The sequence below is a fragment of the Pezoporus wallicus genome, unplaced genomic scaffold (assembly GCF_028554395.1).
Source record: "Pezoporus wallicus isolate ANWC-B61680 ecotype Strahan unplaced genomic scaffold, APGP_CSIRO_Pwel_v1 contig_2456, whole genome shotgun sequence".
Taxonomy (NCBI): Eukaryota; Metazoa; Chordata; class Aves; order Psittaciformes; family Psittacidae; genus Pezoporus; species Pezoporus wallicus.
In genome coordinates, this window is record NW_026637053.1 from 1,638,531 (window position 1) to 1,782,709 (window position 144,179).

Here is a 144,179-nt window from a genome sequence, read left to right on the forward strand (position 1 = left end):
ATCAAGAGAATCAGTACAGTTTTGAGACATTACATCTTGCATTTCACATTGCTTCTCATAGAACCTGTCCACTATTTAAAGTTTTTTGACATTTACAGCTCATGTTCTGAAATGCTCTGAGCTTCATTCTCTGCTCAGATGTGAATATCTCTGGAAGTTTGAGAACAAATGAAAATAAGTTGTTCCACATTTGTGAAGTGGAATCAATGTTATTTTGTAGCAGATAAAAATTAAATACTCTAAAGATATCCCTTCCTTTGCCAGAAACATTTACATGGCTATATTCAAGTCACCAAGTCTGTTTTTCTGTATTCCTATAGATAACAAAAGATACTTCTAAACTTGCTAACTGCAATGTTTTGTGCATACAGTTAATTATCGTCTCAAAGCTCTTCTGAAATCTATGGAAACCTGGAAAGACAGTGGATACAAAAATGTTAACTACCCATTTCCTTTTGCACCAATATTCAGAATGTCCACAATCCATGCCCAGAATCTTTAGGTTTGAAATAGGAGAAGCTCTGGGCACTGCGTTTAGAGGAACTTGTAAGCAGAACATAAACTTTACGGTATATAATGAGCAGAAGTCAGGAAATAATTGCACTTACTCAATTTAAGGCCAAAATTCTTTTTTAAATTCCAAGTGTAACCCTTCACACTGCTGTGTTTATCCTAAGATTCCTGAGTGCAACTGCTGTACCCAGCAGAACCAAGGCTTCTCTTGCATAGCAGCCATCCACTCCTACGAGCAGGGCTGCTCTCCATGCAAGAGATGTGCATGGAAGCAGTTCACTGCCTGGATAAACAATGCTGCTGTTTGTTCCAAGAGCTTAAAATAATGTCACCATATCACTGACATGCCACTGAACATGTCAGAAGCTAGGCCATTTCACTGTGCTGAAGTGCTTTTCCTTTTATTGCCACCCCTATAACAAGATTATTGAAATGATTCAACAATAGTCAAGCTGCAGCTTTTGGTACTTGTTGAAAGTAAATAATAAAAGCATTTTATCAGAATTGCTGTCATTTTCCTGTTGAGGGATACATCTGTTTCATAAATACACTTTTATGCGTGCCTGCCTTATGTGAACCTGCTCTAATTTAGTTACACTGATAGGTTCAGTTGTAGCTTTCTTTCTAACAATATTAACAGATGAATAGGGCAGTCATTTTCAGACAGCAATTTGCCAAGGCTGCAGTCAAAGTGGATTGGTTTGAGATTGCAACCTAGTAAGACGAGGGTTTTTTATTATTACTATTATTGCAGTTACTTTGTTGCAATGTTGTTTTTTTTTTTATTTTAAAGCAGGCTACTGGAAACTGTTAGTTATGCATTAATTTGCGATAAGAATTCATCACAAGGAAAGGGACTACTTCAAAAGGGGCAGAAGCACTCGTCTGCCGGCCAGACCCCGTCTCGAGGGTGGTGTGTTGCCTACCAGGGGCATGGATCAGGGATGTGGCAGAGAGGCTGCCTGCTCTAGTAAGTCCCACGGACTATTACCCACTTCTGGTGATACATGTGGGTGCTAGGGATATAGATAGTAGTAGCCTGGGGAACATAAAGAAGGACTACAGAGCCCTGGGGGAGGTGGTTAGGGGCTCTGGAGCTCAGGTGGGCTTTTCATCAATTCTCCAGGATGCAGGGGAGGACCTAAAAAAAGCTAGGAGGGTTAGCCAGGTTAATAAATGGTTAAAAGGGTGGTGTCATAGTCAGGGGTTTGGGTGTCTTGAACACGAGACCCAAGCTTGTAGGCCAGGTCTAGTGGGGGCTGGTGGAGCTGGTCTAAGGGAAAGAGCAGTTTCGGTAGGAGGCTTGCCAGACTGGTCAAGGAGGCTTTAAACTAGATGTGTTGAGGGAGGGGGGCATCATTCCATCCCAACGCACCCAGTCAGTTGCCAGCACCTATAATAAATGCTTGGAGCAATGTAGAGATATCCCAGCTGCTCCAGCCAATGAGGCAGCTTCAGTTGGAGCTCGGCTCAGATGCCTCTGTACAAATGCCCATAGCATGGGGAACAAACAAGAGGAATTAGAGATGTGTGCACGTCTATGGGGGTATGATATAATAGGCATCACAGAAACATAGTGGGGTGGCTCCTATGACTGGAGTGTTGGAATGGAAGGTTACAGGCTCTTTAGAAAAGACAGGCCTGGCAGGCGGGGAGGGGGAGTTGCCCTTTATGTTAGGGATAGGCTGGAGAGTATGGAACTCTGTTTGGGGACAGGTGAGCAGTCCACAGCGGGTTTTGGGTCAGGGTTAAAGGGAATATAGCTATGGGAGACATTACTGTGGGGATCTGTTACAGACCGCCTGATCAAGGAGAACCTGTGGATGAAGCACTCCATAGACAGATAAGAAAAGCCTCATGCTCACAGGCCCTTGTTCTCATGGGTGACTTCAACCACCCTGACATCTGTTGGAAGGACGGTACAGCCCGGCACAAGCAATCCAGGAGGTTCTTCGACTGTGTGGAAGACAGTTTCATTCTGCAAGTAATAGAGGAGCTGACAAGGAGAGGTGCCATGCTTGACCTCGTGCTCACCAACAGGGAAGGGCTCGTTGGAAATGTGACGCTCCAGGGCAGCCTTGGATGCAGCAATCATGAGATGCTCGAATTTGAGATCCCCAGGACAGTGAGAAGAGCATGCAGCAAGCTCACTGCCCTGGACTTCAAAAGAGCAGACTTTGGCCTCTTCAGGAACCTGCTTCGGGAGGTTCCATGGGATACAGCCCTAGAGGGCAGGGGGGCCCAAGACTGTTGATTGATATTCAAGGATCACCTGCTGCAAGCTCAGGAGTGTTGCATCCCAACCAGAAGGAAGTGCAGCAGGAGGGCCAGGAGATAAGGAGCTTCTGAGGAAAATTCAAATGAAAAAAAGAGGCTTATAATGCATGGAAGCAAGGACAGGTGGCATGGGAAGAGTACAGGGATGTTGTCTGGGAAGCTAGGGACCAGGTTAGGAAAGCTAAGGCTCAGTTAGAATTAAACTTGGCTAGGGATATTAAGGATAACAGGAAGGGATTCTACAGGTACATAGCAAATAAGAAACAGACTAGGGAGAATGTAGGCCCCCCCAGGAAGCTCTCGGGAGAACTGGCTACACAGGATTTGGAGAAGGCTGAGGTTCTGAATGACTTCTTTGCCTCTGTGTTCACTGGCAAAGGCTGTGACTGCACCACCTAAGTCTTGGAAGGCACATGCAGGGACTGTGAGAATGAAGACCTTGGGCCCACTGTAGGAGAGGAACTGGTTCGAGACCATCTTAAAAATTTGAACGTGCACAAGTCCATGGGTCCTGATGAGATCCATCCGCAGGTCCTGAAGGAGCTGGTGAATAAAGTTGCTAAGCCGCTGGCCAACATAGTTGAGAAGTCATGGCTGTCAGGTGAAGCTCCCAACGGCTGGAAAAAGGGAAATATAACCCCCATTTTCAAGAAGGGGAAATGGATGACCCAGGGAATTACAGACCAGTCACTCTCAACTCTGTGCCAGGCAAAATCTTGGAGCAGATTCTCCTGGAAGGCATGCTAAGGCGCATGAAAAACAACAAGGTGCTTGGTGACAGCCAGTATGGCTTCACGAAGGGGAAATCCTGCCTGACCCATTTGGTGGCCTTCTATGATGGGGCTACAGAACTGATGGACAGAGGTAGAGCAGTTGATGTCATCGACCTGGACTTGTGCAAAGCATTCGACATTGTCCCACACGACATCCTAGTCTCTAAATTGGAGAGACATCAATTTGATGGATGGACCACTCGGTGGATAAAGAACTGGCTGGATGGCCGCACACAAAAGAGTTGTGGTCAATGGCTCAGTGTCCAGCTGGAGACCAGTAATGAGTGGTGTCCCTCAGGGATCGGTGTTGGGACCGGTCTTGATTAACATCTTTGTTGCTGACATGGACAGTGGGATTGAGTGTGCCCTCAGCAAGATTGCCGATGACACCAAGCTGTGTGGTTCTGTTGATACCCTGGAGGGAAGGAATGCCATCCAGAGGGACCTTGACATACTTGTGAGGTGGGCTGATGCCAACCTCATGAAGTTTAACCATGACAAGTGCAAGGTCCTACACCTGGGTCGGAGCAATCCCAGGCACAGCTACAGGTCGGGCAGAGAAGAGATTCAGAGCAGCCCTGAGGAGAAGGACTTGGGGGTGCTGGTTGATGAGAAAATGAACATGAGCCGGCTTCAGTGTGCGCTTGCAGCCCAGAAAGCCAACTGTATCCTGGGCTGCAGCAAAAGGAGCGTCACCAGCAGATCGAAGGAGGTGATCCTGCCCCTCTACTCTGCTCTCGTGAGACCTCACTTGGAGTATTGTGTGCAGTTCTGGTGTCCTCAACATAAAAAGGACATGGAACTGTTGGAACAAGTCCAGAGAAGGGCCACGAGGATGATCAGGGGACTGGAGCACCTCCCGTATGAAGACAGGCTGAGAAAGTTGGGGCTGTTCAGCCTGGAGAAGAGAAGGCTGCATGGAGACCTCATAGCAGCCTTCCAGTATCTGAAGGGGGCCTATAGGGATGCTGGAGAGGGACTCTTCATCAGGGACTGTAGTGACAGGACAAGAGGTAACGGGTTAAAACTTAAACAGGGGAAGTTTAGATTGGATATAAGAAGGAAATTCTTTCCTGTTAGGGTGGTGAGGCACTGGAATGGGTTGCCCAGGGAAGTTGTGAATGCTCCATCCCTGGCAGTGTTCAAGACGAGGTTGGACGAGGCCTTGGATGATATGGTTTAGTGTGAGGTGTCCCTGCCCATGGCAGGGGTTTGGAACTTGATGATCTTAAGGTCCTTTCCAACCCTAATTATTCTATGATTCTATGATTCTAAAAATAAATGGGTCAAAAGCATTCTTAAGTGAAAAACAGTGGTAAGATACAGCCTATAGATATGGAAAAGTACAGAGAACATCACCTCTCTGTGTCCTGAGTACTGTCTAGAAATGTAAACCCTGGTCACGCGACACAGCTATCTGACATACATACAAACAAACAGCAAGGGCCATTTTTACAAGGTGACAGCTAAGGAGAACTGCAAAGCAAGTGGATGAACCATTGCATTTCTTTATGAGGAGAGGAACCTGGGCCTGTACATGGAGATACAGGGAAAACATGTACTATTTTGAAAGCCAAGTGCTTTTGTAGCCAGATTTCAACCTCAAAGCTATCAGTCAGATAATTCTAGATGCCTTTGTTCAAATAGCAATCTCATAAATCCTGCCCAAGCACTATCAGCAGCTAAAGGCAACTAACCTCTATCCCAGAAGCACCTGTCTACCTCTGTTGCCAAGTAAGTTTCAGCCTGTTTTAACTGATAACCAGTGGTCTCAGATATATGAAGTTCCATCTAGAAGTTGTTGACTTGATGGAGGAAAGAAACCTGAACCAACATCCCCACATAAAGGAAAGTCGGGGTTCAAGCTCATAGAACTTTCTGCTTGAACGCCTGGCTACCTAATAAGAACACTGTCAGTGTCCTGGGCACTAATGAACTTTACTGTCCCTGTCCAGTCACCCCTGGGGTTCCCCTCATCCTACCTACAGCTCAGGACCCCATTTCAGTCCCTCAGAAACATCAGTCCTTGCCCCAGTGTCATTGCAACAGGGCTGTTCTTCAGCTCCCCACAGCGCTGCCAGCCCAGCCATGGGCCCTGCTGAGCCAGGGTCGCCTGCATACCCGTGTCCTGGCCCAGCCTCAGCATGTCCCTGTCCCCAGAGCTGCCAGCATCCCCTATCTATACCTTCCAGATCCTTTAGGCACTGAATTTGTGGTTCCAAAGACACGTAAAGATATTTTTACATCTAATCCCACATGCACGTACTTGAATTTCTCAGACATGTCCCTTCCAGGGGTGTAAATAGGGAAATGACTTATTTTTTGAACACTCACAAGGAGAGCTGCATGGAGCTTTTCACCAGTGCTTTCTTCATATTAAACTGGCCAGAGAGGAGAACATTTCACCCAAGTCTTCACCAACACGATTTATTCCATTATCTAATGTTGCACTAGACGGCAGCATCCACCCTGCATCTATTTTCAATGGCTAATCAGTCAAGGCAATGAGTAATGATGAATAGTTTCAGGAGATCATCTGCATTTTATCTTCAGAGAAGTAATGGTTATAAGTGACACCCCTGCCCCCCCCCCCCCCCCCCACCTCTTGTGTGATAAGAAGCACAGGGAGAAAGATGGCCATAAACAAAATACTTTTCTTGTTAAGTAATAATGACTTATTCCTTGGTTGAGGCACAAAATGCACAGTATATTGAAAATTAAAATAAACCAATAAACATTAAGGTAAGAGAGACACTGAATTAATAGCTTTTCAGCGTACAGATTTCCACTGCTATGAGTTTATAGATGTCAGAATATTTAACTCACGTTACATTAATTTTCTATGTGACTGTTCTTAGCTGGCAAAATTCAGGTAGAGGGAAAGACCACTGATGCCCTCTTTCCTTTAATTTGAGAGGAATGAAGAAAAAAAGCCCAGTCATCCTGTGCAGAGAGAGGGTTCCAAACAATATTGCAGCCCTGCAATAATGAAATCCCCTCATCCTCTTTAGTGTTTGCACCTGACTGTGAAATTCAAAAACTCTTCAGTTGCTGGAACCTGGAAATATCAAAGTGTGCTTCAATGTTGATTGCTACCATTGCCTGGAGAATATCTATTGAAGAAAACACAGGCAAAGTCTGTCTATCTCTTCTCCTGCTCCTGAGCTATATGAGGCACTGAAACCTTATAGTGTAAGGGAAAGTTCAGCATTGCAGACAGCTTGGACTGTGTCAGAAAGTCTCTTTTAACAACATGTTTTTCAATTCCCTTGGTTTTGCTTAGAAAAATACGACTTTCCTTCACATTTATCTCCACCCTCTTTTCCTTTTAAATAATTACAGGAAGGAGAAGGTTAAGCAATCAACCCTGAGGGAACACCTAAATCAAAGTTTATGTTCAGGGGTATTTTCCTCAAATTTATTTCCATTTATAATATGTAATGGAAACAAGATATTTATTCCATAACACAGAGGAAGGGAGAGCTGCGGCTGTATGATCTCAGAGACCTGGCATGATGCAGGCTGCAGAGAGAACCCCCCCAAAACCCCACTACAGAGCACCAAGGAAGAAATGAGCCTCTCCCTGCTCCCACAAGTCCTGTCTCTGCCCTGCTTTGCAGGAGCTGGCAGGAGCATTGATGTGAGCTTCTGCAGAGCCAGAACTTCTCCCCAGGATATGAGATCCAGCAAAGAGCTGTTTAACACATCCTGAAAATCTGCCACTTCTCATGAAAAGAAGAGTTGGAGGTGGTTTCCCCTTCTCCTCCACAGTGGAGGGAAACTGTTTGCACTGTTTGTAATACATCCAAATACCTTCTTCAAACAAAATATTTCCCTTGTGAAGCATCTCAGCCAAAAACCTGGAGGAAACTTTGGTACGACTTTCCCTCTGAGATGACAGCCCTTATTGGGAAAAATAAGAGATTATAACTCTGTAACCAGAGAAGACCTTGATATCAGCAATGTGGGATGTCAGAGAGTGGAAGGGAAAAAATTAGTTGAAATGCTATTGCGTCTAAAATAAAAACTGGTCTCTTTGCTTGTTGCTCTTTTTTAAAGAATTGAAGAACCACTCAGATTTTTTATATATACACATGGATGGGTGCACGGATGGATGGATGGATGGATGGATGGATGGGTGGGTGGATGGATGGATGATTTTTACAAATATAGTATGTTAGGTGTTAAAAGCCTAAATAATTGTGGAAGATTGTTTCTTTTACCCAGAAAAAGTAGGCAAAGATCCTTGAAGACAAGGACTTTTCTTCTCAGTCATACAAAGTTTAGCGCAAGGAGTCCTGGATGATACCAGAGATTCCTGGGCAGCCCAATGGTATGAACAGTAGCTCATCCTTCTTGTCCCACTGCACTTTTTCCTATCACTTGTGTTGGTAAAGGCACACCCACCCTTTTCTTCCTAGTTGCTTCTTATAGCTTTGCTGTTCCTGCATTCATATAAAAAAAAATCATTAAACTAATGAAGATGATTTTCAGTGCTTTAGAAACCCATCCCAATTGAGCTCTCCACTTAAGGTTGTCATACAGACAGTTGCTTGTGCTTTTCTAATTGAAGTGGTCATACCGAAGAGACAACAAAGACGTAAGTTGAACCTTTCCACCCTTTTGAAGAAAGCATTTCTCCACGTCAGCTGGCCTGTGAGCAGCAGAAGTAGCAAAACCTTCTGTCCCAAACATACATGCCCAGCAATCCACAGTCACATTCATATCCACCACAGATCTTCCCATAATACCTCCAGTTCCTTGTTCAAATCCTCCCACTTATTTCTAGGTCCCATACCTACCAGAGAGAGGAACCAGAACTAGCTTATGTGGTGGCTTTTTGTGAAATAGGCATCCAGCAATTTGTTGAGGAATATACATCTGTTATTCTGCTGGTGAGCTACACAACACACAGGTGTTGTGCTCATGCTCCAGGTGCACTCTCAGTGGAGGTATCAATTTTGGTTATCTTATTCTATCTGTTTTTCATGGGTCAAGTTTGGTAGAGATTGGTAAATGGGCTCAAAAGTTAGGGTAGAAGAGAGGACTAAGGTTTCATGATTACTTAAATCTTTTCACACAAAGCTAGAAATGCCTACGCTCAAAAACATTTTTTAAAAGACATTTTATACACCAAATTTTCCATGCAAGTGGTTAATGTGCCACAAGGAACAGAAAATCTGGAAAAAAGATGTTTTCAGACTACTTTTCTTGGGCCCAGCGTCTATTTTTTCATTTCCACATTAAACAAAAGAGCCAGTCATATGTAGGTCAATAAAGTGAACACAAGGGAGATGTACCTCCAAATTGAAGCCAGACGGTGAATAACATAGCTGGAATGTACTTAAACCTCAGTACCAGCTCGTGACAAGGTCTGCTCTCTGTCTTAGCCCTTGGATTTTGGAAAAAAGCTTCAGGAGCTAAGAGAAAAACTTTCAACCTGACAAATACTCCTTGGATGGAAAAGGCTCCTGTTTTAATTCAGCACAGATGTGACTTTTAATGAAAGCATTATGGCTTTGCAGCTGCATGGATGATACAAACTATTTAAAGGAATAAATGACTCAAAAAGCTTTATTTTCACTGTACCATTATGCTTGACCTTTGCTGGGATACAATCTTAAAACCAGTTACAATGCTGTTTACAGTTACCTCTCTCTTATCCAGTCTAATCTTTGGAGAAACGGGGCAGACTGAGTCCTGCTAGATGAGGTGGGATTCAGCACTTTGCAGGATTAGGTACTTGGCAAATATAGACACCAGTGGTAAACAAAAAAGAAAGCATCTAAATGCACCAGGCAGTGAACAGCAAAGAAATACTGGGTCACATTAGCACAGAGTCACTAGACAACCCTGAAAACTAGGTCAATGTGAGGAACACTGGGAGCTTTTTCTACAGCAGTCATCCTCCAAAATTAAGTTGGATCTAAGGGCTGGCTATTTGGCTCACATTCAGACACCTGCTTCATGCAGGCACAGAGGTATATCATAAACTTAATTTCTTCCCTTCATTTCATGTCTTAATTCTGCTGGGCAGGAGACAAAACAGACACCTATGTAATAAGCTTATATATATATATATATTTAGTCAGGTAGCATCATCTTCGTCTCACCTAACCTCTGTCTGGTCAGAGACAGTCTTCTAGACTTCCTCCAGGCAGTGGCATCTCTGTGATCAGTTCACCACACATACCCTAGGATGGGATAAATCAGCTCCTAGAGAGAGCTTGTCTCCTTCCACATAAAGCTCAGACTAGACAGTTTTCAGATAGCCATTAAGGTGCAGCAAATCCCACCCTTATTATATATGACCCTAGTGAGTAATTAAGAAAAAACGAAAAGCCAGAAAAATAATGAAGACCAAGCAAATCTTTTCCATCTCACAGAACAAGCACTATTGTTCTAAACACACAAATTTACTTTTAGGTAAGACTTTTCAGGTCATCTGTCCTGGGTTCAGGACAGATTTGCTATTGGTTTTGGATGCATATAATTCTCCTGATTTATTTGAGATTTATGCCCCTACAAGGAAAAAGAAGTCAATCCCCTGTGGTCAACATTTTCTTTCACCCAACATGCCCTGTACAGACACTGCACTCATCTGGCTCTGATTCAGCAGAGCACTTACCCATTTATTTAAAAACTGCTGAATCAAGGCCAGAGGTACCATCCTGTGCTCAGCAGTAAACTAATAAGCCAAATACTGTGGAGTCAAGTTTGACATGCTGGCACATTCACATTTCTCAACTTGGATTCCTGGAAGTCTTCAAGTTACTGTAAAAATTTGGACTTCCACTGATTATACCCTTTGTACCAGAGGTGTAACATGTCACATCTTCTTACTGACTCAATGAAGTTTTAAAAAATATTTACCAATATTAATATAAAACAGTGTCACAACAGTGTCCAATAACTGATCCATGAAATGTATATAATTTGAAAAGCACATGGAAATAAAGAAAATATTGTAAGAGAAAAGTTCATTTCAACCCTGGACAACTGATGAGAAAGCCCTAAACAATTCTGTTAAAAGAGAGAAAGTTTATTATTCTTTAGCAAATCATCCTGAATTAATTTCATCATTCTTGATCCAATGTGTTTTTTTGACACTTTAGTTATAAAGAAGCTGTTCCTGAACTGCACAATACAAAAAGAGATGCCATAAGTTTAAGTAAAATACTATTACCTCCTCATTTGGCAAAATTCACAGTCTCATTCAAATTAAACATAATTTCTCTGCAATAGATGACATGAGTATTGCAAAAAATGGAGTTGTATGCATGTGTTCAGAAACATTTTAATCATTTTATGCTTTACATACATATATATGTGTGTGTGTTTATGTATATATCAAGAATGGGATGCTGGCAACTTTGCAGCTTAACGACTATATCTTTTTCCCATAGTGACATACCCTGTTATCTTCTTGGAAATCAGAAACATTTACTACAGCGGTATAACAAAGCAATGTTCATTAAAACAGGGTATGTAGGTAAAGGATTTCTATTACCACATTACACCCCCCACTTAACTGAAATACAGAGCACTCTAGCATTCACCTAATTTTATTGCTTGTACCCTCCTGCTCCCCATTTATTATTGAGCTACCACATTTATAATTCATTTGGACAAGTTTGCTCCAGAATAAAGCACAACCAATCTACACAGTACAATGTTTACCTCTCACCCCTCCTCTTTTCTTTTTTTCTCTCTCTTCCCTGTTATAGTAACAAATCATTTTTACAAGTTATGGTTGGTTAGTTGTCAGTTTGCCCCCCTTCTTAAATTTAACACACACAAAAAAATTGAGCTCAATTTGTTTTTCTTTAATAAATAGGTGCTTCTGAATAATGCAGGGTGAGCAGTTACTTCAGGTATTACATAATACTCTAGCTCAATTGATAACATTTTAAGGCTGTAAATCATGTTTTAAATTTGCCTGACAAGTACAGCACATATGACATTTAAGCTAATGACTTGTTTTACAAATTTATGGACCCTTCTCATTCATATAATGCTAGAAAGACAGGAAGCTTTTGTACTAAAGTATTTTGATTCCAAAATGTTTCAAACTCTGTGTTTCACATTTACACGATCTGTGTTCTTCTGCCATGCAGTAAATTTCAGGTGGTAAAAGGGCACTGCAGAGGGTGCAAAACATAAAAAAACACAGACAGTAATAAACCCTTTTCAACACTAGCCAGAAGTGAGCTGGAGCAATTGCTCTACTATATATAAAGAGAAAAAAAACTTAAAAAAAATCTTTCCTTAGGGAACAGGACAGCATTTATCAAACTTATTTTGTTGTAAGGCATCCACAACTCTATTTTGGCTGAGGGAGAGCAGCAAGATTATAGTTGCTGAACAGAAGTGGAAGCACGGCAACAAACAAAATGTCCCACATTACCTCATTTCTCCATTTTCGTATTCAGGCTAGGCAAATGTGCAAAGAGAAAAAACAGCAGTCTAGCTACACTGTAGGTAAATACGCAGATATTTTTATTCCATTGGTATTAGGTTTTCACTGAGTCACTTAGTTCTTTACTGTACCTCCTTTGTCCACCTCTATTAAAATATATAACATGCACAAGTGTATTAATTCAGATTACACAGTTGTATATAGACATACTGACCTGATTTATAAGAACAGTCTTCAGTAAGTACTTAACACCTTGAATCTCCAGCTCAGCTGCACTCAAATGACTTATATTGGACTCAATTCTCACCTCAGCTTGCTGAAATACAAAATTCCCTGTTGTTCAGGAGGCTAGTGGTTAATCAAATGCCAACCAATTAATGAAAAATCAGAGGTAAGATACCAGATACATGGGAAACCACCAGCCAGCACAATAGGAAACAAACCTGAGTGAAATTATAATTTCAGAATGCTATTAGTAATTTGCAATTGAAGAAAGAAGACTAGTCTTGTGGTTAAGAACCTATAATAGGACTTGGGACCAGACATGTGATTTACTTCTTGGCTATATAGAACTTTCCCTCAGTAACTTTGAACTGACCAATTTATCATCTATGTCATTTTCCCATATATGACATGATGCTTAAACCTGTTTCTCTTCCCATCTCCCTCCCGTCTTTATTGACCTTCATCCATGGAAACACTGGAACAGAAGCTGCTCTCTCCTAAATGCCTGTTATGTAGAATTTCCATCCTAATACTAGGGATTTTCTGTCTTTCTGATTATCAAAATAAAGCCTTGTTTTCTTTTCATAAAAAAAAAAAAAGAAAACCCAACACAAGGTGTATATCAAAGAAATCTGAAATTCAAAATTTTGCAATTATCTTGCTTCAAAAAAGAAAAAGATCTATTAGCATTGCTAAACACTCTCTGAGGACTCAGCAAAACTATATCTATCTGCTAATCATAAACCACAAGTGGGAAGCACATTAAGGTACTACTATATATTTAAACACTATCTAACCCTATCATATCACAAGTTGTAAGTTTAACTCTGTAAAACTATATTTTTCAGTAATATTTAACTGCACAAAACCTGCAAAATAGAAACAGATATGAATTAAACATGATTCAATCTTAAATAAGCCTGCATATATAATTTTACTATAAAATCAATATTTTCTATTTTCCTATTAAAGAACATAGTCAGCATTTTTCTCTAAGCAGAGCTGTCTTTTGGTGATGTTCTAGGGCTTATATTATGCAAAACATCAAACTAGAGTGCCCACTTCATGAATATATATATCTTTTCTTCCAGCAACCTCAGCAATTATAAAACTTGTCCAATTTTTTTTAAGTTCTACACTGAAGTACATTAATTGAATGGACAGCATCCATGCGTGTTAACCAAAGGCGTTGAGTACCTAGATAAAAACCTTTTTTTACCTATATCAATTGGGCTACTTCAAGACTTACTTTTCTTCACATAAATATAATCAATAAAGGCCAAATTCAATATTTTTATTGAAGGCAAAAATGCAGGAATGCTTGAGTTCACACAGAAAAAAAATACAAATTAAAAATGCTTTAAAAACAGTTTTCCTTTACTTCAGCAGTATGTACAGCATGCCATATCTCAACATATTAAATAATTAATATACGTGTATGTTATTAGACCAATATCCAGAACACATTGGTTCATAATGCATAACAGTTGGGTTTCCTCTAATTATTTACATATTGCTATATGAAGGCTACTATGCTTACCACTTTGATGATACTTTGAGTTACTGTTTTTGAAGACTCATAGAACTTTGAAGAACTTCAACGTGATGCTGAGTTCCACTTTCAAGTCCTCTCTTGTTCTTATTTATGTGATTGGCATACAAATGAGAAAATGTCTATTTACAGGTCAAACACTAAGTGAACAACAATCTGTATTGGATAATCTAAAGAATATACTAACCTGTGCTTCTTGTTCATTTTTTATATAATTCACCAGCCAGCTTAACATCCAAAATTTAAGAATGACTTCTCTGCTGCCAATGTATGTGTTGTTTTCTTAAGTTTTTGCAAGAAATTATGCAAAACCACGTTTCAAAGAGTTATAGGAATAAATCTCACACCAACCCTCTGATTCACCCTATTCTACTGGAATGACTTAAAAAAAAAAATAGAGGAAGCATCACCCTCTCTAGATTAGTTTTCTTCATCCAAAATCTTATTTTTTGTAACAAAAGATACTTCAGGAGTAAAAATTATATTATTTAACATGATTAATTATTATGTTAATTAAATTATTATGTTAATAGAAAAGAAAAAGCAATGCTATATTCATAATTAATAATATAAACAATTGGTTTCACATTCAGAATAATCTTCCAAGCATATATATGTTTAATATACCATTTACATTGTTTAGATATAAATACAAAGTCAATTCAGATTTACATACTCATTTCTGATCTTCCTGAAGGAAGACTGATACAAATGAGAAGAGCAAAGCACTTTGGAAATGGTCTTGCAGTAGTGAAGATGAGCCTTTTTGCAGTTTAAAGGTGAAAGAAGGCTTCTGCAAAAACTCTTCCAAATTACTTTGTTCCTCTGAGTCAGTTTAATCCCTTGGAGAGAATATCTTCTGGAGTGACCTCCTTGAACTTTTGTGACCAGTGCAATAAAACACTAAAAGACCTAGAGATTAGAAAAGAGCCTTGAAACTAAAAAGAGTGTTCCTCAGGGCTATAAGTTACACCAACAGAGTGCGACTGAATCCCAGTGGGAAGAGAAGATCCTGTATCCCTACCATTAATTATCTGCTTCGTAATCTACTCCCATTATGATTGTAATACTTTCCAAATGCAGCTTTCCTTTCTCATGCCTGCAGCAATGCACATTGTTCCCTGTCTGACAAAACCCCTCTTTGTTTGGGAATCACAAGCTATGTAAACTGAATAATAGTCTTTAAGAACAGAATCGTATCTTTGTTGTGTTTATGCTATACATTTCTTTTCCATGTTTCATACAAATGATTTGCCTATAGAAACTGCATGGATGTTCAAATAGCATAATTTAAAAATTACTGCTCTACGTGTCTAAATGCTGCTTTATTCTGTGCATAGCCTTACCCAGTGTATGTGTTTTCATTAATTATGTTTGTTCTTCATGTAACTTAAAAATAAAGAAAACCAATTTTATTCTTGGGTACAAATCAGGACACTAAAGGCTTGCTCAGAATTATCCAGCAGAATCATTTTGACCATAGACAAATACAGTGTGTACGTTAAAGGAGGAAAAATGTGTTTATTCCCACACATCATACAACTTGCTTCCACCTCATAATAGGAGCATTGTCCATTGGTACAACACAAGCTGCAAACTATCACTCCCACACAGTTAGAGGCACTACACTCATATTCCCTACTTTACTGCCTGACCATCCTATGCTATACTCTGCCTGAAGCCAGACACAGGATCTTGGGGCACAGAAAACATGCTGTGGTCTCTACCTGCAGAAGACCTCCCTAGTATTGCCAGGATTGCTCTGGCTCTGTAACTGCACACACACTGATATGGAAACAACTCTCTGAGCTCCGTGGACCTGGTCCTTGAAAAATACAGGACAAAGAAGTTTTCAGAGAAGACATGAAATGTCTTGACATTGAAGGCATGAAATTACATGAAATGCACACCTGTAATTTCACGACGAGTTCATATTTTATTTTATGCCTATATCCTACATAGTCATACATTGCATTCACCTATTTTAGAGGCTTTCATAGCTTTTTGCTCATGTTTTTTCCTTTTCCCAAGGGTGCAAAATTACTAGAGCACTAGCACTCCCCCAGTTGGTGTTGCTGAGTACAATCTTAGCTAGTCTAATTCCTGAGTATATAAAGTATAATTTAGCAATGGCTCAGTTGTTAATGAAATGTAAGAAAGATCCCAAAAAAAGCATGAGGCTATCGTTTATGAAAGGATTTGTGGGAACTGGGGAGCAATTACTATTCAGTAAGACACTTGCTTTGCCAGGTGCATACATATATTCTATCAACATGAAGACCTTAATCCACAAAGCTGAAACAATCTTTAAGGGGAGGCCAATGTTTTGAGGGGTTCATCATTATAAAGGCAAGCATGATCATCAAGAAGTAGTTATTTATAATAGGAGCCTTTAGTAATAGACACACAGGTTTGAATCAGGAATGTTTCTAAATTATTTCCCAGTTATCCAATATCTTCTTTTGTCTATGCTTCGATTTTTTTTTTTTTTCCCCAAAAAAAATCTCAGTCGGATTTTTATCTTTAAAGTTTGCTGTTTAATTTTCTAATACTTTAAAAACACACAAGGAAAGTGGTAATAGAGTAATCATTTTACATTAAGCAACAGCAGAAGAGTAATGAAGCGGAATCACAGTGCTCAAGTCCTTCATTTACAAAACACTCTTTTATCCCAAACACCTGCATCTTTCCCCAGGCTGAGGGAGCATTTTGACTTAAAACAGAGTGTTAGAAGCTCTAGTGCATTATCACTTCAGATCATCTACAGCGACTGATTCTGGGTGTCAATTAATGTTATTACCACCTAATCAAATGCTACTTAATACAAACTGTGGGCTATAGCCCTGGCTTTGTATACAGCTTGGGATTCACAGGAAAAGAAAAGAAGCTGTTTGTAAAATTTACAGAAGCAGTAAACAGAACAGAAACCGCAAATATTATGCTAGTTTCTAAGCCAGACAGAGAATTAAAAAGAATCACATGTATTTCAAGAGGGAAATTTTAGTGTAATTACTCTCCACGTATTATATGCAAAGATCATACTGTCAAATGTATCACATGTTTAGAGGGTTCAAAAGCATAAAGTCTTTATTAGGTGGGACTCAGTCCCTGCTCTGTAAAAATATTCCCCAAATTGGAGCTGGGGGCAGGGTGGACTATATATATCCAGATGCATCTTCGAACATCAGCAGTCCTATGATTCTCTAATATGTAGGGTTTGCCTTCCAGATGATGGGCACCCAATAATGATATACTACCATCTATGGTACACAGCCTTGTGCCTTCTCACAGGAGTGGTAGCTCACATACCAAATCCAAAGTATCTTCCTTTTCACCTTCATCTCCCTGTGAAAACACCTTAATCAGCAGCTTGTAATCTAAGGTGACATTTTCTGAATTCCTCCTGTCTTCCTTGTAAGCATTAATGTAATATTCATGGTAAGAAAACAGACATACAGAGTGTGGGCCTCCTGTGCTCAGCAGACAGCCCAGACACAGAAATATTGGCCTTTGCTATGAATATGATGTCATAGGAAATACCAAATATGCAGTGCAACATGGTTTGGAACTTGGGAATTTAGTATTCCTTCCCTGGATGATGCTGGTACATTGAGCCTCCTTGTTCTTTCATCCCAGTAACTGTCAATTTATCACCTCCAGATCCCATGAAGGCCAGAATTTACAGCTGTCTCCTGGGAATTTGCTGGTAGTGTCATATCTCTGCAAATGAGCAAGGAAGAAGCTAAACACAAGACTTTCTTCTCTTAGGTTTGTATTCCAGTTATTGACATCCTGAGTAAAGAAAGCAGCAGCACCACCTCTCCCCACCAGCATGAGCATTATTGACAGCATACACTTTTCCAGCGTATCAGAGCTCACTAAACAGAACATGGACAAACCTTTTCCTGCAAATCCCGGCAGGCAAAAACTGCAGTAGCCATACAATACAAAGAGCTAATGCAATTTGCTTAGTTCACTTTCCCAGTCCAAATTATTTCAGAAGTTTCTGACAACCTTAACACCATATTCTTTTTCTTACCAGAGGAAGAGTAAAGCCAGCATAAAACCATGAAGTCTAAGTTCTGTAATGAATGCTTTGGCTAATTCAACAGAAAAGTTCACTTACATATTTTTGATTTGGATCAAAGCTGGTCTTAACAAATCATATCCTATACTGTGTAGCCACCACCTTCTTCAAAGGAAAGGAAATGCATCTCACCTTTCCAGTGGAAGCCATCCTACCAACCTGCTTTGGACAGGATTTCTGAGTTCAGTGTAATGGTATGCTTCTCCACTTCTGATGCAGTATCAGAACATCTTGCACACAAATGTACCTGAACGCAGACCGAACTCTTACAATTCCTTCTCAGAACACCATTAATTTTGGATGGAAACTGAGCTGTGGTAGCTGGGCCTGTGTAATGTGCTGGGTTAGCTGTAACACCTTCACACTATATGTGATCACTATTTGATACATTATTTGAAACCCTGCCAAAACCCACTTGAGAAATGTTATCTTACAAATTATTTCTGAAGAATTTATTTTCTATTATAATTAAAAGCCCACTTTATATACACTAGGCATCTTATTTCCTTAATTATTTTCAAACAGTTTCGGAATGGTTTATGCATTCATCTCCAAACACACCAGTCTGTTACTCCCCACTGGAATATAACATATGCTGAAAATTAATTATTTGAATATCTGAATGTCAAATATTCTTTTCCAATGTCTGTTTGCTGACCAAACTTTCCATTATGAAGTAAGCATAGGGAAGTTGCCTATTATTAGGAAGAAAAGAGCAATGCCATAATACAGACAAAGACTAATTTATGGTATGGACTGGACATACTGTCAGATATGGACTATGTCACGGCTTCAGTAGAGAAACTCTTCAGACACTACCTCTGCATCAGCAGTTGATTTCCACTTGACATCATTGCCTAGGGTTCTCCAGCTGGAAGGGCAATGTCCACCGCTAGATCTCACTGCATCTCTAGGCTTTGCAGAATCCTATCTCCAAGTTGTGTTTGATAAAGTCTATCATATCCAGACGTTAACTGTTGCCACCCTCTCAATCCTTGTGGTCTTCGTTGCTTGCCTTTGAGAGCCACCTTGAACAATTTCTCTCAGAGTTGGTCACAGCCGAGTATTAATGCCTACTGCTTCCTAATATTATTTCCCATTGAAATATAGATGTAATCATCTGTCCAAATGAAAAAAAGCTTTAAAATTAAGGGCATTCAATCCTTGAATAACACCTTTCTGCAAAACTTGAACATGGCAAAGAAGCACTTTGAGCTTTCAGTTTAAACTGTTTGGAATTTATGACTGTATTTCACAAGACAAAAATCTCCATAAAACAGGATTTTTTTTTTTTTTTTTTAAATACACAGTATCTTTGTTTTTTAAAATATCAAATTCTTTTTGGTAAATATTCATACATCAATCAGGAATCCTAAAATATACTTTGGATTGCATAGAAATATAGGAATTATAGTTTTAACCAAGAGAAAGGCAATAAAAGGCTGGAGTTTCTGTGTGCTCTACTCATACCTAATTCCCAATCTAACTGCATTAGGGCAGTGCCTTGGTTCTGACTTTCAAAGAAGACAACAGGTAAAGTCATTGCCATATTAATAACTGCTTTCAATTCAGAAACCACCAAGGTAGCTGCACTTCTATGTGCTAAGACATACTGTAAATGCCTGTGACCATAATGAAGGGTTTTGAAATTTAAAGTCAAATATTTGAAGGGAAGAGGTAGAAGCTGTAATACCAACTCCTAGAAACACGGCAGAAAAATGTAAAGTGTAATTATTTTGGAATATGTCTCGGTATTCAAACTTAAAACATGCTTTTGCTGTAAAGTTTCCCAGTGATTTAAGAGGTATAAGTGTAAAAAATTTGTCCCAGATAAATAAAACCAGACAGTCACACTGAGAAAAACATGAAAGAGTAAAAGAGGTGTTTTGTATGACCGATGTTTTGAACTAGCAGTAAGTTAGTAAGGCAAACTGAAGAACAGAGTTTCAAGCCTTCTGAAGTTTTGGGGGGGTTGGTTTGGCTCTTTATTTGTTTTTGTTTTAACGGCTTTAGTTGCAACCTGTTAAGGAACTACGGTCTTGCTGCAATTATAGATGAAATTCTAACTGTCATTTCTAAAAGAGCACAACCAGTTCTCTTTAAAGTGATATAAAAGACAAGTCTATGAAAAAAAAAAAAGTAATCTCTTGATGTAGTAAAATGTTGGTTTCAGACTTTCTTAAGAGAATACTCAAAAGCAAACAAAAGTTGCTTGGGAGCTGCATTTATTTTAATGAGCTTCCAGGAACACTTATGACATACCTACCCCAGCATACACAGGTGGATTTCCTTGCTGGGTAACACTTGGCTGCTCCTGAATAAAACAAGAGAGAGCAAACAAACAGAAGAGAAGAAAGGAAAAAGGAAGAGCTTTATGTCAGGGTACACTTAATAAACACCTGCGCTTCACAGGACTGGGTAACTATTTACCACCCTCTTTAGTCCAGATAAATATCTACTAAGAAATTACTCCTCTTTCTGTATCATTCACAAATTAAATGAAACCTTTGAAGAGTGTTTGCAGGTAAACCATGCATAGGTTAATATTTCTTTTTTGTATGCCAGGAAAATAATCATCATGAGATCACCTAATTAGAAAGGATTTGACCCTTTGTGCACAGTCATGCTTGTTGCTTCGTAACAGAATGACTATTGATCTGGACATGGAGAATGCAGTTAAACAGAGCTTCCAACTTGAGCTGCTTGGGATCAGAGCACCGTAACAGTTATCCATTGGAAAATCACCTGTGTAAACTTCAAACCAGCCACAGTGGGAGAAATCTCAAGGTATTATTGCATAAGGGAGAAAGGTCTCAACATCCTTTTCTTCACTGTTGATTTAGGAACTTGGCCCAATTATCCAGATCTGCCTTCCTTCTACTCATTTGTAATTATGATTTACGCATGGGCATGCTGGGTCTGTACAAGACATTTATAAGCCCAAACCAAGCTACCCAAAGAGGCTAGTAGCCTATAATCAATCACTGGCACTTTGTAACCTGAATGCGAGCTGTTTGCAATCCGTAATACCACAGCTAACAGGGATCCTGATATACAAACACCCCACCCCAAGAGTGCTCAAAAACTGATTCCACAGAATGTAGAAGTGCAGCAAAATAAACAGCACATTCTAGATACTACTGATCAGAGCATGGAAAGCTACCACTCTCCATTGCACACTGCAAACCAGCTAATGGCAGTTCAGCAAGGTGAGGCCATAAGTCCCTCCAAAGCTACCCAGACCAGAAGCTGAAATTCTGGCATGTCCAGCACACTATTGCTCACAGGCTGAAATTTGTCCCCAGGACAGTGTGCCATCCTGCCCTTCGCATTCCCCTATAAACTTCAGTGCCCTTGTGGTATGAAAAACATGAATGCCAACAGAGGACAGCCTTTTTTTCCAGAGATGCACCCCCAAGCAATGTGGAATAGCTGAAAGTGAATGTTAAAGGCTAGAGGTAGAAGACACCTTAATCAAATTTACTTAGGTGTCTAATCCAAATTAGCCACCTGATCATATCCCCGAGGTTTGTTTATCCCCTGGGATGTCACTTCCTCTGGAGAGGACTATGGCTGTTCAGTGAGCATAAACGGAAACGAAACATTAGTCTGGAATAGACACGGAGTATAGGCTTGCTTTAGATTAAGGCATATACATATAGGTACCCTAATATGCATGTCTTAATCTCAGACTGAATCCTGCCCTGAACTTTTAACCTAGCCTAGGAAAATATTGTCTTCATGGGTTAAGGAGGAGCTACACTTGTCATAATCTTACCCAATCTGCTACCAAACAGAAGTCTGTGCAGTAATTTTTCATCTCCTGACTAATACAAATTGGTGACTTTCAGAATTTCAACCTTTATGAGCAAAGAGCAACTCACAGCACAATCATAAAGCTTCCTCAGGCGTTAATCTCCTATTACTTTTTGGTTTCTTTAAAATACCCAAGAGGAAATAGTTTCTTTCCAGACATATTAGTGTTCTTCATTCTTTGTATTCTTCTCAGCCACCTCGTTACTTTCTACTACACCATAAATGATAGCATTTTTGCTTTATCTTCTCTCACTTCTTGATTCATAACATTAGATGACTCCTTTTATAAGTAGTTACACAATCATCTGCTGCACTGACCTAGATCTGAAGAAAACAGACCTTGTATTCTTTATTTTGAAAGAGGATGAAAATTCTATTTGTAAAAAATTATTCGCTCAGATTTCTATATTCTAACTAAAGAACATACATTTTTTGCATTCACAAATTTTGGATACATAGTCAGAACACAATACTTAGAGAAAATGGCAGTACTGGTATTATTGCATTAACGTCAAAACAAATGTTCCGTGTTCTAATGGCAAGAAAGTCAGTCCGTCACCAAGGGTCAATTGCTTTTGCTAAAGGTGGCTTAGTTGTCATTAAAACAAATACACTGTTGTGACAAAAGCATCATAGGAATTATGCTCTGTGCCCCTTACAAAGGGAGCCTTGACATCCTACAACAAAACTGGACCTTTAGTACAAAAGGCCAAAAGCTTCAAATACTCTGTGTATGACAGAAGAGAACAGGAGAGGTCAAAGTGCACCTCCTTGTGTCTTATGTCCTCATAATAGCAGCTAGTGAAAAAATGGATTATCCTAGGAAATGGACGATATACTACAAAGGCAGAAAAAGAGCTCTCAATGTTCTTTGCCAGCCTGACCAGGGAAAATCCTGACCCCAAGTCCCCAGTGTGTGAGTGTCTAGGTCCAAGCTGCTTCACAGTCAACTTGGGACACCCACTATGCCCTGTCCAACATTCCAAATGCAGTCAAAATCCAGTGCTACTGGGAAGTACATTGAAGAATGTGGGATTCTGTCTCATCTGTGAAGTGTAAATGTGCAAATTCTTTCAAACATATTGCAAGATGTTTATCTCACAGTGTGTTGATACCAGAAAGATACCCCCTATTCTACAGTCTTCATAAACAAAACAATTCACTGCCTCAAACCGAAAATGAGACAGTAATTCAATAGTGAAATTTATAGACAACATACAACACTTGAATTCATTTTAAGGACTACACTTACAGTTTCCCTTGGGTTAAAGCTTTTGTAATACATCAGGGAGAATCAAGCAAACAAAGTCTATATTTTTGCATGGAGTGTTTTATGTTCAATACTTCAATATTTACGTGTAGCATTATTTACCCTACACAAAAACATAGGCTTCACGTCTTTCATTTGTTCAACACTTCAGAATTGCTAATACCCATGGGTATATTACACCCACAGGTTTATTCCTTTGACAATTCTAACCTCAGGAAAATGAAATTTTTACATTTAAAATTAAACTCTAATTTGCAATTGTAATGTACTGTAAGAGATTATTATACAGTATGTGTGCCAAAGGAGCTGCCTTATGCTGGTATGGTACACTATAGTAAGAGCTGCTGTGCATGAATGTGACACGAGAATGGGGAAAAAAACAAATCAAGTAACTCAAGTTACTATACAACTCCACGCTGCTAAAGTAATTTCAGACGTGGATGATAATCTGCAAGAACCCACCAATCTCTCCAACCTGGCAAGGAAACATCAGTCATGCAGCACTCAACCTGCAAAATAAACAATGTCTTTGTAACTCTGGGAAAAAGTGATGTTCCGAGGGTATCTCCCTATTTTATTTATTTTGGCATTTGCTTTTCTGCTGTAGAACATTTTATCAGGGAATCTTTCTGGATACAGTGCATAAGCAGAAACTCCTCAGTGCACCAGTTACAAATGTACATCTTCCTATTGAGCCTAGATCTATTCTAGATGTCAGTGTCAGCGATCCCTACTCCAAGAAGCCAGCCTGAAACAAAGCTGCTAGTGCTCTTCCCAGATTTCTCTGAAGCGCTAGCTTGCTAAGCTACCTTTAACTGCACTTCCATGCTGTCCTGGGTTCAGCAGTAGCAGTCATTTTTCTCTTTCTTGGTAGCTGGTGCAGTGCGGTGTTTTGACTTTCAGCTTGGGAACAGAGCTGATAACACTGATGTTTTGGTTTGGCCACGGACTTTGTGAGCCTCATGCTGTGCCAGGGAGGAGGGGAAGCCGGAAGGAAGCTGAGAAAGGACACCTGACCCAAGCTAGCCAAAGAGGTATTCCATACCACAGCATGTCATGCCCAGGATGTAACTGGGAGTTAGCCAGAGGGCTGGTAGACTGCGGGGTTGGAGGAGATATGGGTCGGTGCTTGGTCGGGCTGGGGGGGCGAGTTATCGGTCTGCTGCTGGTGAGATGTTGTATTCTCTTCCCTTGTTATTTCCTTTATCATTGTTATTATTGGTGGTAGCAGTAGTGATTTGTGTTATACCTTAGTTACTAAACTGTTCTTATCTCAACCTGTGGGAGTTGCATTCTTTTCAATTCTCCTCTCCGTCCCTCCGGGAGTAGGGGGAGGGCAAGAAGGGGGGCAGGGGGGGAGTGAGTGAACAAGCTGTCTGGCTGGGTTTAAACCACGACACAGGCCAAGAAGGCTCCTGCTCCCTCACCATCCTCCTCCTCTTCCTTGAGCTAGAAGCAGGATACCAGGTATAGCTTGGCTATCCCAGCTCCAGGACTCACTTGTGTACTGTGAGTGGTGAAAAAAGGAAAGATTCACTTGGGATGATGCTGTATTACGTTATGCAGAGCTGCCAGACACATATAAAGCCTAAATTACTGCTTTCTGCATTCTAGAGATCACTTCCACAGGCCTGCTACAGGACACAGAAGTTAATAAACCTTTGAAGCGCTACCATTTCTTAAGGTGTAGATCATTGTCTTTAATGCAGCAGGACCATCAGAGCTCATGCTTCTTGACAGCTTTAGGTGCCCTGCAGAAAGCGATTGCCCATCACTCATAAACAACCACAAGGATTCATAGCACTCATGGGCTGAAGTGGGCCAGATATTCCCACAGAGCACTTCCAGGGGTTGGAGGCAGAGGTGCCAAGTGTCCCCTTACACTGGTTATGTGCATCGGCTCACCTTGTATTAGAAGAGAGTCTTAAAAAGGCCTGTATGAAAAGAGACCTCTTTGTCATCATGTACTGCTTGCTGCCAGTGACTGCAGCATGTTACTCTCCCTGATGCGGTCTATCAAGTGTTTCCTGCTTAAAACCAATAAGCTGTGAGAGTGTTATTTGTTCCCCCACCTCCCACTTTTTAATTTTCACTGCAAACACAGCTTATTTACACTCTGTCTCTTTTAAAAATCAAGTGTCAACCAAGTGCTAAACTGCTGCTATTTGCCAATGTTTCATTAACACCTTATTAACTTCCAACAGCTGAAGGTGACTGGACCCTCACCTCTGTTTATTTCCTCAAAGTAACAGTTAACTGAAGCATCAGGATAGAGGCACCCCTGTAAATATGACTGAAAACAAATATGCATGCAGAATATAATCACGCACAACTTCAGCCAGATCTGCTAGCAGACACATCTAGTTAATTTTATGCACAGTCACATACTATCGAGTTTGGATCTCATATTCCTATTAGAGATGATAATAAAGATCTCTGTCTGCTTTTTTTCCCTAGTCCATATCAGAAACAGAAATTCAAACCTTGTACAAGTTATGCCAGTTTGCTATTTCAGTTTAAATACCAGGTAGAAAGGTGTGATCCTCTTGTCATGTAAATCAGGACAGCTCCACTGATTCCCATAAAACCTGCAGTGGTTCACACAGCTGAGCCTCCTGCATGTGTATATACATGCTTCTATACTGAATCCCAGTCCATGTAGATATAACTGTAAAATAAAAAAACTAAAAAGCAACAAAAAAGAAAGAAAAGAACAACACACAACAAAACCAGCAAACCCAAAGAAATGGGACTCCCGGATCTGGGAGACATGGAACAACCTCCTTCAAAGGAATCCCTAAGGCATTAAACCCATACTTTATCTTTCCCCTATTTACATGCCCTAATCTCTCCCACCTCCCCTGTCTGCCCCCCCTTTTCCCTGTTCTCATCTGATTTGAAAGGAAAAGGACAGGACAGCTTAGATACACATATGTTTGCTATATATCCCTCTTCCTTTGTTTTCTATTTTACAAAAAATCTTTGCTGCCGTTTTTTTTGTCTCACACTTCCAGACCATCATTTTGCACATGTGGAACCAGTTCAAGGCCAGGTTGGACGAAGCCTCCTGTGAGATGGTTTAGTGTGAGGTGTCCCTGCCCATGGCAGGGGGGTTGGAACTTGATGATCTTAAGGTCCTTTCCAACCCTAATTATTCTATGATTCTGTGAAAAAGGAGCCAATCTGGTGGAAGGCAATTTGTAGAGGTTTCTGTCCCCCTGCCCAAATTAGCAGGGCCTTTCAAGCTTTGCTAATGCTAGAGAACCTGGAGCTGCTCTGGTTGCTCTCCAGTCCATACCTCTATTTTTGATGACATACTGGTTTCTATAACTGTATTGCACATGCATTAATGCTAGGAGCTTGGCTATCAGAGTTCTGGTTATCGCTTTTAATTATACAAATGGGAAGAATTCAGATGATTCCAATGAGCTAAAAAGGGGGAGAACTCTTTCATCTTGAATAACCATTCAAGAGGAACTTGAACTATTTTTTTCTGATTTTGGCAATGTTTCTCATATCAGCTGTAAACCTTTCACAATATGTACTCCATGCTTACAATAAAAAAACCCTTTGCTTTCTGAAATATTGTCTGAAAAATCTGACAAATCACAAAGAAGTGGAGGTGGAAAGAATAAAAAGAAAAGAATTGGCAAGTATTTGGGAATAGAAGTACAAAGTATGAGTGATTAATAAAACATGAATAAAGTAAACGGGAAATTGGTGCCACTAACAGCAGTAAGGTTACCCAGTCTTTGCAAAGCTGGTATCTTGAATTATTCTTATCTCAGAAGATTGTGTTAAACTAGAATATTTTTTAAATAATTGCTAACTCATTCCTTGAGCATTCATGTAACTTACCTGATATGATCAATACTTTTTTGCATCTACCCAGGAACACTCCTGGGTTTTACTAGTTTTGGTATAGGTTAATTAAATATTAATTAAATAACATAGTGGGTAAATTTTAATCTGTTATTCTTTTAGTGTTCACTACTGTTACAAACAGACTTGCGTTCAAAGACTTTAAAAATTCTGCAGGCCAGTGTATTTTACTTGAAGGTTGAAATGAGTGCTTTTCTCTCAGTTCTATCTCTGTAAGTACACTGGACCAGATTTTAGTCTCATTAGCACCAATATAAATCTGGAATAGTTCCACTAGTCTCTGTAATGTTACTCCCAATACATGCTGATTTAACTGAGATCACAAGCTGGTCCATTGACCTAAGTGGTGTCAGTGGGGATGTACTGAGAAGAAAATTTGATCTACTAAATTCAAATCCTTGAGGTGCTGTTCTAGCAGCCAAGTTATTTAGAAAGAAAACACTGAACTTGAATGTTGACCCTCCATCCCAGCTGGATCTCCATGTAAACTGTGCCCCTCCTGTAGCCTTTTAAATAGATCAGCAATTTACATTTTAAATAGATCAGCAATTCAAATTAGTGAAATGCCAGAATGTAGGTAGCATGGAGGGGGGAGAGCTAAGCACTACCTGAAATTTTATCAGCATTCAACAGTGTAACTCTTCTTACATTTCCTGAGAGCAGGGCTGCAAGGGTTCAGACTGGATGGGCTGTAAGGATTCAACTACTGCACATCTGTGTCCAGAGATGACAGAAGCAGCTGTTGTGTAAAACATGAGCAGACTTGAACATAGTGTCTCAGATCTTGACCAGACCTTGACTGGCCATAGCAGGTGGGACCAGACCCCAGTCTTACTGGGGAGAAACCTGCCAAGAAAACAGTTCAGACAACTGCAGGAGGCACAACTGTGTTCTGTCCTGGCATGATTTGCTAGTACAGATGTGTCCCAAGAGCCTCCTCCAGAGCATAGGGTAACCTGTGGGGAGCAAAGTATATGGAGCAGAGATACAACCCTGACAATGACACTGGGCTCTGAGCCGACTGCCACAGGCTCGTGTGTCAGGGAGCCCAACCATGCTCTGGTTGCCTCTTGGCTGCTGCATGCAAGCACAAGATGATGGCTTTGTGTTCCAATTCTTGCTCCTTTAAATGTCCAAACATTTCTCAGAACAGCATGTGTTTGCTCCTGGGAGGTCTGGGGTCTAAAATGGATATAGGTGTCTCTAGGGTTAAGCTGCAATGGCCTGTAGGTTTTCAAATCCAATTCTTGGATTTTAGCACCAAAAGTAGGTGGTTCAAATCTTAACAAAGATAAATTAAAATTACCGGCAGTGAGATCAATGCGTAAACACAGGAAAATGTAAATGGAAAGACAAATGCAGAACTGGATGACTATGTGGCATTTTCTTATTGAAGGCCCTGGCCTAAGTCAGTCTGTGTTATACAACACCTCATTATACCCCACCGGACAGAGACCTGTCCTTATTTCTTCCTATGGAGCCACACACAACAACAGAGTCACCAGTCAATGAGGCCCAACTGTGCTCCTTACAACAGGCTTGTGGGATTATTTCAGAGCTAGAAGCAGCCAGTTCTGAACCAATTGCAGGAAAACATAAGACTGACGCAGAGTGAGATTTTAATGAAGTGCTTTTCTTATTTGCTGCTTTTTTGCTTTGCTTCCTCATGCACTTGTCTCTCCCTTCAGGTATTTGACCATTGCTCCTGGCAGTGAAAGGACTTGAAGCTACATTATTTCCACCTTTGAAAGTGCTGGCTTTATTCTTAACGCAGTGGATGATTTTTGGGTAACAAAATGCTGCTGCAGTTCTCAAGGCCAGGATCGTTTTCCTCTCAAGAATCTTGGTGCTTACTGCTGCCAGTTAAAGGCATGTAATACAGGCATACATACCTCACCTCAGCAGGACAAGGCTGTCCTTTGCTGAAGGAATGCCACTGCATTTTTTCTGCCTGCCTCATACCCTCACACACAGCGTATAGCAGTGTCATGCACTTCAGTGTCCGCCTTAAGAAGCATCTGTGCCGATCACAACACCATTATTCTTAATCCCTCCAGTTCTGATATTTGTTCACCTCACGCCGGGAGGAAGAATAGGGGGCAGTTGCTCTGGATAAACACAAACGACTGTGGGAGATCCCCTCAGGAGCAGCTCTGTCACTGAGGATGTTTGCCTCGTTGACAGCCCCGCACAGCCTGTCGGCTTGGCTGCTGCTCCCCACAAGAGAAATGGCAGCATTTCAGGCTGTTAAAGGTGTGATTGATGCGTGCTGTCGGTCCCTACCTGTCAGCCCATCGAAGTGACAGGAGCGAGATCCCCCCAGGGGAGACGAGCCTTACACAACACAGCCCACCCATGCCGTTCAGTGAGACCCTAACGCCCTCCTGCAGCGCTCCTGGCAGGTGATAACCTGCTTGGCGGGGCTGAGGAAGGGCAAACGAAGAGCTGGGAGCTCTGTTTTTGCTGGCAAGGGCAGTGACATCTCTCTCAAAAGTACCTGGAGACATGGGAGCTGGCTGGCTGCTGCAGAGGGCTGGTTCAGCCCGGGGTTAGGACAGATACTGCTGCCGCAGCTGCAGCTGTGGGAATGTCAGTGGGAGAAACTTGCAGGATGTTGGCATGACTCCATGGCTTTGCATGTGCAACATTAAACACGTGCAGAAGGTTTGCAGTATCTGCTCCTCAGCCCGAGGGATGACAGACATGGTACAACCATTTATCCCTGCTTGGAAGAATACCCATGGATGTGCATGGAGGTGCTGGAACATGTAGGTGTGAATTCCGCATTCTGCAGGAGGGAGGCTTAATGTCATCTGACTGTTCCTCTGGTTTTGCATCAACCTAAATAAAAGTATCCAGTCAAAATAACAAATCACCCTAGGAACCAGGGATTCTTTTCTGTTTTGTGTTTGCTAGCATATTTAAGGCTGTTTTTAAACATTGCAGTTCAAAGATCTTTTCATCCACAAAAGCATGTAAATCAAACCTCAGACCATTCAGTCAGTGTCAACAGCAAGAAAAAACAGTTGCCTTTCAGAAGCTCTTTCTCTTGGTGCTCCTTATCCCCCCCCCCCCTTTGTGTCGTTTGTCCGTCCGTCCATCCCGTGTCCATCTGTCGTCCCGTGCCCCCCCCCCAGCCTTTTGCACAGCTTGACTTGCCTCTCCCTGCATCTGGCTCAGGGCAGCGTTGGGGCTCTGAGGCCAGGAAACCCCAGTGGGGACATCCAAAGCCCACTGACATCAGTGGAAAGACTCCTACTGATTCAGGGGAAGCTGCATCAGGCCCATGCTGAAACGGAGCTATCTTTCCTTCCAAACTTTTCTTTGATAGTTCATAATCTGGCCCAGGCCGGCATTATGTCTTTTGGGGACTTGATACAGTGCCTACAAGGGAAGCACTGATGCCACAGCTGGATCACTCTTTTCATCTGATGCCTCAGATAAGGCTGAGTCTCACAGCTTCCCTTTCTCCTCCAAATCAAAGGAAGTGACTGCAGCTGCACAGACTGGCGAGCCTGTTTAGTTTCTGTGGGCCAACAGCCACCAGCTGTAAAGGCTGCTGTGCTTTTTTGCTGGATGGGAGCTTTTAATCCCAACAGACAATGTGTACAAATATTTCCCATATCAAAATTGTTCCATATCTTCCTAAGTTAATTAAATGCTAATTTTATAATGAGGTGACAACAATGGCAATAACCTGTTATCAGTACACTAGCTAGTGCCCGAAACCAATGGGTGAACACAGAATCCTTGTGCTGTTATTAAACTGCATTCCTGTATTAATTAATTACGTTTGCAGCTGTATTATTCTGAAGCTGGACAGAAATGTGGATAGTAATTAAAAGAAAAAAACATTTACATTATTTGGAGATTGCAGAGTTGCTTTGTGGTATTTATTATTTCACAGTGTGTTATAGAAACCCCTCATGCGTTTTAATGCCCACTGCATGCTAGTTTAGCAAGAAATGGTGGAAGTAAAACTCAGGGTAAAAGTGCTGCTCAATATACTTTGAGCACAAATTAAGGTATAAAAGTTTCCTGAGTTGTGCAATAAGAATGAAAAAGCCACTTGGAGTACAAATTGAAGGGTGGCCGTACATCTGTCACATCTTTGTACTCTGAAAAGGACTTAGGTGCTTAAAATCTGGCAGAGATGGAATTTATGTGCTTACATCCAGATTCTGCTGTCTACTTCAGGAGATTTCCAAACTCTGACTTCAGCTGCCAGTACTAAAGTTCCCCAGACAGCTAGAATTCTAGTCATACCTAAGAGCTCTTCAGTCTTTAAAGGTCAAGTTGCCCAACATTCAGTTGTCACCAGCTTAGTTGGGACTCTAAGAAATATGTTCCTCTATTTATCTTTTTCCAGGGCTGGTTTGAGCACTCTGAAAATCCCTACTGAACAGCTCTGAAATTGGATTTTTCATAAAACACAGTGCCAGCTATCAGTTTCTTTTGAAATATGGCTGCTGGGACCCTCCCCTTTTCTAAGCTACTGCAGTGATTGAATGGGATTTGAGAGATACAGTTCAATGCCTCACTCTGCCTGGTCAGAGCTCATTCCTCCTGTGAAACACTCTAGTCAGGAGGCTTCATCTCTCGGGAAGTCAGTGTGGGGTTTTCTCAACCCTTCTCACAGAAAAGGAGTGGCAATTTCCATCAAGACTGTGATTTAGAGTTGTGATGGCCACTCCACCTTTGACAGAGATAGTTTAGGCACCCACCATCAAGAGAGCAGCCAGATGGTAGGGAAAGGGACGAGTCTTCATGATGGCACAGAAACTCAAAAGCCTATTTAAAAAGCTATTCAAAAGTGGGAAAGAGGATGGGATTTCAGACAGGATCCTGACTTCCACATCTCCTTGTCCAGTGATCAAGGCAAAGCAGCATGATCCACCCTTGGGAATCTCCAAGTGCTGCTCATGGACCCTGGGCACCCAACTAAGGACCAGGGACTTAGAAGTTGCGTACTGAAGAGGTAGAGCGTTGTGACAGGTAAACCTTCATTGGCTTTGAATCCACTTAAACACTGGGGTTTGTATTTGGGAACCTTCAAATATTTTTCTGCCATCAGCCAGCATGTTTCAGAGATGCAAAGGACAGATTTTTTCCCACTGTTGGAGAACAGGCTATGTGAACTAAGACTGATCCAGATTTTATTAGGAATTAACTGTAAGCACCATGTTTAGATAATCAGCAGTTTTCCATGTAGAGTATTTTACAGTCATTCTTTTAATGGTATGAATCTTGTCAGAATGAGCAACAGGTGAGATGCACCTGTAAACCATTTCTCTGAGTGCTTCACATAGTCAGTGTAATGATGTCCTACAACGGAATAATACAGCTTGCCAGGAAAATGAAGCCATAATGTGAAATCTGTGCTCAAAACTGTTCAAAACAATTTGTTTACTGAACTCAGACAAGTACATCCAAACTGTTTTAATTACATTTAGTGCTAGCTGAGTCAAGGCAAAAAGCTGAGTCAAGGCCTACAATTAACTATGAGTCCATTCACATCAAGTAATAAGTAGACAAATACCTTTACTATACTCCTCTGTGTGCTTCTTTCTACCCCAAATGTGGATAAATACATTCTTATTATTCACTCCTAGTAGTTGACAATGATGATAACAACAACAAATAGTAATAGTATTTAACATTTAGCTAGGATGTTTCCTCTGAAATAATTCTACAAACTTTGCAAAATTATGTGGTGGGACCACTTTATCCAGTTACTGAAAAGCAGGCACGTCTGGAGTGAATCACATTTGCTTAAACATGGATAATGTCAATGCTGTGTGATAGGTAGATTGGGAGAAGTATTGTAACTAAGTAACAATGAAAGGGTAATTATTTGAGCTGAGGCTTGTAGAAAAACCACAGTTAAAAACTCTTAGCTTTGGAGAAAGTTCTATGGAGTGTTAGTAATTGTTAGGGTTTTGAGATTTGCTTTATCCTAATTGCAAACATAATATGTACATCTAACCCATCACCATACGGGAATAAGGAACACCCTGGCTGCGATGGACCAGCACGGCAGCTTCCTGATGACTGTGAAATATGTTCCAAGCAAGTGCTGGGATGAAGCCCTCCAGCAGCAGGCAGTGAGCAAAGCCAACTGCTTTTTAAGATGCCCGTTTTCAACCCAATCTATTGCTTTTATCTTAATGAATTTGGTATTATTCAGCATGGTGGATTTAATTAAAATATTTAAAGAATTTAAATTAGCAATTATTTAATAATTAGAAATAAGTATTTTAATCACTGACGGAATAATGTATATAACTATTCAATTTATTTTTTTAAAAAATAAAGGTCTAGGATTATTCTTTTCCTTGTATTTTCAATTCAGAACTATTCAGAAGTTTCAACTTTGCCACACTGGCTTCCTGCAAAATATAGCGAGTGCAAAACACCTTATTTAATGCAGCCCAAGCAAACATAAGCACGCAGGAGACAGAAAGTGATACAGTCTCCTAAAGTTCTGCTAAAATCTCAGTGGTGTTTAGAGATACAGCTGTGTGGAAAACATCAAGAAAAACAAGTCACAAGTCATAAACAAAAAGCATGTAATTGATGCCAGGGCAAATTTAGAACCTTTACACTAAAAACTTAATTACTTTATGCCCACAGGTATGAATGTGGCCAAATCTCCATGTAATATTCGTGCCTGTTCACCTTTCATACAGGCAACAAACATGGGCTGTCCTGGGAGCAGCAGGGGACAGCTCTTCAGAGATCATAAGCCCATAAACCTGAGCACACCCAGAAGGAAATGGTGTGAAGCTGGTCAGTGTGTTACCAGGCAAGTTGTTGTAATAGTCACCTGTGGTTCCATCATGGACAGGGAGCAGACAGCCTGGAGGGTAGCAGCTCTCTGGAGGCACGTTCACACATTTGCAACTCCAGGGTGCATTCTGTTCACCAAACTTCTGGTGCATACAGTCATTCACTAAAATGATATCAACCCTAAACCAAACCAACCTCTAAATTACCTCAGTTTATAACTGAAGCTGGATTTGGACATGGTCCTCCTGACAACTTAGCCTACAGGCTCTATATCCCCTAGGGCTTCTGCTCATCCTCCCACATGCATTCCTGCCTTGGTTTTGCCTCCAGGGTATTGCTTACCCAGGTCTACTGCAGGGATAAGCTCAGTCAAATTGCTTGGAAGGCTGATGCAGCAGCAGGGAGCACCATCAGCTGCCCTGACCCTGCAGAGACTCAGAACTCCTAGAGCAGTCAGTACCACTGGGAGAAGTGAGTCTCAAGGACATAACCATAAACAGACTCCTGTCTTCTCCAAAGCAAGCTGCCCTGTCAGAGATGCTGCACCCATCTCTGTGAACAATGTAGACCTGAGCCAGCTGCAACGAACCAAGCCACTATCTGAGTGGGTTTGTTTGTTTTTTTTAATGCAGTTGTCATATATCCAAAAACCCCAAGTCATTAGGAACATTACAGTATCAGTCAAATCAACTTTGTTTTTTAGAGAGATGAAAACCAGTGATACAATTCACAAATAGTGGGTGTTGGTGTATGGTGGTATTGAGCAGAGGTTTTCAAACTCTTTTTTCCATGTGAGCAAATTTTCATGCTTGGAGAGACATCCTGTGCAATTGCTGGTGAAGGGTCACAAAAGGCTTATTTTTCCCAAGCTCCCAGAAAGAGTGAGCTAGCCAAAGGCTTGGGCTTCAGGTGGAGAGGCAGTGCTGCTCCTTTGGGCCATGCTACTGCTGTGATTTTGAGTCTCTGGAAGAAGGAGCTGCTTCACTTCCTGGTTTCTGCCCTCAATTCAAGACCTTCCAAATTCAGCCTTTAAAATCACTGCTTATTCCTCCACTGTGGCATAGAGGGCCCAAAGATTTTCCCACTGTGCTTTCCAAAGAGGATCAACAGTGTCTTCCTTGGAGTACTTTATCCCAGTTCTCCCTCCGAGGACAGCCATGATGTCTGTCTCTAAATGACTAAGACTAGCATATAGTAGAGGTTTTACAGCACATCCTCTTTTTCCTCCTCATTAGCCTGCCAGCTTCAGCTCTCAGCCTATGCTAAGGTCAAGGAACACCTTCTGAGAGGAGCAACATAAGACAAAATCCCTCACACATGTCAGTCTCTATTCCTCAAGACTTCTGAGACGCAGGAGAATTTGACAGTGTGTGAACATGTTGCTCATGGGTCTGTTTTTGATATTTGGTTGTGAGGAACATAATAGTGGCGTATCTGTATAAGCTAAAAATTAATGAACTGAGAGATTTATCTCTGCAGTTCTCTAAACTGGGGCAGTTAGGTAGCCTGGTGTTTTGTAATCCCGTTTTACTTAATTAAAGTTTTCCTGTTGGCTGGGTGGAAAATGTGTTACCTTGGTACTAGCACATGATGAAAAGAGGCAGACATCATTAGTGTACATGACTCCTTCCTTAGACTCCATCAGAGCTAGGGCCTCTGTAGTTCCTCTGAAACAGAATTAACATATTTCTCATCAAAATGTTGTTGGTTTGTTTTGTTTTGTCTTATTTTGTTTTTTCTTATATTCAGCTGCATAGATTTCCCTTTTAAAAGTCTTAAACTGTTTGGTTATCCATAATGTGCCTAGACTTTTGCAAAGACTTTTCTGCTGTTATGTTAAGGAAGGTTTATTTTGGCACCTGCTGTTCCTATAATCCTGAGTTGTTAATGAATTGACCAACTTTTCATCATCCTTAGCATGAGAGATACTCATGATCTCAACTCTTACTTCTGAAGAGCAAGATTGCACTGAGGTCCTCTCATAAGTTTTCTTGGGTTTGTGCCCAAGAAAGGAGGAGGAGGAAGGAGGAGGGAATGCATAAGAAGCATCTGGCAGTACATCTGCATCCAGTCCCTGCTGACACCCTGAGATCCATCTGCCTGGGCACACTCCTCCCTTTGTACAGAGCTTGACATATCTGGTACCACACTGCCAGACAACCTCAGCAAATACTTCTCTCTCCAAGGGAGGCTGAGTCACTTTTCAGTGTCTTCATCTTCTGTTATCTCATTGCTAACCTGATGGAAGAGTATGCAGTCTCTTTTCAAGCTGCTTATGGATCTCTGGAAGGAATCTGTCAAAAAACCTTGATCTCAGCAAGCTGGAAGGTCTGATCTAGGTGTAAAGATCAAAACCGGCCTCCTCCAAACCAATGACCCTGAAGTTTTAATCCTTTACAAAGGACCCAAAAACTAAGATGGTAACTGAGATAAATGTTGATGAGTGGATGTGATATCTTTGCTCCTCAAGGCCTTGCAAGGAAGCAGCAAGGAAGTACTGAAGGCCCCAGGGCCAGCTCTATAGTTAGCTGATCAGTTGAAAGTCAGTTATAATTTTTTTCTGCATTACTTTGCATTATGCATTATTGTACATATCCTCTGGTAGACCCTTTCAAAGCGACTGAAAAACTCAGTGCTTAAAAGGGGCACTTCAATTCTCTTGTTTAAGTTCTGGGGAATATAAGATAATTTTTCATTCTGAGTTGGCAGTGATGATCCCCACACTAGTGGTGGAATAGGGGGAACAACAGCTTTGTGAAAACTACTCTAGAGATCTGTACTGTAAGGAATCATGAATATATGACAGAGGAGTGAGGCCTACTTTTATCCTTTATAAATATGCAGTGCAATGAAAACTTCCTTCCTGCATTTGTATTATTGTTTAAATTTAACATTTTATGCCTAAGCACAACTCCTACTCCTGGGCTGCAGCAATGATTCTTGTTCCCAAATGTTCTTGTGCTCATGTATATTTTACATGAAGATGTGCAAAAAGTTATCTTCTGTATGTATGAATTCATTTAGTAAGAGACATCTCTTCTATGTATAAAAGCATAACATAGCGTAGCAGAATCACTTGTCCCCTTGAGTTTGAGGGTACAACAATCATGAGCAAAATAGATTGTCTTAGATGGGTGGCCTCTCCATCAGCACAGAGCACTGACATAGTCCAGTCACAGCAGTGTGTATACAAGAGGTTGAATAATGTATGTGAAGAGTCTCTTAAACATTTATTATGTTCTTTTCAGTTGTCCTTTAGGCATTACCCACTCCATCATGATATCAACTTGAAAATTTCCTAATACAGAGGGCAAAACTCACTGACAAGGAAAAATTTCAAAGCCATTGCTCTTTTTAGAGTCATAGATTTGATAATTTCTGTGGAGAATCTACCAAATTTCAACATCACAGTTGTCAGAAAAAGTCATACATATTACAAGTAATTCCTATTTTGAGGCAACCCTTAAGCAAAGGGAGGTAATGATCATTCTGCAACAGATAAGAGTCATGTTTGACCAAACTGTATCACCCACAAAGGCACTTTTCTATTAATTCAAAACCACTGATGACTGGCTTACAAGAAAAAAATATTCAGTCATATTCTCATGGACAACAAAATCTTTTTTATAACTTATTTTAACCTTATTTTAAGCATTCATGTATAAGGGCAAGGACTATCAAATAGCATTTACAAGAACACAGCAGGTTTTAAAGGGAAGCTCTTCAAAACAAAAATATACATAGCACACTGGGAAAATTTCCCCTGCATATATTGCCTAATTCTAAATAAATTTGTGGTTTTGGTAACGATCTGAGGACGCCGCTCTACTCTTTTCTCTGTCCAGCACATCCTGTTATTACTGGAGCAGCAGAGACATAGTGGCACAAAAGTAAAGTACTGCTTGGGCAGAACAGCTCAAGAATAGCTACAATTAATGAACAATTAAACACAAATATGACAGTCTGCCTTTTAAGAAGGAACAGTCACGAGCTCATTAGAGCAGTGAGAACCCACAATACCGTTGTTAAAACAGCTCTGCTTTAAGTAGACAACACAGCACCTTAGCTCATCTTTTAAATGAGAAGCTAAAGGAAGCCATTAAAAGGGAAGCAAGCAAAAACCTGATTTTCACTGTGCAGGCTCCTCTGAAGGTTCCTCAGGCAGGAAAGGCTAAATAAAGCTGACCTGAATTCAGAATGTGCTGTCTTTCCCAAACCAGATCAAGTCTTACTGTATTACACAGGAATAGCTTCTTGAGGCCTCTTCAGCTTCAGCCAGGCAAGAGCAGGGGAGATGGCAAGTCACTCTTCAAGCCCCTCCATGCAAAAGGATAAGGTCTAAAGCTTTCCTACCAAAAGCAGTGGGCATGAGCATGGCATTCTTTGACTGCAAAGCAGTTCCACAGACTCTATGGGAAACAACTATGCAGAAACAAGTTTCAAAAGCATAACAGAATAATTTTTTTTCTGGCACCTCCTTAAAAACCTAATAAATAAAAGTAAAAAGCCTGAACATCTCAGCTTCTCTTTATTTGTGGTAACAAATCAGGCACCAGTGGTGGTAGGAGACTCACCCTGTAGGTTAAGCTCTGCCCTGTTCATTTTTGTAGGCCATCCAAAGCAATCCAGGACTGCAATCCTACTCTAAACACCAGCAGCTCCCCACTGAGGACGGGTGATGCTCTAGGAGTGCAGAATCAGCAGAAAGGCTTCCCTGCCGTTTCTCTCCCTGTCCCTCCACTCTGCTGACAGTATCACAGGAGAAGAAAGTGTCTCTAAAGAAATGGGGACATTGCTAGTATCAGTACATTTACATTTAACTCATTAACAGACACACAAAACTACTTTAGCTTGGCATTATGTGACTTTTTTTTTATACATGAAAGCAACAGCAATTAGCTTGACTTACTCATTGTGTAACTCTCCCAAACCCTGTTTATTCCTTGCTTAAATAAATGAACCACTGATCCAATGAGAAGCTGCTTCATTTGACATCTTTATCTCCTCCTCGCCTTTTTTTTTCCCCTGTGGAAAACAAGAAGTTGAGGCAGCTCTGATTTTATACTAGAAGTAACATTTTTTCCCACCATCTACTTCTTGAACAAGACGGTGAGACGTAAGGTGGTTGTCTCTTGGAAGAACCGTCCATTTTACTTCGATTTTCTTCCACTCTCATTCCCAGAAGAACTGTGATAAAAGAATGACATCAGTTTGTCACCAAGCTCCATACTCACCTCCTGTGGCTTCGCTCTTTAAAATTCCTACAATCTCTCTGTGAAATGGCAAACTCCCAAAGATCTATGTGCTGCTCAGTTTTTACAAGGTTCAGCAAAATGAAGCTCTTTGTAGCTCACATTTTTAACTGATCTGAGCAAACACCTTTTAGGATGGGCAAGGCATGAACTGCACTGCAGGGCTGTCAGCTTTTAGCTGCTTTTTTGGTGATTCAGAATAAAACAACAGAATCGAGCCTATTGTTTGACTAGTCATGTATTTATTTGTGGTTTTAACATGCAAAACCAGCATAACAATTACAGAAGTTAGAAAAAAGCTTTCATAATTCATTTTATTGTGTCCCTGGTATGATTTATAAACCTCTGCTGATTATAATAAATATAATTTATCCAATCTACATTTTTATTGATTGCAACCTACCAAAATACACACAACAAAGAGTCAAACCCTGTTGCTATTTAATTCCTAGCTTTGTGTTCGTCAGGAACTCCTCAAGGGACTCCAATTGAATCAATATAGATTCTTTTGTCAAAGGCTGTTCCTAAAATACTTCTCTTTACTCTATGCCCTGAGGAGTTTGTTTCCCTCTCAAATGCTAGGGCAAATAGAATTGCCAATTGAACAATTGTGCAGGTGCCCTTCCAGTTCAGAGGAAGTGTAGACCTTAGGATTTTTCCCCCACAGTATCACTATAAATCTGATCTGGGAATTTTTATAGCTGAGTATTTTCTGCATCATCCTCAGTCACATTTAGTAGATCTGCATGTCTCTAATTCTCCTAGATACCTGGTAGCATTCACACCCTGTCATAAGAGACAAGCTGTACGGTTACCAGATACTGTGGAGAAATAGGCTGCACCCTGATGTCCTTGTCCCACAGAGCAGGGAATAAGAGTGAGAGGGACTTGCAGGTTTTCTTTCCCCAGGCAGCTTTCTCCTGGTACAGTGTGACTATGCACATCATTCCCTGTTGGTCTCAAGTCCATCCTAATGGAAAAGAGAATACCTGTGCTGTAGGTTGTCCTGAAGCACATGCATAACAATTGCTTCTATTTAAACTTTTCACTGTATATTTGACCATTCTACGCAGGCATTTGTATTTCCATATCCTGTTTCTATTTCAAACATCTACTTCAAATCTTTAATTTCATTTACTTTTACTACCTTAGGATTATACGGTGGAGTCCATGTCCCCATCAATAGAGGAACGGCAGTGTCCACAGGCTGACTGCAATCATTACTCTTTGGCTCCCAAACCACCATTCTAGATCTAGCAACTAGATCCCCTCCTGTGACATCAGCCCCCCAGGCCATGAATTTGGCTTCCTTCCCCACCAGCACTTGAAATGGCAAGTGCTACAGGACCACACTCTATATCTCCCCAGTCAGATTTTATGGGACCTTTAAACACGTCATTTTAGTTTTTCAAGATATTCCTTGAGCACTGGGTGAAATCCACTCATTAAATCCATTAAAGGCAGTCGTAAACCAAACATCACTCCATCCAGGACAAGGCAGTCCCCAGTGGTTGGAGATAATACTCTGGGCATAAGTATTTATTTAACTGCTTAACTTTCTTTGTTCTTTTAGATCTTCACATTTAAGTACTTGACAGGCTGTGAGAGACTGATCTGAAATCAGACTCCACTGTCCATTGTCTCAAAGATTGGTATGAGAAGCTGAGATGGAATTCCACCTATCTTTTGCCTCAGAGATGGGTGGGAGGAGTTCAGATAAGACTCCAATATCCATTGCCTGGGAAAACCGGTGTGAGGAGCTGAACTGGGACTCCACCATCCGTTACCTGAGGGATGACTGGGAAAGAGCTGAGGTAAGACTCTTCCATCTACTACCAAGCACATGGTCCATTACCACAAGGATTGCTGTGAGGAATTGCTTCCCATTATCCCAAGAATTGCTGCAGGCACATGCCGTTGATGAGCTGGCTGCAAGATCAGGGACTCTGATTCATCAGGAACAAGTAATACATGACATGAAGAACAGAGGCTCTCTCCCCAACTCATAATAAAAGGGGGAAAATGTAATCACGAAAAACAGCCATTGCCATGAGGATGACTCCAGAAGGACACCTCCATGAGGACACTCTCCACCGATGACTACTATGGACCCTGAGGTACACCCTCCATGAGACATTGCCATGAGGTCAACTCCCATCAGGACACCTCCAAGGGTACCTTAAAGGGAGAAGGACACCAGAAGGACACCTCCATGAAGACACCCACCTCCGATGACTACTACAGACTCTTGGGGGACACTCTGCTTCAATACCCAACAAACCCTGAGGGACTCCCACCACCTCTGACAACGGATCCCCTGGACACTGCTGGATCCACGGTGGTGACTTCTGTCTCTCTCTCTGCACCCCAAATTCCTGCTTCATTTTTTTTTTCCAATCTGTCCTATCACTATCTTATTACGATAATTTCTCTTATCAGTCTCTCACAGCCCCCCAGGACCCAACTGACAGAGAAACCAAACCCAGTTGAGCCGTCAGACCCAAACTTCCCACATGTAGCCTAGAAGAGAGCAGGAGAGGCCCAAGAGCACCATCACCAAGCAGTGAGCGGAAATCCCACTTGCAACATCCGTCCCAGACTCCCAACGCACAGCCAGGACACCTCCATGGGAACGGCGATGCTCCATCCCTGAGTGACGGCTCTGATGCCTGCTCACCCACCAGCACAATAAAGGTGTCCCTTCATCTCTGGACTGGGAGATTCCAGGCTCGTTTGTTGGCTTCCTCCTCCTCCTCTCCCATTCTCAAGGGGCAGCATCAGGGGCTGGCCCAGAGTGTTGTCCTCTCCCTGGTGGTCAGCAGCACCTTCCCCAGACCTCCCTCCTGCACTCACCCAGCCGCCATGGCCCTTGTGGCTCGCCCCGCAAAGTCATGCACCGCAGCCCCAGCGACTTTGGACATGCTTCAGCTCTGTTCCCTTCTGGACAAGGCTACAAGCAATTTCCCATCCTCATCGCCTAGGTTAGTGAGAATGGTGGCAAAATGGCAAAGCTGCTGTTCTTTAAGAGTTCAGTTCAGTGTCACATCTGTGTTTGTGAACCGAAAGTTTCTGTTGACCATGTTTCTACAGTAGCCAAAGGGCACTGCCTGTTCCCCAGTTCTGGGGCATATTCCCCACTATAATTGCTGCTGTATCAAGTGAAGGTTTCCGTCTGTCACTACAAGCCAAGAAATCAGCCTAGCAGAGTGGCTCTCGAGGCGGTCAGCATGGGGCTGGGAGCATGCGCAGGGGGAGGCAGGAGCTCCTCAGCCATGCTGAGGCAGGGCCCCTCCTCTCCTCAGCAAGCAGGGCCCAGGCTGGGCAGTGAGCACCTGCCGTGACACTCGTGCCTGCAATGCCCCTTGCTCTTCAAGGCCTCCAGCCCTGCCCAGCAGCCAGCCAGGCAGGCACAGAGCAGCCCTTGGACACGTCCCTGGTCCCACAGAGGTGCTCATTCCCAGTGGCATTTGCTCTCTCCCCTCCAGCATGCCAGGCACATGCAGACCCAGACACTTGCAGGCCAAACTGGAGAACAAAGGGACCTGTGTCCATTGCTTTGCCTGGCGTGTTCCTCTGGGGCTGGCTGCAGCTTTCTGACAGGCAGGCCCTGCTGCACGCTCCTCATCAGCTCCACTCTTTTCTGTAGTGTTTTGCCAGTGGGAATTCCCAGCAAGAGAGTAGAGTGGAAGTTCAGCTTCAGGATATTAGGCATGTGATCACTGAAAAGTACTGATGCAGAATGAGACTTCTACTTAACTATCCTCCACAACCACCAGTTAGTTGATTTGTCCCAGTATTTATAGTTCATCATTACAACTGCCAAAACTGGCAACCACCAGGATTGTTGTCTCAATTAAGGACAGTAAACAGATTGTCCCATTTTTTTTTGTAATGAAAAAACCTAAAATGTAATACTTCACAGTTTAACATGTTTATTCATTTAAACGAGCTAAGAAATAGTGGTGTGACATCTGCTTGAGAGACACTGGTACCTAACATTTTGGCTGTCTCCCCACCAATTTGGTTGTGATTAAGGGGGAATAAAAGGAAGGGTAGGGGATTTTGTCAACTAAATGCACTGATGAATAACAACAACAACAAACAACAAAAATATTCCACTTTGGAAAAGTGTAGAAATACATTTACAAAAGAATGCATAATAGCAAAATAAGAGGATGAGGGAAAAAGTGTTGCAAAATATCTCCATCAGCTCTTTCAGGGAAAAATACAGTAAGCATAAGATCACAGACAATCTTTGCCAGTTTATTCATCTCATGGCTTCATTTCCCAAAGTGCAGGCATAATCCCCTACAAAATCTTTTAAGAAGCAGCTCCAACATCACATTTCTGCTGTCTTATTGATATGCCATATTGTCATTTTCTTAGTCATAAGCACCAGTAATTATTATGCTACTGTAAGTAAAACTTGAAATGCAATCAAGATCTGTAATATCCCACTTGTTGGCACTCTTAACTTACCTAGTCTGCATTTCAAGTACAGTCTTTTACTGAGAATTATCCTAAATGCATCTGACCTTCACCAGCTGGCTCAGTTGTAACTTATAGGCACAATCCTGTATCAGAGTAAAATGAATCATCATTCTACCAGGAGCTGCTAGCAACATTTTCCTCCCTGAATGGGCAACATCCAAAACTTGGCCCCAAGTCAGCAGATATGCCTCTTCCATGGTAGTAATTTTCATGGAAACTGGATGAGCAGTTTATGTAGTGTTTTCAGTAAGCCTTCATTTAGTAGGGTTGTTTAAAAACTGTTACCAAACACAACTTTTAGGTCAATTGCTCTAAGATGACACCTTAGCAAACAGATGAGTTTGCTCAAGTTGCGGATGTTCACAATTACATGTTGCAGCATAATCTCGCCATCTACGTGCTGTCCTTGCTACAGCTGGTCTGATGCATGGAAAGGGCCATGACAGATCCTGAATCCCATGATGTCTATATGATACACAACAGTGAACCTTAAATAAAGCATTCTTCAAGAAAAGTTTAAATGTATCTCTAGGGTCTATTAGGGAAATGCCTCCTAAGCTTCCAGTAAAATATATTTATGGACTTTAGGAAGCAGAGTTGAAGGCTTTCTTGGCAATGTTCATCAGCAGTACTACTAAAACTACTATACTGAGGCTTCTGTCCTAAGATGGCCTACATGCTGGTTCAGTGTTTGTAGGATCAAAGAGAAAAGGAAAACTACTGAGCAAAATCACTGCTGGAAGACTACCACTCCAAAGACTTTTGCAGATGGGATGTGCTCAGACCCACAGAGTGAGGATCCAGTATAGACATCTCCTCCACAACCTCTGCAGGAAAGAAATACAGTTTACTCCACAAGCAGAGGGTAACAATAATGGTATCTACCCCTTCCCCACAGGTGAATCTCCTTGAAAAAACTTGCCCTGTTAAGCCAGGTTTGCAGCAATCTTTCTTTGAAACAAGCATATAAAAGCATTATTTTTACAATAAAATAAATATCTGAGGTTGATGGAGCTACACAGACTAACTTGTCTGCAGAAAGAGATCTGATTTATTGGGTAGGACACCAAGAGAAGTCCTCTTTATTGTCTTTTAAGTATTCAGACGCTACACTTTGTTTTAATATGAGCTTAGAGGCTAAAACTGCCTAGAATCATCCAGATATTCTAAAACTAGTGAGTATCACTGCTCATACCTGAACATTGTGCTGTTTATATTGCTTTAAAGTTCTTTCAAATGTATATATAATTCAGTGTGTCCAACATGAGTAAGAGCACCAAAATAGTAAAAATACATTTATTAATAAAATAGACACTGAGCAACTAATACAAAGATAGGTGGTCCAAAACCCAAGAGGTATATTTCACTCTCAGATATAATTAAGGACAAAATAAGCCACATGTTTGCAAGACAAAAATCAGTCTCTAAAATATGAGGCATGGACAATGTAGCACTCCAGAAAGCAGAAATAACTTGAGGTCAGATTCTGATTTCCCCTTGGAGTAAATCAGAGTTGCAATTTCAGTGAACTCAGGGGAATCATAATTAGCAAACTTAGAATCATAGAATGATTTGGGTTGGAAAGGACCTTAAGATCATCTAGTTCCAACCCCCCTGCCATGGGCAGGGACACCTTCCACTAGACCAGGTTGCTCAGCGTCCTGTCCAACCTGTTCTTGAACACTGCCAGAGATGAGGCATCCACAGATTCCTTGGGCTGCCTGTTCCAGTTTCTCACCACTCTCACAGTAAAGTATTTCTTCCCTATGTTAGATACATGAACTTCTTCTGTTTAAGTTTGAACCCGTCCTATCACTACAGTCCCTAATGAAGAGTCCCTCTTGTCATCCTTACAGGCCCCCTTCAGATACTGGAAGGCTGTTATGAGGTCCTCACGCAGCCTTCTCTTCTCCGGGCTGAACAGCCCCAGCCTTCTCAGCCTGTCTTCAAACGAGAGGTGCTCCAGTCCCCTGATCATCCTTGTGGCCCTCCTCTGGACTTGTTCCAACAGTTCCATGTCCTTCTTATGTTGAGGACACTAGAACTGTACACAGTACTCCAAGTGGGGTCTTACGAGAATCAGACCTCATTTCTAAGATTGTTGTGCTTGTGCCTTTTAGAAAACCAAGGATGGTTTGTTTCATTTCATGTAAAGTGGTGGCCTTTAGCTTGAAAAGACTATTGACATAGTCCCATTAGAAATTATTGTACTAATAAGAGAAAAAGTAAATTTGCTGCAATATTAACTATGCATTTCTATGTACATGGAACAAAAGCCTATCCAGTTTATCAAAGGAAATTTTCTTATTACATGAGAATATCTTTCATGTCAACAAAAAGGCCTGATTGAAATGAAGCCAACAAACTGCAAACTATGGCACTTGTGGGCAATATGTACTCATTCACAAGTCACAGATCAGGGAAATTGCTTCAGTCACATATATGCACGCTTCAGATTTTGTCTATAAGTCATAATTATGGGAAATACAATCTTCCTGTTATAGTAGCTTCATAAATTTGACAGTAAGAATAGCTTGCTTTTTAATCTAACTGATTCAGAAAGCAGGTTATGAGACAACCTGCATGAAGGGGTAAGTACACATCTTTCTCATGCCACATATCACCCAGAGACCTACATGCAGACATTAAGAAAGCAGTATTTCCAGCATTTAATGGAACAACAATATTGCTCATGCAAAGTAACAGGAGAGGTCTGCAGCTTCTGTGACATGTGGTGTGGCAATGGTGAAGTGAAAAGCATGTCACATCCAAGGAGACAGTTTGTGATATGCTTTTCTGTCCACTGAAAGCCAGGCCATGTGTCAGATAATGCTTCACCATGAATGCAACATGTTACTAAGCATCTGGTCACATGAGCATGTCTTAGCAGACAGTAAGTCATATGCATGCATAGATGTTAGGATTTGGTGTCTGTAACAGTCATAATTAGAAAATAAGGAATATTTGCAGATATATGTTAATGTTTCTCTTTCATATTCTTCTTGGAAGACTGTTGTACTCTGAATTTCTAGAGGAGTTGTTTTGCATTGCATAAAGTGAATGAGGAGAATGACAGATAAGAAGTGGATCCTTAAAGACTCATAATGTATATGGTCACAGTTACTGTATGGTTTAAAAATTAACTGTATTGATCTAAGTTCCTTAAGTGGTGATAATGGAACTGTGTCAATTTAAAATAAATATATTTTCCATTATAATACCTGCTATGATTTGTATCCCTTTGTTTTCAAAATTACTATAGGAAACCATAGGCATTTCTGGAACAAGGCAGTAAATATCTCAGTTTCAGCTACACCTAACATTCAGCCCTGAAATTGGTGTCAAAGATGAAGACAACCTAGTTTGCTAATAGAATTCAGAATTATAATTACTTTTCTGGAAGTCAATCTGCCTAACTTCCTTGCCACATTCAGCAAAAATGGCTCAATGCTTTTCTTGGTATCAAAGTGAAGCCAAACTAGAGAAAGACTGACCACCTTTTTAAAAGGATGAAAACTGAACCTTTACAATGACAAGCTCAGTTGTATGGCAAACTCAAAGCAGAACAGGATATAGCCAGAATTTTATATCTCCCTGCAGCAGCTTTGACATACCAACTTCTTCAAGCGGCTTGTAGTTATCAAAGGGATCAGAAATTTTATCTACAGTGCATATTCTGCAAAGTACTTTGCAAGAACTGAAGGATGTCATCTAGCCAAGACTTTCCCAATTATTAGTACTCATGGAAAAAAAAAACCACCAAAACCCAACAAAACAAACAAAAAAAACAACAAAAAAAGGTTTCTTAATATTTACAACTTCTCACATCAGTTTGATGATTAAAATGATTGTATAACTGAAATCTTTTTTTACAACATCCTCCTAACAGGTAGAGCAAGCTGATGCCACAACCAGCAGGAACAGTATAATTAATATATGATTTTGACTTTATATTAATAATAGAGCAATACACTAATTAAAACCAACATCGACTGAACTTTCTATTTACACTAGCTCAGACAGCACAGGAGGCAAAGAACTGTATTTCAGAGGCATATGTGAATGTTAGAGCTTCTGTCATCCAGGTGCCATTTCTGACAGAACACATGTGTGCTGAACAGTTGGCAAAAGAATGAAAAAGATTACTGAAGATATATAGGCACACAGAATCTGGGATGACATAAAAATTAAGTCCATATAGGAGGTGACAGACTGCTTCTAGAAAGATATTTTTTCCCTACAATTTCTTCCATCTTCATAAGTGCGTGTGTGCACACATGCACAAAAAAAGATTAAAAGGGAAAGGATGAGGGGGATTTTTGATATATTTTAAATACAAATCAAGAAAAGACTTTTTATTTGGCATTTCTGCTTTCTTTTGGGAAGGAAAAGGAAACTAATTTGGCTATTAGGAAGCTTTGATTCCTAAATTTAGTCAAGGCAGACTCTCCTCCTGTGAAGTCAGCATCAATACCCAGGATAATAATAGCACCTGTCTTTTGACATCAAAGTTCTCTGCCTGAGAAAACAAATAATGTAAACAACAAACTTCATGTATTGTATGGATGCTCCTGGCTTTCCTGTTAACTGAATACACTTGCCGGGCATGAGTGTTCTCTTATTTTGGAGATCTGGAATGTAAAAGTGACTGACTGACGGATTGCAAAACTTTCTTATGAATTTGGACTGCAAGAAATGGTATCGTTTACTGTCTCACAGTGAAGGGACTGTGTGCTCCTACGTAGTCTTGTTGAAGCTGAAGAAATCTTGATGAGAGATTCATTGCATCCGCTAGTTTTCATCTGGATCCAGATCAAGGTCAACTTCATTGGAAATGTTAAGATAAAAGAAAGCATAGAAAGCCAACAAAAATACCAGTATAGCTGCAAGGACAAGTGCAACTTCCTGTAGGAATAAGAGAAAAAAGTAAAACAAAACGTGTTAGAAACAGTACCATATTTTCAGATAAATCAGGAATATTATTTCCCTTCTATAATACATATCAAAACGAGATCAGCCATATAATTGCACAAGGCATTGATACTTTAATGATTTCTTCTTTGTGATTACCATTTCAGAATGTTATAAAATCCATTCCCTTAATAAAGATTTTGGTGAGTCTGATATACTGCCAAAAACGGGATGGATGTCTTAAAGACCTAAAAATAGGAGCTTTATATCCTGTTATTATGCTATTCCTTCTTTTTTAAAAGAAAAGACAGAATCCATAAACCACAGTTTTGAACACAAATTTAAGTTATGAATTTACACTGTGAATTTTGATGTTTTCTAGCAATATGTTACTGCTTTTTGCCAACAAATTTGTAATTTTTTAATGAAGCAAACACAGTATGGTGGAAGTCAATGAAAATTGCTACCTCTACCTCCCAACCTCCTGGCATGCATTACAATATGGAGCTTCAAAATCGTTCAGAATTGGATGAAACTTTTCTTCCTTCCCTTTGCAATAAGGCAAAAAGCACAACAATGTGCACTTGTGCTTGCCTCTCTTCCCATAAAATATTGCAACTTGATGCATCTTCCTTAATTAACATAAAGGAGTCTTCCAAAGTATACATGATTTATAGCAGCTTTCAGAAGCAGAAAAATGTTTTTGCACTACACGTCATGCTCATTATGTGACTGCCTATCATCATATTCTATCTTAAAGCTGGACTCTGTTAAGCTCCAACTTTAGATCTCAAATATAATAAATCACAATTATCATACTCTTTATAACATTACTTCTTTCAAAGTGACACTGTTTCATATTTTAAAGTTTCTATTCTCCTGGAAAGCACAGCATACTTCGTATAGTGTTGGCTTTCATTTTGCTAGACAATGAAAGAAGAAATACAAATTTGACAAAAATCTTTATGTTCCTGGAGCTCTCAGAAACTGCGACTTCCACAGCTAACACCATGCACTGCTTCATCCTCTATCATCATGATGCATTTTTAAAATCTGAGGTGCTCAAAAGGAACAGGTTGGTTTGTTCCACCCTGAACTGTTTTCCCAAATCTCAGCTTCATGTTGGCCTACAAACCATCTATGTCAGAACAATCCAGCTATAAACTTAAAAGGAGAGAAGAAAAACAGTTCCGTGACTTTACAACAACTAATCTGAATCAGTACAGAAGATGCCACATCAAACCTACTCTGCTAGTGGGATTGAAACAAGATGCCTACACCATACTTAGACAATTATACACCCTTTACCATCCAAGGATAGAATCTGACCCTCTTTGGTGCAGAATTCATTGTGTCCTCTAAAATAGGTCAAGAGAATTCTTCCTGATAATGCCTGTTTCTCCCCTTAGACTAGAAGGGGAGTAGAGATGATACCTGCACTGTAGGATGAATTCTATCCAGGATCTCTAGATTGATGGTGGCTTTGTGACTGACTTTGTGTGTCCACTGCCATGAAGGAGTTAAAACTGTTGGTCTCATCTTTTTTAAAGTCTAGCCCTTAATCTGGCATTCTTCTATAGAACAGCATTTCATTTGCATTTACATGAATGCATTAACTAGTTCATCAGAATGTTGGATCAATAATTCAACATATGCCATCTAATAAACTTTGAAATACTACTGCCTAGTTGGCATGTGCTCTATAGGAATTTTTGTTCTATAGAAACCTTTGCTTTACATTTTATACAGATGATTAATTGAGATGTACTTTAAATTTATTTTACCACATTAAAATTGCTCTTGTAAATTTGCTGAGGCTGTTTGCTGCAGAATTCAACTACATTTTCCTCTTAGAATTATCATCTTCTGAACCTCATCCTCCTGATTTCATATGATTTGATTAAAAAAAAAATAAGAAAGTACATCTAATTCACTAATATATTAAAGGAAAGTGATTTTTGCTTTGTTGCAGTTGCAACACGTCAGTATCTCACAAAAGGGCATAGCAGCATCAGACAGGTTTCATTTATTTCCTTGTATCCACAGCTGTGCTCCCAGACCCATCTGGCCACGCAGCTACTAATCTTAAGAGGATGCAATAAACAAGTGACATACAACTGCAAGCTCCATCTGCTCAGGAGAGTGGACACAAAACCGTACAATGCAGGCACAGTTCACGCTTGATACAGACAGCAAATTCATTCCAATATTAAAAAGTTTTTTCCCTTGTTTGGATGCCATACTTGCCACACTTTGCTTTACAATAGGTTCACCTGTTCTATCCCTTCTCCTCAGCCACACTTCTGAAACACTGCGATTGCAGCAGCAAAATTATGGGGAATGTTTGCATCAAAGATCTGTTTTCTAGGAAGTAAAACTGGGAAAATCCTACTTTTTTTCTCAAGCTGCCCAGTGACTGTTTTGACAGGAGTAGTTCCTTTATTCCTCTGCCTAAGCTTTACAGTGAATAACACTGAGGTAACAATGCTACTTTCCTTGCTCAGGCATTAGGAACTGGGTGGCTGGATCAGTATTTATTAACCCTCAGAATAAAAAGCCTTACTGAAATTCCAGGTTTGAGAATTATGCAAGAACCTTAATTTTGAGTTACTAAAAGAGTACTAAAAATCTAAAATAAAGGGCCTAACAAAGGACACCTGGCTCTCAGCTAGTGATATGCATTCTCTTAAGAATTGTATCCAGTTTATGAACTTTTCTAAACATAAATTTTGCAATGTAAATAGCAAATGAGATGCTACACCACTATACTGTCTTTGCAACAGTAGTCTATATTGTCATTTTAATTTGTTTTGTACTTATCAGGCTTTGCTATTTGTATTTTAAGCCATGCATAGAAATGAAATGTTAAAATACTCCTCGCTCGGCATATATAGCTCCCTTTCTCCTGCATTTTATGGATCATCCCCATCATCCCTCTGTGAAATCCATTTACTCAGAGGATTTCATCATGAATAATTAACCAATATAGAAAAAGTCTTATAGAAATAAACTTAAAATGATCACAGGGCTTCTTCTCCTTTTTTTCTTTTTTAACATGGAACAGAACACTAGGAAATAACATCCCTGCTCTCAAATCGCAAAGAAGCCTTCAAAAGGAACAGAATTTTCTATTATATTCTCTTACATTTAGAATAACATCTGTAGAATCCTACAAATTTCAGCTTGGTTAAGTTTTTGAGAAACTTTTCCATAAAGGAAACATATGCCATAACAGCATAATGTAGATTTAGTTCTTCCGTTAGTTCTTTCATTTTTTGACAGTTCTATGTCTCTCATGCCAAAATACTTGGATAATGTCCTCGGATTCACCCTGACGGAGCAAGGTGCAGAGTTGGGCTCTAAACAAGACTAATCAGAAATTGAAAAAAGTAGCAGTGAGGATAAAAAGTTGGCTGTAACAACACAAATCACAGAATCAGAGAATGGTTAGATTTGGAAAGTACCTTAAACATCATCTAGTTCCTAACTCCCCCACCACAGGCAGGGACACTTTCCACTAGATCAGGTTGCTCAAAACTCTATCCAACCTGGCCTTAAACACTTTGAGGCAATCCACATCCACAACTTCTAATTCCAGACACCGTGTATGGCAGCATCACATCCCATGCATACAGGGAAATGTTACACTTTCAGGAAATTTCAGATTTTTTACATATATTTTTTTTATTGTCCTACAAAGAGAATCATACCTTTTGTTATCTGCAACCAGCTTAAAACTAAGTGAAAGAGTTCCACAAATTGCTGTCTTTGAAATGCTAAACTGTCCCTACTGATTTCTGGGAAGAGATGAACAGAAAATCATACTGACCAAGGATACCTGTAGAATTTAAAGAAACATAGATGGACTTGAGAATCATGAACCTTTTCATCCCATATAATTTTTAACCAAAAGACTTTATCTGAACATTCATCATTTTTTAGAGTTTGAAAAAAATTATATTTAAAAATGGATGCAGAACATTCTACAGCTAATAAGAGGTAACAAAAGTAACTTAGTAACTTTTATCAGTCATTTTTGTGTTTGGTTTTTTTTTACTGTAAAAATTTCAGATGGAAGAAAGATCATTTTTGTCTCAAATAATGAGAACAAAGTACTATTAGAGAGTCACTTAAAAGGCCTGGCTGTATGTTCACAAAGTAACAGGATTCATTTTAATATAGCTAAATGCAAGATAATATATACAGGTATCAAAGATGTACAAAGTACAGACTCTGTTGAAAAACAGTGACTCTCGAAAGTCTTTTGGATTTAAGGGGTAACCACTCCCTCAGCACTCTGAATGTGCAAAGGCAGAAGTGCTTCCAGTAGGGAGATGACTGGTATTTATTTTATTATAGAGAAGAATGAGAGCTAGTTTGCTTACAGCATATAACTGTAAGGCGCTTCGCAGTGTGGGGTCTTTCTATCTTGTTTACAAGAACCTCTCAAGGCTCAGCTGTGGTTAGATAAGATCTGTCTTGAAATAGGATGCCATTTCCTAGAAGCAAGAATGATTGAACATTCCATTTACCTTTTGGGGAAAATACGGACTTCCATGGCTGGGAGTCTTTTATGGTCAGATCTCTCAAAAAAGTACATTTTGGTTTAGCTTCAACTTGGGTTTGTGTGAAAAGGAGGTCCTGGCAACCAGCCTTGGAGTTGGTAAACTCAGCCCTCTAGACTGCTCCACTCCTTCAGGACACAGGGAAGACTGCAATTACTTACATGGTCAGTGCTATATTCTGAACCCCTGAAGTACCATATTGTTAAAAGTAAAGGCACCTCTTGCTTCAGTGCTTCAGACTTTTCTGTATAGGATAAAAGAAGTTTCCCTACTTTCCAGGAACCTTTCCTCCAATTGTATTGATTTAATTTCTAGGATTTGAGGTTTTGTTGTTGTCAACTGTTACTTTGAAGTGTTAGAGATTGGTCACAAGTACACACCAAAGCTGAGTAAGATGGACTAGTGCTCTGAGATGGTACAGAAAATCCTCCTAAGCTCCTGCTTGGTGCTTCTTGTGCATCTTGTTCCCATGTTCAAACCACCATGATTACTGTACTTATGTATACAGGTCAGGCCAGGGTCACAAGGGATCAATCTGACTTTGTTTTCCTGTCGGATTTTCCACGCCCTTCCTTTTCAAGGTCAGGGATCAAAGTCTGACTACTGAGATCACTGGGAACATCAGAGTCTGTTCACTGGTGGCACATTTAGCCGCCCTGCTCTTTACGTGAGGCACATAAGCTGAAGACCCAGTATTTTGGCCCTTACAAAGTGCCTGGGCTTCCTAGAAAGTATTTGGACGAAATTTTACGATCTGTAACATATAGAAGCCCAGATCAAATGATCTAATAGCCCCTTGCAGGCTTATTTTCTGCAAAGCTATGCAACTATATTCCCAACTTATCTTGGCAATTGTAGTTCACTAACTTAGCAGATCATGAGCAGCATGAAATCAGAGAATGCTATTTGCCAAAATACACCAGGAACGTCTTGTTATCTACTCATACATAACTTGTTCCAGATGAGATACACTGTTAATAGTGAGCTAGCTACCTACACAATAGATTAAGTAGATGGGCAAAAGACTGACAGTAAGCTCTCAGTTTTTTAGGATGCATTTTTTCCTTAGCTCAATCGATGTACTATCTTGCTAATAATTCTCTATGGAGTGGTATTCTGCAGTCAATTATGTTTTTGTGAGTGGGTGTAAAATACTATTGTTCAATTTGTGTCTAGCTTTCAACAAGAGAGAAAACTTCATCATCTATCACATGGACCAGTGATTCATTCTGCAGCCTCTGAACAAAGTCTTTCCCCGAGAACTCCTATTAGTTTTGGCCTCTGCATACCAAACCCCACCTATTTGGTGCTGAGCTTCTACATTCCTCAAACCATTTTCTGCTTGCCATCCTCCTGCTGGCACCTCTTCCTCACCCTCTGAGAACCGAGTTAGCACTGATGGTGCAGACCCCTTGCTGCTTGAGCTGGTAAGGATGAGCAGGTGGGCTTCCACCCGCACAAGCTCCCCGTGGGGGATAACAAAACAACCACACAAAGATTCAGAGGCTCCCTTTTTGGTACTGCTACAAAAAATTCTGTCGTACCCAAACACCAGGAGACATACAGCATACTGCTTTCTCTACAAGTTGTTTCTCAAGACAGGGGTCCTGCTCTCCCAATAGATACCATATATTTTGGCACTATCTGCATTAGTGTCACATGTACAAGCAGAGCCACCATAATAGCTCTGTTACAACATTTAATCTTTAAACATGTTTAAAGAGCAAATATTGCACACCAAATACTAGCATGGTCACCCTGCTTGAACTAACTTTTGATAGTTATTAGTGCTCAGCTGCTTCTCTGACATTATCAACATGGATAAAATCTCTCATTGGGGAAATTAAAAAGTACTAAATGCCAGTGACTCAAAGAAACTTTGTTACTTTAAACCTTGCATTAAAATGACAAGGCAATCAAAGTTTGACAAGACAAGCTAATTAGTATGCCAGCAATGAAATGTGAAGGATCTCTAGGGAATTGGTTCTGAAAAGTTTATGTCATTTACAGGGCCTTTTTTTTTTACAGCAAATGTTGTCAGTTCTCATGGTGAAATACACAACATCTGAATTTCATTATCTTTGTAGAAATTAAGGACTAAAATACCTCCATTATTTTCCAGTCCTTTTTTTTTTCTTTGCCTAAGAAAAGTCTACACCAAGTCTTAGTTTACAGCCAGGAATATAAGCTCTTCAGGACACCAGTGCAAAACAACTCCGGAAGGATCAAGGAGCACTAAAAATCCTACAGTTTCAAGTGTTGCTATGATACTTATTGTTTTAGGTATTTCACAGAATTACAAAAATATTCCTCTTTCCCAAACAACTTGTACTTTTACATGTATGAAAAGAACATCCTTCCTCTACAATACTTTTACTAACTGCAACTTAGCTTTTTATAAGAAAATGTTTCTATATTTTGAAATGCTGCACACTGCATTATGTACTGAAGCCTGGATAAACAAATAAAATGTATGGTAAATAAACACAGATTTGTAAGAACTTTGGACATTCTATTTAAAGTGCTACCTACTTACTGCATTACATTGGGGTTATACTAATTTTTTTTCTTCAACACAGACCGAAGTTAGTCAACTGTCACTGCACAGAATCAGAGCCTACATCACATAAAAAGACTAAAATTCCAGCTTTTGGAAGGCGAATCATATTGTTTATTGCTATGAGAAAACTTTGTTAATATGAGGTGACAACTGTGATGATACCTTCCCAAAGGAATAGCTCAGGCACACTCAAAAGCCCTGAATATTAGGAAACAATTAAAGGAATGCACCCTCAAGCCTCAAAACAATTTAGCGAATGTACAGAACCTGAAGGGACAAGGAGTGATTTAACACTCTGCTGTCACACTAAGCACAAGACTTCAAGAAATTCTAATTTCAAAATTTATATAGAAGATAACAGAAGTATCTGGGATAGGTGTGGAGAATGAGTGCAAGAAGACTGCTTTTGGACAGCTGTGAGAACTTACAGTGGCCTGAGCAAAACAAGCCCTGCCTGGGAGAGGGAGAGAGCTTACAGGGCTTCACAACTAAACAACCTCTCCTTGGGTCGGAATGGCGATTTCCCTGCAGACACTCCAGGCACATCCACTGCCCACATAGCAAAGCTCTGCTGAACTGGGGGAATAGAGCAGGGTGAAAAGTTGTCACTGCAAGATGGGAGGTGCAAGTTTACCCTGAGACATTAAATATGCCTCACTTCTGTGCTGAGCGCTTCACAGTCTGCCAGTAGAAGCACAGTTTTATTCTACAGGGATTGACCATATTCTGGTAGAAGTATTGTAACATTTAGTAAGCCTGAGGTTGTTGGCATTAAGCAGGTTCAGTGAGAAGGATGCACACAAAGGCCCTGCTTTCCTTCCCCCCACAAGCATATCCCAAGGGAAAGGTGCCCAACCTACCTTCAGTTTTGCTTCAACTATGTCAGCTTTTCTCAGCAATTAGGAAGCAAAGCAAAATGACTGTGATCTGTTTGGGTATGATCCAGAGTCATATTTTAAGGTTCAGGTGTGCAAAAAATACTACAGCCGGAAGACAGCATTTTAAAGACTTTGGGATTTTTTTAAAGGCAGAGGCAGAACTGCAAACCTGAGATACTGTGCACTGCTATTATCAGAACCCCCAAAACACAACATCCTGTGACATGGAGAACATGGGTGTACCTTGATGGCAAAACTCATTCTTACGTAGATGTCAGCCGGTGTTCTGCTAAAACATGCAGGAGAATATTTGCACAAAATACACTGTTCTCAATTTATTTTCTCACTAAAACTTTATTCTTCACTATACACAGGATTACACATATGTTTTCCTATTCTCCCTATTTTAAAATAAGAATTACTGAAGAAAACAAGGAATCAAAACAGGTTTTAAAGAACCAAGGTTCATATTTTTCTCATTTGTGAAAGACATGCAAAAACCTTGCATGTTTTAGAACTGGACTGTACAGTAAAACAGTACTCCAAGTAGAACATCACTTTTAAAAGGTCATGTTATTGAAAGCAAAATGGAAAGAAATAAAAACAAGATCTAATAAGAAAGGAAGGGAAAAACACTGAACTCAAAAGGTTAATAATCTATCCCTTAAACAAAAAAGGCAATCTACCTTTTCTCATTAAAACCTGACACACAGCACTAACTGAAGAGATTATGTTGTGAAAACATACTGCATTGCATGGTAATGCTTGATCGAGATCGGCAATCAGGAGCAAAAAGAAAGCACTGTTTCGTGATTATAATAGCAAATTCTGGAAGACAACCAAATACATCATCTGGCAGCTCAACAGCTGTTACAACTTGGTAGTAATACCTTGGCATTTGCTATAAGCTATAACTTGAAAAAATTGATTTCTCACCTGCCAGAAACAAGAAAATGTTCTCCTTTTAACATTTCTGAAGTTTCTTCCACTAGAATATCCAGGTATTTGATCCACTTTTTTATTCTGCTCAGTTTTTACCCTTGCTGCTAACCTATTTGTGTATTAACCTGATTCAAAAACGAGTTTGAGGGAAAAATAGTGGCTGCAACTTAAATCAATTTTCCATGCATACAGTACTTTATTGACCCTAAAGTAAGTATGCGTCATAACAAGGACATGGACCACTTAAAATCTTTCAGCATTTCAACTGTTCTAGTTATTTTAGGGTTAAGTAAAAGCAATCCATCATAAATATTTTAGATTCTGGCATTCCACCTAGATTTTGAAGTGTCATAAACAATATCTCTCAAAAATCAATATTCACACAGTACATCTATGGGGAAAAGAAACAACATATACACAAAGGTGGTATAAGCTGTCAAACAGATCTCTACCTTTACGCCTAGTGCAGTTTTCTTGGCCTCTGCTTTTAATCTTGTAGCTCTTAACATAGGCCTGGTTTTCTTATAATCTTGTTTTCCTAGAGTAGAAAAGCACATTTAAGGAAAATGACACAAAATAGAATATAAAGAATATCAGCAATTATTTCAGTTGAAAAGTCAGATCTAACGTTTTGAAAACATCCCCTAGTCCAGCACTTTAAAGAGGAACTATTCTGTGAGACTGGGGCTTGGTCTGTGGAGAAAAGGTAGCACAGAGAACGACAGCAACAAGCAAGAGCCAACAAACCAGTGCAGAACCTAGTACTCCAGAGGAACATCAAAACACATGTACAGTTAGCCATCCACTAGTATAATGTTTATTAAATTGGTCAGTAAGCATCAGACAGCAAATAAGTAGATTAAAGATGATGTTTTTCCCTCTCATTTCAATCAAAACAAAATTTTCATTATAATTTTTGTTGGGTATTCATCCCTAATGCATATATAAATGTGTAATACAGGACATTATGGTGAGTGTAAATGTTGATCATTATGAACCGGAACATTATTTGCAAGTATCAGAACTCAGAGACATGAGTGTCAGTCCAAGTAAGCGCTTATAAAACCACTGCTTCACACCACTTGCTTGTAGAAATGTGTTACACAGAATCTTCTAGAAGTGTCTCAGATGAACTTTTATGGGGACTATCTCTTGCAGGCACAAAGAGTGCAGCCGAGTGCTTGATTACTGTGCGTGCATATGAACTGAGTTCAGAGCAGGACACGCAAGTACTCAAAAATGGCATAAATCATTTATCTCAATAATACAGAATAAAATGCTTGATATCTCTCAAGGATATTTTGCTTTCTGAAGGGGCTGTTATTGCTGTATTATGTACTATTTAAGTTAACATGAGTCAAGGCTCAGATACCGTCACAAAAGGAGAAAGAAAAGAGTAATCAGTGAAAAAACTCCTCAGAGAGGTAGAACTTCAGTGTAACTGCTTTGGCTGTTCAAAGATGTCCTTTCCATTCCCCTTGCTCCCCTAAATGCATACATGCCCTTATGTCCTTTTTGCCTATTTCCAAAGCCAAGCTACAATGATGTAAGCAGGAGTGTTTGGCTGTTTTTAAACCACTAATTTTATCTAGTTGTACATTAGCTTTCATTATGGTTATATTCAAGTAATTCAACCTTTCCTCTAAAACCATGCCCACTAGTTTTTTGTATGCAATACTCCCATTTGCTCAACCAGATGTGATCTTGCATTCATAATCACTAGTGCAATCTTCTATTTTATGATCACCTTCAAAACTGGAATATTTTGCAGTGGTGAAATTGTAAGACATGAGTTGGAAAAGAAGGTCTTCTCCAGCAATACACTGGGTTCATGAAAATGCACCTCTGTCTACTTTCTCTATCACTGCTCATATTCAATACAGAGCAACTCTGTAGCATACTGTGGATGCTGAACTCACATTACGAATTTGCATTCATTGCATAATTTCTCCTCAACCCCTCGGGATTATATATTGTGAATGTCTCCATATTATCCTTTGGTCAGGTATTACTCACGAAAGACCTGAAACAACTTAGAAAAATAACCAAAACCATGCCTACTGGTGGAGGGAAGTATATATACAAGGAACCTTTTTAGAGGACTAAGCAAAGAAAAGATGACCATTTCTGTCTCATGCTCCAATATATTCATCCAGTCAATTTATCTCAACTGCAGGACAGGATTATTCTTCAGAAATCAATGACATCTGGTAATAGGATGCGTCAAGAGTACAGTAAGTTTTTTGAACAGTTAGTGAAAGAATTACAGGAACCACCAAAATGGCTATGTCATAAGAGGAAGCCGGCCAGAAAGAGTACGTTTCTTCTCCCTAAAGCACTGCAGTCATACTTTTGTTATGAACTAGTTAAATAGCTGTCAGAACTTCCACTGTAAATGGCAAGAGTTTATAACTCATGAAAATTCACTCCAGACCGAAATTTGGCATAGATGTACCCCTGCCTTGAATTTTCTTGTTTGTTTGCTGGGAGCCAGCTTTCAATAAAGTGATGCAGCTGTTCTTACTTACTTGTGAACAAACTACAGAAATTTATCCTCCTGAGATGTTTTAAGCACGAAAAATACCTTTGCTCAGAAGTATATAACTGGCAAGGACTAAGTTCAATTTCAGTTCTCATAATTCAGGTTTACTGCTCTCCCACCTGGGGTAAATAAAGCAGGATAGTCAGAGGTTTCCCTTCCAGTGATGCAACAGCATTAGATAATGAAGCTTTGTAAGGATCATTAGGAATGGGAAACAAGTGAGCTACTGAAACCCATCTACCCTTCCTCCAACAGCCTATTCTCCCTCTTTCTCTCCAAGGGTCAACTGTGAAGGTGATACAAGCAGGAATAAACATTGCACAGGAGACCCAGTGTGTGAACTGCATATATTGGCAGAACCAAATCTATCATTAGAAAATGGAAAGCTTATTGGTGTTCTTTCCCTTGGTTTCAGGCACTATGCTACTGTTTATCATGGCTATGGCTAAGACTGGATTCTACTTATCTAGAGAATACTTCCAGAGTTATATTAAATCTGATATGAACAACTAACCCCCCTGCATAACAAATAGGCTATTTCAACAATGACTCTAGAGCTGGTAGTCCTCCAAATATATGCACCTGCCATTAATTTACCACTCTCCTTGCTAAATGTGATAGCCAAAATGAAAAAAAAAAAAAAAAAGGTAGGGAAACAATCTGAGTCCACCAAGTGCAAAAGTTTAAAAAGGGCATCTGTGGAGTTCTTGCAATGAAAACCAGATTCAGCACTTGTACTGAAAGACTTTTAAAAGATCTGAACTTTCTGAGGCCTTGGGAAAGACATCTGCGCTACAGAACTATAAAGAACTATGAAATGCAAAGCCCCTACCACGTGAATACTGATCACTGCCACCTGGAAAACAAATAGAACTAGATAATAGAGGCCCCCTATGTTCTTTCAGGCCTGCAAATTCAGCCAGTTGGAATATGTATATTCACACTCCTAATGTCTTCTAGTTTTATCTCACTTACCCTGCTAGCTTTCTTGTACATTTATCTGTCAAGAGTCATCACGATTAAGCTGTTTCTTCTTCCCAGGAAGTGACCATCAAAGCCAGTTAAGGCGGACTCATCAGACAAAGCCCCATTTGTCTGCTTTATCCAATGTCTATTTAAGACACGGAGTTTTCCCGAGGGAACATACAGAGGCAAGAAGAAACCAAAAAGATAGAACTGGAGAATTTCCAGACCAAATCTTACTTTTTGTATTACTTAAGCAAAATCCCTTCCTCTTCTACTTCTCACTAGTGTTATTAATTAATACCCTCTCAAACTTCAGCGTCAGCTTTTCTTCATTGTTTTATGACTTACCCTAATTTCCTTTTTTTAATTTTTTTCTTACAAATTTGCCACTTCTTTCCTTACAACTTTTTGTAAGTCCAACACGTTCCATTTTTAAGGCCAAGGAACTAGTCTGTTAAGTCTGTTCCTACTGACTACAGCCATCATCTCTCTTCTTTTCCTGCCTCCCGTCAGTTCCTCCCAGGACCCTGTGCAAAGACCATCCACCTTTCCATTTCAGCGCTTGAAGATGCCTTTGCGCTTTGGAAGCTCTCCAGAGCTCAACCTTCATCTTGCCCTTTCCTTCTATCCTTCTTACACATTTTTTCCCACTCCTTTGGTGGCAAAGTGACCTCAGTAGCAGCTGAACTGAGTTGTGCCCTGTTTACAGATCCAGCTTGGAAAGCTTTCCAAAGGTAGAAATGAAGACTATTCTAGGTGTGGAATTAGAAAAGGATGAAGACAACGTGAAATATAGGGACTTTTTTCACTATTAAACAAAGCTGTACTGCCAAAAATGACAAAGTGTCTCCCTTAGAGCAAGTATTGGGATTCACATAATACGTAACATGATTTTGTTTCTCCTCATGTAGCTAGGAATAAAATTTATGGATTTGAAAATAATTTTTGTTATTTATCTCTACTCATAAGGCAAATTGAGATCCTATATATCTTCTATTTAGTAATTTTCCTGACATACTACAGATGACCTGATCTTCTATATTCAGTATTTTTCTTGACTTAAACTTTCAGTGACACTATGAGTAACGCAAAAATCAAACTAAATAATACATATGAGCTAGAAAAGTTCATGAAGTTCTGGGAGACTGGTTTTTTAGTCTGCAGAAATACTGTGACATTACTAGGTAGTATGCATAACGCTGTATGGTTGTATACATACCAAGCTCTGCACGTAACTGGGAATGCAACATGCTGAGCACTATATTTAAGAAAACTGACTCTATTTATGACTGTGTTTGAAGATGCTGCCATAAAGACAAAACCTGAACAGATCTCTAGAATACTTTATGAGGAAAAAAAATAAAATAAAATATTCCCAGCTCTTCTAGATATTTACTTTTTCATTCTAACAATAGCTCATTACTGGAATTGAATAACAGACTAAAGACTGCCTCTCTGCCTTTCAATTCATCAGGCTTAAGCAGAAACAGGACTGCATCTTTGGCCTTTGTTGATGCTGCTGTCCAAGCTTATTATCATATGAATATCTAGTTATTGTTTTATAAATGTTCACATTTCAGGAGCTCCCTGATTTCTTTTCTTTCAGTAGACTTTACAATATCCACCTTCATTATCATCATGTGGCAGCATTGCTCTTTTCCTGCATTTGCTGCTTTAAAAATTAATGCACTGCTATTTTCTGAACACTGTACTGCATAAGCTGCTTATGAGTACATTATGCTATCAAGCAAGCACATGCAGAAAAGCTCCCTAAACTGTTATTCTTTCAATGAAAATACAGCTGGTTCTGCTTGAAAGGCACTTCTTTTCACCTGCAAATGGACTTGCTCTTATACTTATTCCTCAATTCATTGTCTTTTATTTGTGTCTGCAAATCTTTAATTGCCTTTAATTAGAAAAAAGTAAATTCAGTGCTTTAATCTTGCAAATACATTCAATCATAATTCTGTCTGGGATGAATACCAAGTTCTATTCACTGACTGATCTTTATAACAAAGGTATATAAATTTATTGTCCATTTATATAGACCACACCAATTAAGCCACAATGGAAAAGCAAATAGATAAGAGTCAAAATATTTGAAATGAGAAATGCGCAATCTAAATTTAATTACTGAGACAAATTATTTGAAGATGAGTTATTTACAGCATGCCAAAAAACCTGACAGATAGTAAAATTTGCTAATCAGCATTACAGATTTAAAATTCCTTTCAACACTTTCACTATAATTTGTAACAAGCAACAAACTGCTGTCCTGAATCTTCCTGTGCTGGTATTATAGTCATAATCAAAACATTAGTAAGACATTTTCCATACAGTAGCAACACATTTCATATGTTAAAGTATTGTTTAAGGTGTAATAAAAATACAACTACTGGCTAAATTTCAGTTACCAGTAGTAGTTTAACTGAAGTACATTAATGTAACTGATGCTGAAACCCATACTACAATGTATACATAGCTAATTAGAAACCAGAGACATACTGTGGCTTTACTGTCAAACTGGAAGTGTGAAATCACACACCTAGTTAAGCTGAAATAGCGTTCTTGTTATGACTATTGATCTGAATTAGTGAAGGTTCTAGGAACACTCTACAAAACCCCACAAAACAAACATAGAACAAGAAAACGGTACTCTGGTCTTTGCAGGATTCCCAGTCAGGCTGCAAGCATCCCCTCCTTTTCCCTGCTGTAACAGAGGGAAAGGAAAAAGATCTCACTGGCACGGGTGAAGGTCCATGAAGGAGGAAGGTTCCATCATGTTATCCTCCACAACCTCCTTACATGCAATACACAGAAAGCCACAGCCACTGCACCTAACTCCAGATTTAGGTGATTGCTTGTTTAGGTCTCTTTTACTTTCCATACATAGATTCCTCCAAAGAGTGACTGACAGCAGTCTAGGACAGCCTAAAGTGCTCCCTGGCAGTGACTACTTTACTGCCATCAGCAACAGCGAGCGCCTACTGATGTTCAGCACCCAAATCAGGCGGACTGGTTTCACTTCTAAGGTTAAGCAGAATAAATTGGAGGCAAAGAAACTAAAGATCTAAAGGACAATTGGAGAAGAACTAGTTTCCTACATGATTTTATCTGGACTCAGGAAATTTGTGGACATGGCCACATTACTTAGTACTTTATTACTATAGAGAAAACATCACACTCATGAAGGGACTGTAAAGCTGTAGTTGCTCAGGAAGCTAGGGTAGCTGAGTTTGGAGTATGTCCAAAGGTGGAGGTTCCACAGTCTCCCTGAGCAACCTTTTCCAACATTTGACCATCCTTCTGGTAAAACCATTATTCTCCTACCCAGTGGGAATTTCCATGTTCTAACTTGCCTCTTGTCCTACCATTGCACACCTTTGAGAAAAGTTAGGCTTGACCCTGTCTGTAGCTTTCTATTAAAATTGTAGACAGCAGTTACACCTCAGCTTAGCCTTTTGGAGCTGAACAAAGCACCGCTCTCAGTCTCTCCTTGTACATCCTGTGCTTTGGCTGGTCATCTTGGCCCTTCAATGGACTCACTCTATTTATGCCCATGTCTTCCTAGTTTTCTTGAAGATGGACATGGAATATGCCTTTTTCAAGTCATCAGGGACACTTCCCTGGCACCAGCTAAATGGCAGACAATTCAGGGAAAATTTGTCCATAAAAATCACATTAATGTAGCTACAGTAACATAACTAAAATGCACCTAAGGAATTCAGTAGTAGCTATAAACAGCAAGTCAACGGACTAAAAAGTTCATAGCTTGCATTTTCAACAATTCCACAGCTTAATGGTAGTTCATTTTTTAATAGCAGGGAACGTAACTATTTTTTTTCCTACATGTGCTGTGGCTCCTCAGTACTGAGCTCTATCATTTCATACACAGTAGCAGAATTTTTCTTTAAGTGTCTTTAATAATGCCAGCAAGTTAGATGTCTGGCATGGGGAAAGGAGTGTTTTGTGAAATGCATCACCCAGATCTATAGAGGTACCTAGCACCTAGCTTCTAAGGTGTGTGTACAGAAGTATATAACCTGGTCTAGTGGAAAGTGTCCCTGCCCACAGCAGGGGGTTGGAACTAGATGATCTTCAAGGTCCTTTCCAATCCAAACCATTCTATGAGTCTATGAAATAACTTTGAGGGATTTTAAACCAGTCACTATATACTCACTGAGTAACCGAATTTCAATCCAGTGAAATTCTGTGTAACTCTATGCACACCTGACACATCTTAAACACCCATGTCTCATCTCTAACACTATAACTCTAAACCTGGAAATAACTTTTTATTTAGAATGTAAGAGCCTGACCTTGAACACTTTCAGGGATGGAACAACATTTTAGGCCCAAACTTAGTTAAAACCACACATCAGTAACAGAGTTATGATCTGTGTTAGAGAATCAGCCACAGAGCTCTAACTCATGTCTACAGAAAGAAGACCAAGCTCTCAAGTGTTTATTACTGGTTTTTGTGCTCTTAGTGTCACACAGACATATTCAGTGACCATTCTTTTCCGGAGAAGAAGTGAGATTTTCTTATTTTTAATTGCTATGATTCCAAAGGGAGTTTTTTGAGTCTTAGGTTAACAGAAACATTTTGATGTGTCTTAGTCCTACTTATGAGTATGTATGTCTGTACTCAGAAAAGGCATGAAAACCCCCTACAGCCTCTCTATTTTACACAGGTTTAATGGCAGCTCAAATCACTGACCATTTTTCAATCCTGAGAGACGGAACAGCTTGACACTAATAATACATTTGCAAAGGACACATCATCATTTAACACAACATTAAGTGCTCAGGGACAACTTTCTACCATAGACACAATGTGCTCTGAGCTCAGGGTTGACATTTAATGCTACAAAGATAATCCAACCAGTCATTCATGAGGGGTAAATTAATTTTCAAGCAACTATATTTCAGCTTTAAGCCAACAAGAAGGATGCATTAAAATGAATAAGTTCCTTTTATGCTGCATGCAAGATTAAAAAAAAACAAACCAATAACACAAAATATAAAGCATTCTTAAGTATAGCATAATATACCCATTTAATTATTGCTATCTTTCCCTGATTTCAAATTAGAAGTCTAGAAATATCTGTTAAATATAATATTCTCATTGGAAACAGAATCCCTTAGAAAATCTCTCAGAATTTGCTATGAGTTGCTATGAAAAGCAGCATTTCATTAAATAAATGCTTTACATTTTAAATTTGTATTAGACACATGTTGATTTTAATGAGTAATTAAGAACCTATTTAAATTACCATCTTTTCTGACTCTTCTTTTAAGGAATATTTTAAAAATCTATATAAGCAATTAAGAAAAGAACTTCAGTAAACTGGTTATCAGTAATGTATAATCCAAAAAAGAACATCAGTACTTTTAAATCAGCTGATTAGTCAGGTAATTTCATTGTTTTCAATACCTGTAGAATATACTCAATTAACTGCAAGACCTTAAGAAAAGATCTGAAGAACAGCACTAAAAATATTGATGCTTAACAGATATTATTTGATGGGCAGTCCTTTTTCATCCCTTTCAATGCTAAATGAACTTTTACAGTCTTTAACTCAAGCCCAACAGGTGCATGCCTACAGCCACTAAAACATAAGAGCTCCAGGTTAAAGAGTATCCATCTTCAACATACACGTACAAACTAGATTCAAAAAGATCTTTTAAAATCATCAAGTCCAACCGTTACAGCAGCACTGCCACATCCACCACTAAACCATGCCCTAAGTGCCTCACCCACACAGTTTTTGAACACTTTGAGGGATGGTGATGTTCTTCTTTTTTCCAACAACATCCTTAACATTTCCTACTCAGACAGCTATGAAAACATCACATACCTTCCTTAAAAATAAACTAATACAAGTAATCTGAAACAGATCACCGGGTGGTTGTTCTGGTTCTTTTCTTTTCCACCTACATAATATATATACACATTGATGTGCCCATGCAGTTTTGTGCACATTTTTATTACTTTGCTATGGAACAGCTACTAGTAGTCACATTTCTACATAAACAACCATGGTTTAGTACAAATTCTGAAAATAAGAAAAGCAAAACAAAAATACTACTGCTTAGGAGTGAAGTAACTACCATTAATGTAATTAAAAGCCACATTTCTTCCAAACATTTGATTAGATGATTTTTGAACAACAGAAACTATCGTACTATTTCTTTGATGATGAGAGGTATGAAAAGGCAGCATAAGGCGTGGTAAGCGGGACATGCAGCACACACAGAATCTTTCTGCCTTTCTGAGACAGACTGCGCCCAGCTCCCATTTGGCTTATGCTGATTTTATTAACTTTGTTGGCTGCAAATAGAGGAAAATGTGATATATCCTGAAATAACTAGAAACAGAGCTTTCTAGGAAGATGGAGGTAGAGTGCAGCACCGTCATTCCAGAGCTGCAAAAGTCCTGAGTGTGCTCCTCTGGTCTTTTCCATCTCTGTCTCTAGAGGCCTCAGAATTTTTTTAATATATCCCATTTTAAGGTGTATTCATAGTTCACTTAACAGGGGAAAAAGCTGAACAGGAGGGGCTCTGCCAGATAGAAGCCAAGTAGCAAAGACAAGACAGAGATGGTTACACTGTTGTCACAGATACCAACCTGGAGCACACAACCATGTTCCACATGGGGAGTACAGAGTCTCAGAAATGCAGGTCCTTGAAAATGGAGATGGCACAGCCTCACTAGCTTTCCCCCAGTGCTTCACTAGGTTTAACATGGAAAGTCATGTCTGATATCTAACTCAAACTTCCCGCACTGAACTCTTAGCACATTATAACATATAACACATATAACAAGGGAAAGTGTAGAGTCCTGCATCTGGGCAGGAACAGCCCCAGGTTCCAGTATAGGTTGGGGAACGACCTGTTAGAGAGCAGTGTAGGGGAGAGGGACCTGGGGGTCCTAGTGGACGACAGGATGACCATGAGCCAACACTGTGCCCTTGTGGCTAAGAAGGCCAATGGCATCCTGGGGTGTATTAGAAGGGGGTGGTTAGTAGGTCGAGAGAGGTCCTCCTTCCCCTCTACTCTGCCCTGGTGAGACCCCATCTGGAATATTGTGTCCAGTTCTGGGCCCCTCAGTTCAAGAAGGACAGGGACCTGCTGGAGAGAGTCCAGCGAAGGGCAACAAAGATGATTAGGGGAGTGGAGCATCTCCCTTATGAGGAAAGACTGAGGGAGCTGGGTCTCTATAGTTTGGAGGAGACTGAGGGGTGACCTTATTAGTGTATATAAATATATAAACGGGGAGTGTCACGAGGATGGAGCCAGGCTCTACTCAGTGGCAAACAATGATAGGACAAGGGGTAATGGGTACAAACTGGAACACAAGAGGTTCCACTTAAACTTGAGAAGAAACTTCTTCTCTGTGAGGGTGACGGAACACTGGAACAGGCTGCCCAGGGAGGTTGTGGAGTCTCCTTCCCTGAAGACATTCAAAACCCGCCTGGACACATTCCTGTGTAACACTATCTAGGTGTTCCTGCTCCGGCAGGGAGATTGGACTAGATGATCTTTCGAGGACCCTTCCAATCTCTAGCATACTGTGATACTGTGAACTTTTTTGTCATATCTTCCACTGACTTGGAGGACAGTTGATTTGTTCCCTTCTTTGCATAAGGCTTTTATATATTCAGTGGCTGCTGCTACATCTTTCTAGTCTTCTGTTCTCCAGATGGAACCAGCCCTTATCAGTCCTTCAGTCTTTGTTTTCTAGGCTCCTCTTGCTCTCCTCTAGACTTTCTTTCTGATCTTTGTACAGAACTGAATACAGCACTTCATCTGAGGCCTTACTGGCATCTTTTATGTATATACTCTCCTTGCACATTGAATAACAAGTCTGCCTGAGACACTGCTCACTGTTACAAACCCTTTCTCCAAAATCATGGCCTAAGCATTCCTTACCCATACTCAATCTATAGGCTGATTACTTATACCAAAGTTAAGAAACTTGCCCTTTTCCTTGTTGGATTATATTCTACTTTTCCAAGCTACTTCATCAATGTCTTAAATGTAGGTTGAATTCTAATCTTAACCTCTTAGCTCTTTACTGCCTCCCATACTGGTATAATTCGTAAATTCATCATATCACTTGCAATTCACATTGGGTCCAGGACAGACCACTATGAATGCCTCATTACACATTTTCAAACAGACACTAAACCATTAATATCTACCAAGAATGGGTTTCATACCAGTTCGGTGCCCATCTTGCAGTAGCTTCATATTCACACATCTCTACTTTGTTTACGAGAATAAATTGTCCAAAAGCCTTGACAAGGTCAAGGCACATAGCGCCTCTTCCTCTTCCCCATCAATAACGTTTGCTACTCTGTCAGAGAAGGGAATTGAATTGATTTTACAAATCATGTTGGCTGTTGCTTACCTCCTTGTTGTACTGTGAGTGCTTACAAGAAACTGTCTGTCCCTGTCCCAGAGAGCTTACTGTGAAGGCTGAGGAAGTTGCATTCAATAATTTATTAATATTATATGTCCCATCTGTTTGCTTGTTATTGTGATGGTGGCTTTATAATTACTAGAGGTTAACTCCAATAAAAGCTGGCCTGTGTTTCAGCAGGAAGGTAGGAAAATACTAACAGTTCCCCACTGAGAGCACTTAAAGACAATAAAGAAAAATATAGACACTGATGACCAGGTCATCCAATTCAGTTGCCCACAATAAAGCATATCCATGGAACAGATGTTCCTCAAAACATCTTCTCTTTTCTTCTTATCCCTGCAATTACATAGCCAGAAATTTCTCCCATTGTCTTACATAAATTACTTTTCTTTTGACCTTGACAGAAGCAACTGAGGTCACAGAAGTCAAAGATTCCCTACTGGGGTACTTTTTAGGAAGAAAACCAACATACACTTAAATGATTCTAAGACCATGATCAAAATGAAAGCAATATACCTCTTTCCCCACTGAAAAAAAAAAAACCTTCAATAGCCCTAGTGTATCTGAACCTGCAAGAAACCCTTCCAGACCACATCTCTGGCAGTAAGTTTGACCTCTTGAGTATATGAACATGACCAAGCCAACCACTGCCTGAAAAATGTCTTCAGTACCAGTAATTAGAAATTTATTCCCAGTTACTCGGGTGGATATCATGCTACTGCCAGACAACATCACTGAGTCATTCACAACAATGGTTGCTGAATAAGCACCATGTCACCAAATACTATAATAATAATATTAAATGCTCTGGACAGAGTCCATGGTGTTTCAGGAGAGAAGGTTCTCTCTTCCTCTCCTGTAGTTGCTGTACCTGATGTGTCCAATCTTATTAGGTGACCAGGGCCTTTCCCTGAGGGATGTCACAGTGGGACCGTGGAACCACATGGATCTGAAGTCATCTCCCATGCCCCTGCTCCTCCATGAGCAAGCACCCTCCCAGGAGCCACAGACCTCCCAAACCAAACCTGACCAGCCATTTTATGGGACTTTGTTCAGAGGAGGTACGGCAACAGTTAGCCCATGAAGGAGAGGACACAACCTGTCACTCACAGCTTCCTTTTTTCTAGCTGGAACAGAGAGCTCTTGGGGGTGGTTTGGAAAAACCTGAGCAATTTGTGGAACAGATGAGGCCTTAAGAAATAGAGTACAGAACTTCCACCACAGATACCACATTGCATCCATTTCTAATAGTTTCACGGTTTTCTGTTCTCGCACACAACAAGATGGCAGTATTTGAACGGTACTAGTACATCACCTGACATTAAATCCTACATCTGATTTTATGAAAAATAATCAAACAAAACCACCTTGCAGCAAACAAAGAACACTGGCAAAGTTGCATGATGAACCAGGGACAGAGCCTCAGAGACATTAGAGCTCAGGAGAAGCTAGGGTCACTTCTAATGCCTTTTAACGTTAGCCTGCATCCTTACTGCCAAGATTAAAAACATCCTTTGCTTCAGATTAACTCACCACTGGTCACAACTTGCTAAAGTAAAGCTTCCTAAATCTTAATCAAACAAAGCCTGGACTGGCACTAGAACTTTTGGGTAACAAACTAAATTTACGGATTTTCTCCAAGTATGGGATTTATGGTGTTCATCTAGAAGCAGAGAAGCTGCAAGAACTGAGGACAACCTATGAATGACCACAGCAACATTTAAAAAGGGAAAGAGCAGTGGAAGGAAGAAAAGACATCTAGGTGAAGAGACTTGCTTGGGAACAGGCACCGGAAGAATGGCACAACTGTGATCCTAAATGCCTAACTCCTGAGCCAGTGTCTTATCCAGTGGATAATGCTTTTCTCAGAATTGAAAATAAATTGGATGCTGTCTGCCAAGATGCTCTAATTCCGTACTAGTAAGTCATATCATTCTGGACCAGCTGTATATTACAACACCATCCCAAAATACGAGTTGTAATTTATTAATTCTGCCAAAGTAAAAGGTTTCCAGTAATACTGTCAGCATTTGCAGTTCTCACTTTAATGAAGCATATTGCGAAGGATGCTTTGTCAGACCTATATATCACTGTCACTCCAGAAGTCAATGCACTGACAGTCTTAGCAGAGGTGGATGCTACAGGATACTGTGAAAGTGATTATGTAAGATGGAAAAGCAGGTTTCTGGAGTTTCACTCCAGCAGTGCAGAAATCAGAGGCTTTTAATGGAATTAGTGGAGAAGGGAACATCTCTTGTACACATCACCATTATCCCTTGGGATCCTAAAATTACTTGTAAGGCATAATCTCTCCAACTCACTCATAATTTTAGCACTCCTAAGAACTACATATCTTTAGTTCTCCCATAATTTAAACTTCTTTCCCTCAACAGAAACACCACCTGACAGGTCTTAACTAAAAATGAATGACAGCAATAGCAGCTTACTTAAAAGTGTAAAGGAAATACATATTCATGAGCACCCAGAGTTATGGTTTATGGACCACAGAACTAAAGGTGTGATAATGTCTTGAAAGCATTATCAGGAGACACAATTTTACCTTCAAAAGCCAAACTGGGCTACAGTCAGTAATGAGATCTGTGTTTGTGTTGAGATAACAGGATAGAGGAGCCTGGCTAACTTCAAAATTTATCTTTATTTTTCCAGCCATGTAAAATAATGGCATCTTACTCCTGACTTCAGGACAGGACTTGCTGCCTTACAGGCGAGTATCTGTTATCATTAACAAATACTGCAATCTTCAACATATAATGAATATTAGCTAGGCTTTATTCTACACCTTTTCTTTAGGCATATGCATTTGTCAAGGAACTTAATTCTGCATTTTCCTAATCACTTTGCCATCAGAATGATGGCAATGAGTTTATCTGCGGCCTTTCGATTTTATTTCATCATTTGCATCAGTATCAGTGCTCTGTTCATATTTTAATGAAGTAAGTTGGTTTCAGTAATAGTTGTATTTTGAACATGACTATATTATGAACAATAGTGAAAGGTATGTATTAGGGCAATTTATTCAAAGAAACAAGGACTGCTCCCAGCATAATTTTTTCCAAAACCTTATTCCACAGGATGATCTTTTAAGTATGCTGCTTCTTGGAGGAAACATACAAAAGCTGGAGAGACTGCTAAGGAAAATAATCTACCATCTGGAAAAGTATTCAATTAGAGCAGATAAAGCATGGAACTGTTTTCTATTCCTGACTCTTCCACAAAATTACTGTATGACCTTGGGAAATCTCTTTTCCTTACAAGACTTTGGTACACATAAAAAAATCCAAGATCCTGGTCTAATGGTGCAATAGAAGTGAAAAACACTCATAAGTGTTATCTATTAAGAGATAATACTCTGATGGCCTATATTAATTTCAAGTATTTTAAAATTACATTTACAAATATAATGAGAAACACTTAAAAAAAGTACCTGAAAAAGTAACTGAATCTGCTACTGACCTTTAACGTCAATTTCTTATTCATTAAAAATGTGTATTAAATATTTATTAACCTATGCACAAAGCAATTTCAGTTTCTAGAATTAAACAGAACTAAACAGAAAAGGAACTTTTAGCTGTGCTTGTTTCCTCACAAACTGTTATACGAACACTGCTCTAATTACAAAGGTCCTACATAAGTCCACACTCCCTTCTCTTTTCTCTCACTGGAGAAGTCCCTTTGCCTAGTCACCAAGTGGGGTCTTGCATGCCATACAGGACACAGAACTTCAGCCATGCACCATTAGGTGACCAGTGACTTGGTCCTAGTTCAAGTGCATCTCCTCTGTGACAGTCCTGATGTGCAGCATCAGTAGAGAGAAACCCCCACTTCCCGTGGCGGTGGGTTCTCATGCAGACAGGACAGGCATGGCTCAGGACAGATGAGAGAGGTTACCTGTAAACTACCTGAACAGTTCTCTATTGACATTTCTCACTCTGACTGATCCCGTTCTTTAAACATACCAGAAATTACACATTTATTACACATAGCATGCAGAGTGAAAAACAGGCAGTGCATTTCTTTTTCAGTCATTTTTCAGCTCATCACAACCTAGAGGTTTGCCTCACATTTGGACTAAATTGCTTTTCTGAATGTCCCATTTTGTAGATAGATAGAGAAACACAGAAAAAAAACAAAGCCACACACCCTCCCTATGGTCTATTTTTCAACAGTTCAGTTCCTCAGATGAAAAGAGGTACAACTTCCCTTTCAGTAACCATTCAGTCCTTATGACACTTACTTTTCCTAGAGCCAAGAAAAAGCCACTGGATCTGATATGCCAAGTTCTAAGAATTTAGCAAAGAGATTTTGCATACGCAGAATAAAGGACACTATTAAAACAAAATTACTGCAACTAACATTTGAGTGAAACATGCACGCAATGAAGATACCATCTAGTTACTTCTTAGTTCTTGTGGCTCAAAATCCAAAGGTGTGGCAGAAGCACAATGCTAATTTAATAATCATGTTCTAATTAGGGGTTTTCTTTCTTACAATTAAACAGCTACAGGATGAGTCAAGAAGACTCACTGACCGTTCACTCCATAATGTGCTAATACTTTATTTTTTACTGTTTTTCTCCACAGAAATATCACAGAAAGAATCCTTAGGCACCTACCTGTATTTTTAATACAGATACAGATACCGACACGTTCAAAGGCAGGCACTGAAAAGTCACGGAATAAAGTTGTCTGCTCCTAACATACATACCAGAATACAGAATGTTATGAATTTTTATCATTTTATGTTAATGTCTGTTGGTCAGAAGCCCCTTCCTCTTTCAGTAGCTACGTAAATATGGACAATAAGATTCACTGATCAAGTTGTATGATATCTAGTAAATGAGGCAACGGACCAATGGAAGATGACTATATTCATGATTAGATAGGATGACTAGATAAATGATTAGATATTAGTAAGAAACTCTTCATTATGAGGCTGGTGAGACACTGGAACAGGTTGTTCAGACAAACTGTGGATGTCCCATCCCTGGAAGTATTCAGTGCCAAGACGGACAGAGCCTTAGGCGACATGGCCTAGTGTGAGGAGTCTCTGCCCATGGCAGGGTGGTTGGAACCAGATGGTCTTTGATGTGGCCTCCAACCCAAACCATTCTACGATTCTATGACAAATGCATTTATGGTTAGGGTAATAGACAAGGACCAGAATATCTTTTCCTCTCTCATATTTTGGGTATGACCTTGGACAAGACATGCACATTTTGACTCATCAAATGTACAAGCAGTCCTAGATAAGTCTTCCTTCTTTTGGTTTCAGAAAAGTGCAGGGATTTGATGAGGTAAAACAAGTCAATAGTCTTATTTCCTTCTTCTCTGAGGCCAGCATTCCATGCTACAATTAAATGGTGACCTTAGTCAATATGACCCTGTGATACGTTAATGGCTAATAGTCCTCATAATCACATGCGCCTCCATCGCTTTCTACTCCAAGGGTTTACCCAACTATAACCCACTCTAGCCAATTTATCAACCTAATCCAAGATTTACTGAGGACGAAGCTCTTTCAGTGTCCCCCACACTGGTGTGCACTTCGAAGATCCAAGTAATTTTAAGCCAAAGATTTCAGTAATGCCTAGTGCTGCATGCCCATATGAATTTCTTCAAAACATGCTAAACTAAGTTTTGCTGGTAAGGATGCCCAGTCACCTCCTGTTCCTACCAGCGGGACATGCTGCAACACCTAGGGCTAAGGGTGATATAGGAACGTCATGTCAAAGATGTACAACTGAGGAGCCTCCAAGAAATTGCATACTATACGTACTACTAGACTGTTAAGTACTGCACTTCTATAATACAAAGAACAAAAAGAACAGCAACACCAAATGTACACCCAGCAGTGTACTAAAAAACCAACCAACCAACCAAAAAACCAACAAAACCAAAACAAACAGGAAAACATGATGTGGAAACTTTTGGTAGTTTCACCACATTCTGTTGCTAGCACAGGCATTGAAAAACAAAGGTTAACGTTACAATCAAAATGTGCCCATCTTCCCTCACGTCTCTTCTTTCAGTGTGGACTTTCAGCTTGAATTTTATATTCTACCCATCATAAATGGAAAAAACCTGCAAAATTCAAGATTATGTTTTATGTTCTCCTAAAATCTTGGTTTTGGTGAAAATACTCAGTATTAATTTTTCCACAAGTAGAACTACAGTCAGAAAGTTATGGTAATCCTTCCAAATGCATTTTCTAGCTATAAATATCTTGGAAAGCTGCTCCACTTCACAGTGAAACTTTGTCCATATGGAACATATGACTAGGAAGGACGTGGTGAACTACTGAAATCCAGTACTCTGCTAGTGAAGGCACCCATATCATGCAGTTTTGATCAAAACTGATCATAGAAAAAGATCAGTTGGAAAACAAGTTAGTTTTGTGAGTTTTTTTGTCTTTAGCCCTACCTGTAGGACATTACTCAAGAAGCTCGCTCAATCGCCTACTGGTAAGAAACTGCTTTTTAGTTTCCAGATACGTTTCTTTACAGACAATTTATAGCCAGTTACAGACTATAAATATATGTCTTTCCAAAGTGCTTACTCCCAAAAAGTTCACCAAGAGGAACCATATTTTTTTAGTTTGTGTTCAGCTGTGCTAAACAAGGCTCTTCTCAGCTCTTTTTGGTCCGCTTAGTAGTTCTTTCAGCATGTCCTTCACTTTTGATTCATCTTTCTTAAACATGGATGAGCAAAGCAGTACTCAGTACTTCAAACACGGTGCCTCCAGTGCCACATTTAGTGGCTTTAATATTTCTTATCTTTATTTTAAATGCATGCATGGGTCATCATCAGAAACAAGGGAACTTTCCCTCTATGATTTCCAGTTGATGAATTGGCAGCATTGGTAAGGAACTAGCCAGGCATGAAAGTAAAGACATAAACCATGTTTTAAGATGCTGCTGCAACCCACCCTGGCATTCCTATGTAGCAGTGCATGACAAGTACTATATCATTAGCTTTCTATTCCTTCAGCTACCCATGCACAGCAATGTACTGAGCAGCTCTGAGAACCTTTTCTGTAGCAGGACTCTATGCCTGTACCACTCTAACCAAATATTCCTGGCATTTCAGAAACAAATGAGAATAATGGCATGATGTCAGCATAATTCAGAATGGAGAGGACTCTGAAGGTTTCCTACTCTAACATAAGCTAGGCCAGGCTAACTTCAAAGTTAGATCACGTGTCTCAGGTCTTCAAACAAACCAATTTAAAAAGATTTCCAGACATGGAAATCTCACAATTTCCCTGGCAACCTGTACTGGGGTTTGGCCTCCTTATCATGAAACTTTTCCAAAATTATTATTAAATTAGCAACATGCACAGTTCTTTGATAGTATTTTGACAACAGCCAACAAACAAATCCTGAAGAAATATAATGAGCCTTTCCAGTATCTAAATGTTATTCATTTTATCTTCACACTTATGGGTTTAATTTTGCTCCCAGTTACAAGGATGAGCATCTGAAATAACTCTTCTAAATGCAGTACTGTGATACCTGTCCCCAGGCTCCACCACCATAAAATCCAACCTTCCTACTCATAGCGTCTTGGCTGTAGGAAGTGTTTCTTTCCAGACTAAAAATTACCTGAAAGGTAGCTGGATAAAGCAAAAAAAGTTAACACTGAACTAGGCTTTTTACTTTCTCTTTTTACATCAGTGACAGAAGTAAGATGGGGAAGACAATCCTCTGTGCACTACATGTTTCCTGCTTTTGCCACAGATAAAATATTTTATTCTCCCTCTCTGAAGAGCATATGAAAGCACTTCCTTCTTTGTCCTTTTCATGACAATTACTCATTTGAATCTGATAGTTTTCTCTATACAAACACAACAGGTCATATTTGCTTTTTCCATTAAAGCATTTGGACAGAAATTCTTCCATGGAATATATGCTGTGGAGTCTGTGGTTTTCCAAGCTGCCTATCAAGATACACAGAGCCTCCTGTGTTACAGGCGTGAATTTGATTTTCTTGTAACTCTACCGATCATTTCCATCTGGTATTGTACTTAACAGGTTGATTTTCTGAGACACTTCACACTATGAAGTATGTTAAGGATTGTACCTTCAGTTCTATTTGATTTGCAATTTATTCAATGTTTCTCCCTGTGCAGTTCATTCGAGTTTGCACAGTCCCCATCTATTCCAGAAAAGACACAGCGGACTTCAGCCTGTCTTTTCTGGAAAAGTATTTCTTGAGAGAATCCCACAAGTTGCTTCACTCAATTTCTTTCTAATGTTTGTCAGGCAAAACACACCATACTATACCTAAACATTATGGAAGAGGTTGTGCCAAAAAAATAACTGCATTCATGTCTTGTTATACCTTCCACATGTAGGGAAGGCAGCATCATTGTTCACTGCAGACAGTGTGAAATACCTCTAAAAATACATGGATTTAAACTATCATAGTTATTCATAATGTAATTCTGACAGTAGGACTCATTTGACCAACAGAGGCCAATGGACTGAAATCAGAAGTGATTCTAAGAAGTTGGGGGAAGTCTACAAAGGAAGCCAATCCTTTACACTTCCTAATCCGGTCACTCTGCATGTTATATGGAATAAAGACTTTTCCTAGACCCACTTGAGGTGTGGCTTGGCATTGCAGTATGTTCAACAGCAATACTGGCTTATGGCATTTGTTGGCTTGAGTTTTGCCACATACGTCAGCCTCTGCTGTGTGCCGTCCTGCTCTTTGATGCATATTATCTCAGTTTGTGCATGCAGCCAGATGATGAAGTAGATAAGGAATTCATTCAACTGAAAAACTGCCCAGCACAATTTCTGATTCAAGCTGGATCAAAATGGCACTCAAACAGCTGTGCCACCTGAGACATGGCACACACTATGTGACATAGTAACAGGAACAAGTTGAGAGAGGTAGGTGTTGCTAAAGGTTGCTTTGTAAAGTCAAACTGTACCCTCTGGCTATCTGCTTGCAGATATATTACAATATATTATACAATGCCAAGTGGAACTGGAATTCAATGGTATCCACACTCTAGTTGTTACAACAGTCCCTGGCACAGTTTGTACCCACAGTATCCCTCTCCCAAGCAATTCTTACACATGGCCCAAAAGTTAACATGGGCCTAGAGAAATTTTCAATATGAGGTTTGCAAGCAACCACTCTGTTTTAGGGATAAAGAGTTTAACAGTATGGTCAGTGTCATTTGATGCCAGTTGGCCTCTGTGCCAGAAAGCAGTACCAGGCTTGTTTAGCCTACAAATTACATGAACCACCAGCCCAAATTCAGACCTTTCACTCATTAGAACAGAAGCCTACAGAGATGATTCTTACACATCCCCACTCAATACTTGCAAAACTCCTAGGTGGCCCCACTTGAATCCTACTTTGAACTTCTTCCAGCTCTTCAGTGACAGTGACTGAAGTTCCTTCAGGCCAGGTCTACACAAACAGCTGCACACTCATTTTGCCTGTGAAATGAACTGGTTAAGTGCAAGCCAACTTCAAACTAGGAGATGCATTGTCATATAATGCACAAGATTGTGGCCAAGTTAATTAGCACTGCTAAAAGCCAGGTCAACACGAGCACTGCGCCCAAGGGGTCCAAAGCTGAGGAGTTTAATGCACTCTCCAAGTTCAAACTTACTCACAACAGCCTCAGGGAATGTGAGACACGCTCTCATCAGTACGCTGTAACCTTGAGCTGAAGGGACCATGTCTAATGCTAAGATACTGTTTCACTCCATATGCTAGTTCATTATCCAGCTCCTGTGTTTTGACTGCCAACAAATAATGATGTTTTTCAACACTTCTCCACTAGGAACTGAATGCAAAAACATCGCATCATAAATGCCACCCAACATCTGCTAGGCAGTTACCATCTTCCCATGACTATCACCTAGGCTGAACCTGAGCAAGTGATTTAGTGATGAGCTGTGTCACATCCTTTTACCTATTACACCCTAGATCATCCAAACCCCAGTTCTTATGAACAAGAAAGCCCACAGGTATTTGGTGAAAATACCATAGGAAAATTAATTCTAACAAAAAAACTCCACTCATTCTAAAATGTTAATGAAAAATCAAGTATCACAATCGAGGATATCAGTATTGCTACAAATCCTACAGCACCAATGCAGATACAGTGATAATTCTAAGATAGTCACAAAAAATAAACTAAGGAAAAGGCAGGCTTTTCCCACCTTTCCTATTTAACAGGCAGTCAAAACTCTTCAAAATATTATTATTTAATATATGAGTTCTTTTAGAACAATACCAATACCTTAGCAGTCTACAACTTGGTTGGTCCCATGGCAAATAGGATATTTTGAAGCTGGGATGGTGACAAGGACTAGATTTCAAGTAAAGTATTTCAGAGATTAAAAACCAGATTAGTTACTTGCCTTATACTAACTGTAAATTTATTAATTTTATTAAGCACTCAATCAGGGCAGAGTATTTGATTTCCCACATTCCACTTTTTATTGTGAAGCTCTTTGTTCACATCATGGTGTTTTGCTGTACTGATCTAACTGCTACACAAATGAAAAATCTTGAAATACCTTTGAATGTGTGAATACTTTCAATAGTGCTTATTTTTAATCAGCCTTTACCATTGAGTAAAAGCAAAAACTAGCTGCACAATGCTTGCAATTTCTGTAACTGTAATTCAAATTAAGCAACTGCCTTTTTATATTTTCATTCTAGCAGTTTGAGCTAAGATCTGCTGCCCTGTTACTTCACTTCCTATCCATACTTTAAGCCTGCAAGTAATATGCAGAGCCTAGCAGACAATCCCATAAATAGTTCAAGACCTTGAAAACCACAATGTAGCCAGTTCCTAACTTTCTTCCAAAATAAGGCATACTAGAAGCAAAATCTTCCACTGAAAAAAATATTTTTAATACAAACCAGTTACAGAAATCCCTGACAACATGCAATTAACAGACTACGTGACAGCAATCACCAATGTGAACGAATTCATTACAAAATCCAGATGACTGTTCTGCGGTTATGCTTACCCTGAACACAGACATCTAACACATTTTATTAAGGCCATAAATAGGTCCAATACCTGCTGAACTACCTAATGGAAGTGGTCACGTCCTGAAGCATGAAACACGAAAGTGTCTTCAGATATACCTTTTGAATTGAGCCAGAGGGACTCCATGTCTTTCTTCTTACACTTCATAAAAAAGAAAATAGTGCTGTATCTCACAGCATAGTAACTGAAGAAATGCTGTCCACATTAAACATCAAGCAGATCTTGATAGATGCATGTGCACGGTCACTTCATTCTTATGCCTTCCACACTGCTACCTTATAATGAAATAGCAGGAAATTGGATTTGTATTTCACTGCCCAACTCTTCTTGCATTTATACTGACATAATATTACCCACAAATATAAGCACATGCACCGTATACAGAGAGTGCACATATATGAACACTGTACACATAGAAAAATTATGCCTGAGATTTTTAGAAATGGGTATCTGAAGTTAGATTTACAGATTCACACTGAAATACAAGTACTTTGAAGTCCACTCTTCACACATACAAGCGAAGATTTTCAAAGCCTGGTGAAAGAATTTCTAAAAAAGTTAATCTGCTCTGCCTCTGAATGTAATACACACACACATATGTGTCTATAGCAAAACTTTTATGAATTTTGGAGAGAATGCAGAGGTTGTTTTAGGTTGATTTGACTGCAGAAATTAATCCACTGAAGAATGGATCAGAAGCTGAGAGTAAGTACAAGCATAAATATGTATCTGCAAAAGCCCTTTAGACACCAGATACCTTACAGGAATTGCAAGTGCTTGAAACACCATGCTGAAATGCAGCTCAGCAACTGGAAACAGCATGTCAAATTTCACTCTCATTTACACCTATAAAAAAGTTCGCAGCAACTCTACTGAGTGAAATGGTGATGTTGTCGATGAGATTAAAGTAAGAGCAGACTGTGAGCCTCCATCTGTATAGAAGTACTAAACAAGCGTAGTATAAATGTACAGTAAGAGTAGTATAATCAAACAAGTTCAAAGAAACTCTAGGGGTTTGCTGTGGAGAGAGGATGGGAGACAATGGTTTAGATACACCCTTCTCCTTAGCATCTTTGCACAAACTCTGTACACATTCCCACAGTCCCCTGGCTCTGCAGCCACCCCTCCCACCCCTGCTCAGGCTGGGGCTGTGTCTGCCCTGCAAATGAAAACTGAATAATATCCACACAAACACAAGTACATATCCAGATTTACCATCACCTTTTATGCTCCAAGCCAAGGCAATAAAACAGCTTTACTGCTTTGGACTTTAAAAAATAAGCGATCACATACTGTATGGGCTTAAAATCCATCATCAGCCTTCACAGAACATATTTAAAAACATCCCAATCGTCACAAAATGTGGATTAAATTAGTACAGCCAGACTAGGCTTCACTTCACAGCACTATTTTCCTCAGCTGCTCCTGCTCTAGTTTCCAAGAAGTGATGCCACTGGCACAAAACTGAATTCAAAACAGCAATCACTGACCAAAAGATCTAGCTCATTTTTTGTGACAATGAAAGTCATTCTTCATAAAAATTCTTCCCAAACAAAAGGGACTGCATGTGGTATCCATGGCATATCAGTGAGAAGTACAAAACTCAGCAGAGGAAAAGATTCCAAACCTTGCCAACTCCTTGCAAAAGGAGTTAGGTTTGGGGTTTCTTTCTGCTTCTCTTTATTATGTGCTTAACAGTAAGTCGTTATTAGAAAAATTCAAGAAAGTAAATGTAATGTTCCATATGCACTGGAACTGCCTACTTCTTTGTTTTTACACTCTAAATAAATAGTAGGAGAGGTCTCTCCCATTTTTTTCTCCACTTAGAATAGCAAATAGTTGTTTCTGTACTTTTCCCCTCCCTAGCTTTCCCCCAGTAAATAGGTGACTGACATCAAACACAGGGAAAAAAGAGATGACGAATTAAAAAAATAGGTTGGAGAGTTTTAATTCCATTGACATCACCCCTGCTACATCTTTGCTTGTGACAGTGGAGAGCAATTTCAATGATGCAAACCCTGAATTCTGGTCCCGTGCCTTTTCTTAAAAGACGAAAGATACAGGAATTCCTGTTTTGTTACAAATGGTGCGATTTTGAAATTTTCAACACAAATTCCATCCAAACATTTTTTTGCTGTTGCTGTTGTTTCAGAAATTAAATCTAAAATTTTCATGCTGATTACAAACATTTCCTGATCCAAACCAAAACAATCACATTTCACTTCAAAGTGTATTATATATTTCATGAGAAAGTGTCAAAATGTAATACTTTCCCCTTTTCTGAGCTGACAAGTCTTAGCAGTCAGTCTGATTTGAGCAATGGCACTATTCAGGGTAAGGAAGGTAGGGGGAAATTAACTGCAAAAAATAGAAGAGGTGAACCATACAAAACAGAAAAAAGTGAGGTGGTGGAGGGTAAAGACACTTCTAACAGCTGGGCAAGCAGAGATGGCACAAGAAGGGCTTCCCTCTGGAGACACGGAGGCATCAGGTTCACGCTCACAACTGAGCTGGGAGCTGGAGATGGGAAGTCCAGAGACACTCTTGCTGCCACTAGTCTCCATCCATCCATCTCACCAAGGTCTGTCTATTCCTTCATATTATCAGTGCAACCATACTACCACAAACCAGTCCTGGTTTGGGATACTGGGACCACTTTCCTTCACAATTACCCAGCTGACAGCTCAGCTACTCTGCAGGAGGCTGCAAGACGACAGAGCTCAGCTCTACCCACCATGATCATGCCGAGACACAAGCTCTTCTTCATCTCACTGGGGCTACAGCGGGACCATAACCCTTGGCACTAGGATGAGGTGCCTTTCTTCAGGACAGCTCCCCACACCAAGGAGTTTCAAAAAAAGGGTTGACTTCACACAGAGTTTAACCTGCTAGTTCAGGTGGGCGGTTTTCTTTTCCCTCCTGCGCTGCTACAGCTGGGGTCTCAGGACTCCCACCCAGTCCCCTTCACCACCCCATCACTCTGCACGTGCTGTGCCAATGAACACCACCTCCACCACCTCACGATTGTGCCCAGCCTAGCACCTTGTGCTTTCCAAAACAAAAGAATTTATTTTCATTCATAACTTTTATTCCTTCCCAGTGGATGTGAGGAGCTAGAGACCCCCTGGGCTGTGCCTATATAAGCTCCAGCCCCTAAAGCATCCAGCCAGCAAGTCAGAAGATACATAGGAGACAATAAGCAGACCTTGAGTCTACAAATTGGAGGATGAATGATTGGCAAACAACCTCTCCTCATGAAAAATTATGCTACAGCAACACAATAGTAATAGGAGCCAAAAGTATGTCTATTCCTGATTTGTAGACCAGGTTTTAGTTATGCTATAAACCTCTCAGTATGCCTGCTTAGGATCCCACAATCACACGAGTCATGAACACTACCCACAAATCCTGCAGCTTCCATGCCGAGCAACCGACACACCAGATGAAGGATGGAAAATATACATGTGGAATTGTTCTGGGAACTTAAAGCACACATAACAGTAAACAAAGCAAATATGGTGTAAAACCTGTTGCTATTTTCACAGCATTTGTGGAGCAAAGCTGCATAAATGCAGAAAGATGCATACTGCCTCACACCTTTCCTCCAATCCCAGCAAATTAGAAACAGCAGCACAAACAGCAGCCGTGAGAAGGAAACACTATGTAGAAGAGCTGCCCCGTTTGTTGCTGCACTACAGGTATATGTTTGGATATGTGAGAGAGAGCTGAATAATGAGTGTTAAAATTACTTTCCCTCATTCCTCCTCCAAAACCTCAGCTGTTCATGGGGAACTGAATGGGGAAAGATTCCCTCAGCACCATCCTCCCTCCTCCAGGCACAGTCTAAGCCAGCTTGAGAAGGTTGCTGCTGCTGTTCCCTGTCCCACTTGGGGACAGCCTTCACAAAGCTAGTGCCAGTTTGGTCTGGTAACGAAAAGGCTGCCTCTGCTCCCAGAGGAAAAGGCAGTGCTCTGTTGGATACCGGAGCACTTGCTGAACAAGAGGCACTACAGACAAATTTTGGCTGGTGGCAGGAGAGATGGCTGAAAGCCAGCTGACAGAGAAGAGCAATATCAATCTCTATACCAGGGGAATCCTCTGAAAATACTACTGAAGCAAACAGCAACTGCTAATGGCACAGTGGCAAACAAGACATGAGCGATCCTGCGCTCAATAAAGGAGAGAAAAAGGCAAACGGCTGAACTGAAGTGATCAACATGAGCTTGAACCATGGCACAGGGCAAACATGTGGCATGCCGTATGGAAACTCAGAACAAAACAGAAAGCTTGGAACAAACTGAAATTAAAAATCTGCTTTTATTTTAAATTACTCTGCTAAACATGTAACTGAAAATTGTGTTGAAGTTGACGTGACTTTGTGACATGTTGCTCCTTGAAAACTGCCATTTCCCATCAAACAAAAAAGGTATTAAAAACGTTTCAATCTGGTTACCTTCTATCCAGCAGGCTAGAAAACATTAAATCATGAGCTAAGAAATCACACCATACCATTAGTCAACAAGAGACAGCTGTTCAGCCAGCATCTGTCGTATTTTCAAGAAGCCATACATACCAAATGCCTGGAAAGGAAGGATGGCAATCACTCCACACATGTATATAGAACTTTTAATGCATGTGATAAATTAATTCTTTTAAAGACAAGTCCCATTCAACCTCCCTTTGCTTACTGTTTCTAGATATAACCTATCTGAGGAAGGGTGATCAAACAACCACTTCCAAAATAGATAAGCCTGGAGCATGATGGCGTTCTGTTTGGAGCAGTCTTCTACTGGACAGACTCACACTAAAACATCCCTGAAAGAGTACCTAAGCTGCCCAATCTAGGGTTTATTTGATTAATGGAATTTAGGAAAACATTTAAATTCTTTCTGTATAATTTCTAGTAAGTATGTAAATGAAATCAGATCAAGACTCTGAAATCGGATCAAGAGGAGTTAAAATTAAGGATCTGGAGCATCTCTCCTATGAGGAAAGGCTGGGAGGAGACCTGGGACTGTTTACCCAATAGAAGATCAGGCTCAAGGGGGACCTACCTCATCAGTGTGGGGGGACCTCATCAATGAGGGGAACTCAACCAACCCCTGAAGGGAGGGTGCAAAGAGGATGGAGACAGGTGGTGCCCAGCGACAGGACCAGAGGCAACAGGCACGCACTGAAACATGTAAGAAAAAGCCCTTTCACTTTGAGGGTGAGCAAACACAGGAACAAGGCTGTCCAGAGACATTGTGGAGTTCCCCTCGTTGGAGATACTCAAAAGTCATCTGGACACTCTTTTGAGTAACTGCCTCTAGGTGACCCTGCTTGAGCTGGGGGGTTGGACCAGATGACCTCCAGAAGACCCTGCCAACTTCAACCATGACTCTGTGATAAACAGATGAATTATCATCACTTATGCAACACCATGTAAGAAGAAATAAATCAAGAAGTAACAGGGAAAAAAAAAAAGATTCCATGTTCATTATGGCAAGAAAAGCTCTTTATCAGACAATTGTCAGTAATACACCTACTGTCCTATAATACACCTGAAGGCATAATGACACTAGAGAGATGGCTCCACTAAGCTCAGCTACCAGGCCTAAAGCTAACACAAAATGCTTGTACATAAAACTCAAACACACCTACATTAAAGTATAAAACTGTATCCATGAATTTTCAACCCCCTCTAATTCACTAAGTTCAGAAAAATAATTTCCATTGACAAACTCTATGGCTATAGTGAATGACCAGAATGGGAGTTGAAACAACCATCACCAGCGCAAAAGGCAGTGAATGGTCTATTTTCATTCTTGCTCTCTGTCCTCTAAGGAATAGTACAATCATAGAAACACCTCCTAGGTTATGTAGTTTATTTGCCTGCCGGTGTGAGACTCTTCCCTACGACAATTTTTAACACCTGCTTTTGCCAAGTTAAGAGCAATGTGTCGCATCTGAGGAAAATGAGCTTATTATAAGCCCCCTCAGACACTGTATTTTGCAGTACCCAACGGATCACGGTGCTGCATCGTATAACAGGGAAGGTGCCAAATTGTTCAGACAACATGCTAGCTTGAAACCGGAAAGTCAGCAATATAACAGGACTCCTCTGAGTACTGGGCCCCTATACAAATACTCTCGCCCCCTTGCTACACAGCACAGTGTCCCCTCCCCTGACCAAGGCACAGATGATCAGTCCTAGCATCTCACAACTGTAAAATGTGCAACCACAGTGCCATGCAGTAGTGACATGCAAGAAGTAGCCCAAGCTGTGAAACAGTGAGAGGAAATCTTGTAAGTCTCATACTTAGATGAAGCTTTACATCCCCCTGGTCTTCCAGCAGGCCATACTGCCTTCCAGGGATCCCACTGGAAATCACCAGTCTCTCTCACCCTGCGGACAACTATGAAAAACAAGTTCAACCATGGTCACCTGAAGTCATGCACAAGAGGAAGAAAAGCAACCCTAAAGGAGGTGGCTGAAAAAGAAGTGACCACCATGAAAATACGTAGAGAAAATGCCAGAAGGCTAATGCAATCATCCTCTATTCAAACACCCAGTTACACGTGACTATTGGCTGCAGGGTGCCAACTTTTCACCCAACCCATTGGGGTGAAATATTTTTGGTGTCATCTTTTGCTAGGTAATAGTTTCCTTGCAAGGTTTTTTACATGAAACCTAAATCACACAAAAGCAGAGTGCCCATTTATTTAAACATTTTTTCCAGTATATCTGCTTCCCATCTGCAAAGGTAATCAGAAATTTTCAGCCACATTTCTAACTATCTAACTATCTCAGAGAATGAACCGAGAAAGCCAGACATAAACTGCCCAAGATTAGAAAATATGGAGCAATCTATAATAAATAAAATATACAATACTCCCCTACTCTCAACTTTAGATGCAGAAAAGACCATTAAAAGTTATATTAAAATAAGGCAGCACTAAAAAAGTATGACATGACAAAAATAAGACTCTTTACATACCAGTAGCTCTTTCACCATAAGAATATACACTATAAACAGCCTATTTTTCAGAGACACTTGGTATTTTTCTGTGCATTTAAACACAGATGTGGATGCTTAGCAATTTTAAAACAAAGTCATTTACTTAGATAACTAAGTATAGATTAAGGTACTTCATTTTATATACGTTCTTTTAAAATATTGTGTTTGTTTATAATATTATTTAACACCTAGAGATAGAATCCTTACATATGGATTCCAACAATAAGTCACCTGCCTTTGCATTTAAAAAAGAAACAGAGATTTGAGTCTGCTATGAAGGTACGTGTATGAGTACAGGAGTGCATTCATGTGTGTGCATGTGCATACTTTGTATACAAGTTACCTATGCATACAACAGGTGAGAACAGAAAGAGACCTAGGAAAATAAACAATTAACATGTTAAAAGTATTTCATTAGTGTGAGAATAAATGCAGTTATAGAATGTAAAGGCCTGTATCATTCAGCATATCAAAAACTGTTATGAAGCAGGAACACTGTTTTGTTAGAAATGCCCATATCTGACTGGAGACAAACGGAAGAATCAGGACTGTTCCAACAGTTCAAAAAATATCATGGAGCCACTGCACTGCAGTATTTCACTACTATTTCTAAACACAGAACATGGATGTTATCAAGCTTCCTGAAACACTGTCTTCATAAAAGGTTTTGCCAAATGAATTAGTCAACAACATATAACAAATGTTTCCCTGGAGTGTGCCTTATTTTGTACCACTCACAAGCAAAACAAAGGTTTTGAAGAGGAATAATACATTTTGTTACACTAACAGGTCTGGCTGAAAAAAACAAAACCAAATTAAAAAAAAAAAACCACAAAACCAAACCAAACAAAAATATCAAAAACAAAACAAAAAACAAGCAAACAAACAAAAACAGTTTTTTTTTTTTTTTTTAAGCACACAAGTTTTTCTTACCTATTTGTTTCCTGTACTGGTCAACAGGAGTTCTTGCTGTAGAAGCATCTTTTCTACCCATGGTTTTCAATCCAAAAATTACTGTCAACAGCAGGGGAAAAAAAAAAAAAAGAAAAAAAAGTAAACATTATTCCTAAATAACTTACTAAGGAAATCAATGACATACAACATTGGAAAAAACTAACATTCATGTTATGCTATGATTATACACAGTCATAAGCCTTCCCAGAGTACACGACACCAGAGTTAAATCATCACTACTCTGACGACTCTTAATAAATTCTAACATACCTTTTTCCCCATTGCATGGGTTATTAACATTACCAAATACCTGTTAGTTTGAATAAAAAAGAGGAAAAGATTTAAACTGACTGCGCAGTAACTCAGCATCTGGTACCACTGAATTTCATTCTTTTGTATGGTATGGTATGTTTTTTCTTGGGTTTTTTTTTTTTTGTTTTTTTCGTAAACCAGGGAGTGAATGTTGCATTTTGAGCTGCTTCCGTTGTTGGCAAACACATTTACAATATGTCTGACACAGGACTAGGCATGTGTGCATGCACTAGTGTAATTGCTGCAGCCACAGCCCTTCAACCACCTTGAGCTAAACAGAGGAACAGATACCTAAAACACAACAACCCCACACTCCACCTTCCTGCCACTAGCTCTACAGATCTGTGAATGAAAAGAAAGTGGAGAATAAAAGGTGAGAGCTGGAGCTGTGCCCTTTTTACACCTCTCAGCAGAGGTATTGAGAATTTAGATCACCTTCAATGCATTTAAGTAACAACCGTCCTGACTCTCGAATGGGCTTCTCACATTACACAGCACAAACAGGTGACACAAGGATTGCACAGGAAACTGCATCATCATTCATCTAAAGATGCTCTTTTGGTACTTTGTTACTGTCACACCATCAGTGTAACTGAACAAGTGTCATCTGACTTGTGTTCCAGCAAATTCCAAATATGTCCATTTAATCTGGAAAACCTTATGGTCTCTTATTCATCTCTTCACAGGGCTGCCACTCAAATGGTACAGAAAGATTCTACAAATATACTCATTTCACCTCTTTTTCCACAGTCAAAAAATATCTGCCTTTTACAGTCACAGTTGTTCCTCAAAACACTATTTTTCAACCATTTTGGATGGGCTGAATATATCACTCATCACAATGGTGGTAAGCCCCACCATTTGATCACCTTTATGACAGAAGCCTCCAAACACCAACCTCTGCACTCACAGGAAGGCTGACATTTTCCAGTGTCAGATTTACTGTTCGAGCGCAGAAGATGCACAACAGCCAACACTTGCTTTTTCCCAACCAGCCTTGGCAAGTTGTGCCAAGGGCAAACTTCAGCTGAACTGTCCCAGGCAACCACAGACTGTCTACAGATTGTGCACATATGGCTCTGAAGTATCTGTGAGTTATACTTCTCTGTTAGGCATTACCAGATGCATTACAGCAAGACGAGCTTCCCCAGGCTCTGCCAAGGCGCACTGTCTGGGAAGCGCAGCCCTTAAAGGCACTGTGATGCCAAATCATGGGCCAAAAAGCATGCCAAGACACTGCTAAATGCACTACCATCAGCATCTCAGCCTTAAACATGTACCATTATCTCCTTCATAGTTTCAAACAAGGTTTAATGTACAGCTGCAGGAATGATCCCATCAGTTATTTATGTGTTTTCAATCCACAAAGTTTCATCTTTTGCATTTATCTCTTCTGTAAGAATTATAGGCATTTAATGCCAAGTGACAAATCCTTAATTTAAAGTGTGGGACACAGCTTAAAAGAACTTAGGTGCTCAGAAGTCAACACCTTTTTTTAAAAGGTATTCAGAAATAATAACAAGGTATAAAAGATTGCCATTATTTCTTAATCCAAACTGAAACCTCAATCATAGTGTTCTAATGTTTCCATACATTACTTTTGTTTAACACAGAGCATACCCCTATCTTATGTAAAACACGTAACAGTGAACTGTGAACAGTGAACTGTAATCCACTGGTGGTTTTGCCCCTCTAATATGCTTCCCAGCTACTCTCTTGACTGAGTTTTATTTCTCACATAACATTCACATCGAGTGGAAAATAAAAGTACCATTTGAACTTCTGGCTAGTTGGAGATAACATATATTTTTACACTGCAAAACTAGTTTTTGGCTTTTTTATGCCACTTTTAGAGACTGTTTTGACTTGCCTTTTGCAATTTCAATAGCCTAATGTTTTGTAACAAAACATAAGCAGTGAAAGATGCCTGCAGTTTTAACAGTGCCAATAAGACTCAAGAAGGAAACACAGACAAAAAATTATTTCCTGACTTAATAGTAGCCACTGAAATGCTCATTTTTGCTCGTGTGGCTCAGTGTCACCAACTGCCGCATCTAGAACCCAGACTCCTCTTTGTTCTTCAAAGGGATGCAGTAATCATCATTCATGTCCACCGCTTTGATGGTTAGATAGCAAAGGCCCAAGAAACCCATGGAGACATTAGCAAATACAGCCGCAATGTCTAATAAGGCAGCTATCTGCATAAAAGATCAGCCACAATTTAGAATATGTTGTGATAGATGTGGAAAGGGAATAACAGATCTGTATTAGCATGTACGAAACAGAGATTGTTTTCACAATTTAATTCCTCAGGGACTGGGGCTCATCACCTTCTCTTGTAAAGAATTGTGCATTCCCCAAGGAAGCAACTTGCCATGAGCCAGAGTTTAACTAAAATATGGATTAATACGAGATAATATTTATTATTTATGAACCTTGCTGCAGGAGTGCTCTCCAATGTAACTTTCTGATCAGATTTTCAAGAAGGAAAATCCTGGAACCTTTATGAGCCATGAAACAATTTGAAAAGCATGTTTTCTATATTTAAAATAGGAGTGGTCATCCTGGAATAACTGGTCATCCTAACTTTAGTGTAAGCAAAGTTAGCACTCAAGTCTTTTCCAACTGGCTGCTCCACTGCCTTCAATGCCAGCAAGTGGAAGATCTAGCTTTTGCTGTATTTTTTTGCCAAACCAAATGGATAGGCAGTGCATCATGCTGTGTGTACCCCAGCAGCATTCAGGTCCCTGGAATTCTAATGACTACATAACTAGTTAAGAAACATGTAAAGGAGTTGTCACTGCTTTTCTTTACAGGCTACTAAAAATACTTCAAGAGTAACTATTTGAAGGCAACATGAGCCCTCCTTAACTTTCAAGCTTTTCCATAAGCTGGTTTTAAGAAAATAAAGCAAGGTCCAAAGGAATTATTTTGTATTTATTGCCGTTATGGACATATACAAGGTCAAAATACATCCTTGCTTTTGTGGCACCCTTCACTGTTTTATCACTCTCTTTCTCTTACCCTTCAGTAGTTCAGCTTTGAAGGCTTACACCCTCAGCACACATCATTCTTCTCCTCTTTTATTCATAAGCAGTGACTGATAATTAAAAAAACACAATAAATTGCCTATTATAACCTCCCACAATCAACAGCATTTTGTGAGACAGAAAAACAGTTCTGATTGTTCATTCAAGGTCTGACCACAGTAGTGTTTAAATCCCAACTCACTGTTATTGATGCATATAAAGCTTGTATCAACAACAACAAAAAAAATTAAAATCAAGTACTTGAATGAAATAGAAACATACCATGACTGATTTCAGAAATACCAAGAAGTACAGGGACTATATAGCACAGAGATTGAACTTTGTGAATTCATGGTGTAATACAAATGATTAATAACAGTGATAAGGCTTACAGTGTGAACCAGTGAACACTTGAAGATCCATGTATGTGCACATGGGCAAACTTTCTTAGGAGTAATATTTGACAATATGTCTGTATTCCTCAACAACAAGCTGCCTAACATAGAAGGTATGTTAAAGAAATAATGGTCAGTTTTGTAGCAGAAATAATGGTCAGTTTTGTAGCAGAAATACACCTGACAGATTAGATAGAAAAGAACCACTACAGAATCTAAAGGTACTGGACCGAGTCTTCAGCTGTAATTGAAAATGCAGGCGAATGCACAGTGAATATGTGTATATATGCAGAAGTAACTTATCCTTAATTGCAAATGAATATCTAACTCAACCCCCAACCCCTTTTTTTTTTTCTTCCTTTTTTTTTTGTTGGATACAGTGCATGTTGATAATCTGAACCCACAACCCAAATAATTTTTTAATATGATTCAAAGCTTACTGATGTCAGTGAAAGAATTCATCTTTTACCAGTCAATTCCATAGTTCATAGTTTAATAAAGGATATTAAAACACAAGTTACAAGAGAGCAAAAACTGCCTTTTATCCTCCTCGGGTAAAATCCAAGGAGCACATCAGATCCTCTGTGAACATCAAGTTATTCCAAAGAAACGTTAGCACTGCATTTAAAGTGGGAAGCTGTCTGCATGTAGGTATTTTGGAAATCACTGCTGTTGGTTATTTTAACTGCTTTTTTTGGCGCATTGCTGAAGTACAGAAACTAAGGTCTGTCTGTACAGCAGTGGAAGAAATGCAGTGGAATTAACCCACAGGCAAAATTGCAAGAACAATGCAGCTGAATTTTTTAACCATACTTTAACCAAAAGAATTTAAAAAACTTTACTACTACTACTTACAAAAAACCCAAACACAATAAACATAGAAACAAACAAAAAAAATGAAAGACCCAACCAAAAACGTTCCATGTTCTACTGGTAAGTCTTCACCATTCCTCTGGAAAATCTCTGTCAAAGGATGACACATCTAGGAAAGAGTACCTGCCCATCATGCTTCTTGCCGAATCTAGCTCTATCTTCCTTGGGGATTTATTTCATTATCTTTTAATGAAAGGAATGTAACATTTCTTTACTTAATTTAACCTTGAAAGTAGCAGAGATGAGTTAAATTCAGTTAAATTTGGGAAAATAAATTAAAAAAAAAACAGCATCCATAACTCTAGCTGGAACAAGTATTGCTAAAATAATCTTATCTTTTTGCACAAGGACAACAAACACTGTACTGTATCCCAAGATTAAAACCATCTAGGAATTACAACTTTTACTCTGATGTATACAAGGCTGTTTCACAGCTTCATGTAAACACTAGGAACAAAACACACACTGTTAACTTCCAGTGAGCACCCTTGGCATTGTAGGGAAAGGAGCTGTTCTGTTGTTTGTTAGTTTTACACTGCCTAGAGAACCCATGAAATTAGATCTGAATTTACTTACAGAAGTAGTACACAGGTAATAGTCTATATGAACACTCAACATATTCTCCTGGATGTTTCAAAATCCTGAGGCAATATGTATTATGAAACACAAATTTCATCAACAACCCAGATTAGTTCCACCTAATTTCAGGAAGGTAAGTGAAACACTCCAGTTATACAGGAGGCCACCTCCACCCCCTTTGCAGTGAATGAAGAAAGAGATGCAATGGTAAGGAATCCAAACTGCCTGCAGCAATCTTCCTTGCTATGCTCCTAAACCTCCCCTAAGTACTTAAAATGGGGCAGGATTATTTAGGCCCAAATATTTGCATTTGCTTCTCTAGCAAAAAGACTACTTATTTTTATTAGATGTTAAATGTTTTTAAACATCTGAAGAGTTGAAAAGATTATCATTAAATGTATTCATCATAGCCTGGAAAAAGTAAAAATTTCAAGGACTGCAAAACCTAACCAAGATTTTTTTTTAAAAGATTTCATACTTACATAATTTAGGGGTTTTAAGCAAAAAGAGGATATTAAAAATGTCAAAGGTTCCTTCCATTCCCAGTAGAATACAGTTTGTCACAGCTTCTATGGGAAGAAGAATCAAAATTTACTAGGCCAAAACTCACTTATAAAAACATTACTGACACAGAAGATATCTATTGAGCAATTTGTGTTATACTTGTTATAACAACAGTATGACATTTTGCAGAAGAATATTATATTTATAGCTATTCCATGCACCTTACATTTACTTTTCATTATTTGGGTTTCTTATTTGTCTTCAGAACTGAATTCCCTTACTCACGTCAGAGCCAAGTAGAGATATACCATCTGCGAAACATATTCAGTTTAATATGAAGACAGATCTTCATCTGACCAAATTTAAAATTGCAAAAGCTCAAAGTTTTTTTTTTTTCATTTTTATGAAAATAAGTGCACTAGTGTGTCAAGAAAATATTCTTAAAGTTCATGAATTAAAAAAAAGCATACATGTGGTTTGATTCTGCCTTGCCCCACAGTTCAAAAAGTAGTATTTCCCAGGGGAAAGCGTAATCTGTGCTAAAGGGAAAATTACATGATAAACTACACCATATGCAGTATTCCAGAATAATACAACATGTTTAAACTTTGGGGATTTGGGAGGAACAGGGATTATGGTAAAAATCAGAGCGAAAAATGGCAGGAAGAGAACGGGCAGCCAGACCACCCTGATGCCCAGAGGCACATCACCAGGGATGGATACAGCCTCCACCAGAGCAATTGCAGATGCTGTACAGCCACCACTGTAGTCTGAGGGTAAGTACAGAGGACATCACCATCACCACAACTGCAAAGGACGGAAATGAAACACGTGCTCTCTGCCTCATGAGTTAAAAGTTCATTAAGTCAAGAGCAACGATGAGAAACAATTATTTGCTCTGTCTCAGTAACTGAAGCATCAGCAATGAACATTTTGCAGTTCAGATAAATCCAGGCAGTTTTATTCCCCCTTTGATCCCCACCACACACCCCTCCAGCACTCATTTCCTTTGACAAAGTAGGGAATAATTTAAATAACAAGTATAAAGCTAGAGGTCATACACCTTAAATTTCAAAATCAGCTAAGTCTGCCTAAGCACTTCACTTCCAATATGTTATGAAGTTACAGTTCCTTTAATAGAGCGTCACGTGGTTTCACTGAAGTCTTATTCAAAACCTCAGAAACTCTGTTTTGCCCTGATAGGTGTTACAGCAGAGGAAAAGCATTTTTTTTTTCTTTCCTTTAAAACAGAAAATGATCTCTTTATTTGTGCATCTCTTCAGTTTTAGAAGTCACAAAAATTCCATTTTTTTCCAGATGTTGCTCCTTTCCTGGTACCGGCTACAAGTCATAGCCTGCTGTAAGCCTGGCTGCTTTAATTATAGACACTTGTCAGTTCCTCATTTTTAGATTTTAAGTTTAGGCTAATTTTTGATGGAAATGAGATTCTTATTTTTTACTTAAGTGAGAAGAAATATTTAGGGAGTAATTCTACTTCCCTTTAGCATATCCATCTTAAACTACAGTTCACAACCATCCAGAGGACAGAAAGTCTCTTTTCACAATGTTTTCAATACTGCAAAATGGGATAATGATCTTCAGCAAGAATAAAGTTTGTAACTTTTGAAGCTGTTCACATCCAATTTTTCACACAATTCCATATTGATCTTTTTTTTGTTTGCTTCTACTGTGCCTTTTTTTTTTCGCTTGCATTATCTTGGAACATTAAAAATACAAAATTTCTGAGTGAATGATTTAAAAATTAAACAGCTTCTTGGAAATAATATATCAAAAGAAGACAATTTGAAACTGCTGGAATTTTTCCTTTTCTCTCACCCTGTTTAAAGATGAAAAAAAAAAGCCTTTAAGAGTATGCTAGGCTAAGTTTCAGCTTAATTTTTTCCCCATTAATTCTAATAGTGATATCCCATCTATTTTGACTCCATTTACACGGAAATTGCTCTATCATTCGCAAAAAGCAAACACACTCAGCAAACAGTCTGTTCATGCTTGACAATCAACCTAATAACTGAAAACCAGCAGAGAAAAGAGCCACAAATAAGCCACACAAAGCCGCAAGGCATACAAATGTGCCCTTCTGTTATTCATTTCACTGTAGTATAATACAGTGTCCCTTCACATGACTCCAAGTCATAGGAATCACTAACACTGGTCACCACATTTATATCCTAATGATTGGCTCACTTCTTACCTTGAGCAAGCATGCAAAAGTTGAAAGCAGGCTACAAATGACAGCAGCAAATAACATTTCAGCAAAACGGAATTATTAGTTCTATTACCAAACCCGGTGATCAAAAGGACTTAAAAGGTAATCTTTACATCCAGGGCTCAGAATGAATGTGAGGTGGTGGTTTTTTTTTCCCTTTCTCTGAAAGTACTGTAGCTTGGTAAGTATTAAACAGACTAACCTGTGAATGAAGAAAAACACTTTTATGCAACTTTTGTTGTCTCAAATGCTGTATTAGGCATTCAGAAAAGCAACTCACCTTATAAACAAAAAATAAATCTATTCTAGACACGAAGCAGAAGAAACATTAGTTGTAAAAAGTTTTAATTTGGTGGGTTTGGCATTTGTGTTTTCCTCTATTTTTAAGTAACTGATTAAAATAATGACCTGTTAATCTTTCATATAAAATGCGAAGATAAAGCCGATATGCATTTCCTCAGCCTTAACACATCATTTTTCGTATTTTTTTCCTTTAGCATTGTCCAAGACAAAACCCAGTAGATGAAACAGCAGATAACTTAGCGTTAAGAGATCAAATGTAAAGTTCTGCCCTACAGCACTTAATAACGAGCTTAACAGACAAGCTTAGTGAACAGACACATAGACATTAGCAACAGCATTTTCAAAACTAAGTCCTACTCTATTGCTTTTGAAGGATTAGGCCATAATTGGGTGAAGAGTTTAATATGGCTTAAATAACATCAGCAGTAGTTTCTAAAGTAGTTCAAAACAATAGGCCAAGCACACTCTGCAGATTATATCTAAATTGCTCAAGACTTGGCTCTCCTGAAACCTACCTTGAGATCCCATTAAAGGCAGTGATTTTTAAGATGAGAATAAAGTAACAGTGTACATGACACCATCTCTTGAAGAGCTTTATGTTCTATTTGGGCAAAAATGGAATACGAGATCACTGATACCTATAAAAAAATCTGAATCTTGAACAAAAATTGAATTAAAGGACTTGATCAAAATCAGGTTAAAATCTTGATACAGTCAAATTTTAAAATAAGATTTAACAGCCACCAAAAAATGCGGTGAACTATTTACTTGTCTCATTTTAAGGCAGAGCAGGCAAGTGTGGAATGCAGCTGAAAAGAATAGGTACCAAAAATAAAAATCATCAACCAAGAGAAAAGTGTCAGCTGAAATACCAGAAAGTCATGTGGATGCGAGAGGGTCCTGGATGCAACCATTTGTGCAAGGTCTACTTGGGTTCTTTTCTCAGCTTTTCCTATACCACCACAGGATGGAAGACGACTATGTCCCATATATTCCCACTGCTAAACAGTGCATGTTTCAAAAGGAAGAAATTTTGCTGCAGGTTCACTGTCAAGGAGAATGCCAACAAAAAGATGGCACCAGCTGAGACTAACACATTGGAAAAAAGTACTCCATTTCAAGTCACACAGTACACACAAAATTCTATTTACTGTAAAAATATTACTGAAATACAAAATTGAGCACTTTTTCATGGGTTTCTGCTTTTAGAGATGGCACATTTTTAAGATCCTGGGTTCTAATGTGTGAAAGGTTAGCCTTTTCCAGCCTAAAAGATACCTCCAATGAGTCAGTGGTTCCTACACCTCAAGCTAGACAGAAACTGAATAGTTATGAGACTCTTAAAAGAGAACATTTAATGAGTAGCTATCAGCTTGCAAGCATTTCTTCAGAAAACCTAGCCTGAGATAAACCAGCAGACAATCCATTCCATTCACTCTAATTTCCTGCATGCATCCCTCTAAGCACTTGGGACTTGCACATGACCCTGGACAGAGTCAAAGGGGAATGTATGCTTCAGCACCGCCATGAAGTTTTATTAGGAGGAGGAGATATGCCTGAAATCTAGCCTTGTAGACTGCATGGAACCAAAAAGAAAACCCCAAACCTGCTGGAGCATACAGTGAAATGAGTTCAGGCTGGTTTTCATAAGAACAGATTCAACACAAGAAACTACAGGTCTGCTCTCTTCCCAGTATGACTACTCAGCCTGACTACAACTGTACCAAAAGCTGAATCCTGTAACCAAGCTTAAGAAGCTTAAGGAGAGCTGGGCCAACTCTGAAAAAGAGCTGCTTCTGCTCATAGCTTTAAAAATATCCCATGCACTCACCTTTACAAGTCATCCTAGTTGTTTCCACACTGATTTACTTTTGTTTTAATTAAGGTGAGTTAATGAAAATGTGTACCAATAGAGTACAGGGGAAACATCTTTCCAGCTCTTTACTGCTTCCAGCATGGACAGTCTGCAGGCTTAGAAGCAGACAAGTTTGGTCAGAGACTCACAGCCCTGAGCTTTTTCTACACACACCATTCTGTCTCCTTGAAGGTCCCTTCATGGTAACAAGACAAGATTATAGAGTCCTTCTATGGTCAGGATAGAGAACTACACCAAGCCTATACAATATACATTACTTATGTGCAATAAATGACAATACAAGTACTCTGAATTCTTTACTCTGCATATATGGCTATGTTTTAGTACAGTACCCGCATTTAGAACATAATTTCCATGGGTCTATATAAACATGCATGAAGACAAACAGGTTCTCTTCCCATGTAGAACTGGAAGAATTTATCCAGAAGCTTTGCTTTGTAAATCATTTCAGATGTATTTTACTGAAGCAGTAAATGATAAAAGCAAGTGTGCTGGGACCTTTTGTTTTAAATTATGATGATCTGTTACGCCAACAAATGTTACTAACATTATTTAACCCCACTGGTGTACTTAAAATGAAAACTGTTTGAAGCTTTTTGAACAGGTTTGTCTCTACAATTATCAGTTTTCCAGAGTAGCCTCTTCCTATTTAACTTGATGGTCTGCTGCTTTCTCTATACCCAAAAAGATACCAGAATCATCCAAACTTTCAAATTACCCTGCCTTTCAGAAAAAAAGAAGTAAACAGCAATCTAGGAATGCTGTTAACCTCTTCACTCCAAATTATGGAAAAATTTAAAGGAAGCAACATCCATCCTTGCTCTGACCATTTTACAACTGCGAATCAAAAAAAAAACAACCCAAATGATAAGCTGCTGCAATTCTTTGTGTTCGCATTTAAAAATCATACTTTAATCACACCAAATCATACTTTAATCACACCAAATCTAAAGCTGAAAAAAGAACTTATAGACAGCTCCCATGATGCATATATACAACAAAAGAAAAAGTGCTTTCCATACCCTCTGTAACAGGAATAAATGACAAGCTCACACAGTCGCAGCACAGCCTTGCCTATGGCACTCCACACTGTATGCAGGAGGGCCTTTGCAAAAGACAGGTGGGACAGGTAGCAAATAGGACTTGCTGAGGTCCAACATGGGTGAGGTTAAGCTAGATGTGTCATCAGAAACATCACAGCAAACATGAAAGGCAGTATCATTAACAGAAGTCCATCTGCCTCTTCCAGGAGTTCATCATGCCTTCAAATTTTTCAGAGCATGTTTTTAATAGAAACAGAACTAGAGGCAACATTCCAGCACTGGTCTTACTAAGCCATTTCCAAGCACCCTCTTACCTCTCCTCCACCTCTATTAGGCAGCACCAGCCCTTCTTGAACTGCCCTGCGCTTGAATTCCCTATGGCTACAGGAGCTTCCTCACAAACCCCAAGCCCTCCCACAGTCACAGATTTAGAAGATAAAAGATCTTACATTCTGTATGCACATGCAGCATTCCTTCTTCCTCAACACATGCAGGCAAACTGCATTTTAACAGACTCGTATTACCATGATCCCAAACATGCTTTTAATTTCATCCTTTCTTCATCAACCCAGCAATCACTGAACCATCTACTGTTTGCTATTACTGCTTTTACATTTACACACAATTGACTAAAATAGCAAAAAGCATCACACCTGACACAAACACGGGGGAAAGTCTCCACAAGCTCACATCCATTGACAGTGGCCTCGAGCCATTACTTCTGAGTCCTGGCAGCTCACCAGGTCTTTATGCATTTTATTGTTACTGTAGAGGCCTATTTTTTTAAATTAATTTTAGTTGAGTAACAGTAAATCAAGGACCTAATCAAATTTAAAAGTTAGCCATACAGAGAGTGTACTTTCAGTCTGACAGCCAAGACACAAAAACAAAACAAGCAATACACTGCTTCAGGTTAACTGTTTCCTTTTGGCAAGAAGGTAAGTAATACAAAACTGGTCTAGCAGTAAAGTAAGTGACGTAATCTTAATTGAAGGCAGCATAATTACCTCCACACGAGTGCAACACTAAAACCGCCTACTGGACAATTTCTATAGCTTACACATTACATGAAAGAAAGATTATGATTTTTAGTATGAGCTTTTAGGCATGATCACTTTTAAAAGAAGACAAAACCACAAGGTGAGAGATTCAGTTCAGATGGTGTTATGGTAAAGCCAAGTACTGAAATGCTATCCATAATGACTTAGTACAGTGCAAGTTGAACACACAGGTAATAGAATTTTTAAAACATGCTCGGCTTGAAAACATAGGAGACTTATAAATAAGCTTTTAGTATCTGAGAAGCTTTAAGATGTTGCTGACCCCAAGTAATCACCTCTCTGCCAGGGTGAGCAGCCTGTAAAAAAGGGCAAGAAGAAGGGGTACATTCTGCTCCCATGACCCCATTCCCAGACTACACATAGCGCAAGCTGCCCAAAAAGAGGTGTCAGTTAAGGTGATGGAGGCAAACTGAGGGTGCAGGTATTGCTGGGCCTTCTGTACAGCCTGCAGTCTGAGGGGTGGGGAAAAAGCGACCAGCTGGCAGCATCTTAAACCGCAGCATCTAAGGCTTCCAGAGCACATCTGTCAGAGCCATTCATGAATAAATTTGAGCATAAGAGTTTGTAGAATTGAGAACTTTGTATGTAAAGATTACAATGAAAACACAATAGATAAAAGCACAAAAAGCTACAAAGGCTGATTGATAATGTAAATGTGAGAAGGAATTATCACAGGTAAACTTAACCTTTTCTTCATTTACACCATACAGCACAGCCAGAGAGAAAACAACTGAAACTTTGAAATCTACTACATTTCCAACCCAATCTGTTTCCCCACTATAAAAAACAGTTCATAACATAAAAGGTTATTTTGTTCCATTACTTTATTTTATTTTAATGGAAATTCATGAGGATAAATTTGGCTTTCTGGCTAGAGGCAACTAACTACAGGCAATGTAACCCCATCTTTTATTTTGTTGTCTTACTTAAGAATAGAAATAACAGCATTAGTAGGTGACAACAAACTTGTGTACAAAATGGCGTGCTTCCCTCTGCCCTCTGGATTTTAACTTCCCAATACCATTCTCAACGTTAACCTACTATTAACCTTTGCTTTTTCCCTCTCTCACACCTACCCTTTCTGGCGTGACTTTTCCACATAAGCTTCTGCTTTCATAACAGTCTTTCCCCATTTATTCACTTTACCAGCTCAGCATCTATTCCTGGATTTCTGTGTCACCCTCCCATCCTTCTTTACACTTGCTATTGGGCTTACGCTGGCTAATTCATTATACCATGTCTTTCCAATTCCAACTTGATTTTGATCATAAAACACACTGGATGAAGGATGATGCCAAAACCAATCACAGCACATGAATAAACAGTATTTTGCTGATGTATCAATTATCATATTTAACACTACAAAAAGTCCTGGGACACAACAAACTGCATTGTATAAACCTCTTCATTGTATCACTACAATAGGTGGTTACAGAGGCAAAATCAAACTTAAAAATGTTTGCCCTTGCTGCTAAAAAAATATGCAGAAGAAATAGGAAAAAAAAGGGATTAGCACTGTCCATGTCAAGAATGCCTGGAGTAAGTGTTTAATCAAGCCACTGAATCAGAGGGGTATCTATGCACAGCTAGTGATACAAAAGCACCTGGGGTGCTTTGACATTTTCCCATGACCTTCAAACATAATTCTGATGAAGAAAAATGTATCAGGAATCATAAGGCTGCTGCTGAAAATCTGGGGATGTTAAAACTGCATTAATGCAAGTGCTTTTTCTTCTTCTGTGTGACTATCTAAGTTTGTCATTACATGAAACAGTTCCTTCCTAAATGGCAAACACCAGTTTTTCGGCAACACTCTTTCCTTCCCATCATCTTTCCAAAGAAAAAATACTCTTATTGTGTCAGAAAAAACTTCAAGACAAAACCAGGTTATTAAAGAGCCACAGTATACATTGATTTTTTCATCTCTACCAATACCACCATGATGTTTATGTTGCACATAATGCTGCAATGATGTATGAGCTCATCAGCTTGGTAACTAAACAGTTTCACTGTGCCTGTGATTGATAAACTATGGAAGTATTAAAACATTTAAAATGTTAATCTTTGTAATAATCTCCTGAAAAGTTTTTATATTAATTTAAACCATCGATCATTTTAATATTTAATCATTGCAGACTTCATTTGAAATGAGGATAGCCATTCACTGAAAAGCACTTCATTTTTTAGTTTAAAAAATGATCAGCTAGTATATAATCACATTTTTTTCTTCAATAAAAAGTAAACCTGCAAGCAAATGAAAAAATCTACAGGAGCAGAAATCTTAAAGCAGAGTTTGTGTCAGAGGACTTTTGCAGTCTTGTTTTCCAGAAGTAACTGTACTACAACAGTAGTATCATAAGGGAGTCGGAGCATTGAGGGAGACTTCAACTGTAAACTGTTAGCTTCAACCAAAATTGTTAGCTTCTTTGTCTACACCTCAGAACCATATATGTTCCATTCTAATCTTTACCTACCTCATAACACGCAAACATAACAATTTACTTATGAAGCACAGTACTTAATAGAGCAACTTGAGTCTCCAAGATGATATTAAACTTGGGGTTTCAGAGGTCTGTTTTTTTTTAACATACAGCCCAGTTTTATAACATTAGCCTTTAGCAACCCATAAAGACTTTCCAAATTATCCTACTTTTTTGTAATTCACACCTTGTCTTCCTATTGAAAAATCTAGATTAATATGGAAATATCCCAAAGGAAAACAAAACCAGGAACTTCCTAGTTGTGAGAAAAAATCCAACAGAAACTCTTAACATTCCAACTGCGACAAACTGTAATTAGTTTTAAAAATCTGTCAAAAGAAACTGAATACCATCAAAATTATGTAAGAAACAAAAACTAATTACTGGTCTCAAGAAACAAATTTCACAATAAATCCAAGGAAAATGTCTTCATTGCACTGAAAAAAAAAACCAAACAAACAAAAAAACAAAAACAAAAAACAAACTACAAGAAACAAAAAATGAAAAACAAAGCAACAACAAGAAGAAAAAAACCTATCAAACAGAAACACACAAACCAAAACCCTCATACAATTTTCTACGTAGACTCCCTAAAATTTTATGTTTCCTACTTCCCTGAAGTACACTGAGCTTAAGTCATCCTTGAAGACTGGGCTACAAGGTTGGGCTTAAGTATTTTAATAAAATCCTAGATATACACTGGGCAGTATCACAGGTTAATGTATTAGTTTATATTATTAGTCCTCATTCTGTATTTGTGACTTATAGGTGAGTTACAAGATTTTCCAGTACCTGGTGTAAAACTGGCACACAAACTAGCTTCCTTTCCTGAAGCGGCTGCAGAAAGTGACAGCAAGAGCTATGAAGTTAGGGGAACTGGCAAACGTCACATGGAATCTTCCAATGCATACAAACCTTCTCTGTATAGTCCAAGGTTATGAAAATAAAATAGTAATTTAAAAAAAACACTCCAACAAACCAGAAATAAACACACTGCCTTTATTCTTGATTTTTATAGTGATAAGTACGTATCTTGTTGCATATTACCTTTTGCTGATGTCTGTTTTTATGGACAAAATCCTGTTCATTCAATGTGAAGATACTCAGTAACTGAATTCAGGAACTCAGCTGCTTGCATCTGAAATGGAAGGGATAGCCCTGGTTTTATGGAACTTGATAGAAATATATATATGTATGTTTAACGTATATTGATACAAGAATCAATACTGATACAAGAATCAAAGTAAATTATAAGAGGAGTTTTGCCAGTGCTAACAGAAATCTGGTTAAATCACTTCATTTTAAACAATTTTTCAAAACCTAGATATTTGAAGAGCTGTCACATCTGTGCTGAAACTGAGTATCTTCTGTACTGCTTTTGCAAACACAAAATACTATTTTAGACAAAGTCAGTTGTAAAACATTATTGTAAACTCTACATGGTTAAAAACAAATCCAAGTCACAAAATTACAGGACTGATGGTGTTGGAAAGGACCTCCTGAGGTCATCTATTGGGCTCAAACCTGCTCAAACAGGCTCAGCTAGAAGAATATACATACGTTACAGAATGGTAAGTTATAAATTACAAAAGAAATTACATATTGAAGCAAAAATAACAGAAAATGTGAGCAACTGCCCTTTCTGTGGAAAGAAAAAAAAAGGCAACTATTTGTACTGGTGTGATAAATTTATTTCCAAGTTAACACTTGTCTGTTTTCACTATGCTCACGCTTACAGTACTGACCTGAAGTAGGCTTACATCTTCACAGCTTCCGTGAAGACAGATATCAAGTCCTAGAAGGGTAGATAGCACTAATTCATGATCAAAGATAACCATGCCAACAGAAACAGCTGGTAATTTTTTCCTCAGTGAGCAGACAAGCTATTTTCTGAACAACAGTGGCTGTCCCTAACCCATTTTGTACCAAGAGGTGAAGTGATTCAGCCAAGGAAGACATGCCAAACAGCACTACTTAAGAAATTGATCAATTTTCCCCATATTTCTAGATTTCTGTGTGTTCCTTAAGCAGACTTTCTACAATTTTCCACTACAGAAATCATACATCTGTAGCAAAGGCTGGGAGAGTCAACATGTCTTTAGAAACAGGCACCCTTCCATTCTGATTAGCTCTTTAGGAACCAGCCCGGTACCCAGAAGCAAAGAACTCAAGCCCTATGTGATATATAACCGAATTACTGTGTGTGAATGTGTGTGCATACAGCCCAATTATACCAACGCTCTTTTACAGGGGCTTTCTGGTACTGTGTTCTGCTCTCGTAACTATGTAGGCTGATGTAAGGCAGAGCACTTTGAGAGCGACACAAATCCACATTGGCAGACATTTCTGCCAACATTTCACATTTAGAGAAGTCGTGGCTCCCGTGTCTCTATCCAGGATTTTCTGAACGTAAGCATGACCAGTGCACTCTGCACAGAACACAAAGAAGTCCCATGTACCCGGAACACATCACACCCGAGAGGTGAACACAGGCACCTCAAAAAGCCCAGGTTGTATCAGATTTACTGCATACCCAGAGCCAGCTGTCACACACTGCACATGTGGCATCTCCAACACGCCCTGGCCTCACTGCACTAGGGTGGTCAGCCCATGTGTACACGCACACACAGAGAGCAGCCGCTAATCCAGCTCCCAGACACACAGGAACCCGACACAAACGGGCTTCACACATATATATACGCACCCAACCGCACTGCACTGGTGGGCAGTACATGGAAGGGTTGAGCCCATGAGGGAAAGCCATAGGCTGTCCCCACAAAGAAGCACCGCAGGCTCCTGTCAACCCAGCAACTCCCGAAACAGCCCTCGACCCCAGCCCTCACACGGGACACCCCCTGCTGACGGGTTTATTTCCCTCCAGATTGGCCAGTCACACCCTGCGGAGGGACCCAGCTGGCACCACCTGCGCGCACCTTGGGGGCTGACCACACGGCCGAGAAGCGCCCGGAGCGGCGTAGGCCGTGGAACCAGCCCCGGCTCCGATGGGAGCCGCCCCTCCCCGCCTCCCGGGCACGGCGCACGCCGCCGGGGAAAAGGGGAGGGGATTCTGCCCGCCCGCACCCAACATGGCCGCGCCAGACGCGGCCGCTGACCCCCCCCGACCCCTCAGCCCTCATTCCGAGGGCGGCACCCGGGCGCCCGCAGCGCCGCCCCGATTGGCAGCGTGCTCCGGCCAATCGCGGAGGCGAGCGCTTTCTGCCGGCCAATGGCAGCGGCGGCCCGCGCGGACAGCGGCTCGGCCGCACGCGCTGGCCGCTCCCTGCCCGCAAGCCAACGGCGCTGCCGGAGCAGCGGCGGGTAGCGCGCCCCCACCGCCCCGGGAGGGAAGCGGTTGCCGTGACAACCGCAGACCCGGCAGTGCTGCCGGCCCTGGCGCCCGCGGCCCCTCGCCCACCCCGGGAAGCGCGCGGTACCTCGGGCCGAGCGGCACAGCTCCGCCTCCTGCCTCCTCTCGCGGCTGGGCGACTTCCTGTGCTGGCGGGGCTGCCACCGCCTCCCGCCCGAGCGTCCCCGCCTCCCGGCCCCGCCCGCCCTGGCGGGCATCAGCTGCAGGGGCTGGGGCGCTGGGGCCATGGCCGCGGGTGGGTTGGAGAAGGTCCCAGGGCGGCAGCGGCCTCGAAGTCGCAGGGCCTGCCCGCAGGAGGACTCCCACCCACCTGTCTCGCTCGGTGTCCCGGGAGAGATGCTTTGGTGGAGGCTGGAAGTTCAGTGGTGGAGTATTCTAGCATCTTCCCTTCACACCCTCTTCTCAGTTTTTACCACTCTTTTGCCAACATGTATTAGAATTGGTGTTCCAGACATGTGGGATGAAAAGCAATTAGTCACCTTCACATCATCACTATCACAAGCCCCATTCAGTGGGAACTTCATAGAATCATTGAATTGAAAGGTTTGGGTTGTAAAGGACCTTAAGATATCTAATTCCAGCCCCTCTGCCATGTGCAGGGACACCTTCCACTAAACCAGGTTGACCAGGGCCCTGTCCAGCCTGCCCTTGAACACTGCCAGGGATGGGGTATCCACAGATTCCTTGGGCAGCCTGTTCTGTGTCTCACCACCTTCACAGTAAAGAACTTCTTCCTTATATCTAACCTGAATCTCCCGTTTGAACCCATTGTCCCTTGTCTTATTGCTACAGTCGCTGATGAAGAGGCTCTCTTCAGCATCCCTGTAGGCCCCCTTCAGATACTGGAAGGCTGCTATGAGGTCTCCACGCAGCCTTCTCTTCTCCAGGCTGAACAGCCCCAACTTTCTCAGCCTGTCTTCATATGGGAGGTGCTCCAGTCCCCTGATCATCCTCGTGGCCCTCCTCTGGACTTTCTCCAACAGTTCGATGTCCTTGTGTTGAGGACACTGGAACTGTACACAGTCCTCCAAACAGGGGTCTTATGAGAGCAGAGGGGCAGGATCACCTCCTTCAACCAGCTGGACACACTCCTTTTGATGCAGCCCAGAATACGGTTAAGCTGAATATTTAAGGTCCTAAAAAAGTATCAAATAGGAAATGCCAGGTAATTTTTCACCACCTTGAGATGATGATAGGTCCTTTGCAACAGATAATCCATTTACTTCGGTGCAAGAAGTAAGCCACCAATTCTTGTAGCAGTTTACTGATTAGTATTGCAAACACATGCTTTGCTTCCTGCAAAATGGCAGTCAATAACCAAGTTTAACACTCTTGTAGGGAAAGGTACACAAAAAAATATTTGCATTTGTTTACCTCTGCAGCTTCGGAAGTGAAACCCATACCCAGCTGAACTTTCCTATCTTTCTAGGTGACACGCATACAGAGTGGAGAATGCGCCTACAGAAGAGTTGATAATCTGAGTTTTCTGTGTGGCGTGCATACCAGACTGCAGTTTTCTCTAGTTGTTTCTCTAGCAAGCTTAATGGATGGCTGAAATGAAACAGCTTGCTTAGGAATACAGCCTGTCCTGATCCTGAGTGATGAGATACAAAGGTTTTTTTTTGTACCTTTTCTGCCAATAAATCGCACACTAAGGTTATTTAGCTGCTTTGAACATGGCAGCTCACTGGAAAAAGCCGCATGTACCCAGGGTACCTTGTCCCATGTGGGACAGGGATTGTCGTATCCACTGTGGGCTCCACCTCTGTTTTTTCTAGCTTCTACATGTTCAGAATTTTCAACAGTATTTTATTTCATTCATACTCCTAGTGGTAAGCCAGGTCCTTGATTATTTTAATATGATTCAGTTAAAACCAAGTCATGATTATGCTCATAGATGTTTGAATATAGTGTTATGTGCAAAACAGCAATCATTCAAATAGCTGCTACACATGATTTTTGACTGTGTAATCACAACCACAATAAATAAATATGAATGAATATCAAAATCACATGGCTACATGATATTGTGTTATCTGAACCACTGCTGAGGAGTTTGTCCTTGTGAGTCCTTGAAGCAAAATACATCTAGTTTTAGTTCAGTTTCACTTAATTTCACCTAATTACACTAATCATTTCATCACCAAGTTATTCCTTTAAGTAACAAGCTTGTGTATGCCCAGCAGCTTCCATGCCAAATCCATAAAGAAGTCATAAGGAATTACGACTTCATGAAAAGGAGCTTTACAACCACTGAGAAATTTTCACTCTTTAATTTCTTCATTTCTCGTCCTCATTTTGTGGGAAAAATGTGTGTTTCCCATTGTGAGGTTTCTTCTGCAGAGAAGGCATGCATACTGGTGGAATGGTCAGAAGGGTGGTTGACATTTATGTAATAGAAAGTACTACTGACCAGCTTGCTGTGTTCTGTAGGATAAGAAGCAGTCTGGGAGTGTATGTGTCACAGGATATTTATAAGCTGTCTGTTACAGGTATGAATCCACAAGGGATATGATTGCTAAGTATGTAACTATAACTGAAATGTACATAATCAGGAATATTTTATTGATCTTGTCACACTCATCAGTTGGGTGCCATATCCCTTGAGCAGATGAATTTAAAAATCCAAAAGTGTTTTCTAAACTAACGTGGTTTTAGCTCACATAATTTTCAAGAGACGTATCAGCCTTTGTTTTCAGTGACTGTCTTTTCCTGGTTTTGTCCTGTTTTTCGTTTCTTCACAGGATCTTCAACTTATGCTGACAATTTGACAAGAATCTGCCCCTTTTTGCCCTTCTTCTCTGCACTGGTTTTCAACTTTACAATTTGTGAAAAAAATTTTAATTGAAATTAAGCCTGCTGAACACATAGGCTTTCTTTTCTTTTTTATCTTTTGCAGAGCTCCTAGAAGCAATCCCTGAGCTTTTAGAGTTAAGTAGATAAAAGGCTGGAAAATGATGCTCAACATCTTTGTTCCAAGTTGACAACACAGGTTTACATAGAGAAGAATAACTCCCCAAAATGCAACAGCTTGTCTGCTGTGTCACCTGATGTCTCCTCGTGTATGTCTAACCACCAGGTTAAGCTCAAAGATGTGAAAGAATTTTCTTAATTATTTTTGTTCCATTCATTTTGCCATCACTATAAATAAGAGTTTTGACCCATCTCTCATTCAGAACTGCAGAGTGAGTGTTGCAAATAAAACAGCTATTTAATTTGGGCTGCTATTCAGGCAGTCATTGAATCTTTTGGGTAACACCTTACTCCCAAACTTCTATGAAGTACAGTATTCCCCATCCAACCGCAATGCTAAAACTCTCTTATGCTTCTGTCACTTCCTAACGTAATTTCTGGTGGCTTTAACAGATACAGTCTTGCACTGCTCATATCCAACCAGAACTGCTGCTGAAACAAATAACCCCCTTAGCTCATCCCTTTGTTCATGTCATTCCTCACTTTGCATCACTCCAGCATCTCCCATCTCTGCACCGGTTCTGTATGCACTTTGCCTTCATTTTGAGATTCTTTATTCCTATCCTGGTTTGTTTTCACTTAGCTTTAATATGTTACTTCTTGTCTCTGACTAACCTACGATACTAGTTTCCACTGCCTTTTTCTTCATGTTTGGTTTTGATGTCTTTTAACAAACCCTGTTTTGGCTTCCCCATGTAACAGTTGCTCTTGAATCCATCCAAAAGACAGCTACTGCAGCATAGCTACTGTAGCTTCATGCTTCTGGTGTGCTGCATCTACTGCTGTCTTGCTTCTCCCATATTTACTGTCAGTTCATGTCTTGTCTTACATTTCAGTTGCAATTTCTTTAGCACAGGTACCTTCCCCTTGCTCTTTGCTTACTTAGTATTTAGGAGCACTAAAGTTCCTAAAACTTCTTCAGCACAGCCCATGGCAGAGCAGCCCCAGATGACTGTCCTCTTTGTGTCCAGCCTTCCAGCTGAAAATCTCAACATGGTGTTAGCAATGATAAATGGTGCATTTTGTGACACAGACAGCGTGCCATTAAGACAAGCTCATTTCACTGAAGAACCATCTGATGGTAATGACTTTCAGATGCAGACTGACCTAGGCTGGCTCAAATCAGAGTGCTGGAGGTGAAAGGCTCCATATTCCATTACCAGGACTCTGAGCCATCAAGTCTGCTCCATCCCACCACTACTTAATCTGTATTGATATATTTGGTAGCATTTTCCTAGCTGCTATCAGCCATATAGATGTCTGCCGTCATTTTGTTGATACAGTCAATCAATACTACATTAAATGTTACCTTCAGTTTAGCCTTGTCTAAAGTAGATGTGGTATTTTCATTATTTATACAACTATGCCATTAAATTATGCATTCCAGATTAAAAGAATAAAAGAGTTGTTTACATTATTATTATTGCTCTGGCATCAACTTTTGGATTTCTGTGTAAAGAAATTAATCGCCTATCGGAGGGGGAAATGGGGACTGACAAGCACTAGCTCCTGTTGCCTCTGGGACATAATTATGCTTGCAAATACAAAACCAGAGAAGTTGTAAGCTTAACACAGTAGACACTCTTGAAAGTTTCATCTCAGCATGAAGCTATGTTTTAATTATTATTTTTGTCTGCGTTGTTCAGATTGACAGTGCACCAACTAGAGTAAGTGCTTATCCTAGTTAATTCTTCATGAGGCTTATGTCACTGGAAGATGCATTTAATTTATTTCCTTTTTCTTTTCTTAAGCCAGCACTGACTAAGTGGTTATCTGTAAACATTCAACAAAGGTTTTACTACTTTAAGGCCAGATCCAAAAACTGTTGAGTCAATTGGAAACTTCAAAGGTTTTTAGAACAGGCCCTATTACAAGACAGAGGTAAGTTGAGATTTGTGTAGGAACCTTGCAGAATAAGAACACTTCCTTATTTACATTCTACAATATTAGCAGGTTTCCTATATGGTAATGACTATCTGTTCTTACGAACTGAATTTGGACATTCAGACATCCCCACACACCTCAATAATAATGTTATATACATATGTTCATGTCCCAATTCCAGCTGAAGATTAACAATATTATAATATATGATGTTTTTTTCTAAGATGGTCTATGTAATGCATACAGTCCTTACACTTGAACAGCTGTCATCTGTGTTGTGGGAGAAGATTCTCATATTTACTGATTTAATTGGGTAATTACAGTGATGCATTTAATATTGGGAAAACTTATGTAAGGTATGAACTCAGAAGTGCCACCAGACCAAATGCTACCATGCTAGTGCAACTTGATGCAGCAACTCTGGAACAGTCTAGTATCTAAGCCTCCTTTTGATAAATTGTGCATACTGAGATTTGGGAAGTTCTACTAAGATTTCTAACTGTTAAATACTTTGGCTGTCACATAATTTTTACAGCTGTCTGTTGCATTTTTCAAAATTCTTTTAAAAATACAGGTGATAGAAGTGTGTAAGTTATTAAAAAACTGATTCTTTCAGTGACAAATTCAGAATTAAAGCATGTAATTAACCCTGACCATTACTTTATTGCATAACTTTATATCCAGCAACTATGTGCTTTGAGAAAACTTTATTTTGACAAGCTGCATTGAATCATTTGGAATCAGAAACTATAATGGTTTCAAATCATTGTTTTTAGGATAGAGACTCCTATCTTTGTACGTATCAGTTGTGATTCTTTGGCTTAATTTAAAAATGGTTTCATGTTCCAGATTAGCAACAGATTCTTAACACTATTTTAATTCCATCCTTAGTGTCACTTACTACTTGCCAACCTTTTTGTTCTCATTTCTTATCAAAATGAATTTGTATTTCTAGCTGGAGTTTTGGCAAAAATCTTAAAGCATGTGTAGTCTGCTGTCATTCCCTGTAAAACATCAGTAGTTTAAGAAACTTCACCTGATTGATCGGATGCACTGTGTAGTCAGGCCACTGAAGTGCAGGATCAACCTCAAGGCTGTCCTCAACCATGTTTGCTACTGGTCCTTTTTACGTGTCAGGCAGGAAGACGGCAGCAGTGGTGTCAAGTTCTCTGCAGCCACAGAGGCACCAGCTCCCTCTCCGACCAGCTGGCATGCTGTGCCTGGCAAGGCTGCACCCCCAAACACCTTTTCCCTTTGGTAGTGATTGACACAAGGCAGAAGGATCCTTCCTAGAAAGATCCTGGCATCACCTGCTAGGAAGAGCAGATGGGATTTTTACACAGCCTGAATTCAAGGAAAACATGGATGCTTCCTCTGTCAGCTCTTCAGACCACCTAAGTAAGTACAGACATAACCCATGTTTCCTAGCTGGCCATGAGTCCAAAGATGTAGCATAATTAGTTCCATAATTCCCCTTGGCTGCAATATAGCTCTGTGAGTTTCATTCTCTCTTACAAATACAGTATCTAAATGTCAGTTGCAGAGTCTGGGCACTTAAGTTCATAATGGTAGACAGCATTCATGGAGAGCATCCCTGTTCTCTGTGTTTTGCAGGGGTAGAATAAGAGTAGAGCAGTAACAAGCTGGAACGCCTCAGTCCTTACAAATAATTGCAGAGTACTGCTCCAGTTAAGTGAGAAAATGCTGAACCGAAATGATCCCGCTTTGCTCTGTAACATTTTATCGTAGCTGCTGCATATCATGGCTCTTTTTGATAGTGCCCTGCTTTAATGGCTGCATGGATTCTATATTTTTTTAATGAGATTTGTATCAGAATGTTCCAAGTAATGATAAATACAAGCTAAAATTACCTAAAAAGAATCTTTTCAGGGTTAGTGTAGTCAAAGCAAGGCAAATTTATATTTTCATCAGCTTAGAACATCCATTGACTCATTATCTTTATTCCAATAAAGCATTTACCAAAATTAAGGTGGTGTGGTTTAGACCCAGCCAATAATTTAGCATCACGCAGCCATTCACTCACACCCCTCCTTCTCCCCCTCCCCAAGGTGGGATGGAGAGGAGAATTGGAAGAATGTAAACCCCACAGGTTGAGATAAGGACTGTTTAATAACTAAAATGAAGTAAAATATAGTGACAATAGAAAGATTACCAATAGTAACAATAATAATAATAGGAAACAACAAGAGGAGAAATGAATGCTCAGAAAACAGAAGTGATGCACAATCCAACCGCCCACCACCTGCTGACTGATATCCAGCCAAACCTGAGCAGTCATTGGTCCCTTAGGGGTAACTCCCCACAGTTTATATACTGGGCATAACGTGTTGTGGTATGGAATACTCCATCCACTAGTTTGGAGCAGGTGTCCTGTCTTTGCTTCCTCCCGGATTCCCGTGCCCCTCCTCACTGGCAGAGCATGAGAGACTGAAAGTCCTTGATCAGGGTAAGCATTACTTAGCAACAAGTAAACCATCAGTGTGTTATCAGCATTGTTCTCACACTGAAGCCGAAGCACAGCACTGCAACAGCTACTAGGAAGAAAAATAATTGATACAGATGAAACTAGGGCAGAAGGGCAGCCAGGTATGCCTGGAGTTGCTTCAACACATTTTTAAAATATATTATTACTAGGACTTGTAATACTAATGATATGTTGAAATGTAAATCATGTAAATATTCAACAATATACATTATTTGGGTTGGAAGGGACCTTAAAGATCACATAGTTCCAATCCCTGTGCCATGGCAAGGATCACCTTCTACTAGACCTGGTTGCTCAAAGCTGTATCCAGCCTGGTCTTATGCTTGGGGTTGCCCTGACCCAGGTGCAGGACCTTGTTGAACTTCATGATGCTCACATGGGTCCGTCTCTCAAAACTGCAGTATTTTAGCATGGGCAATTAATACTTAACCTTCATAAGAACACAAAAGGTAGCATAGCTGAAAAACTGTAATGTTCTCAGTTACGAATATTTTTTCACATATTTTCCTTTCACCCAGTATCTGATCTCTTCATTCTTACTGAAAATATTATTCATTCTAGAGTTATATGCAAAAATTGCCATCCTGCAAACATTTATGTATATGCTTTTTATTATACAATCCGGTGCTAAGTTAAGAAAAGTTCCAGCTTCTAGGGACTTCAGTTCTCAAACACTACATTTAAAAATCAGCTTAAAATAAAGCCACTTTTTTTTCCTCCCTAACAGCCTGCATATTTTCATGTTAGCCAAATAAATAGTAAATTAATGTGATAGGAGATAGGATAAGTAAGAAGACTGAAATGTTGCATTTACAACTCTAACATGTTTTAAGAAAAATCTGATCAAAGGCATTTTATGAACAGAAATTTTCTGGTTTCCTTTTGGGGTAAATTGTCTTTACTATGCAAAGAGGAGTACTACTGGGAGCAGAGAATCTTGTTTTGAAATCTGTTTTCCTAGAGTGTGTGTTTTACTTTTGCAGTTTCATAGCCATTAGTTTTTTTCCAGAGCTAATCATGCAAGTGATGTCATAAAAAGTAACTTTTATAAGTTTTAATCACAAATATTTTAAATCTCAAATAGGCTGTTCAGACAATACAGTGTTTAGAAGACCCTATAATACCATGCAGTATGTGTGATGAGGAGATGGTACATTTATTTTAGGAGAGAAAGAAATCTGTATTTCATTTGTTACACTGCTAACTTCACTTTAGGTAATTGCATTCAGCTTTATTATTGCCCAGAGCAATAACTGATTGTTAGTTATTGAAGTCTGAAATGATTTTCTCATTTCCCAGGGGAATCTGGAGATTTACATGGTGCACAGCAGTAACTAATAGATATAATCTGGTCATAATGTAGCCCTATAATGTGTTATTTACTTGTTGAGAACATGGATGTTGAACATTTTAACATTTCCTCAAGAAGAGTGGCAGATTTTACTCATGATATGTGAGCTTTAAGTGTGTACTACTTAGTTCCATAATGGTTGAAACGCCAGCAACCATTAAAAGGTATATAAAACACTGGGGATCACACACCTGTACTTATCCAGCTGTACTGGAACTTGGACAGATTTTGTCCTTCATTTGTAAAATGTAAGCACATGTATGAAAAATAACCTACAATAAGTAAAATTTCATCAACAGTAGATACTCATTAGTTTGCCTTGGAATATTCTTATTATATGAAGATAATTACACTAGGACAGATAAGGGATTTTATGGAGCAGAGCTTGCTTTTCTTGCTCTCTTCTGAGCTGTTTGTATCTATTTCAGTACCAGTGTATATGCAACTCTGAGTATTTTCAGTAGCTGTCTGCTTTGTTTTATGAATGTCTTGTGCCATTCTGTAGTCAAAGGATATTAAAGGTGTGCGGTCACAAGTAAAATGTCCCTGGATGTATTCTGGAAGCAGCAGACATTTTAAAGATGGGTTGAAGTTGTCTCAGCATAACCATCTAATGCCATTTTGTGTGACATGGTGTGCAAAGAGCCTCCACAAAGGACTGGCACATAAGTAACACAGCCTGCAAGACATTTTGGCCTTCTGAAGCAGACAGCTGAAATACCTTAGAGCACATCAGCTGTCTCGTGACACCCCTTTATAATCAACTATAGACTCTGAAAGTCTGCTGCATTTATTCAGTGCCCAGAACAAGAGACCCCAACCTAACTGTGACCTTCTTTAAGGCAGTAAAATAAACCTTAAATAACAAGCACTTCAAACTCAGCAGTTTTGTGGTACAGATGTCTGCCTTTGAAGCCACATTCAGAAATAGGTTCTTAGAGAACGAAAAACTGTTCTGTAAAATTGGGTTCGTTCTGGCTTACTTAGTTAAAGTACTCCATTTTGGTGTTACAGTAAAATGAACTGTTAATCTTAGATAAACCAACAATATGAAGTAAAATGATCCTAGCCTTATAATATATACTGTCAATGCAAGTACGTTATGTGTGATACTTACATAGATAAAATACTAAGCAATGATATTAAAGTGGTAAACATTTTTTATTAAAGTAGTTTTTCCTTTCCATCAAATACAAATGTTTTATGAAGGTTTCAAAGTATTCCTCATGGAAACATTAAGGAGTCTGTTCTTCTTTCAGTCCCCAGGGGATTTGTGGCTGTTATTCACATTAAACCTAATGAGAATTACTGACATAAATACCTGGTGCACCAAGAGGCAACCAGGCTCTTAATCCATAGCATCTCCATCATCCTTTCAGCACAGGCTCCACCTCTTCCCAGGCTGCTGCTGCTTCCATTCCTAGTGCTCATTTCCTTGTATGAAAACATTCCTGCTAATATGGGAGCACCTTCCTTAGTGTGGAAGATTGCTTGAGGAAAAATCTCCTCTTTGACTAATCATGCTGTGTTGTTTTCTTCTTCACTAGAGACATACTCTATACCATGCGGCTAGGATCTGGATGCCATTTAAAAGTTTTATTGGGATCCTTATTAGGTGGGGAGGGAATCGGAGCTGTTTCTGCTCTCTGGATTCAGCTCCAGACTGTTTATTGTCAGGGTGGAAGATGAAAGGAAAGAGAGAATGAAGAAAGCAGTAAAGTAAAGACTGTGGCAGAAAGGTGGGGGGGAGTGAGAAATGACAGGTCTGCGCTCTGATAAAAACAAAATATACAATTAAGAGTTCAAAGCCATTCCTTCCTAAAAGGCAATCAGAAAGAGCAAAATAAATGAAATCCAAACAACACCATCCTCCCTTGAAACACCAACCATTACTACTCTCCCTCCCACTAAAACCCCAGAGCAAGCAGCCAGACCTGTGTCCTGAAGTTAAGTGTCCCCTTAAAACCTGCCACAGGTTTTCAACATGAGATGCTCAACTAACAATTCTCTCTCTGTTTCAAAGCGCAATTCAGAAGGAAGATGCTTCATTTTTTCAACTCTTCCTATGCCAGCCTAGATTCACTGCCTCATCTGTGCCTGTACAAACGATAAATAAAATCACCAGAAGGGGGGTAATCTTACATATTATGCCATGATGGATCACTGCTGATAACATGTACTAAAAATGTCACATTTCACGCTGAAGCCATACATCAGGTAACTCCTGCACTGGACTGCCAGGCAAGGCCACATATATAATCACTAACAGATTATGGCTTGAAATTTTTCTTAAGGATTTTGGTCAAAATGAAAATGATTCTATCTCTCCAAATCTTGTAGTGCTCTTAATTTTCCTGTATCTTTGTTCTGATCTCCTGTGCCTCCAGTTGTATTATGTTCTCTGCTAGTTCTTCTTTCCCCACCTCAGTCATCTCCATGAAGCTCTTTCACTCCCTTTTGTTCCTGCACTTGCATATTATAGAAAGGTCCTGTATTACAGAACCTTTCAAGCTTTTTAGTTAGCTTCTAATGATAGCTGTCCCTACAGTACTTCTGCCCTTTTGCTAATCCAGACTTCCTCACATTGGCCCTTTTGAATTATATGAGAGGGTTTTTTTATAGGATTTTGGTACACAAAAAATCTCTACAGAACTAGAAGATAAGCTTTTGAAAATTTGTCATATAATAGTTTACCTTGTGAGTTTGTGTTCTCTAATTGCCATTCTCTCACAATTTCTGCTATAGCTACACATATGTGAAACTGGCTAGCTCAGAACACCAGCTCTCAATCTTTCAATATGACAGTCCTCTTTTCTATGCTAATTATAAATCCACTACTCTATTATGTGTTTGTTACAGCTCTCTGCACCCCAATATTAGGTTCTTTTCTGAAGAGACCCCTTTGCAAGGCTCATCAACCATATTCCAGAAGAACTAGATGAACCTGGAACAGACAGTGAAAAACTATTGAATGGTCAGGTAAATAAGAAATATTTCATAAGGCAGTGAATTAGAAGACTGGAGTTTGGTGAGATATATGCCAAGGGAATGGGGATGCCTGGTAGGAAAATATTTAAGCTAGATAGTAATGCTAGTCAAATAACAAAGAATATGGTTATACTCATATAAAAGAGTGATACAATGACAAAAATCACCATATTTGATTATTAAGATTTCTAACCATTTGAGTGCAGGACTGAGTAGCTTTCAGTGGAAGTATTTGTAGCAAGAAATGCAAGCCTTTTTAAGACACTAAGGAGGGTGCCTGGTGTGGTGCTTGTGATAGCCAGGATATAGACTTAATGATGCAGAGGTTTTTTAATGTTCCTTGTTTTTTTTCACTGACCTTGAAAATATATCTGGGAATGCCATATCCCTTTCTTGGGTACTACATAAGCAGTCACCTCTGCTGTGTGGCTTTATTTTCCTGCCTTTCAGTCTATCCAAACTGCTGCTGTCATTTCCGCCTCTGAACACATCTATCTGATAAGATCAAAGTCATCTTTTTCTATTTTAAATGCATTAGCAGTATAAACTTATTTTGATGATCTTTGTTATCTTCATGGCTAAACAAAACAGGAACCAAAATATGCAATACTTGCTAATGTCTTAAAGAACCCACTCTCTAACTTGGTAAAACTAATTTTATTGAAGTCTCAACAACTAATTGGATAAATATGTCAATACTGTACATATCCTCTTTGGCTTGGTACCATTTTCCTGTTTAAGATAGATTAACTCAGCAAATAAACTAAGTACACATTAACCATATTGACTGTCAGGTGAATAACTTATCAATTATGTATTCCTAAGTTAGATTGCATTATCAATAAAGAAACCAAGACCTATTTAAATCAACTTTTAAAATTAACTGTGTCAGTACTTGCTGCTGTTTGGCATTCTCATACTGTGTTTGAGCTATGAGCAATTATTGGCTCTTTCTATTCCAGATGATACTTTATTAGTAATAGTGCTTTCTTTTGGAGGTAATGGAAGTTTCCACCATTCTGCCATCCATCAAAGGCTGACAAGCAGGTCCTCAGCTGCTGAACCAGTTTATGAAGCTCTTTTCTCTGCTGAATTTAATTTACAGTTTTTTATGATGCTAGTGATTTTTGCTGCTGTTTTAATTTCTCAGAAATTGTTTTAGAATCTCCTCACATCCCATGCCACAACTTTCTTCTCACTAACTTTTTGAATGAAAGAAAAGAAATATTTAAGTGGTTGGTTTGTTTAGCTGTTCATGGAAAGGACTCAACTTTCCTTCAAACCATGCCTGAACTTCTTCAAGGTTTCTGCTGAAATAGGACAACATATTTCCTAATTTATTCCTCAGGACACCTAAGGTCAAGGCCTTCATAAGGACAGTCATGAAAGTTTCCCTAGAACTTGAGACACAAATTCTAACACCCTATCTGCTACAAAGCCTTCGGTATTACTTACATGGTCTTCTATTAAATTCCTCAGGATAGGAAGATATTTTGATGGTGATAGCAGAAAAGCCATTGCTGTATCCTTGTAATGCCTTACAGATTGTTAAGCTTTATTAGTAATTAGTGGTGCATTCAGCAAGGTGAGTTATATCCATTCCATTACAATGGAATACTAGTGTTTTCAGGGAGGAAACATCACTCTCTCTGAAGACATTGGATAGATATTTTGATCCATATCACCCAATCAGATGTGAGCTGTTACATAGTTTTCCTCTTTTACATCTTAGGCTGCCACTCTTTGTTTACAGCACAAGATTGCAGTTCTTACCACTGTATCATTTTTAATTGACCACTTTATGAATAATGCTGAACTACACAAAAAATGTTGTTTTTCCAGTCTTTGGGGGACAATTAAATGACCTTGTCTTCTGGAGGATAACAAAACCCAATGTTTTGCAGTTAAAGTGAGAATTTTTCCCTGTTGAAAATTGCCTGTTGTTTTTATTATTGTAAGAACTGGTCCACTGAACTTAGCACAGCCTCTGAGGTCTCAGTGAGAATCCTATGATTAATGAGGTAGCCATTAATGTCAGTAGATTGAACAACTGAAATCTGATTATATTAAAGTGCTTCCCAAACATTAGGGTCACATTAACAGTTTATTGAAACAAGCTGATAAAATTTAAAATGGTCATCTCATTCCCTAGGGTTCCTAATTGTTGCATGATAAATCACTCTGTAGAGAAATCTATTACAATGTTCCAAATGAGAAAATGTAATTTACTGTACTATTAGTGGGGTGTTTGAAGAACATAAGTTCTTTCATGGGGGAGTTTTGCCAGAGTAAGACAAAACCCTGTATATGGAGATTGTTTTTTTTTTCTTTTAGGTCAGAATAATTCTCATGCCTTGAGCTGCCTAAATTACGTAAGAAAAATGAGACATCTTATGGAAACAAATCATCTGACAGTGACTTGCAAGTCTATTACTGAAGGTCCAACATGAATGAGCATTCATCTGTGTTTATGATATTACTCTACTTGGAAGCACACTTTTGCAGAGATTAGAAAGTCTTCATGCCTCCGTTATGGTGGCTCCTTAAAGGGAAAGAATCAGTTGAAAATTCATGTTTCTGGTTTCAGAACCTCTGATGCTGAAACAAATCTCTCTGCAGAGGACCCAAGTTACTCAAATTAATGTCTGCACGATCAAGGTCAGTCTTTGTAGTGTTTTAGAACTACTAGTAGTGTTTTGCTGTCAAAAATTCCCCCCCACACACCAGTATTTATATCTTACTTTCCCCTAGTGCATTAATTGTATAGTTTTATTACTCTTATTCTGTGCTTAGGTAGAATTTGAGCTTCAGAGATTAATATATGTATTTCATTTTGTGTATGTAAATAATGTTGTTCTAATACTTAATAGTTTATAAAATTTATTTCTATGACTGGGGGCAAACTAAAAAAGACATTGCAAGTAGAAAGGCTTGTCACAATCACAGCTGACATGGATATATAGGCAGATATCCCTTTGTCTCAAAACTTGGCATCAGAAAAAAAAAAAGAAACTGAGACATTCTACAGACTAAGGTATTTATGTTCCACAGAACAGTGGAAAAAAGCTGCTGGAGGACTGGAGACTACTTACTGTATTAAGCACCCTCATTTTTCTTCAGTCATACTGAAGTAGAAATGGCACATGGTAAGGGACAACAGTTCTGTGCTGGAGGGGCAACAAGTAGTTGAATGACAAACAAGCATCTCAACATATACTAACTCAGTCTCTGTTTTGGTGGTAACTAGTCAAGTCAATCCCAATGTCCATAACCTTAACTTGCAGTGAGAATGAAAAATGGTTTTAGGTCTCACCAAGACTATTATTAGAGGGTGAAAAAAATCTTAGCTTTGCCCCTTTCATGAACAGAGTGCCAAAATACTGTAAAAACAAGTAAATGGGATAAAATGCTGACATTTATACCTGGCATATTACTAATAGGTACCTGTGGATTTTTTTGAAGTGTGTCTTTCTACCCGAGACAAAATTTTATTCACATTGCATATGAAGAGGAAATCTGTACACATTCCACATTCAAAAATATGGGCGCAGGATGTGGAATTAGTACTGCTTGCAGCTTGGTAGCATCTGGAATCATAGCTGCACAGCACAGTTCTATGTACAAGGGGAGACACAAGCACAGGACAAAGACATGTTTCAGTAAGTTTCAAAGGATAAAAGAAGATATGGCAGATGGATATAAGGAAGTTAAAGGGAACACCGAAGCAAGCAGGAGTCTCAGCATTGCTTGTTGTAGGTTTCACAGAAAAGGAGAATTGTAGGCTGGCTGTAAAGAGAATAATAGGGTGCAGCTTTGTGAAAATTTGCTGTTCCTAAAGAAAACACATCTGGAAGAGGAATTACTGCCACTGCTTCCATTTTATGCACTGCCTCAGTGGTCAGAATGGCCTCTTGAGAGACTCAAGTGCAATTTGCCAGCCCTACTGGTGTGGAAGTCATGTTGAAGAGGATGTTGACTAATTTTTGAACAGAAAAATCTCCAGATTTTTGAAATGGAAGAGACAATATAGAAGTAGGGAGGCAATTGATGAGCAATCTTTTTTAAGATGGGAAAAATATTTTGTTTTATAATGAGATGAAGGAACAAGATGAGATTAAACAAAAGCAGAGAGTAACTCTCAAGTCAATATCTTGAGGGGGCTCAGAGGAGATCAGTCAGCACACTTAAAACAAAATACATATTTAAACTGTGGAATTCATTGCTACAAGACTATGGAGATTAAAAGTGTTTGTCTTTTGTTTTTTGGTTGGTTCTGTTCCTAAAGAAGTGTCCTGGGTTCAGCAGTAGCAGTCATGTTTTTTCCTTTGTGTTAACTGGTGCAGTGCTGTGTTTTGACTTCTAGTTTGAGAACAGCGTTGGTGAAGCCGATGTTGTCGGTTGTTGCTAAGTGATGTTTACCCTGACCAAGGACTCTGTGAGGCTCATGCTCTGCCAGGGAGGAGGGGAAGCTGTGAGGAAGCAGAGACGGGGCGCCTGACCCGGGCTAGCCGGGGAGGTATTCCATACCACAGCACGTCATGCCCGGGGTGGGGGGTAACTGGGAGTTACCCGGAAGGACAGGAGCTTCCGGGTGGAACTCGTTTTCTTGGCCGGTGGTATCGTATTCTCTTCCCTTGTTATTTTCCCTTATCATTGTTTTAGCTGATAGTAGTGGTGGTGATTTGTTGCTGGACTGTTCTTGTCTCAACCCGTAGGAGTTGCACTCTCTCGATCCTCCTCCCCGTTCCTCCGGGAGCGGGGAAGGGGAGAGCCCCGGTGCAGGGGGGGGGGGAGACGGACACGGACCTTGATTGTTGTCAGCTCGGCACCACTCACTGGGAGTGAGTGAACAAGTTACCTGACTGGGTTTAAACCACGACAAGAAGTTAGACTTTTATGTAAGATAGGTTCATTAGTACATATTAAAACATGATTGACCGAAAGAAACCTTAGCTGAAGAAGCCACTTGGTGGATTTTATTTTCTTATCACCTGCTTATTACTTTGCTTTCGGATATAAGGCACTAAGTCCTGTGCAGAGGCACTAAAGATGATGAATATACCAGTCTTCACATGATGCTGATGAAAGAACCAGACCTTCATGGGCCCTTTTGAAACCACTGGAATGTATCTGCCTGATCTTTCTGAGAGACTGAAGCCTGCCTGGACTTTAAGTATGGTCTAACAGTGCAAAAGTACAGTTCCTTTTTTACCGTTGGGACTGACAGTACAAAGTACAGTTTCTATTTTACCTCTCATTTCTTCCCATGGCCTGATGGGCCTCAGGTATCCAGCTGCCTTTCCCTGATTACTAAGTCCCAGGCTGAAACTGCATGAGATCCAAACCACTAGATTAGATTTGCTTTCTCTTCTCTAGGCTGTGCAATCCATTCATTTTTGGCCCTTCTGTTAAACTTGTCCTTTTCAGGACACACTGCAAAATGCAGAAGGGGAAAAAAGAAGAGTCCCAGGGACCACTAAATTTTATTGTGGAATACTCATTAGAAAAGTGCATTTCTTTGGCTGTTTTTTTTCTGAGATGAAGAAGTGAAAGAAAATGTGTAGAGAGGAGATGAAGAAATTCACCTGAGGAAGGAGAAAGTAAAGGCAAGCCAAGAAAAGGAGACAAATCAAGGGACAGGAATCAGCATGCTTCTGGTTCATTCCAGTGTAGCTCTGATTCAGGTCAACATTTATTATTCACTTTGGAAAGCCCAATAACTGAAAAATGCAGAGAGGAATGTTACAGGGACTGGGGTACGTGGCAGGGCATCTGTCAGGGATAAGTTTCTGCTTTTCCCTTCTCACCCTTGTGCATTGCTTCTATCAAGTCTGACATATGGGATAGAGCATTTCAGAAAGAAATGGAGAAAATCATCTGGTGCCATCACCATACCAGCACCAGCAGTGGGAGTAGCAACAAAGATGTGAGAAGGTTAAGACCTCCATTGATTGTGTCAATATAGTGAACAGGAGGGCTTCTCTTGGGCGCAAATTTGCCTTATGCCTATACATGGCATAATGCAGCATGCATTTCGACACACCATTATACTTGAAGCAAAGTTGAAGATAGACACTCAGACACCAATCTAGATGGTCCACCTACAGTGTGGCTACAGGTTCCTCCACCAGTTTGTCCTTAGTGCACAGACTGTGTGTGTGCCCGGGACTGGTACCTCTTCCAGACCTCCTCACCATTGAAGTCATATTGCCAGCTTACATGTGGGAGTCATACAAGGCCCCAGACAATCAAACCTCTATCCTGCCTTCTTTGTATGGTAATGTAGAGCTACCCTTCATATCCTTTGTTTTCTTGTCTTTGCAAATTCACATTGGTCAAAACACAACACAGAGAGACATTAAAAACACATCAATGAAGTACACTGGTGGAAGTGTTGAGCCCAAGAGATCTGCGATGGATGTGACAGTGTACAGCACTCTGTCTGAATGACAGGTTTGAAGGCTGAGCCACCACTCCCATCATCAGTGACCAGTTTTGCCTCCTGTGCAGAGTGAACAAGAAGTGGGAAGAGGGGCAGAAGAGCGAGGAGCTGCCCCATCTAGCACAAACACAGGATTTCATTATGCTAGGTTACCTAAAAAGGCCTTCCTCTCAACCCAAAGGGCCACCAGTGGGATTTGCATTATACTCACTGCATTATTCGACATCCTGAAGAATTGGCAAGAAATAAATAAGAAAATAGAGTAATAACAAACTAATAAATTAACAGACTGTTTCCCTGACAGTGATTGATTTCCTAGACTATGTGTTAATTCACTGCACAGCTATTGGTTTGGGAGGCACAAAACTGTACATCACTCACATGCTTTCTCTCCCCTTTTTTTTTGTTCAGGAGTTGGCTGACTTTGAATTGAAGACTGCAGAGTCACAGTGACTGCGGTTGTGCCCCCACAGAGTTTTTTTTAACACACTATTTATTGGGAAAAGGTTCTTAAGATGTAGTTTGTCTGGCAATTTTTGTTTAATTATTACTGTGATCTATGACTGATATCCATAAATTTTTGTGGATCTGCCACAACTATGGATTTCTGAATTTTGGCATTACAGACATGAATGTTGCCTAATGCACAGTTGAGCACCTCTGAAGCATGCTGGTTTGCAAGGAGTGCTTGCACACAACACATTGCAAATTGGCCCTTTGAATGGTTGGCAGTAAAGTTTTTTTGTGATACCCTTTGTGTGAAATTGCTTTGCTGGTTTTGGTAAAACTCTACTGAAGTCAATAGATCTACTGCAGAGATGAATTTGGACCTTTGTGTTTTGTTTATTGTAAAAAGAAAAGAAAAAAAAAATGCCTTTATGGAATAAGAAAACATGACTAGTATTTACCTGAAAGGTCTCAGAAACTTTTTCATAACTACATGTTGTATTTATGTTCATGTAGATGTGTATTTGTATTTTTACAAAAAACCTACTTATTAGCAGCACAGTTAAATAAGTGTTTTGAATGTATAATAGGACTTTCTTCGCTCAAGCATGATTTACCTTATCGAATCTAATGACTACCAGGATAAATGCATATTTTGCTGTAGCTAAAAATCCATATTATTAATATTTTTATAATAGTTTACATTTATATAGTGCCTTTCATCCCAAATGCCATAGGGTATTATGTATGTGAATAATCCCAATGAACTGGTGTGAATAGTCCATTGAAACCGATGGGACCATTCACACAAGCAAGACTATTCACATGAATTAGAGCTATAGAATCTGGCTCTTGTTCTATAAGGTATTTTTATTTCCACAAAATTTACACTTACCATGCATGTTAGTTTTAAATAAAGTAATTATAGAGGAGATGAAATTGCAAATGCTGCATCTTTCAATATGTTTTCGGAAATTCACATTTATGAATAAGAGTAGGAGGCCAAATAATTAATATCCCTCTCTCTCTGATATGTTATCATGATAGTTCAGTGCTGATTTAAAATGAAGATGTCTCTTCTTAATGGCTCATTCCAAAACAACTTACTACAAAAAAGGGACTTAATGCTAGAAATTTTTGCTTAAGGAAGCAGATTTTAATCATGCTAAGAATCTTATTTTATTTAGTGGGATTACTCACATGAGTTGTGATTCCAGGATCAAGATTAAGAAAGACCAAATAAACCAGTGGCTAATATAATTGATTGCATTTTGGTCTATATTAAATAAACATTTTATACTGAAATATCCTCTTGAGGAATCATTTGGGAGACAAACACTTTCTGGTGCTACTTTTCCTTTCTGTATGTTAGAGATTCTCAGGAAGCAAACTTTTTGCAAGAGTCAGGATATGCTATTTTTTTACTTAGCCATCTCTAACTCAACAACATACCAGCAGTAAAATTCCATGAGAAAATAATTTAATTTGGCACCATTCCTGATGAAAAGATTTGCTGTTCTGCTCTTCTCCACATTGCTTGTTCCTGCCTTCTCAGACTGCCCTGGTCTATGTCAGCCCACTCAGTTGTGGAGCCATACATTGATCTTTAGAGGACTGATCTGGCTGAAAACTAGCCAATTATTTTTTTTGGCCAGGTTTGCTTTAGCCTCTACTATTTGCCCTGCTGAAGTTCATGATGAGAAAAGAAAAGAAAGACCCATTCACTTAACAATTCAGTAAAACTGAGCATATAGACTCATCCGTGTGGGTTGGAAGGGACCTTAAAGATCACCTAGTTCCACCCCCCCTGTCGCAGGCAGGGACACCTTCCACTAGACCAAGTTGATCCAGGCCCTGTCCAACCTGGCCTCTAACAATTCCAGGGATGGAACATCCACAGCTTCTCTGGGCAATGTAACAGTAAAGAATTTCTTCTTAGTATCTAACCTATATCTACCCTCTTTCAGATTAAAACCGTTCCCCTTTGTCCTACCCCTACACACCCTTATCAAAAATCTCTCTCTGTATTTCTTGCAGGCCCCCATTGAGTACTGGAAGCTGCTATAAGGCATCCTCGGAGCCTTGCTTTCTCCAGGCTGAACAACCCCAACTCTAAGCCTGTCTTCATAACAGATGTGCTCCAGCCCTCTGATTATTTTCATCACCCTCCTCTGGACTCACTGCAACAGGTCCATGCCTTTCTCATACTGGGGGCCCCAGAGCTGGATGCAGTACATATCACTGAGCTAGACCCTAACATCTTGAGTCATGTCCAGAGAGGAGGCAGGTCGGGGAATGAGCCTTGCATGAGGGTTTGCAGGAGTAATGAGTGTGGGCTTGCTGATCTCCACGTTACCCAGGGGTTAGGCACACAACAGGCCAGTAAGGTTACCCTGGACTGTCATATTGGCAGACATATTAGCAATTTCTTGGTGCCTAAGGAAATGTAGGCACTTGGAGACTTTGCTGCCTTTGAGGACCTCTTTTTTTCCTATTGAAGTACTTCAAGTAGGTGAGCAATGCATGAGTCCCTGTGCAGATTGGCTATAAATTGTTAGAGCATAATTTATTCAATATACATATTATATTTCATGTAAAGCTTCCTATGCCCTGGCATAAAGGTTATATTATCCCACCTTGAGGAAAGGTCACAGCCATAGGAGTAATATGGAGACAAAAATTCACTTTTCAGTTTGCATCCATTATATGGGTTTTTTTGTTGATTCTGAATATCATGCGGCCAAAAAGGGCCTTTTTCTCTCCCAGAAAGGGAAGTTCTCCTCAAGGGCTTTTAAGAATTCCTGAAGGTCTCATATGAAATTATGGCAAAGGATTTTTCGGCAAGTTTTTTTTAAGATAGTATATTTAAACTTGTTTTCTGAAGTATTTATTTCAAATACTTCAGATTCACTATGCTTTTAATACTAATGTCATACTTAAAATAAATCACAATGCGTACTTCCTGTGATCTTTTCAGAATGCAATAAAACAGATTGTTTTTAATGGCTGTTCCAGCAATGAAAAATATCTGTGTTAGGTGGAAACAACAAATTGATGCTTTTTCAATTCCTTTTAATGGCATGAGGATCTTTGCAACATGCTGTGAAAAATATTCTGTTAATGACAGGCCTGTGGCACAACTTAAGGAGTCATCAAGAAATAAATGCTCTGCTGTCTGGCTGGCAGCTTGGTGTCCCTTAATTGAAGTATTATAAGATTCTGTGCAGAGTAAAGCCTCCAGGGTTTTGTAGCTAAATGGCACGGACACCTCTGATGAGACATGCAGATGAAGATGTGTCAATACAATCTTCACCAATTTGCTGTAATAGCAGAGACTGATTAATTTTATAACCACGGGTGCTTCTATTAGCTAACCTAAGGAATGATTTAGACTTTATTAAGTGACTTATTTCTATCTTTTTCAAGAGACTTCTACAATGTAGTTTATCTCCAAGTGCTAGACAGAAACACTTTTTTCTAATAAGGATTCTAAATTCATTATTTAAGGAGGGATCGTGAGTGTGACTCAGTTACATGTAGCTTTGTGGGGGCGAATCTTTGTGACTTGGCAAATCAGCTGTACTTAGGTTGGTGTTTCTCGAAAAATAAAGTGTCTTGATATCCTATGCAACTGAGATGTCAGCTTCTATATACATTTTTAATGTACAAAAAGGGAAATTGAAGCAAATAAATCAAAAGTATGTGGCTCTATATTTTTATCTTTTTTTTGCTAGACTATAAAACTTTTAATATTTTATTGTAATTGCTTATGGACATCTAACATGAATTAGTTACCCATAATCAACCAGCACTTTATATTTTAGGGCTTTCTTCAATAAAATATGAATTATGACATGGGCAATGCATTTCATGATTGCTCTGCACAGTGCTGGCTGCACAGTCATACTGCACTTTCTCCCAGGAATGAGGAACCCAAAATTACTCTCGTACATTCTGGACACAGCAGACAGTTAGGAAAATGATCCTTCTTGTCTGGATGGAAAAAATACAGATTGATCACAGTCATCAGTTTCCTTAGCTGTTCACCAGGAAGACTGATGGCCATGTTTTTTCCATCACAGATGCCAGGAGGCCTCCCACTGTGGATACTGTATGTCCCCCATTGTACCATAATTCTGCCTTCTGACATGGGACTGCATCCTTGTTGCCAATGAGAATGTTTTGCCACTGAGTGGAGGCAAGCTTCCCTTTTTATGAATATGAAAGTCTTACTTACCAAGAACATTGGGGACATGCTGACCTTTTTATTTTTCTGGGGTTTGTTTATTTGTTTAATTTTGGGCTTTTTTTCTCCAACTAGCCAGCTCTCATACAAACTAATAAAGAATATGCTGCTCACAAAAGCCATGTGCACACACCACAAATTATAGCCATCAGCATGGGTATGGAGTAGACCACTTCCAGACCATGGGGCAAACTTTCATTCATACACAAATGGCAGAGAAATCAGATACTCTTCACTCATCATGGTCACAGATATGGACACAATATAATTCAGTCTTCTGCTTGTTTATTTACAATCTGACGCTGGGATGAATGCTTACTGCATAAACTTATCTTTTACAAGGCAGGAGAGTAGCACATACACTCTGAGGTTCATATTCTTCCTCCACCAGCAGAAATGTGAATGTGGGAGGGTGTTTCTTACGATAAGATTTTTCTTTTTTTCACCGTTCCCCACTCCTCTACTGCCTTTGTGTTTTGATTTGTGTGTGTGTGTGTGTGTGTGTGTATGATTACCGCTTTTATATATAAATTTTTCAATTGTGACTGAATTCATAAACATATTAAAACATCTATTTGTTTAAAAATTGTTTAGTACTTGCTCAGTTTCTTCTTTTTGACCAATTTTTGAAATTATAAAACTGTAATAAAAAAATTCCTCATTAGTAAACAACAAATTTCACTTGTTCTTATGCATGTATGCAACTCACTTTTGTAGCAAGATTGTCCAGAATCACAGTACTTCAATACTTCATTCTTGCAAACACCTCAAAATTCAGCTTACAAGATGATGCGAGTCCCTGCTCTTTGACTTGCCTGAGATCTTCTGAAGGTCAGATTGTTTCTAACTTTGCCTCCTGTAAGCTCCATATACTCATATACTTTTTTCCCATGTATTGGGTTCAAGCTATGTTCCAGCGGCTGTCTGATCTAGCATGGCAGATCCAAACATTTGTCACTGCTGACACATTCAAAGAAAGCATTCTCCAAAGGTTTGCGGGAGCCAAAGGCAACTTGCTTCTGAAGAACAGAAATAGTATCCCTTTGGAATTCAAGCAAACATTGGTGATCCCTTTATATCACACTCGCTTTGCTCTTTTTGTCTTTCTTACATCTGTAGACTTTACTTTTTCCCCTCTCCGAAGTAGGCTTGCTATCATCCCCACAATTTCAGAGCTGCAGGTCAAAACTGAAGCAGCATGTGAAATTTGGCTGCTTTATATATAAGCATGTATATATATATATATACATGCCAGCTATATCTAGACTGCTTCTTAGTATTTCAGGCTTGTTCCTCCTGCAAAGATGAGGAATAGTGCTGTTGATTCAGGTTGCATTCATTTTAAAGTGAGTAAGAACCTGTTCTGATGCTTGTATTTCTCATTGAATGCTGCTGTGGCAGCTCCATGATATCCTACATACCAATTAGTTTTGCCTTAGAGACCTTCATAAGGAAGTGGGAATTGAGGCTGCTGAGAAAAGTTACTGTGACATTTACTGAAGATTCTTGTGCTTGAATTGGGAGCACAGAGACACTGGTCAGGGGAGACAGGACTGAGAAATGTCTTTTAGAAGTATATTTATATATGTGTCTCTGTATGCTTGCATTTACACATTAGTCACCAGAAATATACCTTAGAAAAGAATTATGTATGGCTAAATCTCTTTCCAAATTAAACTACATTTATAACTTCAGCTTATACTAGTAATTCAAGCAGTGTGCCTAGCACCCTTCCCTCTTCATCCTCATGGCGAGACAAAAAGGAGACCTAAGCTCAGATAGGCTCATTGGCACCATTACCCCTTTCATATAGGCTCCCTAACCCTTGAATCGGAGCTGCACCTAACACTGGCTGAATCGCTAAGCGCTATTGGTTTCAGCTTTTTAGAGAAGCCATTCATACAGCCTACAGTTTATAAAAGAGCTTCTATTCTCCTTTAAAATGATTTAATATAAATAACTAAAATAAATGTCAGTGGGAGATCTGTGAACTTATTAAGCAGAGGTAGACCTCTTGATGTGTTGCACATAGACTGCGTGTAGATTTGAATAATGATACATGTATTTTCAGTCCAAGTCTGGCACAGCAGCAGAATGGACCTCAGAGTGAGCTCAAATATACTGGACAAATTACATAATGTTCATCTGCATAGGGAAACATGGAGTCCAGTCGCACAGTGTCAATTAATCCTACCCCAGAGACTCCTAAAAGTTGGAGAATGCATACTCATAAATGTGGACTGTGTTCCCTAGTCACACAGGCAGTCCCTGGAGGCCCATTTGCACCTGCCTTGGCAAGGTATTTTCACATCTTTGAGGGTGACCAGAGCAGCGAAGAAATTCTGCCTTACAGAGAGAAAACATCAACTTGGGCCTCTCCTGCTTGTCAGCTGCATGGATGTGCTGCTTTCTGTGGCCATTTTATTTGGGTTACAGATTCTTAACAGTCCAAGCAGGTTTCCAGTACACCCAGAAGACTTGCTACACTTCTGCTCCCTGAAGTGTGAGCATAAGCATGTTGGTGGATGCCAGGAAAGAGGGACCTTGTGCCTTACCCAGCTTCCACCTCTGCCTGCCTGAGGAAGAGGATCGCGGTGGACATACAGCATCTGCTCTGTATCCATGTGGGCTGGGAGGAAACAAAGAGCTTCTACTTTGTGAAGAAGCAGTGCACTGCCCCAGATTTTTCCCAGCATCTCCAAGTCTTTAAACACAGTGTTGTTCGTTTATGCTTTCTGAAACTGAAGCAAGGAAAATTGGACCAGATCAGGTCCATTCATTTCAAATTAACTCTGATTCATAGTTTGCTGCAGGCATTAAAATCTCTCTATCACCTCTGATAGCTTCTGCATCAGGCAGATACTGAGGCACTAACATCTAAAACTCTACATACGTGTGCACACGCACACATAGTGTTCATACAGTATATACACGTATGCATTGCTTTAAAGTCTCATGCTAATAATGCTAAATTGTCAAGTTGGCCCATTGCTCTGTTAGCTTTTGAAAAATAAAACAAAAAAAATATCTTCCCTAAAAACGGAGATTTTTCGTGTTACATGTTCTTAAGGCATGATACCCATCAAATGAGCTATTTAGTATGTTACATGGTTTAATAAAAATAACTTGTCTGGCAATGTCTGAAAGCTTTTGCAGCTGCAGGGGTACTTCTTGGAAATAAATTTGTGTTTACACAGGTGCAGCCATATTTAACAAAATTTTTATATGCAATGCAAACAGCTGCCTGTCTGTTTTCTTTGGCAGAGCTCTTTCCAACTGAAACAATTTGTATCAAACATATCTCTCTGTGATACCTATATAAACAATAGACAAAATTCCTGTGAAAGGAAAAGGTTTTCAATAATGCGTCTTTTAGATAAACTGGAAAGCAGAAGCAGCCTGATTTGAAAAGCCTGGCCCTTCATGAAATATTTTACATGTGAGAAGACCTTGGGAATCCACTGGGGAAGTATTAAGCACCCTGTAGGACAACTCATAGAGTTCTACCAAGTTACATTCAAACTGAAGGATTCTGTGACCAGTGAAAGATGCTGAGCAAGCTAGATTTTCATTGACAAAAGCACCATAGGTACTGAGGTATGCTATGTAATTCAAATTTTGCCATATTTTTGTATAGAATGAAGTCTTTGCCAAAATATTTAGCCCAAGTCAATTATTGTTTTTGACTATACTACAAATGCTTTGTTATTTTTTTTTCTATTTTATGAAATTCTAGTTAATTCAGAAAACTATAACTTACAGGCACCTTAGTAACCCTGCACTTTTCCAGTTCTTTGCAAATACTTATGGTTTTGAAAGGCTGCCTTATCACCAACTTGCTTTCTTTCAGTCAAAATTCAGCAATTGAAAAGCCTGTGGATTTCAAATTGCAGTTTGGTTTTCATAGACACGTTCCTCAGCCTTCCCTGTTCCCAACCAAAACAGCAAATAGGAAAGAAAGATTTCTCCACTTAATTAATCTCAGTGTCCACATATTCATTCCTGTACAAAGGTTTTCTGTTTCATTTGCAGCAAGAAATGTTAGCATTAATATTTGCTGCTACTGAATCAAATTGTATTCAAAGATTATTTTACACATGCAGCTCTAACATTAATTATCAGTTCAATTATTTTAGCATTGATGAGGAGTAATTTTGTGTCCACAGAGGAAGAGAAAACTCTCCAACAACATTGTCTTGTTATGATTTTTTCTTTCTTTTTCAGCCATGCAGTATAGCATGTGAATCCCACCATGTGATAAATTTGGTCAGTCCTTTTGCTTCATCAGAGAGTGAAGTGGAGAAGTTAACAGTGTTTCTGGCATCCTCACTACAACAGAAACCATGTGTCTAGATAAAGATTTTAATGAATTATATATTTTTACAACTCCACTGGCTTCAGCAGAGGATCCAGTGGGCTTTGTGCTGTGCTTGCGTTTGTATGGAGCTGACACAGCTCCTGAGTTCTCAGAATGACAAATCTGTGGCTCCATTTGTTAGCACCACTGCAGCTCTGCAGAAAGCCCTTCCACAAAATGCAGGTTTGTGTACCAGCGTCGTGGGGCTTCTCATACCCTCTCCCTCCTAGGCAGTGTTCTGGAAGCATCTTTTCAGTGAGGTGGATTGTTTGTTCTTTCCCTGTGGATTTGCTCCTCAGTATAAGTACAATCCAATAAACAACCTTTCCTTAAGCCTGCTATGTACAAGACATATTCACATATTTCCACAAGGCGTATTTACATATACGTATTATATTCCTATATAGAATGATGTAGTACAATACCACTGGTTGGAATTACAGTTACAGAAGAAGATTTTTCTACACTTTCTGATTTTTTCTGGCATTATGTTTGAACTTCAATCAGATGAGCCTAGAACCCAAAAGACATGTTAAAGAAGTTCCATGTGTAAAGGCTGTGGTTTGTTTATATGACTTCATTAGCTGTGAGAAGCAGTTAGAAAATGAAGATTCTTTGTATTTAGATCTTTTTTCTCATCTAAATAGCATTTAAAGTGTTAACTAAATTGTGATTATTTGTTTCTAAGTTTAAGAGACATGCTTCTATCATCAGGCATGCCTGCATATTTGGTAGTTGTGCAAGCTTTGTGGTTCTGGTAGGAACAGATTTACTATTGAATGAGGACTCCACATACCCCTTAAGCTCTTAAATTTTCAGACTGAAAGATCTCACTCTGGTGCTTTTAGTTGAAGTGGACCCTATGCTAAATTAGGAACACCACTCACTGACAACCAAGGACTCAGAAAATCCAGTATGTAAGTCTGCAATAGCAATCTTTCTCCTAATAAATAAACAATGAGATAAAAGAGGGTATTATGTTCAAGTGCAATTAAAAACATTAATAAAAAAGAGATGTAGAAAATTTCACCTTGATGGAGAAAATTTATTTACACATTAATTTGGTACCATGTGCTCAAGAGTGATGATTTCACCTGGTGTTAAACAGACCTGAGCCTGGGGCAGCTGACCAAAAGTGTTGAAAATGGTGCTCCTTTATTTCAGTGACTACTAACCAGTGGTTCTTAGTGCTGATGCAGACTTTTAGGCAAGTTGCCTTACTGATTGCTGGACTGTGACACTGTTCCAGTATCTCCACCAGATCCTAGCTTGCTTTCCACCAAAATCCCATGTTAAAATGCATGACCACCACCTCTCTGTTAAACATCAGAGTAAAAAGTATTTACAACAACATGTAATAATGTAAAGCCTGTGAAGACTTGAAGAACCTCCTAAACAAAAAGGTGCTTTACAGAAACAATTATTATTACTTGGGTAAGTAATCTCTTCACTTAAGTTATTTTAACTATATCTTATCCAAACCACTCCCATAAGACTTGTGTTCTTTCCAGTATGGACTGTTATTTAAATACAGCTCAGTTTGTGTAGGGAGATGAACTGAAATGCTACAGAAACCAAATCCTCAGTCTTGGATCTGACTATGAAGAGGTACAAAGAAGCTGAATATCCACTATAAAGGGATAGCCAAGTTCTTGTTTAAGTCATGCAAAGTCTGTGAGAGAATCATGTCTTTGACATAGATGTATCTGCTGAAGACCTACTACTGGGATCCTCCCCTTGAAAGGAATTCTAGGACAACCACCATAAAAATAAAGAATAGCTAGTAATGCTGACTACGACTTTAGCAAGGCTGAGATAATATGCAGATACATTAAATCAGGCACTAATATTGAAAAGATGATACTAAAAGCTATCTTAAACCCAGATAACTATGTTAAAGACTAATATGAACACAGCTATGAAGCTTAACTGCATTCTTTAGTATAAATTGTATCTTGAGTTATGTCTCCAGAACAAAGACCTGTACTGCCCTATAGTGGGCAATGGATGAGAGGGCCTTATTCATCGCTTTATCATTAGCTTATAAATCACCCTTCTTCCCTTTCATGCTTTCCACTTACTTCCTCTCTGTGAAGGTCCAACATTAATTAGATTGTGCTTGTGTGTGACTGCCCTGAGAAACTTTGTGTATGTCTATGCATTAACACCTAGGCCAGACATTTCTGACAGAGCAGCCCAGACAGTACTCCTGGGACACATGCTTCCTTTACAGGTAGGCAGTTCATCCTGCTCTGGTCTGATGCAGTCAATAATAGTGTCATTCATTTACAAAGACAAGCAAACATTGCTACCCCAGGTGCATAAAAATAAAGTTAAGCCACTGGGAATTAATCCTCCAAGGTAATGTGGTGAAGCAGTGGTGCAAATATATTATTGCATCATTCAGATTAATCAAATACACAGTAAAATTCTGTTGCCTGTGATAATGCTAGCTGAAATAAATTTTCATACAGATGCCAGGAAATAAAATGAGCCAAGCACTATTTTCTAGCTTTCAAAGCATGTGACACATCTCATATCCATGTCATTAAATTTAATTTCTATGAGCTTCTATTCCCCAAAAAAAACCAAAAGTGGTTTTGTCTTACATTATCACTATTGGGAGCAATCCTAGTCCTCTCCCACTACACCTGAGTATTAACTGCGGACTTGCATGTGCCAAAATGAGACTGAAGAGAGGCCTAACAATAAATAGTATGGACAGCCCTGGGCATAATTATGCCACAGCCATGGTTTTGCCATGGTCACCCTGCTTAGCTTCCTGGCACCATGTTTCATCAGCTCAAAGGCATTTTGAAGGTATATTTTTGTTTTAGTGGTATATTTTTGTTTTGCTTGAGCTAAGGACTTAAATAAATCCCAGAATTCTCCCTGCTTTATAACAAAAGTCCATAGGTCCCAGCAGACTCTAAAGGAGTTCTGTGGTTTTCAGAAGAAGGTAATATCATATCAAAAAGTCAAGACACTGGGGGTTTATGTTTCATTCTTGGATGCCTCTCAAAAAAGTGAAAGGCAAAAAAATCTACCACCTTTTTATTAATAATCTCTGTATTTTTTAGGTTGTGAATAGAGATTTATATTCAGTACATGGCAACATCTAATGTTCACATTGGTGACTGAAAAAGATTTATATCTTAGGACTTGAATCTGAAGTTCTGCAAAGCAAGAAACCTTTGATAGTGAGGATAAACTTCTAAACAATACAGTCTAATTGGTTAAGGGTTTCTTGGTGCAAAGAAGCTCTTGAGAAATCTGCCATCTTTCATTCCTGGATGTGTTCAAAACTGTTCTCTTGAGCACTGAATTTATTTGGCTTTGTAATCAGCAGGTGCTGTAGCACAAGCAACCTTTTTAAGGGGCATTTGAATGTATTTTGTCCTTCCTCTGGATGGAATCAGATGGCAGACACAACCATCTCAGCACTCCACTCTATCAACTTCACACCACAAACCAGTAACTGCAGTTATAAACCTCCTTTTGTCATAGTTTTTTATTATGTAACCCAGGTTATGATATTACTGTGTCCCTGGTCTGCCTGTGATCACCATGCCACTTCATTGTTCTGTCCTTTTCTGTTTGAAACAGATGTTTAAAAACATTTGAATAAGACATTTTAGTTTGTAGACTCTTGTCATCATCTTGCAAATTTACAACAGTCAGCGATGTAAACATGTACTTGACAAACGCCAGCAGCTTGTAGAATTCAGAGTTCATCCACTCATTTCAGTGTGGCAGATGTTTCATTTTAATACTCTTCTTACTATAGATTAGGATTATGTTTTTTCTTTCTTTTTCTTTTTCTTTTTCTTTTTTTTTTTTTTTTTTGAAAAGGGAATAAACCTGACATGCTACTAATGTCATTTCACACTGCGGGCCAGATGGCGAAAAATGCAAAGGCTGCAACTCTGTTTATGTATGGGGAAAAAAGGAATTTTGTTCCTGAAAGACTTTCAGCTCAATCATTTGTTACTTTAAACTAAACACGAGATGATGAATAAAGTAGGACTATCTGAACTTCAAAAAGGTCCTTGAGATTAAGTGCTTAACAATGTAATGCATCTGGAAGAAGAGTATTACATTATTCCTGCTTTCTGTGTTGGAAAGCTGTTGGGAGCTATAGTGGCTGCCTAAAAGTGGAGTGCTTCAAGACAACATTTAGCAGTCCCTTGGAAATTTCTGGCGATATAAATCATGTTTCCATCTCCTTTTTTTATTATTATTTGTGAAAGACATTACTTGAGCAGAGGATTGGCATGTTGTCTTGTGCTAAAATAGCTTGGTTTATCTGTCATTTCAAAGCAACAATATGGTATATTTACCAAGAATTGTGTAAAATATTTGCAAGAAATTCACCATTATTCCAGGTAGCTTCAATTTAGACTCCTAAACCTAGTAAGGGGAATATTTTCACTTCTTCTCCCCTACCCAGGAGGTTTATATTAATTTGTAGTTATCACAAAATTCATCTAAACTTTGTGATTTTACACAACTTTTAAAGAAAGACTGAGAAAACTCTACTGTGCTTTGATTTATTTGTTTGCAAAGCAAGTATTTGAGAAGAGATTTCAATTTGGGGCTCAAACTGTTTTGCATTGGTTTTTTTTTCTGTTCTGTAGTACAATCGTAGTACATGTTGGATGTTGTGGGCCAGTTGCCTCATTCTTGGGGGGGTGGCTGGACAGGGTGGTATTTCCTATGAATACTTCAAGACTAGAAGTGGTTCTCATGCATCACTGAATAATCCAGATTGCCACAGAAAGTCAGCCCTCAGACAATGGTGGGAACAGATGGGGAGCAGTTATCGTTGACGGTCATATCTTTACATTTATCCCAAACTATTTAATTTATTAAGTTTGTACTTATTTATTTATTTATTTATTTATTTATTTATTAGAATAGTGGTGTGTGTTTGATGGTTTGGTTTTAGATGGGAATTTTATATTTCTAGCTAGCTCCAGTAATTTCCAAACAAATATGAGAGTGAAGTTCAGACTAAGGAAGAGAAAATATTTTGTTCCTCAGTTTCATGTGCTTTTTTTTCATTAGTTTCCCTGTAATTGTGTCATCATAGCCTCTGCCTGACACCAGACTCTGGAAGAAGAAACTCCTATGTAGCTTTCCTCAAATAAGTTATGTCAGATTTGTAGAGGAAGGAATTAACTGTGTAAAAAAGGGGAACAGCCTTTTAAGACGAAAATTGTCTGGATGAACCTGGGAAAAACTCAAATAGAAGATCATTGACCATCCTGTGACCTCACAAAATTGTTTCCTTCACTCTTGGCTGAACACAGTGATGATATATCACAGTATGCATGATAATCTGCCTCGATTTGTTAGTATATTAGGACCTAGTTAAGACTGAAAGGCAAAGATAGGATAGGCAGAAGCTGCTTTTTTCCCCTGAAACATTTACTGGTGCTGTGAGTGCTACCCGCATGAGTATTTTCCATCATCAAAGTGATCAGAAATAAAAAAGAAATACATAAGAACTCTTAAAATAAGTACTCAGCAGTATTTTTGGCAGTTCTATTGAGTACAAAGGTAGCATCAAAGAAAATTAGTATAAATGTTGGGTTAAGTCAGGTAAAGAAATGCATTAAAAATGAAACATCTGACATGTGTCAACAAGATATTTCAGTTTAGGATATCATCAAATAATGCATACTGTGCTTATTGTGGTTGTGTCCTAAAGGTCACGGTTGTAATAACAAAATACTGCTATTACTTAAGAAAATTATTGCATCCAAATATTGATGTCTAAGAGATTCAAAATAAAAACTAGTTTTAACACTGCTTATATTTTTTAGCTTTAAAATTTTTTATTATAATACAGACCAGGAGTAGACAAGGAGCTAAAGCTCTGGCTGAACCTCCTAAAGTGCCTGAACTGTTTGAATATGTCTGAATCTAATCCATCCCCATACATTTTTGATTCTTGTCCAAATACAAATTAGAAAAGGGGACTTACTTATAATTTCAGATGCAAATTAAATTTTCATGTGAGCAACTGACCTCACAAATTTTCCAGCATTCATGTTGCTGGAAATTTCTGAAGAATAAATTGCCACAAAGGTTTTCTCCTATTGTAAACTACCAAATCCTAATATAGACTCTAACACTGCTATAGCCTCCAGTCTACACTCAAGCAAGAGCCAAGTATGTGCTGGTCTAAGTGTGGCTGAATTTTTTGAAATGTCTGAAATACATTTTGGAATAAATCTACTGTCAATCTTTAGTCTTTTACATTAAGCCTATCAAAACTGAAATGGAGGCATTTTGATATGTAGAGACTCCCTTACAGAAACAGTACTCTGCAGTGTGACTAGGAAAGTCTTGTAAAATCTCTCTGTGTTACTTAATTAAAAGATGATGGGCAGAAGGGATAATAGGTTGTTTCTCAAATTTTAATGAATTTTATCATCATAATGATGATTACCAAATGTCTATATTTGCAAAAGAACAGCAGTTCATAAATATGAATTTTGTGCTATTATTAACGTGCAGAAAGTGCCAGTTTTTATCAATATAGGAATCTGGTAATTACCACTAAAGCTATTCATTAAAATTAAGAAGTATCTAAATAAGGAATAGGAATGCCACTTATTTCTTAACATCCGAAGAGCAGAAATATCTACCTATTATCCTTTTCAGGAATCTGACACTGTGACAATGGAATAGAAGGTTGTCATGGTATAATAGTCCCCAGCTGCTGGGTGGATGGGAGCTGAAACAGGCATTTATCAAAAATAAACACCAGGGGAAGCTGGGAGACATCGATCCTGGGACAACACCGTTAAATCAGTGGTATTTCTGTTCCGGCGAGTGACTGATGGTCTGAAGGGTGGGAGTATGAGGAAAGAGTCTTTCTTGCAGGTGGTGTTTGTCCAAGGGAGCAGGAACCCGGACAGGATGCCCGGGTGGGAGGGGAACTTCTGTGGGGGATTCACGAGGTATCGTGGTATCGTGCAGAGTCACCTCTCCATCACCCTCCTCCTCATGTCCAGCCTCTGGGTGGCGGTCTCCAGCAGTACTGCTTATCCAGTTGCTGACTTCCAGAGCTGGGGGTGGGAACGAGTACGGATTACACAGTGGTAGAGGGGCTAAGAGGGGCTACATATCGGCCTCCCACCACTATCCTGGGGACAGCCATGGCTGAAGCCTCCACACAGCCCCCTAAGACATGGCAGTGGATGGGGAGGTCAGTGCCTCACCCCTGGTTTAGATCCGTGCTCACCTCAAGTCTCACAGGCCCCTTGCAGATTGTGTATGGTGGGGCCAACACCCACAGGCATGAGAAACCTGAGGGGTGAGGCTGACCCCCACGAGGCAGCCCTAGTTTCTTCATCGTTGTACTGGAAAAACAAGACAGGAGGATGCAAAGTAACCAGGAGGAGGTCGGCACTGGAAGTCACAAGGGAAGGAGGCAATGAGGAAATAGTGGAAGTTTGGGAAGGAAAAAGGGGACATATAGTTGCCACAGTAACCCTCTGCTGGAGCCAGAGCTGGGCAGGAGCAGGCCCTGAGGTTCTGCAAGGAAGATACCCGTGCAGCACACCTGTACAGCCAGGTCGGTGGGTAGTGCGCACAAAACCAGCCATTGACCTCTGTGTAGTACTCACCACAAGGCAAAGGAGGTCTGAGGCATGGGAATGGGTGTCACTGGAAAGGACTGTCATCATGCTTATCAAGACATTAATACTAGCCAGCAAGCCACATCTGCACCGGACAGGAAAGATTTTGAAGCAGACCCAGTCTTCCAAAGCAGAGAAAGAGAAGGTGGAATGGGTACATTTTTTGAGGCAAATACCAGTTACCTCTGTTTCATAAAGGGCTTCCTGCTCTCCTGGCATTATGTTATACATCTTCAGCCTCACTCGCTGCCCCCTCCTGTGTAAAATTTACACAAGCATTGAAAGATTGTGGAATACCCAAGGAAATCATTTTTCAGTCGATTGAGTTCTTAATGGAAAAACCTCCCTGAATGCTATCTTACAAATTAGAAGATCCCCTGCTTTCTAAATAGTTCAATTGAAATCAGCTTTTGTATTTATCCTTCAGGTCATTCAGGCTCAAATGTTGTTAGCTCTGAGTCAAAAAGTCAGATTTTTAAAGGGAAAATGTCAAGTCCTTTTAGGCTTCAACTGACCTTTTAAACCAGATTAGGGATTTGAAGCATTACACATGGATTGCTACATTTTATATCACAGTATTTAACAAATGATCAAGTACAACTCCCAAGAATACTATTTTTACAAGCTTGACATTTCAGGCCTTAAAGGATGTTGCTGGTCTTTCTTTTACATAAAATTACCCTGGAGAAATTCAGCCTGTTTTCTGCTCCTCCATTTCTCTTTTATAATCGGGGAAGTTCTGTGCATTTTATTTCTTTTTTTTTTTTTTTTTCTAGCATCAGAAGCAGCAAAATATCATGATGAAATCCTTGAGATATGCTCAAAGTGATTGCTACAATAAATTCACTTGGTGGGTGTCACATACAGTTAGAATACAACTCAGGCAGTTAAGATGCCGACAGGGCCCTAGGAATAGATCTGACCTTACTTTCATGCCTGGACTGTCAGATAATGCCACTAAAAATGTGCTAATTTTTCCTAGGAGGAGATAACTGAAACCCTCATTTAGTTCCAAGTGCTTCCCTCACTCAGGTAGGATAAAGGAACTGGATGACCGAGTGAGGTCATGGATCTGAGAGGACACTCATGAGCAGAATGAGCAAGCTTGATCCAGTGCCCAGAACTTGCAGATAAAGCAAGGACAATAGGAGGAGTCCCATTCTCTTACTGTGGTCTGTAATCGGTTTCTGACAGAATCTTACATCCCATGAGCTGGACAGTCATGGTTGCTTGGTACTGTTAAATGATTATACTTATGGAGAAGATAGGGACAAGTTAATTTCCTTCCTATGGGCTATCAAGGTAGGGAGATCCTAACTCATAGGTATCGAATCAGGTGGCTCAAGCTTGTCCTCGGTGGCTCTTCAGCCCTTCTCCTGTCTTAGTGGTAATCATGATGCTGGAGTTAGTAGCTGGACTGTTTCTCTGATCCTAGTTGGAGAAAGACCAGCAAATGATTTTGTATGGACCAAGAAGGCATCAGATAGCAATAGGGATCAAGTTTAAAAGGCTCTGAATTAAACCACCGGAAAGAACCACCAGCTCCTTCTAAGTCTGTAGTGGAGACATGGTTTGTCATTTGGGCATATGGGGGTTTTTCGTACCAGTCCCTGACAAGTTTTCCTGGTAATACCAAAATCATCTCTGAAGTCAGTATTATCATGGAGCGTAGAGGCTTTCTCAAGGCTTTACCCACAGTCTTGGTTTTGCCAAGGTCTTTCCCCAGTGCCTTGACTCCAAAATAGACAACACAATGGAACATTCTGCTATGCACTGCATTCCAAAGGGGTGGAAGCAAACCAGTTTGTTGCCAGTCAAGCATTCTCCAACCTTGATAATCAAAAGGAGTTAAAAGGGTAAATATTTAGAAAAAGAGCAGAGACTGCCTTCAAGCTGCAGCCCTGTGCTGGTAGCATTTAATGCAAGTGTTTATTTGCATTAAACAGACTGAAAGCACAAGTAGCTGTATGAGGTTAGAGGCTTCAACATCTACGCATTTTAAGTAAGCATAGAACTTACCGTCTGAAATACAATGTTAAACGTTAAAGTTTCGATTGCACAAGTTATTTTTGTGTTAGAAAGGACTGAAGTGGTAAATCTTGTTATAGCCAGAAATGGTGGTGAGTTTGAGTCGCTTCTGGTAATTGCTAACTAGAAACACCATTCTCTGCACAGAACAAGTGTATATCTCTGTGTGCTTTGATACCTTTTGGATTGTGACACTAGTACTATCATTATGGGAGCAGAATAATTTGCTTTTCCCAAGTCCTACATCTGAAGGAGAAAAAGAAGCAGTCAGCAGCTCTGTGCCTGGGATACCGAATTATTATAGTTTGAGGCTAACGTATGAGAATTGATTAGAGCAATTATTTACAGTCCTAATGTTAGTTTTTCTAGTGATTTCACCATTTTCAGATCTTCTTACTCATTGGTTAAGAAGTTCTAACTTATTCAAAGTAATATTTGTAACGCAGAAAAAAAAGAATTTGTTGCTTATAGCCAGATGTAGAAAGTCATGACAACACCAATGATAAAATTACCAAAGGCATCTGACAGATGCCATCTCTGTGATGCTATTACTTTTTCTAAAATAAAGTAAGCAGCTATACAGCTGTTTTAAAATCTTTGTCAGACTTTATCAAAATCATTTACCTATCAACATATATTTGTTTCTTGTAATGAAAAATACCTGTAGTATGACAAGAAGATGAGGTTAATCTGAAGCAAATCAACATGATAGTTTTCCATTATTGGAACTCAAACAAGGCTTGTCAACAAGGGATGGCACAGAATAACAATGCTGCTGCTGTTACACAGACAGGCATTCACAGAGCAAAGAGTATTCTGAGATATGTTTTCCTTCTTATTTGTCAACATTATATCATGAAAATTAGGCTGTTAAAGCTCAGGAAGGAAAGCCCTTTTGAAATTTCATGTTTTTCTTGAAGCTTCTGCTTTGCTGAAGTTTATCTCCTTTCCTGGCATTATTAGAAACACAGAATTAAGAAAAGCTTCTCAGAAATATTTGGATTCATCATGGGCTCCAGTGTTAATGGCGAATACTTGATTTCTGATGAAAATGTCATACCTACTTAATTTGTAAATTTTATAGGACAGATCTGGTCATCTGTTATTTCTT

General features: G+C 39.6%; 1 protein-coding gene across 2 annotated transcripts; it reads right to left on the reverse strand.

Annotated features, from left to right (window-relative positions):
* Positions 1–47,275: 47,275 nt before the first annotated feature.
* On the reverse strand, positions 47,276–106,375 carry TRIQK (triple QxxK/R motif containing). 2 transcript variants are annotated; one of them, XM_057402994.1, is made up of 6 exons: positions 106,262–106,371; positions 104,573–104,622; positions 103,875–103,965; positions 88,125–88,205; positions 57,655–57,740; positions 47,276–48,251 (listed from the first exon to the last, which is right to left on the reverse strand). In XM_057402994.1, exons 4-6 carry the CDS (start codon positions 88,183–88,185, stop codon positions 48,138–48,140), a joined length of 261 nt encoding a protein of 86 aa, XP_057258977.1. In that variant the 5' UTR covers positions 88,186–88,205; positions 103,875–103,965; positions 104,573–104,622; positions 106,262–106,371; the 3' UTR covers positions 47,276–48,137. The 2 variants fall into 2 exon arrangements, with proteins under 2 accessions (XP_057258977.1, XP_057258978.1); XM_057402995.1 differs by lacking the exon at positions 104,573–104,622 and having other exon boundaries at positions 106,262–106,375.
* Positions 106,376–144,179: the final 37,804 nt, after the last annotated feature.

Bases quoted from the DNA above. Each gene is read 5' to 3' on its own strand.
- TRIQK (XM_057402995.1), bottom strand. From the start codon at position 88,185: ATGGGTAGAAAAGATGCTTCTACAGCAAGAACTCCTGTTGACCAGTAC. The intron at 57,741-88,124 runs GTAAGAAAAACT...TTTCTACTCTAG, and splicing joins CCAGTACAGGAAACAAATAG to GAAAACAAGATTATAAGAAA. The intron at 48,252-57,654 runs GTAGAGATCTGT...TTATTCCTACAG, and splicing joins AAACTGCACTAGGCGTAAAG to GAAGTTGCACTTGTCCTTGC.